Here is a 144,179-nt window from a genome sequence, read left to right on the forward strand (position 1 = left end):
GGCTTTGTCACGCAAAAAGATCCTTTATTACAAAAACAAGTATTAGAACGTTTAGACACTTTGATATATTTGCAAGGTGAACTGGATACATTGTTAACATTATGTGACACTAAATATCAACCACCTCCATGTTACTTTCATTATTTTCCATTACCACTATTTGTAAAAATTGAAAGAAAATGTAGTAAAAAGGAGAAGAAATCTAAAAAGAAAACTAATTCCAACACTTCCACAACTGTAGAAAATGAACTCTGGAAAACAGGTTCTACATTATGTATAAAAAATCCAGCGTATTTTAGAAAATTTGATGCTAAGGTACGTTAACTATATGGTTTAATGTTTTATTATTTACTTGCATTGAAACAATTAAAAAATTCGGTTTAATGGATGTCATATAGATGTAATCGGAGAGAAATGAAAAGGTTATTTTTTAAAAATAATTTATTTTTAAAAGTAACTTGTTATATTGAAAAAAGTTACTTATTACTGTTATTCGTCGTAAAGCATTGCGTATTCTTGTCTTTCATCGGTGATTCAAACGTAAACAAACATTCATACATTCATTGAGGTCAATTTAACTATTCATGAAAATCTTGTCAGTTGTATATTACTATTTAAAAAGTTAGCACTGTGAAAATCATAGCTATCACTATATTTGATATAGAAGTAAATATATTATTAGTATTAGGTGAATGTTAAAAGAATTATCGGCGTGCAGCAGTAATGTTTTTTTAACGTTATGGGATTAAAAAATCGCATGTGTCATTTTTTAATGTAGAAAAGCAGCTTCGTAAATATGGTATCTTCACACTTCAGGTTGACAGCTAATTATCGGACATCCTGTATATCTACTGAAAATATACAGGATTTCCGGTAATTAGTTGCCAAGCCGAAGTGTGAAGGTAGATTGGGTTAAGATAAACATAAAAGTCTCATACTGTTTTGCGAGATTCGCAATAAATTGTCAAATTATTAATGACAGAAATCTGAGGAATGGGAGCGCGCCGATATAGATGATTGGAGAAGCCTCTCGGGTTACAACACGGCCCAGTCGACCAAGCAACTGTTGGCGGCGTACGGCAAGACCTAGGTGCGACGAGATAAAACACCAATAGCTGTCTATTCTGTCATTAATAACTCGATAATTATTGCGAATCTCGCAAAACGGTATGGGATTTTTATGTTTGTCTTAACTCAATCTATCTTCACACTTCGAGTTGACTAATTACCGAACACCCTGTATATCTACTAATATATCTATTAAACTATATATCTATTAAAGATTAGTGAATAATTTTTATGATAATAATTTATAATTTCTGTAATGATGATAATCTCTAATTTATAAGGAGGTTGCATTGAAGGTCGCTTTTTTATGTTTTTTGACCATTTATTTTAATAACAAAATGTGTGAATACATCAATCGGAGTATTTGCCCTCGGAAGCTACGACTTTTTCTCACTTTTCTGGCAGAAGTTGAATACCGCGACGAAAGAATGGTTTGTCTTTTTAGCTAATCCATTCAACAATCCAATTTTCGACTTCTCCGTAATTATGAAAATATGTATCTTCCAAAGCGTATTGTATCGATCAGAACAGATAATAATCTCTTGGGGCCAGGTCCGGAGAAAACGCTGGGTGCGAGAGAACCTCCCATTCGAATTCCATCAATGTGTTTCACGGCTATAGCAATATGGGGCCGAGCGTTGTCATGGAGAAGAATCACTCTTTGGTGATTTGATACAATTGATAGTCGTTTTTGCGTCAAATTATCATTCAAACACTTCAATTATTGTCGATAACATTCTGCGGTGACTATTTCGTTTGGTTTCAACAGCTCATAATACATGACACCTTTCATATCCCATCAAATAAAGAACATTGCTTTGTGACCGTGATTGTTTTGCTTTGATGTCGACGTTGACGGTTGGGCAGAATTAATCCATGATTTCTTACGTTTCGGGCTTTCGAAATAGATCTATTTTTCATCGCCGGTCACGATATGTCACAAAAAACTCTTCTTTTTATGCCTTGCAAACGAAGAAATTGAGATATTTAAACGATTAACAATGGCATTTTCGGTCAATTCATGTGGCAGCCCTTTCTTTCTGAATCTTTCCCATAGCTTGTAAACATCGTGAAATGGTTGGTTTATCAACTTCAAACTTCTGAGTTAATTCTTTGAGTGTTTGAGCAGGGTTTTCTTCCAATAGAGCGTGCAGTTGTTCATCTTCCAATTTTTTCGATTGACCTGGCCATCGTTTGTCGTAAACATCACAATCACCACTTTTGAATCGTCAAAACCAATCTCTACATACTATTTCCGATGGAGCAGATTCACCATAAGTTTTCGCAAGCAATCGATGAGAGCTTCAGCTGCACTTTTTTTCAAAGTAGTGTAGAAGTACACATTGGAAAAATGATTTATCGTGTTACATTTTAATTTGGTTATAGAAAAGCACTTGTGTAAATAAAGGATGGCGTCTGATAACTGAATTTTAGTTCATTTAGGGAAATGTTCACACTTCAAAATGACATAAAAGACATCTGTCACTGCCCATAGCATACGCAGCTACAGCCATCTATATGTAAACAGCGGCTTTCAATGTAACCTCCTAATATATTAGAAGATATTAGTTGTGTGCTTAATAATATATTGTTATGTTTAGATAGCCAATCTTTTAGATATTAAAATGGATGGCGGGGCATCATCACAACACACAATACAAACTATATCAATAAAGCAAGTGTGTTTTGTTGTAAGAGAACTTTTGGCCATCTTCGAGAATGGACCTTCTGAGCTTTTTATGAAAGAGTTAATACATTTGTTACCAAAAGTTTGCTCAAAATTGGATGATATTGTTGTCAGATTAAGAGAAGATAACGATCATAATTTTAGAGAAGGAGCAAGATTATTATTATGTCTTCTGACTACAATTTTTAATTGGAAAGGATTTGTTAGTGTAACATATAATACATTGCTGCGCGGTACGATGTTTTGTACACAATTAATTATAACACTTAAATCTTTGTGTATTACTCAAATTTTATTGATATATACATTTTTAGAAGGATTACGAACTTTAGCTGGACAAATTAATAAAGAAAATACGCACTTACGATCTTGTAAAGAACTTGTTGCAGAATCATATAAATATTTTGAATCGTTATCAGATATTGCTGTAGAAATATCACTAGCTGCTGCTCTTGTTAATATGTGTCAGTCATTAATGAAACATTCTGAAACTTATGTTCAACAATATAAAGACAAGCATGGTAAGCAATCTTTATTATCGTCTTTTATTATTTATTATTTATTTATTATCATTCATTATTTATTTGTTACTTAAACACAGGTTTATGCGTGTATACATGTATATATAGATATACCCAGTTTTCCAAAAATAACGGAACCCCCATCTCAGATTCTATGCATTATAGGGAAAAATTACCCGAATAAAAGTTTTAGGATTCATAAAGTTCTGTTTTTTTTTGTGACCTCAAATTTGACGTTGATCTTGAAACCTTGAAGGTCATTTCAAAGTTAACTTGAGTTTTTTTAATGGGAACCTTTATTTTTTATTACACTGTTTTTTTTCTACTAGTTAATTCGAACCATTTTTGTCTAAAACATTTTTTTATTTGTCTAATATTTTATGAGATATTTGAGGAAAACTTGATAACTTTTTCAATATTTAACTCACGATATTTCCCTAACTATTTCTCAGAAGAAAAAGTGGCATTAGATATTTCTGCTCTATTTAATCTCAAGAATATATTGTTATAATAGCGCCCTGACTTTTGTTAACTTACTGACTTTTGGAAGTTTAAAAATCATCAAATTAATAAAAGTCAGGACGCTATTATAACAATATATTCTTGAGACCAAGTAGAGCAAAAAAGTCTAGTACTACTTTTTCTTCTGATAAATAGCGAGATCGTAAGTTAAATATTAAAAAAGTTATTCAGTTTTCCTCAAATATCTCAAAAAATACTAGGCGAATAAAAAATGTTTTAGACAAAAATTGTTTAAATTAATTGATAGAAAAAGACGGTGTAATAAAAAATTGGATTTTTCATTTAAGAAAAGTAATGATCAGTGAATAGATCGAAAGTGGTGTTATTTGTAAACAAAATGTAATTTAAATCAGCAATCGTGGTAAAATAAAATCTGCTAATGTCTAATATTTACATGAAATATAATGCATTGTTATTTTTTGACATAAATAATTTTGTGAATTATTCTTTTGGATATTAATAAATTAATAAATAGTTTGTTTTTTTTTCATAAGATGCATTAAACTACGTGCTTATAATATTTTTAACTAGTTGTAGCTTTCAATGAATATATTATTTGGAATAATTGCTCAAATAAAAGTTATTCAGTTTATCATAGATTTAATTTATGTGCTATGTATTATGTTTTTCCTTTTAAAATTTTTGAACGTGACGTTCCATTTTTTTGCGTTAGTTAAGTTATAATGAATTAATATACAAAAAATTAAAAAAATATTAAAAGAATTCATTTTTACAATGAATAAAATGAAAAGAAAATTCTATCTCAGTTTTAGAATATTAGTTTGTAACGTCCTTAAGTTTATATTTTGTATGTGTATATAAAATGCCACAGTACGTATATAATTAATATTTTTATATTAATAAAATATATTTTTATATAATATATTGTATAAAACATATATAAATATATATATGTTATATATATATACAAATTTATTTTTATTTATATTATTATATTGTTATGTTAATTCTGTTTTAGCAAAATTAGCATATGGATTTCTTTGTCTGGAATGGGCAGGAAGTAGACATATTACTTCTCAATACAAATTATGTATTATTCAATTATTGGATAATTGGATGAATAATGAACCATCACCTTTTCATGCAGTAACATTAATTATGGAATGGTTACCAGAGGAAGTTTCCAATCTGGAAAATATTCAGAATACTTTAACAACGATGCCTTCTATAAATAAGAATAGCTTCCATCTATTATATAAGAGGTTATTTGATAGTTTAATTAAAGGTATCAATATATCATTGTTGACAGCTAATTCGTAAGTATAGTTACAAAATATTAAAAGATTATTTATTTATTAAAATTTGATTTTATTTGATTGATTAAAATATTAAAATATTAAAAGTTTGTAAATTGATTTTAAAGGCTATTATAAATTGACTTATTTAGATTTCTAGTCAGTTTATGATCCTTTTTATTCCAATATGTCACTCAAATGGATGAATTACTGTTGGTAACTTGCACTAACAATTTGGTTAGAATTCAACAACTCATCGTACACAACTTTTATATTTTATCTTTTATAATTCAAATATACAGTAAGATCTTCTTGGTATAAATATTAGACTTCGGAGTCGATATTGATGACTGACCGGAATCTATCCAAGACTTTTTGTGTTTAAAGTTGTTGTACAACACGTGTTTTTCATTACTCGTGATCATTTTATGCAAAATATCACTTATTTTAAATTAAGTTAGCAAGGACATGCACTAAATCTCTGCTTTTTTTCCGAATTGAGCTTATACAGAATTTACCCTTCTCCTAAACCATTCACACTTACTATAAATGTACTTACTGATTTTTGGAAATTTCAAAATCATCAAATTAACAAAAGTCAGGGCGCTATTATAACAATATATTCTTGAGATCAAAAGTCTAGTACCACTTTTTCTTTCGACAAATAGCGAGATATCGTAAGTTAAATATTGGAATATTGGTATTATCAAGTTTTCTTTAAATATCTCAAAAAATATTAGGGAAATAAAAAAAATGTTTCAGGTAAAAGTTGTTTAAATTAATTGGTAATAAAGATGGTGTAATAAAAAGTTGGGTTTTTCATTTAAGAAAAGTAATGATCAATGAATATCTCGAAAGTGGTACCATTTGTAAACAAAACAGTATAGTTGTTTTACGTCCCCCTTGAAATCATACAACTTTTGTCCGAAACATTTTTGCTGAAAATGCTTTGTTGAAGAATCGAGGTGCGTTTTTTAAAATAGGATACCATGTATACCGATGATTTGTTACTATGAATACTTTTTCATAAAATTTATTGTTCAAAAAGTTATTTGTTTTTCTTCTTTTTTTAGAGATCCAAAGAAGATAAAGATATGGTACATTGTTGCTTCAAATGTCCAAAAACTTGTGCAGATTTGCAAGACATTGAAAACAAAAGCTAACATACAATTGTTTCTCCGATATATGCCTCAGTTAATAAAACAATTTTTAAATCTTGGTATGCCGATACTCGAACATAATTTGAAATATCAAACAGATGATATAACTAGTATTCTAAAAATGATGCAAGGTAGGAGATAATCACTTTCTAAGATATATTAGGTTGATTTATAAATTCGTGCGAATTTTATCTATTTAGCATTCACATGTTGATATTAGAATAGTTCCATATAGTTGACATACATGTTTTGTTGCTGTTTTGCTTGTTTTGCTATATAATTGACATTTCACGGTACATTTTATGATGTAGTATCAGGTAAAACAAAAAGCCTTTGCGCATTTTGCACACGTGATTCAAACTTTCATAGCAAAAGAACACGGTTGAGCGCATTTCCACGTTGTGGAAATACGCAGATAAAAAGAAATAAGTTAAAAAGAATCAAAATATCAAATTAGTGTGTTTGACATAGCAAATTATAGCAATTTGTTTAACTTAACCAATATGATAAACATAATGTAATAAAACCTTAGAATAATCGTTGATATTTAATTTTTTTGAAAATGCATTATGGTATATTGTTATACGTTGAGAAAAAATTAATCATTTATGCTAAGAAAAATTAATTTCTATTTATCACAGATTCTATTGTTAAAATATTTTAAAATATTCTAAAACATACTATCATTAAAATATTCTATTAAAATATTGCTCACAAATTATAAATATAGCTTATATTTAATAATAAATATAGTATCTTTTTCTAATTTATATAAAATCGTATTTAGGTGGTACGCGTTACTTACATGCTATATGTTGTGATAGCACAGAAAAGAAAGATTTAATACTAACCAAGTATGTTCCTGCGGCGAAATCTATGTTAGAGAAATTAATATATAGTGTTAAAGGAATGTTAGTACTCAATGACAGCGCAGCAGCATTTTGGATGGGCAACCTTGTTAACAAGAATTTAGATGGACATGAAATTCTGTCGCAAGTAATTATCACATTATGTTTTAATAATATTATGTATTAGGTATGTTTTACGTATATATATTGTATGCACATGTGCACATAATAACGGTGCATGCATCACATATATATGTATATGCGCACAATTGCTACACAGAGCGCCTTTGAAAATTCCAAAATCATTAAATTAACAAAAAGCAAGGCGCTATTGTAACAATGTTCTTGAGACTAGGTGGAGTAAAAAAGTCTAGTACCACTTTTTCTTCCGATAAATAGTTAGCGAGATATCGTAAGTTAAATATTGAAAAAGTTATCAAGTTTTCCACAAATATCTAAAGAAATATTAGACAAATAAAAAAATGTTTTAGACAAAAGTTCAAATTAACTAGTAGAAAAAAACAGTATAATAAAAAATAAGAGTTCCCATTTGAAAAACGCAAGTTGACCTTCAAATGACTTTGAAAATATAGGTCAAGGTCAATGTCAAGGTCATCATAAGGTAAATCACTTAAATCCCTACAACTTTTATTCAGATCATTTTCCTCGAAACTTCAATACTGAAGAGTTATTTAGGGTGAGAAATTAAAATGAGACACCCTATATACATTTATTTATTGATTTATATTGATAATAAAAATAAATAAAAGCGAAGTTTAAAAATATAATTTTTTATACTTATAGACATCAACGGAAGAAACTACTATACCAGATGAAAGTGTAATTTCGGGAGAATTAGCAAATGGATCATCTGAAATTATAGATTCTGATTTAGGAGAAGATCCAACTGAAAATGTTGAAAGTGAAAACACAGATATTGATGTCGCGTAGTTATATAAAAGAAAAATCGGAACAAAATAAACAATTTAATATAAGATACATTTTTTATTATATTGGGTGCGAGCTATTGTTTTTTTTTGTATATCTGTAACATCTATTTAACAATATTCATTTACAACACATCTTCGCATCCTACAATAAGTTCTATAATCACAAAAATACAATTTAAGAACATAGTTTAACACTATATAGAGTTAGATGCGTTTTCTTATATCAGCATTGATGAATCCTTATGTAATATATATTTTTTAATGTAATAGAATAGAATTTGTAAAAACCCAAATTAGACGTTTAATAAATGCTTTCCTTTAACAAAATAAAACAAAGATATTTATGAAAGTATATTATGAATATAGGCGCTTATTAATATAGGCGCGTAGGCCCCCTTGGTTCCCAAAAGTGGCGCTGAGTGTCTCAGTGCAGTGACGCTTTCTCGCATGAGAAATTCGATTGAGGAATATCGAGGAGGAGACCGAGGTAATAAAAGGGCGATCGCACGGATGCGCTGAGTATACACACATACGTACACTCACTCGCCCCCTCTTTCCTGACTTTCTGCTGATCGGATATTTTTGGAAGATACTCAAAGAATTTTAGAAGACCTTACTTTCGACATCAGCTTGGAACTATCCGGCGACCAGACATACGGCCCTTGCGGTAAAAAGAACTTCTCGGCTCAGACCTTTACAGCTCGCTCTAGTCTCAACGACCATACAGCCTTTTCGACAAAAAGGAGCCTCTCGGCTCAGACCTTTACGGCTCGCTCTGGTCTCAACAATCATACGGCCCTAGCGGCAAAAGGAATCTCTCGGCTATTGATAGTTCTTTATCCTTTAATATTGAGGTTTGGAACCTCCAGGTTTTTGATCTCAGCAATTTTCCAGGTTTTTGTTTCAGCTCTTATTAGGCCCAGTTCCACAACTTGCTTTAAACTCCGTTTAAAGCAAGTTGTGGAACTGGGCCTTAATCTGTGTACGCTTACGATCAACAATAAAAGAAGCAAAACAATTCGCTGGTTACTTCGTTCTCTACACACCCATGCACGCACCGGAATTCCGTCGCAGTGACAATTACGCGACAGAATATAACGCTTCTTTTTTACATGCAAATAATTCGCCAATGATATGTAAAAAAACGAAAAGATTAAATAATAAGGTGGTAGAGAGTTACGCTATTTAAGGGATAATATCACCTTATCACTTTGAAAAAATTAAAAAAAATTTTTTTGGCTCAAATGGTCCCTTAGGATGTTAAGATTGATATTCAAAAAGTTTTATGTGGAGGAAAAATTTGAAAATGCCAAAAAAAGTTGAATTATTGAAGAGAGTCACGGTTCAGTTATACACCTAATTTGAGCGCACACTCTCGAGATCCTCTAGCTCCATTAGCATTATAGACTATCGATGGTTTTAAGCTTCTGAAAATGATTCATAGATGGCACTACTAGTTTTATTTTTGTGATCACCACCACCAGAATGCACCGATCGCCACGCCTCTATCGGATCTCTCATGCTGCTAAGGTCTGCCTCACACCAGAGAGGAACCTGAGAGCAGCCAACACGGCGTTTTCGGCGACATCGATTTTTCGCACTGAGAATGGGCGCCGTTTGCATCCATTTTGAGAGGAGAACTACGATGCTACATCCACTTTTGGGTCTTGGTGGTAAAATCTGCATGTGGTGGAAGTCCGTGCTACATTCACTTTTAGGCGGTTTATGTCCGTGCTGCAATCATAGTTACTATCTCTATGCCAGACTATGCCAGGACGTCTAAAAAGAGCGGGGGGGGGGGGAGCAGGAAAAATAAAAATACGTATAAAATATTAAATCCTCTACATACATGTTGCCGTATCAAAGTCTCCTATATAATTAACGATTTGATACGTCTGGAGACACATGATGTATCGTTGCCCGCGTCCCATTCCCTTTGTCCTGCTTCTCAATTCAGCATCCCGTCCGCTTCGGACATTCGCTCGTGGTACTGACAGTGGCCGTCGGTGAGCATTCGATCCGCTCGGAGGAGCACATGTTAATTAACGTGACGAGACTCCGATTATAAATATCCCGCGAGTCGACGAAATACTTGAACTTTTGAAAAAAGCATCAAAGAAAATCACGTTGATGTTGTCATGGGTGAATCTCAACCTGGTATATATTTTTTTATTTTCAAAATAAAAAAAGCCAAACGAATGCAATTAAATGTTATTTATTATCATTGAATATTAGATGAAAAGTAGAAGAGTTATTGTCCGCAGCGGATAATCTAACATTTAATAAGAACGAGACAAAATTCGCATGAAATGAAATTCCACTCTTTAACGCTACCATGACCTTTAATTATTCTCCGAAAACGGCGTTACAACAACTTTAACATTCTGTACAATTAGTTGCTAACATATTTTCTAATCGTACACATTTCTCTTTAATTAACATAAAGCTAACAAATATCCGATGCTTCGACAGAATAATTTTCTTTATTTTCAGTAATCAATAAGTAGTAAATCAATGTCGCGTACAGTTGAAAGGCCTCTTCGCATTCCTCTCGTCGTTCTGGAACCTTCGAGAAAAGAAGAGACACCCAAGGGCAAGTATCTTGCTTCAACAACCGCCGAGGCCCGCAATGTTTACATCGCGCCGATTGTGTTGATCGGCTCGTGAGCGACGACACTTTTTGCCCTTTGTATTAATACTCGCGTGCCTCGCGTACTCGACCTCTTTCCATCAGCAGCAGCCGTGCACGACGCGCTCGTCATTTCCTCTCGTATAATTGAAAGAAATATGTCTCGTCGGTCCTCGAGATATTCAATCTGCATCGCGTCGGCATCACGTTGATTAACCGCACAGTCGACTCGCGAGTATTCAGTGTTAGAAGCGTGAGTGAGTGAAATCCGAAGGACTCCAGCAGCCGGGAAGCGGGACGCCGGCAGCGATACGTCACGTTTCCAGGTATGTGGAATCATTTATTATGCGGGAGGTCTCCGATAATGAGAGCGGACGTTTGACGAATTTTCCAGCAATAAGAAGTCGGAATTTCGCGCTCGGCATTCACAGTCCGTCATCATTCGACTAGTAATCATCACTTTATGAATTTGCAATTACTCTCGTCAATCTCTGTCTGTCTATCTATTTATTCTGTTGTTGTATATGTTACGGATAAAGTGATAAATCCAGTTACTATGCATAATAACCGGTTATTATGCATAATAACCAATAGCTTTGGTTAATTTGATAAATTATTCATATTTTTGTAATTAAAACCAGGCCAGGTTCTGGCACCAAATTAAAGTCCTCTCAAAACTCTACATTTTCGACTACATGGACGACTCTCTACTCCCAGTAGAAACGGAGATATCGACGGAGGAAGGCTGGATATCGACGGAGAATGGCTGGAAATCTTTAACCTTCGATATCTCCTAAACGGTTAGAGATACAGGCCTGGCTCTGGTACCAAATTAAAGTCCTTTCAAAACCCTACATTTTGCCGTAAATGGCGACTCTCTACTCCCAGTAGAAGCGGAGATATCGACGGAGGAATGCTGGATATCGACGGAGAAAGGTTGGAAAACTTTAACCTTCGATATCTCCTAAACGGTTAGAGATACAGGCCTGGTTCTGGCACCAAATTAAAGTCCTCCCAAAACCCTACATTTTCGACTACATGAACGATTCTCTACTCCCAGTACAAGCGGAGATATCGACGGAGGAATGCTGGATATCGACGGAGAATGGCTGGAAAACTTTAACTTTCGATATCTCCTAAACGGTTAGAGATACAGGCCTGGCTCTGGTACCAAATTAAAGTCCTTTCAAAACCCTACATTTTGCCGTAAATGGCGACTCTCTACTCCCAGTGGAAGCGGAGATATCAACGGAGAAAGGTTGGAAAACTTTAACCTTCGATATCTCCTAAACGGTTAGAGATACAGGCCTGGCTCTGGTACCAAATTAAAGTCCTCTCAAAACCCTACATTTTCGACTGCATGGACGACTCTCTACTCCCAGTAGAAACGGAGATATCGACGGAGGAAGGCTGGATATCGACGGAGAATGGCTGGAAAACTTTAACCTTCGATATCTCCCAAACGGTTAGAGATACAGGCCTGGCTCTGGTACCAAATTAAAGTCCTTTCAAAACCCTACATTTTGCCGGAAATGGCGACTCTCTACTCCCAGTAGAAGCGGAGATATCAACGGAGAAAGGTTGGAAAACTTTAACCTTCGATATCTCCTAAACGGTTAGAGATACAGGCCTGGTTCTGGCACCAAATTAAAGTCCTCTCAAAACCCTACATTTTGCCGTAAGTGACGACTCTCTACTCCCAGTAGAAGCGGAGATATTAACGGAGAAAGCTTGGAAAACTTTAACCTTCGATATCTCCTAAACGGTTAGAGATACAGGCCTGGTTCTGGCACCAAATTAAAGTCCTCTCAAAACCCTACATTTTGCCGTAAGTGACGACTCTCTACTCCCAGTAGAAGCGGAGATATCAACGGAGAAAGCTTGGAAAACTTTAACCTTCGATATCTCCTAAACGGTTAGAGATACAGGCCTGGTTCTGGCACCAAATTAAAGTCCTCTCAAAACCCTACATTTTGCCGTAAGTGACGACTCTCTACTCCCAGTAGAAGCGGAGATATCAACGGAGAAAGCTTGGAAAACTTTAACCTTCGATATCTCCTAAACGGTTAGAGATACAGGCCTGGTTCTGGCACCAAATTAAAGTCCTCTCAAAACCCTACATTTTGCCGTAAGTGACGACTCTCTACTCCCAGTAGAAGCGGAGATATCAACGGAGAAAGCTTGGAAAACTTTAACCTTCGATATCTCCTAAACGGTTAGAGATACAGGCCTGGTTCTGGCACCAAATTAAAGTCCTCTCAAAACCCTACATTTTGCCGTAAGTGACGACTCTCTACTCCCAGTAGAAGCGGAGATATCAACGGAGAAAGCTTGGAAAACTTTAACCTTCGATATCTCCTAAACGGTTAGAGATACAGGCCTGGTTCTGGCACCAAATTAAAGTCCTCTCAAAACCCTACATTTTGCCGTAAGTGACGACTCTCTACTCCCAGTAGAAGCGGAGATATCAACGGAGAAAGCTTGGAAAACTTTAACCTTCGATATCTCCTAAACGGTTAGAGATACAGGCCTGGTTCTGGCACCAAATTAAAGTCCTCTCAAAACCCTACATTTTGCCGTAAGTGACGACTCTCTACTCCCAGTAGAAGCGGAGATATCAACGGAGAAAGCTTGGAAAACTTTAACCTTCGATATCTCCTAAACGGTTAGAGATACAGGCCTGGTTCTGGCACCAAATTAAAGTCCTCTCAAAACCCTACATTTTGCCGTAAGTGACGACTCTCTACTCCCAGTAGAAGCGGAGATATCAACGGAGAAAGCTTGGAAAACTTTAACCTTCGATATCTCCTAAACGGTTAGAGATACAGGCCTGGTTCTGGCACCAAATTAAAGTCCTCTCAAAACCCTACATTTTGCCGTAAGTGACGACTCTCTACTCCCAGTAGAAGCGGAGATATCAACGGAGAAAGCTTGGAAAACTTTAACCTTCGATATCTCCTAAACGGTTAGAGATACAGGCCTGGTTCTGGCACCAAATTAAAGTCCTCTCAAAACCCTACATTTTGCCGTAAGTGACGACTCTCTACTCCCAGTAGAAGCGGAGATATCAACGGAGAAAGCTTGGAAAACTTTAACCTTCGATATCTCCTAAACGGTTAGAGATACAGGCCTGGTTCTGGCACCAAATTAAAGTCCTCTCAAAACCCTACATTTTGCCGTAAGTGACGACTCTCTACTCCCAGTAGAAGCGGAGATATCAACGGAGAAAGCTTGGAAAACTTTAACCTTCGATATCTCCTAAACGGTTAGAGATACAGGCCTGGTTCTGGCACCAAATTAAAGTCCTCTCAAAACCCTACATTTTGCCGTAAGTGACGACTCTCTACTCCCAGTAGAAGCGGAGATATCAACGGAGAAAGCTTGGAAAACTTTAACCTTCGATATCTCCTAAACGGTTAGAGATACAGGCCTGGTTCTGGCACCAAATTAAAGTCCTCTCAAAACCCTACATTTTGCCGTAAGTGACGACTCTCTACTCCCAGTAGAAGCGGAGATATCAACGGAGAAAGCTTGGAAAACTTTAACCTTCGATATCTCCTAAACGGTTAGAGATACAGGCCTGGTTCTGGCACCAAATTAAAGTCCTCTCAAAACCCTACATTTTGCCGTAAGTGACGACTCTCTACTCCCAGTAGAAGCGGAGATATCAACGGAGAAAGCTTGGAAAACTTTAACCTTCGATATCTCCTAAACGGTTAGAGATACAGGCCTGGTTCTGGCACCAAATTAAAGTCCTCTCAAAACCCTACATTTTGCCGTAAGTGACGACTCTCTACTCCCAGTAGAAGCGGAGATATCAACGGAGAAAGCTTGGAAAACTTTAACCTTCGATATCTCCTAAACGGTTAGAGATACAGGCCTGGTTCTGGCACCAAATTAAAGTCCTCTCAAAACCCTACATTTTGCCGTAAGTGACGACTCTCTACTCCCAGTAGAAGCGGAGATATCAACGGAGAAAGCTTGGAAAACTTTAACCTTCGATATCTCCTAAACGGTTAGAGATACAGGCCTGGTTCTGGCACCAAATTAAAGTCCTCTCAAAACCCTACATTTTGCCGTAAGTGACGACTCTCTACTCCCAGTAGAAGCGGAGATATCAACGGAGAAAGCTTGGAAAACTTTAACCTTCGATATCTCCTAAACGGTTAGAGATACAGGCCTGGTTCTGGCACCAAATTAAAGTCCTCTCAAAACCCTACATTTTGCCGTAAGTGACGACTCTCTACTCCCAGTAGAAGCGGAGATATCAACGGAGAAAGCTTGGAAAACTTTAACCTTCGATATCTCCTAAACGGTTAGAGATACAGGCCTGGTTCTGGCACCAAATTAAAGTCCTCTCAAAACCCTACATTTTGCCGTAAGTGACGACTCTCTACTCCCAGTAGAAGCGGAGATATCAACGGAGAAAGCTTGGAAAACTTTAACCTTCGATATCTCCTAAACGGTTAGAGATACAGGCCTGGTTCTGGCACCAAATTAAAGTCCTCTCAAAACCCTACATTTTGCCGTAAGTGACGACTCTCTACTCCCAGTAGAAGCGGAGATATCAACGGAGAAAGCTTGGAAAACTTTAACCTTCGATATCTCCTAAACGGTTAGAGATACAGGCCTGGTTCTGGCACCAAATTAAAGTCCTCTCAAAACCCTACATTTTGCCGTAAGTGACGACTCTCTACTCCCAGTAGAAGCGGAGATATCAACGGAGAAAGCTTGGAAAACTTTAACCTTCGATATCTCCTAAACGGTTAGAGATACAGGCCTGGTTCTGGCACCAAATTAAAGTCCTCTCAAAACCCTACATTTTGCCGTAAGTGACGACTCTCTACTCCCAGTAGAAGCGGAGATATCAACGGAGAAAGCTTGGAAAACTTTAACCTTCGATATCTCCTAAACGGTTAGAGATACAGGCCTGGTTCTGGCACCAAATTAAAGTCCTCTCAAAACCCTACATTTTGCCGTAAGTGACGACTCTCTACTCCCAGTAGAAGCGGAGATATCAACGGAGAAAGGTTGGAAAACTTTAACCTTCGATATCTCCTAAACGGTTAGAGATACAGGCCTGGTTCTGGCACCAAATTAAAGTCCTCTCAAAACCCTACATTTTGCCGTAAGTGACGACTCTCTACTCCCAGTAGAAGCGGAGATATCAACGGAGAAAGCTTGGAAAACTTTAACCTTCGATATCTCCTAAACGGTTAGAGATACAGGCCTGGTTCTGGCACCAAATTAAAGTCCTCTCAAAACCCTACATTTTGCCGTAAGTGACGACTCTCTACTCCCAGTAGAAGCGGAGATATCAACGGAGAAAGCTTGGAAAACTTTAACCTTCGATATCTCCTAAACGGTTAGAGATACAGGCCTGGTTCTGGCACCAAATTAAAGTCCTTCAAAACCCTACATTTTGCCGTAAGTGACGACTCTCTACTCCCAGTAGAAGCGGAGATATCAACGGAGAAAGCTTGGAAAACTTTAACCTTCGATATCTCCTAAACGGTTAGAGATACAGGCCTGGTTCTGGCACCAAATTAAAGTCCTCTCAAAACCCTACATTTTGCCGTAAGTGACGACTCTCTACTCCCAGTAGAAGCGGAGATATCAACGGAGAAAGCTTGGAAAACTTTAACCTTCGATATCTCCTAAACGGTTAGAGATACAGGCCTGGTTCTGGCACCAAATTAAAGTCCTCTCAAAACCCTACATTTTGCCGTAAGTGACGACTCTCTACTCCCAGTAGAAGCGGAGATATCAAAGGAGAAAGCTTGGAAAACTTTAACCTTCGGTATCTCCTAAACGGTTAGAGATACAGGCCTGGTTCTGGCACCAAATTAAAGTCCTCTCAAAACCCTACATTTTGCCGTTAGTGACGACTCTCTACTCCCAGTAGAAGCGGAGATATCAACGGAGAAAGCTTGGAAAACTTTAACCTTCGATATCTCCTAAACGGTTAGAGATACAGGCCTGGTTCTGGCACCAAATTAAAGTCCTCTCAAAACCCTACATTTTGCCGTAAGTGACGACTCTCTACTCCCAGTAGAAGCGGAGATATCAACGGAGAAAGGTTGGAAAACTTTAACCTTCGATATCTCCTAAACGGTTAGAGATACAGGCCTGGTTCTGGCACCAAATTAAAGTCCTCTCAAAACCCTACATTTTGCCGTAAGTGACGACTCTCTACTCCCAGTAGAAGCGGAGATATCAAAGGAGAAAGCTTGGAAAACTTTAACCTTCGATATCTCCTAAACGGTTAGAGATACAGGCCTGGTTCTGGCACCAAATTAAAGTCCTCTCAAAACCCTACATTTTGCCGTAGTGACGACTCTCTACTCCCAGTAGAAGCGGAGATATCAACGGAGAAAGCTTGGAAAACTTTAACCTTCGATATCTCCTAAACGGTTAGAGATACAGGCCTGGTTCTGGCACCAAATTAAAGTCCTTTCAAAACCCTACATTTTGCCGTAAGTGACGACTCTCTACTCCCAGTAGAAGCGGAGATATCAACGGAGAAAGCTTGGAAAACTTTAACCTTCGATATCTCCTAAACGGTTAGAGATACAGGCCTGGTTCTGGCACCAAATTAAAGTCCTCTCAAAACCCTACATTTTGCCGTAAGTGACGACTCTCTACTCCCAGTAGAAGCGGAGATATCAAAGGAGAAAGCTTGGAAAACTTTAACCTTCGATATCTCCTAAACGGTTAGAGATACAGGCCTGGTTCTGGCACCAAATTAAAGTCCTCTCAAAACCCTACATTTTGCCGTAAGTGACGACTCTCTACTCCCAGTAGAAGCGGAGATATCAACGGAGAAATGTTGGAAAACTTTAATCTTCGATATCGCCTAAAATGTTAGAGATACAGACCTGGCTCTGGTACCAAATTAAAGTCCTTTTAAAACCCTACATTTTGCCGTAAATGGCGACTCTCTACTCCCAGTAGAAGCGGAGATATCAACGGAGAAAGGTTGGAAAATTTTAATCTTCGATATCTCCTAAACGGTTAGAGATACAGGCCTGGCTCTGGTACCAAATTAAAGTCCTCTCAAAACCCTACATTTTCGACTACATGGACGACTCTCTACTCCCAGCAGAAGCGGAGATATCGACGGAGGAAGGCTGGATATCGACGAAGAATGGCTGGAAAACTTTAACCTTCGATATCTCCTAAACGGTTAGAGATACAGGCCTGGCTCTGGTACCAAATTAAAGTCCTCTCAAAACCCTACATTTTCGACTACATTCACGACTCTCTACTCCCAGTAGAAGCGGAGGTATCAACGGAGAAAGCTTGGAAAACTTTAACCTTCGATATCTCCTAAACGGTTAGAGATATAGGCCTGGCTCTGGTACCAAATTAAAGTCCTCTCAAAACCCTACATTTTCGACTACATTCACGACTCTCTACTTCCAGTAGAAGCGGAGGTATCAACGGAGAAAGCTTGGAAAACTTTAACCTTCGATATCTCCTAAACGGTTAGAGATATAGGCCTGGTTCTGGCCTACGCCTACGGCTAAATTAAAAGCGCGTAAGCTGCACACGGTTATTAAAACCCACACGTTAGTTGCAAATGCATTTTGTATCGCGCGCTGTGTGTTCCTAATTACGCGTAAGTTAATAACTGTGCGTGCATCTTACGCACTTTTAACTTACGCGTAGGTTTCGACAATCGTGCGCGCAGCGCGCGATGCAAAACGCACTTGCAACTTATGCGTAGGTTTAATTGTTCATAACTTTGTAATATTTTGATATCGTTTGGAGTATTTTTGCCAATATTCATAACAATTGGACATAAATGGTTTTCAAAAGTTTCTCCAAAATCATTTCCTAAATATTATTTATCACTTTAACCAATAAAGTTTGGTTATGTAAAATAATCGGTTATAGTGATAAATTGCATGTATTTTATCACATTAACTAAAGCTGTTAGATATTATGCATAATAACTGGTTATTATACATAATAACCAACTTATCACTTTAACCATAGCATATATAAGATATATTGATCCATAGACATAGTCGAATAACGGTCCATGAACGCGGATCTGTAATTCATCATGTTCTCAATTAAACATTCTGAATAATTCTTAACTGTGTGAGTATACCGGTCTTGTATAGAATATTCAACGTCATACCGCTCTTCTTAGACAGCGACCTTTTTTGTTTTCGGTCAGCGTTTCTTTCAAGTCTGTTTACTTTCGTTACGAGATCTAAATTTAAATGTCCATTCGTAAAAGAGTATTTTCGAGAGCACACAACTGTTGTCCTCGCTTCTTGTTGTCATTTTTTTTCGTCAGCTCTTTCAAGAGCTTCAAGTCCTATCCAGACTTTCAATGTCAATAAAGAAAAAAACTGTAACGAATATTCTCCACTCATCCCGACCAAACATTCTTTCTTTATCGCAGCTTATCAACCAGAAACGCTAAATTTTTGTTCCAGACGTTGCGGGAAGCAAATCTGGCGGACGCGGATGCCGCACCGGAGGATCCGGTTCGGGCAGAGCAGAGTCGGCCGGAAGGTAAAATTTACAAGTTTCCTACACATCTGTGTTCAACTCTTTAGAATCTTTGCTTTTGCAATTTGGTCCTCATCAGCTCTCTTGAAAGCTTCAAGATGCCGTTTCGGAGGATCCGATTCAGGCCAAGCAGAGTCGGCTTGAAGGTAAGTTTACAAGTTTACTATAGTCCTCTGTTTGACCCTTGGCGATCTAGAGCTGGGATATAATTTCCGGCTCGACTTGAATTACGATCGCAGAGGGTAAACTACTCTTTTACTCGCCCGCACTCGTTGGTCAAATCTGATGAGCAAATGTGAATTTTTTGCAACAGAGTTGAAGCGAAACGTGGCCGGCTCTGACTGCAAGTCGTTTCGGTGAGTCAAAGTAAAAAGAGAAACAAAAATCTGCATGACGGATATGGGACTAAAAAATATCGTTCGAGTCAATGCGAATTGCAAATAGATTCTTGCATGTGTGTGTTTATGACGTTGAATAAAATACATTGCTCGAAACAATCAGGGGATTACTTGATCGACAGCCTGCATTACATACGAGATTTAAGATACTGAATAATTATTCTCTTTTGATGTTTAGTCATCTGAATAAGAGATATTCATATGTACAAGCGCGATACCGTCATCAGCTGCTTTATTTTTATTTTTCAAGCGGGCTGCAGAATTATTTAACGATTTAATTATTTGACAATATTCAATTGTCCGTGTAAAATATATTCATACGCATAAATGCCGGTACCGTTCGCTACTTTTCTTTTATTTGCAAAACAGGCTGTAGAATTATTTGGCAATATTGTCCATTCATCATGATCCCTATTGTCTCGAGTAGCGTATAATGCGCGCAGAAATTGCGCCAGCGCACGCTGAGCTTGAGGTATCCTCGCTTGCGTGCCTTTGAATATAGCGACCGCGGTTATCAAAATACGCGTTTTTACCCGCGCTGCTAACAAAGAAAGCTTAAATTCTCATTTCGCCAAAGTATCGCGAACGAAGTAAACTTCGTCGTGACGGAGCTATGCGCGAATGCGGACGATGCGTGAAAACTTTGCCCTGCTCCTCTATCTTTGCGCTCCCTCGGGGCGACCCCGGGTTTCTGATTGTCTAATCTTTCCTCGCGTGCATTCGTGTCGCGAATATTTCACTCGTAGATATCGATACTCCCACATTTTTGCGACTTTCCAGACGCGATCGCGAAAAGCGCCTTAAAAATCCGTTGGATGAGTCGGTAAATTTTCACACGGTTCTTGCTCCTCGCTGATTGAGTTTATAGAGTCCGTTTCGCAGCGCGCAAAAAGTTTCCACCGGTAACAACGTAAAACGTTCGTTAATTGACATAAATATCGCCGCTCTGATACAAGTACCGACCGCGTCGCGAAAGTGTAGCAATCAACGTGGGACGCGCTGCAAGATGGATGCTGCGCGACATGGAGAGTGGCAGCGCGACATGGGCGGACATTGGTAGATCTGGTTGGATGCAACAGGGCATCATCAATATCATCATCGGTGAGCGTTTGTCTCAATGCTCGCAGAGAGCTCTTTTATTATTACATTGTGCATGCCGCAAATTTGCATTGACTTTTGTAACGAAAAATATATTCCATAAATTATTGCCATAATATTGTTGCCATATATTGTTGCTGTATATTATTGCCGTATATTATTGCCATATATTGCCATGTATTCTCGCCATATATTATGGCCACTTGAAATCGCACGAGCAATCGAGAAAACTAAATTTATCGGTAATCGCAAAGGCGCACGGCAGACGTCACGGACGGATGCCGGCTGCTCGATAACAATACTGTTGCTACAATTTAACTTTGAACCACAGCGGCCTCCGGTCGCAGGAAATGTAAAATGTTTCGATTTTCACAAATTCATATAAAATTTTTCATTTTTCACTGATTCACAGACGTCTTTCACTTTTTATTAGTTCACGCTAGGGAAAAAATTTATGATCGCTGCCCTGAGTAGCTGCAACGCTTTTCGAATCATCTATGTCGGCGCGCTTTTACTCCTCAGATTTCTGTCATTAATAACTCGATAATTATTGTGAATCTCGCAAAACGGTATGGGACTTTTATGTTTGTCTCAACCCAATCTACCCTCACACTTCGGGTTGGCAACTAATTACCGGACACTTCGTATGATCTTTATGATATTAATTATACACAATGTCAATTATTTTTTTTTGCACATGTTAACATGTTAATTCATGTTATAAACATGTTAACATGTCAATTCATGTTATAAACGCGTAACAATGTGCGAGACCATGCTTGTCAAGTACGCTATTATGGTTGTAGCACGGACATAAACCGCCTAAAAATGAATGTAGCATGGACTGCCACCACATACAGGTTTTACCACCGAAACCTGAAAGTGGATATAGCATCGTAGTTCCCCTCTCAAAATGGATGCAGATGGCGCTCTTTCCTAGTGCGGAAAATCGGTGTCGTCGAAAACGCCGTGTTGGCCGCTCTTCACCTTCCTCTCTGCTCACACCATAGTCATAGGAATATAAGGACAGAGCATAAGCCCGTAAGATAGGCGAGGGGAGTTGTACTGAAATGCGGGGGGCGACTGTGCCTAAAGCCCCTTGCACAATGCCAAGCAACAGGCAATAAGAATAAAAATAGACCAATCACAATAGATTATTCTTGTAATAGTCGATTGTGATTGGTCTATTTTTATTCTTATTGCCTGTTGCCTGGCATTGTGCAAGGGGCCTAAGCTTCATTGGCTACAATAGTGCGCGTATTCAGAGTGTGTGATGCAACGACTTGGCTGTCACTGGCAAATAGTAAATGTAACAAAATGATAAGAACCATTTGCACTGCCAGTATTTTGCAGAGGTTATGCATGTGTCTTTTTTTTCATAATTTCACTCACAACTTCATACACATCTATGTATATATCAAATACTTACACACGACACAACCACTAATTAGATTTAGGCACAGTCTACCTTGTCACACCGTCCCGCAATAGTTATCCCCCCCGCAACTCTATGCTCTGTCCCTATATTCCTATGTCTATGGATTCAATAGTGCGACTCCGAACGACATCTCTTAACGTTATCTAGGGAGAGAAGAGTGTCATGAGCGTGGAGCGTCAGGTAACTCAGTGGTTTAGAGCAGTCGCCTGGCAAGCGAAAGACCCGGGTTCGATTCCCGGTCTAGCGACTACCGCGCTCTCGATATTTTTCTCTCTTCGAAATGAAAATAAGATGCAGGTCCCGAACGCACGGCGTCCCGTCGCCACCTAGTACGCCCTCCTTCTTTCATGGTTATAATCAAAGTTATAATTTGCGTGATACAAATTATATATTTTCAGTACTGGCAGTGAATTTTGGAACACGGCCTAAAAAGAACAGACCACTAGTCTCTGCATTATCGGCATGACAGATTTCCTAACCTCGTGTCATTTTTCGGATTTTTATAATTTTTGATCCGTAAGAGCGACACTTGTTTCTTTCAAAATCGCGTTCTACGCACTAAAATACACAATTGTGCAAAGTTTCAGCGAAATCGGTGAGGAGGCTCGTACTTTTATATTCACCAGAATTTTAATTGTTAAATATTACAATATTACAATGTAACACATTGTCCAAATATGTTTTTACTATTTTAGAGTTTACATTTTAACTATAGATATATATTTTTATAACAAATAGCATCAGTTGAATATATATCATATGGGTAGACAAACCGTATAACATTATCTTAATTTATGAACCAGTTATCTGATAACATTATCAGGATTACAGAAAAAACTCCAAGAGATAATTACGATATATAGTGCTTTATAAAGAGCTTTTCTTCTGAATCTTTATCAAATCACAGTTCAGAATATTGTGCTCAGTTATGTGTATCTTATTTATTTATCGTAATCCGGATGCAGATGCTAGATCTTATCGATTAATAATTGCGTCAAATCGAGATGAAATGTATAAACGTCCTGCATTGTTAGCTCACTACTGGGACAAACATCCCGAATGTTTGGGAGGTATGATAAATATATTTATAGCAATTATCTGAAATAATAATGTTCTTTAATTATTTGTTATACGAATTATAAAATATACAATGTAATATTTAATTTAAACAAAAAATATGTTAGGTATTGACATGGAACCTGGTAAAGAAGGTGGAACTTGGTTAGCCCTATCAACAAAAGGAAAAGCTGCAATTATTTTAAATTTTGTTAACAAAGAAGGTGTACCTAATATGTCAAGAAAGAGCCGTGGTTCTTTGATAAAAAATTTTATTACTTCCAATGATTCTATAGAATTATACTTGAACAAATTACACAAAGAAAATATTAATATACAACCATACAATCCTTATTGTTTGGTCCTATTAGATTTAAAGTATGTAAATAATTAATATAATCGTAATATATTTATAAGTTATTATGAAATATACTTTTAAGTAAATATTACATTAAACAGAACAATAAGATAAAAATTTAATAATAGAATTTGATCTTAAATATAAATTTGATTCAAGATTATGAAAATATTAGATAATTTTGCAGAATAGAGATGACTTTACTTTAATATCAGTGGGCTTAAAAAATATTAAAGTTATAATTCTGAATAATCTTAATGAAATTTTAGCTGCTATTCTTTGTTTTAAAAAAGTTATTAACAAAAAAATTTTCAAAAACATCAGTTAACCTCAGTATGTTCAAGGACATATTTCTTGATCGATACTTAAATATTGTTCATTTTTATTTTTGTTATATCTAAATTCTAATATATACATTATAATAATATATAACTTCGTAACTTTTTCAATATTTAACTTATGATATTTCGCTAACTGTTTATCGGGATAAAAAATGGTATTAGACTTTTCTATTCTATTTGATCTCAAGAATATATTGGTACAATAATGCTCTATTTTTTGTTAATTTATCGATCTTTCGAAATTTCAAAATCATCAAATTAACAAAAGTCAGGGCGCTATTGTAACAATATATTCTTAAGACCAAGTAGAATAGAAAAGTCTAGTACCATTTTTTTATCCCGACAAACAGTTAGCGAGAAATTGTAAGTTAAATATTGGAAAAGTTGCCAAGTTATTTTTAAATATCTAAAAAAATATTAAGCGAATAAAGAAATGTTTCAGACAAAAGTTGTTCAAATTAATTGGTGAAAAAAGACGGTGTAATAAAAAATTAGAGTTTCCATTTCAGATTTTTATGTCGACCTTGGTAACGTTTCTCAAGGTCATTCCAAGGTCAAACAATTGTCAATATCTGATAGCTTTTTTTAAGCCCTACAACTTTTGTTTCAAATATTGTTTTGAACAATCATTATTTTTTGAAATTATTAGCCATTCCCAAACTTTTGACAGACCCTGTATATATTTGTTTATATACAAGGAAGCTGAAGTATAATATACTATTAATACATGAATTTATGATTTTTGTATGAATTCAATTTAGACTCAGACTTGCATTAAATAAAGGTTAGATGTTTACAGCATGTTAGACATTATTTAATTTTATTTTCTTCATCTATTTACATTTTACATGTTAGATGTTATTTAATTCATTTTTTTCATCTATTTATATTTTTCACAACCTGGTATATATAAACATTGTTTTATTTTGTATGTTTAATATTGAAGCATAGAAATGAAGCACAGGTTTTTAAGAATATGTGATAATTATACAAGGATCTTCTAAATTATTTGATAAGGATATCTAACACAGAATCTAGCTAACACAGAGCCTAACATAGCCACTTAACACAGAATATAATTATCATCTAATGGAAATAACACACATATACATATATATATATAATTGCTATTAAAGTTACTAATATGTGAAGTTACTTAATATTCTTTTAAAACAGTAATATAACTTTTTAAAACTATTATATCACTTTTTTACATCCTAGTTATAGCAATATAACAGTAGTATAAATTAAAGATAATATGTTATAAAGAGTATGTTGAAAAATAAGATCAATCAACTAGGAAATAAAAAGAGAAGCTACAGTGGAATATATAATGTGTATAAACTTTTCTCTTATTTTCTATGATTTAATAAATATAGCACTTTATATACTGGTATATAGAAAAAAAGTGTTGAAATCTCTTAATATCTCGAAAAATGATAACAAGAATTTAAAATTAAAAAATTTAAAGTAATTTTTATGTAACCTTGACAATTATTTAACACTACATATTACATAATATTACATATTATTACTACATATTACATAATAATAATACGTTATTTAAAAATCTATATCTTATATGTGGAACATTTTTTAAAAATGCATATTTTTTGAAATATTAACTTTAATATTTCCTGTATAACCGTATGAAGTGCTGTATTTACTAAACTCTAGCAAATACAAAAAAGTTTATATAAACTTTACATTCAAGTATTTCTTTCACCTTTTAGTCAGTTGACCATATTTTCTGACACATCCTTATAACAAATGTGTTTGTGTGTGTTATGTTTATATTATATAACATTTTTTATATACAAATGTTAGTTCGTCCTTTAGATAGCATTTGTTTCTATGTAACATAATACATTAACGTATAGAGGGTGTCTTAAAAATACCGGAATCCCCGGAAAACTTTGCAGAATCAAGTTTTCATGAAAAACTTTAAATACAAATGTTGTAGAAAATCGAGTAACAGACTTGATGGTGACCTTGAATTTGACTTTGGCCATGACCTTCAAGGTCATTTGGATGTCAACTTGCGTTTTTTAAATGGGAAGCCTTATTTTTTATTACATTGTTTTTTTCTATGAATTAATTTGAACAACTTTTGTTTAAAACATGTTTTTATTTGCCTAATATTTTTTTAGATATTTGAGGAAAACTGAATAACTTTTTCAATATTTAACTTACAATATCTCACCAACTATTTGTTGGAAGAAAGAGTGGTACTAGACTTTCTTGCTTAATTTAGTTTCAAGAATATATTGTTACAATAGTGCCCTGATTTTTATTAATTTGATGATTTTGAAATTTCCAAAAGTCAGTAAGTTAACAAAAGTCACGCAAAAGGACGCTATTGTAACAATTTATTCTTGAGATTAAATAAAGCAAGAAAGTCTAGTACCACTATTTCTTCTGACAAATAGCGAGATATCGTAAGTTAAATATTGAAAAAGTTATCAAGTTTTCCTCAAATATCTCAAAAAATATTAGGCAAATAAAAAATGTTTTAGACAAGTATTTAAGTTGTTCAAATTAATTGGTAGAAAAAAACAGTGTAATAAAAAATTCCCATTTAATAATAAATAAAATAAATAAAATAATAATAAAGTTCCCATTTAAAAAACGCAAGTTGACTTCTAAATGACCTTGAAGGTCATAACCAAAGTCAAATTCAAGGTCACCATCAAGTTCATTACTCGATTTTCTACAACTTTTGTATTTAAAGTTTTTCATGAAAACTTGATCTTGCAAAGTTATCCGGGTTCCGGTATTTTTAAGACACCCTGTATGTATATAATGTATGTAATTATATCAAGTTTTCCAAAAGTAACGGACGCCCCCACTATCTCAGAATCTATGCATTATACGGGAAAATGAACAATATTTTTGTTAATTTGATGATTTTGAAATTTTCAAAAGTCAGTAAGTTAACAAAAGTCAGGGCGCTATTATAACAATATATTCTTGAGATTGAATAGAGCAGAAAAGTCTAGTACCACTTTTTCTTCCGACAAATAGTTAGCGAGCTATCGTAAGTTAAATATTGAAAAAGTTATCAAGTTTTCCTCAAATATCTCAAAAAATATTAGGCAAATGAAAAAAATGTTTCAGACAAAAGTTGTTTAAATTAATTGGTAGAAAAAGACAGTGTAATAAAAAATAAAGGTTCCCATTTAAAAAACGCACGTTGACCTTCAAATGACCTTGAAAATAGAGGTCAAAGTCAAGGTCATCATAAGGTAGCTCACTTAAATCCCTACAACTTTTACTGATATCATTTTCCTTGAAACTCCAATACTGAAGAGTTATTTGGGGTGGGGACATTAAAATGGGACACCCTGTATAAACGTGCCAATAGACCAAGAAACAATTCTTAATAGATACTGGCTCTGATGTGAGCATTTACCCGCGCTCTGCAACCTATATCAGAAACACTATATGCAGCAAATGGAACGCTTATTCCAACGTACGGATGGATAACCCTAGAACCGCAGCTAGGATTAAGACGTGCATTACCATGGCGATTCATGATCGCCAATGTATCTCAGCCTATTATAGGAGTAAATTTCTTGGTCCATTATCACCTGCTGCCTGACCTAAGGTCCAAGACGTTTCTCGACGGAAAAACAGGTCTCAAAGTCAATGGAAGACTAGGTACTAGCGACATTCTCGCTATAAAAATGCTTAGCGCGGAAAACAAATACCACAGGCTCTTAAAAAAGTACCCCGCACTTACGTAGCCTACTATTTTCTCGAGGAAGGAAGCAACCAGCACTATATACGAGACACTATATATACAAACCACACCAGGACCATCTGAGGTATGTCGCTCCCGCAGACTAGCACTGGACAAATTAAGAGCGGCAAAAGCAATTCAACTTGCTGCTTTAGGAAGGAATCATCCGACTATTCAAGAGTCTGTGGGCATCTCCTCTTCACATGGTCATAAAGAAAGGCAATGCATGGAGACCCTGTGGAGACTATAGGCGACTGAATACGTGAACAGTACTAGATCGCTACCTGGTCCCACATGTAAAAGATTTCGCACAAATACTTCACAATAAGAAGGTGTTTTCAATGCTCAACCTCGTACGAGCATACAACCAAAAATCTGTTAACGAAGAAGATATTCCGAAGACTGCAATCACAACAATATTCGGACTCTTCGAATACTTGTACATGCTTTTCGGGTTGGAAAACGCAACTCAGACATTCCAGCGATTTATCAATAAAATGCTCGAAGGATTAGACTCCTGCTATGCCTACGTAGACGATATCCTGACTTCGATATCTGAAGAAGAATATAAGGAACATCTAGAATAATTCTTCAAACGATTACAAGACAGCGACGTACTAATAAATTCGGGCAAGTGCGTCTTTAGGGTTAGCCAGGTATGCTTCCTTGGATACTTGGTTTTGCAACATGGAACAAAACCTCCACCAGAAAGGATAACAACCATTAAAGAATTTCCCAGGCCAGTTACTGTCAAGCAGCTTCGACAGTTGCTGGGAACTTTCAATTTCTACCGGAGATTCATACCGGACGCTGCTCAAAATCAGGCAAAATTGAACACTCTTTTTAGGGAGCCGAAAACAAAAGAAAAATCGCCTATCAACTGGACAGAGAAGTATGACTTGGCATTTAAGGCATGTAAGGAAAGCCTAACACGGACTACATTCCTAGCGCATTCGGATCCTACAGCAGAGATCGCACTCACCATGAGTGCCTTAGACACAGCGATAGGAACAGTAATACAACAACGCGCTAAAAGAGAGTGGCAGCCACTCGCATTTTTAAGCAAAAAACTTAGTCCTGCTCAAACCAAATATAGCGCATACGACAGAGAACTCCTCACAATATACGCGTCAGTGAAATATTACAACCACATGCTGGAAGGAAGAGCTTTTACGATCTTCATCGATCACAAGCCAATTACATACGCCTTCCAACAAAACCTACTGAAAGATTCACTCTGGTAGGTACATCTCACGTATATCGGATAATTCTCTACAAATATTCAACATATCTCTGGGAAAGACAATGTAGTCGCTAATGCACTATCCCGAGTAGAGACTATCAAGCAGGCAATCGATTTAGAAGCTCTAGCAGAATCTCAAGAATTGGACAGAGAACTGCAGGACTTTCTCCAACAGCAGACATCACTTAAGCTGGAGAAGCTATCAATACCAGGGTCAAACCGCAAAATCTTTTGCGACACGGATAAATCTCTAGCTCGACCCTTCGTAACAGAGCCATTTTGTTAGCAAGTTTTTCAATCCTTGCACGGACTGGCATATGCAGGTAGTAAAACCAGGTAGTAAAACCACAGCAAAATTCATCTCGTATATAATCGTACAACGATTCGTATGCGTTGTGTCATATCCAAGCTGACTGTCGAAACTGGGCAGTTCTGCATTCCATGCCAGAAAGCAAAAGTGAACCGTCACGTACATTCGCCAACCGGTAATTTTGCATTACCAACAAGAAGATTTGAACACATACACGTCGACATACGATACTGCCTCATCATCGTAGACCGTTTTACACGCTGGCATTTCCAATCTCGGATATAGCGGCAGAAATGGTAGCAAAGCAGCTATTCAGCAATTGGATCGCAAGATTTGGAACTTCTGCAAGGATCACTATAAACTAAGGACGACAGTTCGAAGTTGATCTCTTCCGACAATTGAACCAATTGACAGGTACAACATACTGGCGCACTACGGCATACTACCCAGCAGCTAATGGTATGGTGGAACGACTACATCGCCAACTCAAAACCACTCACCTGCCACGAAACATAGACATATTACTTATAGTCCTCATGGGGATACGAGCTGTCATCAAGGAAGACATATAGTCTACGCCGAAATGCTATACGGCTATACTAGCAGAAATGGTGTACGGAGAACCAATTCGTCTACCTGGTGAATTCCTTCAGGAAACGCAATACAAAATTCTAGATAGCAATACCTTTATTCAAGATTTACGCAAAGCCATGCAAAATTTGAGGCTACAGCAGATAAAGCAGCATGGACAATCTGCAGTTTTTACGTATAAGAAATTAGAAAAGACATCGCACGCCTTCGTAAGGCATGCTCCAACACCAGTACTACAACGAACATACGATGGCCCGTACGAAATACTTAAGCGAACGCCTAAGATCTACAAGCTCAAGATTCAAGGTAAGCCGAGAAATATAACAGTAGACCGACTTAAACCTGCATATATCTTGACAGATCATACTTCCATGGCCAAAGAGCAACAAGCAGAAACTTCGTCACCAACTCCAGCAATAACACAACAGCCGGAACCAACTATAAAGACGGGAATAAAAACTAGAAGTGGCCGAATATCTTGTCCAAAGATCCATTTTAAACCAACTTTACCACAACGAAGGGGATGATGTGGCGGTCAACTGATAGAGACGTCACCATAAAGAACAGACACGTATATATATAGCGCGGATAGCAGCAGCGACCGGCGATAGTTCGCCGCGCCACCGCCAGGCGGCACATTGCCCCACTGGCTCACTCACAGTCAAGAATAAGCAGGGATATAAGGAACACCGTGGGCGGTCTGACCACTCATCCGACCGTACTCGAAAAGTGTCTCTAATGGAGATTAAATATTTCTTTACAAGTGCGATCTCTCTGTGGGAGAGAAAGAACACGCCTGCGGGGTTGTTGCTCCTACGTCCTGTGTGGGCAGATTCGAACACGCCTGCGAGCTGTTCCTCTTACGTCCTGTGTAGACGATGTTTGGTGAGCTATGAGCTCCTTTGCAAGCCATCATTTCGACTGCAAAAGACTCCTCCGGCAGGAAGAAAACAGGCCAGCAGCGCCTAATATCTGTATTCATAGTCAGGTCTTATATTTGAGGCCTCCTTATATCGATCTTTAGATGCTGCACAGATTATTTTATTGGCTACAGACCATCTGAAGATAAACTTAAGAAAGCCTTAAATATACGGCCTGACTATGAATACGGGTGTAAGCCTGCTTTTGGAGGACCTATTCGGCCCCGAGTGTACTTTTCGTCCTGGGACACCCCTAGCGGTGCCCAGGATAGCCTCGTCGTCTCAGCAATCATCACCCGCTCGACTACCTCGAGATCGAGTTCCTGAAGCTGAGCCGCTAGAGACTCCCTTGTCTCCAGGACGACGATGTTGTCACATGCTGGAAACATCACCAATCCGACTCGAGGCAAGAAGTCACCCTCTTACCGTAGCTACTACGCTCCATAGAGCTGAGTCCTCCTCGTAAGACTAGACCTCCGCTACGGAGCCTGAATATCTGAGGTCATCGTAGAAGACGACCACTATCCCCGAAGTTCGCAAAGGAACTAGATTCCTACTCGACCGGGAAGACCACACGGAACCAGTCGACGTAGACCAATTCCGGGAATTTCACAGGATCAAAGAAAAAACGATGCAGTGATAATAATAATAATAATAATTATAAGTGTCATGTATATAGGATTTAGATAAACTTTTATATATATACAAAAAAAGAATAAGTTTTCCGCCCATCGAACAGTGGGATAATTATTCACATAATCCCATAATGAATATCTCAAAAGTGGCGCCATCTGTAAACAAACTAATATAATTGTTTTATGTCCCCCTTGAAATTATAACTTTTGTCTGATACATTTTTCTCTAAAATATTTCGTTTCCGGGATATAAATCTGTAACTCTTTAACTGACTCACTCAGTATATTTGCAAATACTCTCTTCTACGCCCTTTCATTGATATTTCTCTCAATACAATTCATTGATATTCTCTCAATATAGCAATAACAGTGTTATAATAAATGATACTTTTCCAGCAATGCCAATGTACATTATTTAAACAGTTGTGTAGAATGTACTGGACCTATGATGTGTAACAGTGATATTATAGGTATTGGAAATAGTGGAATAGATTATCCTTATAAGAAAGTTGAAACAGGAAAAGAAGAATTTAAAGTTATTGTAAAGAATGCAGATATCTCAAACCAAAATAATCTGATTGAAAAACTCGTTAATTTCTTAAAATCAAAAGAAAGGTAAATCACAAATTCAAGTGTGTAATAAAACGTATATTGGTTATAAGACATATATTTGTTATTGATTTTACATAAGGCTTTTAGTATAAGTACTATTTGAAATAACATCTAAACCCAGACAGCACACGGATGTCCATTGGACGTCTGTTATATGTCCATTTTTTTTTACAAAAGACGTCCATAGGACATACGTTTGTCACAACTTCGGACATAGTACGTCCGATGGACGTATATCGGACGTCCTACATGTCCAATGTCCAATAAGAACATCCTTGTTACGTCCAATTTATGTCCACGGACGTAAATCGGACATACAGATATAAATTGGACGTGAAACGTACATCCATTGGATGTCCGATGCTGTCTGGGAATTAATGAAAATAGTGAATTATGAGTATAAAATGAAAATATTTTTTTATCTCTATTTCGGGAATTCAATAATAAAAAAAATGCTATTTTAAATATAATTTATGCTGCACTCTCTTCATGAAGCATAGATAACAGTATCTCAAATCATGTGTTATAGGCATCTACCAGATCCTGAGTTACAAAGCAGATGTCCAACAAGATATGAAGATCATAGTTCAATTTTTGTTTCTGTTGGAAAAGAATATGGTACAAGGACACATTCTATATTACTAGTTGATGGCTCGAACTGCATAACATTCTTGGAAGAAACACTTATGCCTGATTTTACATGGAAACGGCAGCAGTTTAAAAATAATTTGATGTGACAGTACATATTAATATTGCATTTAATATTATAATTTTCCGACAGTTTATGCTATAGTGTGATTTCTTATAATATAGTATGTGCTATCATGTGATCTTTTAATTATGTATGTGAATAAAAAAAGACATGAAAAAGAATCGTTGCGCAGAATTGATTTCTCTCATCTCACGCTGATTTCACAGCTTCCATTTCAGTGTTTTCATGTCCCCAGGATGTTCTTATATTATCTAATGTTTTAAGAATTCATTCTTGAAATCATTTCGTAAGACAAAGTTCGTATAAACATATAATATAAAACACAATATAATATAATATAATATCTTCATTCCAAAGATACAGAGTATTAAAAATTGTATAAAATTACCAGTTTTTCTTCTCTTAAGTGAAACTTACTTAAGTGAAACTCTTAAATGAAGAGGTTTAAGAATAATTAATTTTTATGACTATTTTTTTCAAAATATTAATATTAAATATTAATATAAAATATTAAATTAATACAAGTATATTTTCAAGTCAACCGTTCTGTATTATTTGTACTTCAATTTCTACAATAAACAACTAGGTAAAATTTAGTTACATATTTTACTTAAAATTATGTACAAATATATTTTTATTTTATCCTCTTGATGTTAATTTAATAATTTTTTTTTATTTTTTATCTTTTCAAATATATATTTTATTTAAAGTTATGAACATGTATACTTTGTTTATATACAAGCAGTATGTAAATAGAAATTTAGAAATAAATGTTTGAAATGTTCATGAAGGAATTGTATAACAAGAATGAATTGTATTACAAAACTTAAATTATTCTGTAAATTATCTACAATATTAATGATAGTTGCATAGTTTATTTAATCTAATAAACTAGTTTACTTAATCCTTTATCATACGATTTACGAGTTTGGTACCGCGCGGGCTACGTTGCCATTTTTGACACGAAAAGAAATGATGTTTAGGCTTCAAACGAATGTCTACTGCTGCGATTCAAAGCTCACAAATACACCTTCAAAACACAACTATCAAACACGAAATTAGCACCACTAGCGATATCTTTCTGAAAAGGGTGAAAACTTATTCTCATACCCAATACAAGTGATGTTGTAATATCGGTGTTTATATGATATTTAATATCGTAATTATAACATTGGAAGTTACTAAACCGGTTTTAGGCAGCCGTGTAAACTTAGGCCGATATTCATAGTCGGATCTTGTGTGGCATTTGGCTAGCCACGAGTCAGCAACAGGCCAGCCATATAAGCAGCTTCAATACGCCGGACACAGAGGATGCAACCGGGAGAAACTAGCTTTCAAGTAGATAGAGGAGACAGAGAGAATCAGACTTCCAGAGAGATAGGAACGGACTTTTCGCCATTGGCCTTTTTCATCTCCGAAGCTTGAACCTTCGTCGATCTCTTTCGTAATAATTAGAGACATTTTTCGTGTATAGTTTTCCAATGAATTCTATACTTTGTTGAATGTTAAACAACGTGTACGCGATATTTCCTTTCCTCGGACACGCAAGAAAAAAGATTTTGCGTCCTCGCGATTAGCGACCGCCATACTTGCAACAAGGCACGTCCGCTTTGTTACTACCGGCCCGACCGACCATCTGTCGGGCCGACGAACGGCGCTTAACGCTAACCTAATTGTTCAAAGCCGCCGCTATCACGCACCGCCGCTATCGCGCGCTTCCATTGGCGCGCCGCGTGATGGCCGCTGTATCAGTCGTACGGAATATGACTATAAAACGGCGGTGATCTCGCCTCTCAGCATCAGACCGATCCGTACGACTCGTTCGATCCGCCGTTCGATCTCGACGCTCTATGCTGAGAGAGAGAATATCCGGACCGTTTCGCTCTGCCTTCCGTATTCCGATTACCCGACCGACGACCAGGCAAAGGAGATTGTGTATATTCAATCCCGATCGAGCATGCTCGATATCTAGCCATTTCCAATCTTCTTGGGTTCGTGCGTGCGCGAATTCAGTCAAGCGTGCTCGGCAATCTCTAGCCTCCACTTGCCGCTCCGAGTCAGGGGTTTGTCTGTTGGCGAACTCTGCTGAGCGTACTCAGTCTCCGGGAGATCCGTCAAGCGACCAAGTCTAATACCCGTATTCATAGTCCTTCCTTAACCCTTGGAGAACACACCTCTTTTCTCGATCAAGAAGAACACTCTGGGTCAATTTGACCCTACGTACGTTTTGATTGTCTACCATTTCACATACATGCATCCGATCAGCTTGAAAAAATTCTCAGATACACTTCAAACATCGTAGAATCAATTGATGTAGAAAAAAAGTGTCGTTCGAATCATTTAATATTAAAAAAAATTAACAACAAAAAATTGTTTTCTGCAAAATTCAAAATTTAGTAAAAAAAATATCTTACAATTTTCAATATTTTTGGCTGAAAATTTATCTTCATATTCCCAAGATATACTTGTATTTAAAAAAAAATAGTCCTTTAGTGTACCTTTCAAAAAAGGTATTTATTTTGCTAGGTGACGAAGGTGGTTTTTAAGGTAAAAAAATCGAACATTTTTGTGAAAAAATTTTAGAAAAATTTATTTCTAATTCCTTAAATATCTTAAAATATATTAAGCAAATAAAGAAATGTTTCAGACAAAAGTTGTTCAAATTAATTGGTAGAAAAAGATGATATAATAAAAAATTGGGATTTCCTTTTAAGGAAATTGATAATCAGTGACTATCTCGAAAGTGGAGTCATCTATAAACAAAATGCTATCGCTGTCTTATGTCCCCCTTTAAGCCAAACAACTTTCGTCTCAAGCACTCTTCGATTTAACGCAATGTTTCTGAGATTTGAGTGGATCCTTTAAAATGAGACACCCTGTATGTATCTTGAAAAAAAATAATTTGAGTTTGTAATTTTTAAAAATAATATAATATATGTTACACTTGTACTTGGAGCCTTTCTTTACCTTTTGTTTAAAAAGGTAAGTTTTATATTTTTGATATTAATTCATATGTGCAAGCAAAATTTTTGTCTTTTTTTATGTGTTTCAATTATTAAATTATTATATTTCTTTTTCATATATATAATAATAAAATTGACAAGTTTCTTCTACAAAATGGCGTTTAATTCATTTCATTCAGCCTATTTGTTGCGAAGTAATTATCACCTATTTCCATCACGTTCCCATTGGTCACCCTATAGTAAAAAATAATGCTATGAGTCTTAAAATCTTTTTCGCTACAGGCATAATTTTTGTTTTTATTTTCATATTTTTATAATGCATTTTCCTGTCAAAAAAATATAACAAATTCTAAATATCAAGAAGAAAAATGTATTTTCTTAATCATATTACGTTTTGTGGTTAATTGGAATAATGTGTTAAAACTTGTACCCATGTTGTATAATTTTTAATCTTAACTTTTTATTACATTCCAAATAATTACAATATAATACAAAGGTAAGTTACAATTGTTTCAAAAAACAAACAAAATCCTAGAATTATTTTATCGTTGCTTTACAGTCTGAGCTACAAATTACAAATTCTTATAAATTTACAAGTTAAACTTTAATCTTTAAAGCTAATGTCATCTGTAAGAGACATTATTGCATGTTCTTGAGTAATTGCTGCAAGTTCTTTAAGCCATTCATCTAATATAACAGCGCACAGAACAACATTTTGTATTGGACTCACTTCGTTCGGCGATTCCCACGAGGTTTTGGTATATCTATTAAAGAAAAAAAAAAATTTAATTGTATAATAATATCTTAACGTTTTGCAGATAATGGCAGTAATTTAAATGATTCACCTGTATCCAGATTCAACATTTTGATGTTGATCTTCCGATATACTAGGTGGTTGACTAATAGAATTTGTTAAGCTACTTGGGCCTAAGATACCACTTGATCGTCTGAATATTTGTGTAAATGATGATGTCAAGCTTTTCCTTTTTAATTCTCCTATAAATATTACTATTATAGATATAGTTAGAAAATATATATAGAGTGGTCTATTTTAATCCAACTGAGTATTTTGAAAACTAAGACCGGCGGACAAAAATGTTTCAGACAAAAGTTTTAAGGGGAGCATAAGACAGTGGCAACGATTTAACCTTGAATAGCTGCTTGAAGATGACCTTCAGTTTCTTAAATGGAATTATCTATTTTTTTATTACATATTCTTATAGTTTACGTCAAGAGCTTTACAAAACACTGTAATAAAGTATTTTTTCACTAACAATTTTCTGAGATATTTTACATTTTGTCATGATATTTTTAACGTGAGTCCCCTTGCCTCTCATGATTCGGAGTACGTCATTAACGTGGATTGGACGATGTGGACGCGTCGCATGGCCCCCACAATTTCCTAATCTGACTTCATCCGACTTTTATTTATGGAGGTATATAAAAAATGTGATCTATGAACATGCACGTACAACTAAGGGAGATATGATGAAAAGAATACAAGTAATTTGCAGATATATACCGTGAGCTGTCTTACTCAAAATGGTTATTCATTTTGAAAATAGGTTGCAGTTGTATATTCGAGATAATTTCGAACAGTTCTTTCGATAGAAGGATGAACAGGAGACTGACAGAAGTTGAGACTTCCGCCGTCAATGAAGCATCCCGAATCGTGAGAGGCAAAGTGACTCACGTTAATCAAGTATTCTGAATAGTGAGAGACAAGGGACTTCACGTTAAAAATGTCATGATAAGATGTAAAATATCTCAGAAATTGTTAATAATAAAACTTGATTACAATGTTTTGAAAAACTCCCGATGTAAACTACAAAAATATGCAATAAAAATAGGGAGTTTCATTTAAGAAATTGAAAGTGACCTTCATGTTATCTTCAAGCAATTATTCACGGTCAAAGCATTGCCACCGTCTTATGTCCCTCTTAAAACTCTTTGCAACTTTTGTCTAAAACATTTTTGTGTGTTGATCTTAGTTTTCAAAATATTCAACTGGATGGATTAAAATGGGCCACTCTATTATATACAGAGGGTGTCCCATTTTAATGTTCCACCCTAAATAACTCTTCAGTATCGAAGTTTCAAGGAAAATGATCTGAATAAAAGTTGTAGGGATTTAAGTGAGCTACCTTATGATGGCCTTGACTTTGACCTTAACCTCTATTTTCAAGGTCATTTGAAGGTCAACTTGCGTTTTTCAAATGGGAACCCTTATTTTTTATTACACCGTCCTTTTCTACCAATTAATTTAAACAACTTTTGTCTGAAACATTTTTTTCATTTGCCTAATATTTTTTGAGATATTTGAGGAAAACTTGATAACTTTTTCAATATTTAACTTACGATATCTCGCTTACTATTTGTCGGAAGAAAAAGTGATACTAGACTTTCTTGCTTTATTTAGTCTCAAGAATATATTGTTATAATAGCGCCTTGACTTTTGTTAACTTACTGATTTTTGGAAATTTCAAAATCATCAAATTAACAAAAATCAGGGCGCTATTATAACAATATATTCTTCAGACTAAATAAAGCAAGAAAGTCTAGTACCACTTTTTCTTCCGACAACTAGTTAGCGAGATATCGCAAGTTAAATATTGAAAAAATTATCAAGTTTTCCTCAAATATCTCAAAAAATATTAGACAAATAAAAAAATGTTTTAGACAAAAGTTGTTCAAATTAACTAGCAGAAAGAAACTGTAATAAAAAATAAGGATTCCCATTTAAAAAACGTAAGTTGACTTTCGAATGACCTTGAAAATATAGGTCAAGGTCAAAGTCAAGATCATCATAAGGTAGCTCACTTAAATCCTTACAACTTTTATTCATATTATTTTCCTTGAAACTTCAATACTGAAGAGTTATTTGGGGTGGGACATTAAAATGGGACACCCTGTATAGGGTGTCCAGTTTTTAAGTTTAGTGCTATATTTCGCAAACCGATGATTTTATTGAAAAATGTTTCAAACAAAAGTTGTAGGGTTCAGAGGGGGACATCTGACGGTGACCTTGGCTTGACCTTGGATTGTCATTTGAAGGTCACGTAAAGGTCAACTTCAAAATCCTAAATAGAGCCCCCCATTTTTTATTGCATATTCTTGTGCCCCTTGTCGAGATGTTTTAAAAACACAATATATAAAATATTTATTATTTTAATATATACGTTTTTTGAATGTTTCTAACATATATAACGCAATTAAAAAAAATTTAATTAATACAACTCAACTAAATATAATATGTGTACATGTATTCTTAAATTATAACAGAAATAAGTAAGGAACTTTCTAAAATATATTTATAATAAATAAATTATACCTCGTATAAATAATTCACCGGTTAAAGAATGCCTTTTAATAGTTGAAGATTGAGCCGCAGCATCTAATACATTTTTCCTTGCATTTATTAATTTTTCTTCCCGGTTAATCAAAAATAATCTTGCTTGTTCAACCAATAAATCCACATTGTTATATTTCGAAAGAAAATTATCTATTTTATGCTTCAATGAAGCAAGCACCTGTAATAGAAAACATTTTGTCAAAATGCACTATTCTAGTTTATAATATAATCAACAAAATTATGAGAAAATAATGTCTTTTCAAAAAGAAATACTGATATTTCAATATACATTATATACGCACATAGACACGCACACACACATATACGCACACAAACGCGAGTGTACACACAGGGTGTTCCGTAACTGCTGGTGCGATCGGAAGTGATAATTTTAAATACAAAAATAACTGAAAATAGAATAAAATGTCTTAATTATAATCATGTAGAATATGGCTAAATATGTTGATTTCAATAGTTTTGAAGTATCTTAATAAATAATCTATTAGCAGTTTGCTGACAGATTAACAACAAATTCGATCAGGATCTGTCAGGATTGGTAGACCTATGTGTTTACATATGTATTTGGTTCGTATTCTGTCGATAAAGTTTGCTGACAGAATCTAATAAGTTGGCGACAGAAAAAAAGTGAGTAGGACCTCCATAATATGCTCCATTTAAATATATTCTAACGACAGATCTTGCTTGATTTCAGCCGTCAGTCTATCATTATATTTTATTATCAAATTTTGTATTCTTGCTAATAAACTTTTAACAGAATCTGCAGCAAACACTGTACAAATTCTATTTTTACAGGTTTAGTTATCTGGGTATGTTATAAAGTTGTGATCCTGGATAATTTTCAACAAGTTTTCGTTGTTGCACTTTAATAAAAAGTTATTAAGGAATGAAGTTTAAAAAAATTACCAAAAACGTTATTACTTAAGGGAGAATTCTGGTTTACCGGGTCTAAAAATCGATTTTTCAAAAATGGTCTTAATCAACAGTATTACATTCAAAAAATATCCTGTTAAAATTTTAAAGCGAAATTCAAAATACTTTTCGAATGACAGCTTGTACAAGTTTACGCGCCGAGCCGGTAGTCGAGCCTGAAGCGCTCGGCGTGGTTCGCTTTCTTAGCTTTTGGAAGGGAATTATCGGTTGCGTAAACGTTTTTAACATTGTGTCTATGAGTAACTATATATATATTTTTTTCTTTTTGATATTTGAAAGCAGGATTAAGTATATTGGAGCAGTCGAAACAGCAATTTCAAATTACAAACAAAATTTCAAAGCAGCGCTTTGTGTTGCTGTAGAAAGATAGTCGCTCTTTTATTTTCGATAAGTAAAGACCTTTATAAACTATAATATGGCTAGTTATCCGAAATCAAAACATAGTAAAAGTGTGCGTGTATCACGACCGCGAAAAAGATGATTTCATGGAAATCAATTTACGAAAGAAAATGAAAATCCGCAGCCGAACACTTCAGCAAAAAAATTAAGCACTGCAACTCGAGACGATATTGTATAAATAAATAGAAGGATAGTTTTTGTAATGAGACTGCTGGGTCTTGGTCGAGAAAGTATAAATATTTTTAGTGGTTTAATGGATATAGGTTAAGGCATAAGCATAAGTACATACGAACGTATTGTGCAACATAATCATACCGCGGCCAGTTCTGTTTTTGATAGAATGTGTAAAAAAGCCGTAAAAGAAGACAAAGAAAAATATTTAAAATGAAAGACAAAAGTTTTCGCAGCGAATCTTAGAAAGAAATGGCATTCGGTTCTTGATGGTGCAGAGGAAAATTTAAATTATGAGGAAATAAAATCGAAGTTAGAATTACGATTTGGCGAACAATTTTGTTTTCAAAATTTCTATTTCCAGTTAACAAATAGGAAAATAAAATTTGGGGAAGATTACGCGATATACACGTATGAATTGGAAAGATTAGCTCGTTTAGCTTATCCTGAATGTTCATTTGAGGTGCGAGATAAGATTGCGGGAATGCCTGAAGGGTTTATGAAGCGCACCTTACAATTGGAAGGAGTAGTATCTTTAAATCCAGCAATTGAGCGGACAAAAATAGTGCGAATAATTTCAGGAAGGGATTTTTCACAAAACTAGCGATATGATGGAGAAATGTGCCTGGAAATACAAAAATTTCGGTATGGAAGCACAAAGGAAGATAGGAATTTTCTGCGAAGGGAAAAAAAGATTTTCAGAAAGGAAAGGGGCTAGGTAGAGAATGTTGGCAATGTGAGAGCACAGGGCATTTTCGTGCGGATGCGCCCAAAATAGGAATTGCCGAATGGTTCGGAGGTGATTCGGCAAGTACAAGCAGGACTCCGATTAGAAATAAGTTTAGATTAAGTCGCGTGACAAACAGTTTTTGCTTCTCAGGGAAATTAGACGGTGAGCCTTGTAAATTTAAGATAGATATAGGTTCGGATGTATCCATCATTAGCAGGAGACTAGTGAAACCTTCAAGGAAAGTGATCAAAGTCACACACACACGCACACGCACATGCGCACACGCACACGCACACGCACACGCACACGCACACGCACACACACACACACACACACACACACACACACACACACACACACACACACACACACACACACATTTAGTCTTAAGAATATATTATTATAATAGCGCTCTGACTTTTGTTAATTTACTGACTTTTGGAAATTTCAAAATCATCAAATTAACAAAAGTCAGGGCGCTATTGTAACAATATATTCTTGAGACTAAATAAAGCAAAAAAGTCTAGTATCACTTTTTCTTTCGACAAATAATTAGCGAGATATCGTAAGTTAAATATTGAAAAAGTTATCAAGTTTTCCTCAAATATCTCAAAAAATATTAGAAAAATAAAAAAATGTTTTAGACAAAAGTTGTTCGAATTAACTAGCAGAAAGAAACTGTAATAAAAAATAAGGATTCCCATTTAAAAAACGTAAGTTGACTTTCAAATGACCTTGAAAATATAGGTCAAGGTCAATGTAAAGGTCATCATAAGGTAGATCACTTAAATCCTTACAACTTTTATTCATATCATTTTCCTTGAAACTTCAGTACTGAAGAGTTATTTGGGGTGGGACATTAAAATGGGACACCCTGTACATCTTTCAATGCTTCGTCGTACATGCTGAATGTTGTCCTACGACTTCCCTGAACGTGGCCTCCCAGCACGTCGAAAATCACTCATAGATCTCTATACTTCAAACCGCCGGAATAAGTTAAGTATCGCTTATTTAGGTGGTTTTTCTCTGACCCTAAAATGACGAGTGTAAGCTCTCTGCATTAGCACAAATTGATCGTTGATTTGGTAGATAAAATTCGATTATTTTCACACGTTGCACAGTCGTGAATTTCTCTGTAATTAATTTCCAAGAATTACACTTTAATAAACTGAAAGAAAAATTTTGAAATTAATTAACTGTAAAAACTTATTCGAATTTTAAAGTCTAGTGACTTTTGAGCCATTCTGTATTATTTATTTATTATTTTGTTGATTTATGTTTCACACATATTGCATATATGATGATTGTGAAAGAAATGTGGAATATCAAGTGACTCCTTACTCCAAGCGCAAATAATTATAGCAATATTTGCTGTCTATCGGCTACTTGCCGTAGGAATATTTTAGGCTTGATGCATCTCAACAAAATTTGCTTGTAATTTTTTCGTTTGTTCTACGAATTTTTTCATACCTCTTTAATGGCATATTTTTCAAACGTCCTACTTTCGATTTATGAAAAAAGAAAAAAATCTATTTTTTGAGCTCTTCACACATTATATTCCCTTCCTTTCTTTAAATTTACACTAACATCATATCTTTTTCCCCTTTTTCATCAGAATATATCATATACAGTGAAATTCATAATTCGTTAAATTTTCAACCTTACAACCTTAACTTAAGATTGCACAATATAATGCTTACATGAATAATGCACCTGAAAAATGATAAACAAATTAAAAAAAACAAACTTGGAGCTTCCTATTCGTTTTCTTAATGAATACTAGGTACTGATTCGTTCCTTTTCTATGAGCAGTCGAATTCGAGAAGATACGTTTTGTTTCAATATTAAATAACTCGATAGAAAAAATCACACAAGTATTAGCAAATATATAGATTAAGGCGAAAATTAATTTTTTTAAAAGCTATAAACTATCAGGCCTTTAACTAAATTCTGCGGGTAATATTGAAGTGGAGTTAAAACTTAATAAAAGAATATTTTGTGATCACGTTTGTTTTGTTTGTCAAAGGTTATTTATCATGATATAAAATAAATTATGGCAAGTTATTTCGTATTAACATGAATATATTTTTAGTTCGATTCAAAATGACTAAATAAATAACATATTCGTTGTTACATATCACTTTGATTAAAAAAAAATCCGCAAAAGCAAAACGACTGATTGAAGAAGCGTATGGTAGTGATGCAGTATCTTCAGATAATATGAGAAATGATTTTAACGTTTTGGAAGTGGTAATTTCGATCTTGAAAACAAAGAACAAATGAGAAGAGAGTATATTATGAGCTGTCAACGGTCAAAATCTGGTAACAGTAATAGACGAACACTGTCAATAATGATAATTGTCAATAATTAATCAAATTAAAGGAAAATTAGGAAAAAAACATCGGCCAGTAGCGTCAAAACGATCTAACGTCATTTCGTAGCGCGATAACGCTAAACCACCATACGCACCATACGCTGCTCAAACCACCGCAACATTATATCAAACCTAAGTTGGGAAGTACTACCTCATCGTGCCTATTTTCCAGACGCTGTGCCTTCAGACTATCACTTGTTTTGTTCCATGCAACACGGCTTTAAAGGACGGCGCTTCCGAAATGCCGATGAAGTGAGTGATGGAGCTGATAACTTCTTTTGAGCCATCATTCTACCGTCGTGGAATCCAACTCTTGCCTGAGAAATGGCAGAAGATCGTAGAAGCTGGCGGCAATTATTTGCATTAAAAAAAGAATAACTATTTCATTTTAATAAATATTTTTAAATATATAAATCGCAGAATTTAGTTCAAGGCCTAACACATTTATGTACGATTTTTTATTCGCGGTATAGAAATATACAAAATTTATAAATAATTTTTAATAAATTTTTAATAAATAAATTTTAAGATTTAATGGATTTCTATTTGTATCAACATAACTTCGTAAACAATCAGTACAATTATTGTCTAAAAATTTGAAAACGATTTGAAAATTAATGTTTCAAGCTGTCGAATGAATTTGAAACCATCTTATTCCGATCAATTTTACGGAAATTATATTCACTTAAAATTTGTCTATCTTCTTAAAGCAGATAAGATAATGCTTTAATTTCAACTGCTACTATACATATGTCCCATTTAATAATAGTGCACCTCGATTATCATTGCAGAAAATACTCGGATGGAAAAAAACAAAAGTTGTATGGTTTCGAAGGGAACATAAGATGGTGCCATTAGTGTGATCTTGAATAGTTGCTTGAAAGTCAGGTGAAGGTCACCTTCAATTTCTTAAATGGAACCATCTACTTTTCACGACATATTCTTCTAGCTTACATCGAGAGCTTTCCAAAAACCTATAATAAAGTACCTTTTTGTGAAATATTTTTTAACTTATAAGATCGGGGCACGATCCGATCGGTCAAGGTAAGATCGGTAAACGACCCAGCCAATCAAGGCAAGATCGGTAAACGACCCAGCCAGTCAAGCCAAGATCTGGGCTTGCATTTAATTACTTCAGGTGTTCGAAAACCTGGTCATTTACTTGTACGCATAACTCCAGTCTATGTCGAAAATCGACCCTAACTTTTTAAAGGACATCTGCATTATTATTTCTGCATGCTTTTCTGACATGGTCTTTCATATTTTCTACAGCCGTAGGTTGTTCCGAAAAAGCTTTGTTTTTAATGTATACACAGAAATAAAAATCTAAAACCGTCAAGTCGGGTGATCTTGGAGGCCATTCTTGAATTCGGCTGCCCATACCAATCCACCTATTCGGGAATCTTTCATTTAAGTATTCTATAACGGCTATGAGCCGATGCTCCGTCTTGTTAAAACCACATTCGGTTGAATGCGTCATTATTGACATGTCTCAACAGGTTGGGCAGGTCATTTTGAATAAATCTTAAATAGTTGCTTATTGACTTTTCCTTCAAAGAAGTATTGACTCACAATTACATCTCCCAGAATGTCTACCCAGACGTTAATAGACCACTGCCATTGGAACTCTCGGCTTCTTTGCCAATGTGGATTCACATTTGAATAATAATGACAGTTATGTAAATTAACGCCCCCTTTGTTGCAGATCGCGGCTTCATCAGAAAAGAGGATATCAGCTATGAATCGGGGGTTCGCTCCGATTTGATCTTGAGCTCAGTTACAAAAACGTATATGGTGTTAGAAGACCCTCTCTTCTAATTGTTGAGTTAGGTGGATGTCGTATGGATTGGACTTGTTGACCCTGAGCACACGATTGGTTGTTAATTTGGGTATACCTATTGCTTCTCAACTTGTCTCGTAGCATCTCTGATCGCATCTTCGCGCGGTATACTTTGGATAATGCAAATGCCGGCGGTACTGTAACTTTCAAGTGTCATAACTCGGAAAAAACTTAATAAAAAATGACTTCATTATAGTGTTTTGGAAAGCACTTGAGATAAGCTACAAGAATTTCCAATAAAAAATAGAGAGTTCCACCTATGGTCAAACTGATATGACTACTAAATACAGCTTTTTAAACCCTACAACTTTTATGTCAAACATTTTTTCGTATCTTTCATATTTTTCGAAATATCTTAGCGTTCCCGGACTTTTTGAAGACCCTGTATATTTATTTTGTGCAACAGATTTATTCTACTGCAAAAAAATTGTATTCTAAAAAAACCATTCATCAAGACTTGAACCTGGAACATCCATGCTATAAGTCACACAAGAATGTTGCCGCTATGTTGTATGTTCTTCGATCTTACGTCCTGCTCAACTGATTCATAAGGCACTCGGGATTTTTTAACTTGGATTTACTTAAAAAAGCTTGAGAAGCTGATTTCTCATCATTTTACTCAATATTAAGTAACATGAAGACCTATCGCTAGAACGAATTTTGAATTGAAATCATTTGATATCATATCGTAGAGTTTTCTTATTATATAATCTGATATCGAGTTAAATAGCAAAGCAAATGCACAATATAAATTTTGTACCATGAATACGTTAATTGTGATTGGTCTTTATCTTTGGGATGCATATTATATAGGTTGTCCCATTTTAATATTCTATCCCAAATAACTTTTTTATTTTTGATTGTAAAAAACAATGTTTCCGACAAAAGTTGTATGGCTTTGAGGAGGGCATAAGATGATGCCATTAGTTTGACACTGAATAGTTGCTTGAAGGTCATGTGAAGGTCATCTTCAATTTCTTAAATGGAACTACCTACATTTCATTACATATTCTTCTAGCCTACATCGAGAGCTTTCCAAAACCCTATAATTAAGTACCTTTTTGTGAAATATTTTTTAACTTATAAGATCGGGGCACGATCCGATCGGTCAAGGTAAGATCGAAAGCACGTGTCATTTTCAGCCTAAAATTCAAAAAATCAATTTCTTGGATTTTTGAACTTTCAGTCCAATTTTGACTATGACAACCACGTTTCGACCCGAAGTATATCTCATTACCCAAGTATACCCATTACTAAAATATACCCCATACGCACGTTAAAGAGCGTCGATATTTTCTTGGTGAATATAATATTTTGAGCATTGTTACGACATTTTTTAGTAGTTCTGTAATTGGTATGGCTGATTATAATTATCCGCTAAACGAAATAGTCGACATGATTCGTATTTTGGGTGAGGCTGGAAATAATTACAGTGCAGCGGAAAGGCTGTATGCTGAAAGATATCCTAACAGACATCATCCGTGTAGAAAGACAATAAGAAAACTCACCAAGAGGGCACAGCAGGGCAGTTTAAAAAGGATACGACAAAAATTTAGGTGAAGTGAGGCAGATTCATTGGTTGTCTTGAGTGCCGCTGTACTGAATCCCCAAATTTCCACCAGACATATCGAGAGATAACATGCCATATCGAAATCGACAGCAAATTGTATACTTAAAATAAATAGATTCCACCTCTACCATATCCATCTAACCCAGAAATTAGAACAGAGGGATTTCGAGCGGCGCTTGCAATTTTGTAACTGGGCCTTAAATCAAATTCGAAGAAACCCACATTTTATCGCAGAGATACTCTTTTCTAATGAAGTCACGTTCGGTAACAGAGGGGACGTTAATAGACATAATTATTCTCATCAAAATCCTCATTGGCAAAGGAGCCAAGAATTTCAAATGGTCAATGGTCTATTAACGTTTAAGCAGGTATTCTTGGAAATTACATCATAGGCCCATACTTTTTTGAACAGATCTAAACGTGCAATACTATTTAGCATTTCTTCAGAATGATCTGCCCAGATTGCTTCAGAATGATCTACCCTTTTGCGACATGTTAATAATAACTTGCTCAACCGAATGTGGTTTCAGCAGGATGGAGCACCAGCTCACAGGTCCCGAAATGTTACAAATTAATTAAAAAATAGATTTAATAATAGATGGATTGGAATAAGTAGTCGGACTCATGAATGGCCACCAAGATCACCTGACTTAACCCCTCTCGATTTTTACTTTTGGGGATACGTAAAAGAAAAAGTTTATGCGGAAGAGCCTACAACAGCGGAAAACATGAAGGAACGTACTCGAGAGACATGTACGAACATAAACGCAAATGTCTTTCAAAAAGTGAGAGATGATTTTCGCAGTAGGTTGGACATTTGTCCAAGTAAATGGCGGTCTTTTCGAACACCTACAATAACTGTACATGCCCCGATCTTGCCTTAACCGGCCGGATCGTGCTTTCAATCTTGCCTTATAACTTAAAAAGTACTTAATGAAAAGGTACTTAATTATAGGGTTTTGGAAAACTCTCGATATAAGCTAGAAGAATATGTAAATGGAAGTTAGTAATGAAAGGTAGTTCCATTTAAGAAATTAAAGATGACCTTCATGTGACCTTCAAGAAACTATTCAATGTCAAACTAATAGCATCATCTTATGCCCTCCTCAAAACCATACAACTTTTGTCTGAAACATTGTCTTTTACAATCAAAAATAAAAAAGTTATTTAGGGTGGGGCATTAAAATGGGACACCCTGTATATAGGGTATCTATAAAGTCCGATCTCACCCTTGGATCTCGGAAACGGCATTAAATGGAAAAATGTTTCAAACAAAAGTTGTAAGATATTGAGGGGGACACATGATAAAAATATGGACTTGACCTTGAGTGACTTTATCAAGGCCAGGTCAATGTAATCGATGTTTTCTTAAATGGAACCTCCTATTTTTTATTACATATTCTTGTAGCCCTTGTCAAGACGTTTTCAAAACACTACCTATTTTTGTTTTTTGCGCAAGCCATTTCAAAGATATGAACACACACACATGCACACACAAGAGGCGTAAGTAAATTCGACCGTGCAACTTCCATGTAGTACACCTTGGGTAATGCGAATGCCGGCGATATGTCAACTTTGAAGCTTCATATCTTGGGAATGGCTTGCGCAAAAAACAAAAATAGGTAGTATTTTGAAAACGTCTTGACAAGGGCTACAAGAATATGTAATAAAAAATAGGAGGTTCCATTTAAGAAAACATCGATTACATTGACCTGGCCTTGATAAAGTCACTCAAGGTCAAGTCTGTATTTTTATCATGTTTTCCCCTCAATATCCTACAACTTTTGTCTGAAACATTTTTCCATATTTAAAGCCGTTTCCGAAATCCAAGGGTGGGGTCGGACTTTATAGATACCCTGTATAAGCAACTTTGAGAAAATTTCCTATTGCTCGCTTGAACAATGCAACTTTTTCTTTATACATGTTTTTGTATCATCAAACACAGTAGAAATATTTCAAATGGACAAGATATACGAAACACCCTGTATACGTATATGTATGCGCGCGCGCACACACATACGCGCGCGCGCACACGCACACATACGTGCGTACGCACACATATACACACTTTTATTTATTTATTTACCTTTACTTACATACCTTCATTTATTTATATATTAAATATATACTTCACACATATATACGTGCATACGTGCGCACACACATACACACACATATACACACGCACGCACGGATACACACGTTTGGGATAAACATGTTCCTTTTTCAAATGAAAAATGTTAATAACCGAAATTACGCATTATTGAAAAAAATGTTTCAAGAAAGAATTATTAGAGATATTAGGATTTTGAATGGAACATATTAGGATGCTATTTATTTAACTTTTGATTGTTTCGTCTGTCATGAAGATTAACTTTGATTTTTTTTAAGAACTATGTGATTTTCTTTTTAATATAAATCAATCCTTATTCACTTATTTATTCATTTTTTTTCCTCCTTTATTTTTCATATAAAATTACCAGAGTAAAATAATTGGGAAGTAAATAATCTTCGATTATTTATATTCATATGTTCTATTTTATTCGGATACCTTTCAGTCAAAATGTGAAATATCTTATGAAGTATTCATTTTTCAAATAGTTAGGTTTTATACTTTCTTACACGTAAGATGGTGAAAGAAATCAATCGGTGATGCTAATCTTTGCATATCGGTATACCAATAAGATTGTAAAATATAATGAACTTACATTTAAAGTTCCTTTATGTCAATTTTATAACAATCAATATAATTCGTCATTGCCAAAAAGTATATACTTTAAGAGATATTTCACATTTTGTAGTGACAGATATTAAATCAAATGTAAAAAATATAACTTGTAAAATATGCACTTTCAATGATCCTATTCCAGCTTTTATACCAGAATTGTACATATTTTTGTATCATCAGTCAGGATAAAACATAATATATTTTGAAATGTATTCACTTTTCGACTCTTTTGCTTCAATACTTTTATACGTAGGATCAATAAAACTTAATTTATATTAAAAAACAATCATGTAGCTCCTTCAAAAAATCAAATTATGACTATAGAAACTGATTCATGTTACAAAAATCATATTGTTATATTAATAAAAATAAAGATGTTTTACATAACTTTAGTTAGCTTGCTAACTGAAAGTTAATAAACAGTATTATCATATATTCCTCTTGAAACTTAAAAACTAAAATTTTTTTCTGGAATATTTTTTTCAATAACAGTTTTGGAGTCCCCAGCGTGTTTTATTTAAAATCAGATACCTTGTGTGCGCGACACGCAACACACATGTAGGGTGTTTCGTAGCATGTGGAATCCATCTTAGCGGTGGACACGGGACATGAAAACAATGAAAAAAAGTTTGTATTTCAATGTTCCATAAATTGAACTAATGTAACTAATTCTACTAAACTGTTTGTATGTACAGAGTGTCCCATTTTAAATCTCCCAGGCAAATATCTTGAAAAATATGGAAGATACGAAAAAATATTTCAAACAAAAGTTGCATGGTTTTAAGGGGAACATAAAACAACTATATCAGTTTGAATACAGATAACGCTATTTTCGAGATATTCACTGATCGTTACTTTTCTTAAATGGAAATCCCAATATTTTATTATATCATCTTTTCCTACCAATTAATTTGAACAATTTTCGTCTGAAACATTTTTTTGTATTACCTAATATTTTTTTAGATATTTAAGGAAAACTTAGTAATTTTTTCAATATTTAACTTATGATATCTCGCTAATTATTTCTCGGAAGAAAAAGTGATACTAGACTTTCTTGCTTTATTTAATCTCAAAAATATATTGTTATAATAGCATCCTGATTTTTGTTAATCTGATGATTTTGAAATTTCCAAAAGTCGATAAGTTAACAAAAGTTAGGGCACTATTGTAACAACATATTCTTAAGATTAAATAGAGTAAAAGTCTAGTATTATTTTTTCTTCCGACAAATAGTTAGCGAGATATCATAAGTTAAATATTGAAAAAGTTACCAAGTTTTCCTTAAACATCTAAAAAAATATTAAGTAAATAAAAAAAATGTTTCAGACAAAAATTATTCAAATTAATTGGTAGAAAAAGATGGTGTAATAAGAAATTGGGGTTTCTATTTAAGAAAAGTAATCAGTGAATATCTCGAAAATGGCGCCATCTGTAAACAAATTAATATAGTTCCCTCTTGAAACCATACGTCTTTTGTCTGAAACATTTTTCCGTATTTTCCATATTTGCCGAGATATTTACCTGGTGGATTTTAAATGGGACACCTTATATATTACTCGGAATCTCCTTGATGTCGTTAAACTTGTTAAGTATTCTGTAAATCATAATCTATTTTTTTTTAAATATATAATTTACTTTTTGTGTCAGAAATTAAAGCAGATATACAAATCAGTAAATTGCGGGCATACATTTTATGGTTTTATTTCTAGAGTTAGCTGAAAATTATTGTTTATCTAACATCTATTGCTAATGCTGAAATACTTTGCCAACAGATAAGATAAGGTTGTCAACAAATTTAACAAGTCTGAAACAAATTTTGAAAGATTAAGAAACTTTATGCCACAATGGCAAGTTTGCATTCAGGTCAAAGACTGAATATTTTGAACACACTCTATATAGGGTGTCCCATTTTAATATCCCACCCCAAATAACTCTTCAGTATTGAAGGTTCAAAGAAAATGATCTGAATAAAAGTTGTAGGGATTTAAGTGAGTTACCTTATGATGACCTTGACTTTGCCCTTGACCTCTATTTTCAAGGTCATTTGAAGGTCAATTTGCGTTTTTTAAATGGGAACCCTTATTTTTTATTACACTGTTTTTTTCTACTAGATAATTTGAACAACTTTTATCTAAAACATTTTTTTATTTGTCTAATATTTTTTTAGACATTTGAGGAAAACTTGATAACCTTTTCAATATTTAACTTACGATATCTCGCTAACTATTTGTCGGAAGAAAAAGTGGTACTAGATTTTCTTGCTTTATTTAGTCTCAAGAATATATTGTTACAATAGCGCCTTGACTTTTGTTAACTTACTGATTTTTGGAAATTTCAAAATCATCAAATTAACAAAAATCAGGGCGCTATTATAACAATATATTCTTGAGAATAAATAAAACAAGAAAGTCTAGTATCACTTTTTCTTCCGACAAATAGTAAGCGAGATATCGTAAGTTAAATATTGAAAAAGTTATCAAGTTCTCCACAGATATCTAAAAAAATATTAGACAAATAAAAAAAGTTTTAGACAAAAGTTGTTCAAATTAACTAGCAGAAAGAAACTGTAATAAAAAATAAGGATTCCTATTTAAAAAACGTAAGTTGACTTTCAAATGACCTTGAAAATAGAAGTCAAGGTCAAAGTCAAGGTCACCATAAGGTAGCTCATTTAAATCCCTACAATTTTTATTTGGATCATTTTCCTTGAAACCTCAATACTGAAGAGTTATTTGGGGTGGGACATTAAAATGGGACACCCTGTATAGGTAAGCAGCTCTACATTATTGAAATATTAAAATGTTTGTAACTTAGAAACAAAATTAAATAGGATACATATTTAAATAAACTTTTCATTATTTTCATGCTTACACTATCCACTGCTAAAATAAATGTTATATGTGTGGGACATTCTTTTTTTTGCTTGCACGTGTGTGAATGCGTGCGTGTGTAATTCAATGTTTGAAAATAGAACTTGATCTTCCAATAAATATATACCTGAAACAAGGATCTGATGCTAGGCTGGAATATAAGAGAATGGTTCAACAGAAAAGACTGTAATAATGGTTGCGAGTATATTGCTAGTCTGCTGATAAGACCCGTGAGATGTAAATTAACATACAAATTATTGCTTGTCATGCATTCGAGCTTCCGTAAAATCACATCTAAAAATATGCCAACATTTGGTTGCCCATTAAAAACATCCTGTCGATACGTAACATCCTTGTTTGATTTATTATTTGGTAATATTTCTGTTGTCGAAGTTGTTTCTACGGCATCATAAAAAACACCAATATTAGGTTCCGTTTTGCTTGATATATTTATTTGTTCGTGTTTATTCATACGATCTTCATTTGGTTCATTGTCTGGCGTTGACTCCGCTGATCCTTTTAACGCAAAACTCTCATAACCACTACTTTCACCTAACGACATAAGCGAATTCATAGTTGTAGTCGATTCATCTATACAGATATCTGATTTTTTATTTAAACAAATTTCCTTTGTATATTCTGTCATCCCAATATCTTCGTTGAACAACTCAGTGGTACCAGCATCTAATTGTGCTCGCTCATCCAGAGATAATATAATATTCGCGTTTATTTCATTTTTAATATTATGTTTGTTGCTATTAAAATCTTTGTCTTCTGACAATAAAGATTGAATATTATGTAATATATTATCCATTTGTAAACTGTTTTCATTCTCACACAAACTTATTGCATTTCTCATTGTTTCCAGTAGTAACGTTTTTGATTCTGCTGTTTTCTTTTGTGACTGATCATGTGTAGTATTTTCATCTATCAATGGAATTACGCTGTTAGCATTATTATTTTGTGGTAAGTTACCGTCGTATTGGCAAGACCAATTGGAACATGCAATTCGGCAAGTTTTTATTTTTTGTCTCGCATCACAAAGGTATGCGTGATAATTTCCGTATAAACTATCCGATAATTTAGTACCGTAATTTATCGATGCTGGTAATGATTTTACTGAATCGGATACGGGATTTCCATATTTGTCATATGTACATGATATAGTGACAGGTAAAGAACTTGTATATGAGTCCGAAGATATAAACATGGAACAACAACGTGGTGTCAAAGATAAAAACTTTTCTGCTGCTCGTCCAAAGGGATCAACATCTCTCAATCGACTACGTTGGGAGAGCATTACATGTGAACATGGATTTAATGCACCCAAGCATAATTCCAGCATAACGTCTTCACAGTTTAAATTAACCAGAGTCTCAAACAATGCCAGAGTTACTATACATAACTAAATTAGAGAAATGGAATATTAAAAACAAGTTTATTCTCTAAATATATTCTCTCAAAAACAATTATAAGAAAGACACTTTGTAATTTACCCTTGATCGAGAAGAAATCCTCTGTATTAGACTGTCCAGTATTCTATTGTCATCATAATTATCTTCAAGTAGGAATCTAATAAGTGACCCTAATAAGCCAGGATCAGTAACAGATCGAAGAAACAAATCGAAATAAGCTGTTGCTGCAACCAATTCTTCCACAGTAGTCTGCAAATATTTCCAAATAATTAAAAACAAAATTACAAATATGTAAAATCGAATCCCATTGACAAATTAATTTTTAGTATCTAATAAGAAATATATTTATTACTATTTAGCAGTTTATATACAAATTTCTTTAATGCTACATAAAATAAAATTTCACTTAATCATTAATTCAATTAAAATTACATTGATATCATATAAAATTACATACTTATTTTCAACATAAACATGCAAGACAATAAAGAAAAACAATAAATAGTTAACAGAAATATACGTTAAATCTTATACAAGGTGACATAAGCAAACTATACAAATATTCATACACATACGTATATATTAGGTGTACAAATAATAATCCAAATTTTTCAGCTAAATTTTAGATTTATTTTAAAAGAAAGTAAAACAAATTTCTTAATCAAAATATTCGTCGTTATTTTCTATAATTTTAATCTGCTATCTTTCAAGCAGTTGATGAATTCAGTATCTCGGAAAAATGCTGTGATTTGGATACGATAAAGTCGTTAAGTTATTTTCAGATCTTATCTGATTAGAAATATATATCGGACAAGGCATCGTGCATCAACTGGAACATGTGGTAATTAGATGGAACCATATCTGATGAATACTCCGGGTGCTGCAAGACATCCTAGCTAATAAAAGAACTGCATGAGATGTAAATCATAGATTTGTCTGAATTTTTGTACGTAGGTTAAAAATAGAGAAATATTTGATCCGTGTTTTGTCATTTGCTCACATACTCGCTACTTTTGCAGTTATTCAATAATAAAATTTAGGCAGATAGACATAGCGGGTGAAGTAGAATATTCAAAGAAATATTTGTCAAGAGCCGCGATCATCTCTAGATCATGTCCTAGACCCCTGACTAGTAAGCTAATGAGTATAATCTGAGTCCGATTATAGCTGAAAAATGCTGCGGTTTTTTTCTTTTTTTCTCTTTTTCTTTATATTACTTTAAATTTAATATTAATACCAATATACAGGGTGTCCCATTTTAATGTCCCACCCCAAATAACTCTTCAGTATTGAAGTTTCAAGGAAAATAATCTGAATAAAAGTTGTAGGGATTTACATAAGCTACCTTATGATGACCTTGATTTTGAACTCGACTTCTATTTTCAAGGCCATTTGATAGTTAACTTGCGTTTCTTAAATGGGAACCCTTATTTTTTATTACAATGTTTTTTTTCTATTAGATAATTTGAGCAACTTTTGTCTAAAACATTTTTTTATTTGTCTAATATTTTTTGAGACATTTGAGGAAAACTTGATATCTTTTTCAATATTTAACTTACGATATCTCGTTAACTATTTGTCGGAAGAAAAAGTGGTACTAGACTTTCTTGCTTTATTTAGTCTCAGAATATATTATTACAAGAATAGAATATATTGTTACAATAGCGCCTTGACTTTTGTTAACTTACTGAGTTTTTGAAATTTCAAAATCATCAAATTAACAAAAATCAGGACGCTATTGTAACAATATATTCTTGAGACTAAATAAAACAAGAGAATCTAGTACCACTTTTTCTTCCAAGAAATAATTAGCGAGATATCGTAAGTTAAATATTGAAAAAGTTACCAAGTTTTCCTCAAATATCTAAAAAAATATTAGACAAATAAAAAAATGTTTTAGACAAAGTTGTCCAAATTAACTAGTAGAAGAAAACAGTGTAATAAAAAATAGAGGTTCCCATTTAAAAAACGTAAGTTGATCTTCAAATGACCTTGAAAACAGAGGTCATGGTCAAAATCAAGGTCATCATATGGTAGCTCACTTAAATCCCTACAACTTTTATTCAGATCATTTTCCTTGAAACTTCAATACTGAAGAGTTATTTGAGGTGGGACATTAAAATGGGACACCCTCTATAGGGTGAGTATTTTTAACAGGCAAATATTTCGAAAATATGCAATTTTACAAAAAAACCTTCTAAATAAAAGTTGTATGATATTGGAGGGGACATATAATAATACCTTGATTTGACCTTGGGATATCCATTTAAGGTCAGAGGATAGTCAACCTAATTTTCTCTAATGGAACCTCCTATTTTTCATATCTTCATCCTTATAGTTGACTTCAAGACCTTTTCAAAATGCTATGATAAAGTATTTTTTTATTGAGTACTTTCCGAGTTATGAGACTCAAAAGTTAACAGGTGAAGGTTAAGTCAATCCACTATTTTAAAACGATTAGGTTTGAGACAAAGAAAAAATGGCCCGAACGAAGTTAGCCCCCATTTTTAAGATAACTCAAATTTGGCAGTTGTACTTAATTGTGCTAGGTTTGTGCTACATTGTGCCAGAATTACAAAACTGAAGTATGAAAAATGCGTCCAAAAATTAAAAAAAGCAATTTTTGAACTTGCCCCCCACTTTGCGATTTTTGAAATTTTAACAGTTGTACTAGGTTGTGTTAAATTGTGATGCTAAAACAATAATTCTTAAAAATAATAACAACAGAAGTTATAATAAAAAAATGACTTCAGAGAAAAATACGGAAAAAGAACCTTCAATTTCCATGATACCTATGATCCGAGAAATAGTAAATTATAAATTTGAGTTGTGCTGGCTTAGCATAACTCAGCACAACCGTCGGTTTTGCCAGCACAAGCATAAAAAAGGCATTTTATTCTTGAGAGCATAGGGCCGCTCTCAAGAGTAAAGTGCCCTTTGTATGCTTGTGCTGGCAAAACCGACGGTTGTGCTGAGTTGTACTAAGCCAGCACAACTCAAATTTATAATTTAGTGCTTCTCGGATCATACGTATCATGGAAATTGAAGGTTTTTTAGCAATTTTTCCGAAATAATTTTTTTATTATAACTTTTATTATTTTTAATAATTATTGTTTTAGTACAATGCTAGCACAACTTAGCACAACCTAGCATAACTGTTAAAATTTCAAAAATCGCAAAGTGGGAGGCTAGTTAAAAAAATTGCTTTTTAATTGTTTTTAATTTTTGGACGCATTTTTCATATTTCAGTTTTGTAATTCTGGTACAATGTAGTACAAACCTAACACAATTCAGCACAACTGCCAAATTTGGGTTATCTTAAAAGTGGGGGGCTAACTTCATTCAGGCGAAAGAATGATGACTTTGGTTGACTTCGACATACTGCTGTACTCAAGCTCAGGTCGAGGTCACCTTGAATTTTTTAAATACACTTTTATTCTAATTCTACTTTTAGCGCTACCCAGCAACAACGGCGTGGACATAGTAATTTTCTGTTCCTTTTGGGGTGCTTGATTTCCATGAGTCCCCTTGCCTCTCACTATTCGGGGTGCTTGATTTCTGTGAGTCCCCTTGTCTCTCACGATTTACGTGAATTTATAACATTTGTTCAAATGTATCACCATTCACTTCAATACATATTTGGAACTTATCACGCAATAATAATCCTTTGAAGGACTTCTTTGGGAATAGTTGCCAGAGCGATTTTTCATATCGATCGGACTTATTGGCTCCGTAGCAAAAACAATCCGTTTAATGAACCCCCATAGAAAAAAATCACATAGTGTTAAAGCAAGGGAATTTGGAGGCCATTGGATATATCCGTTAAATCCTATCCAATGTTCAGGATATCTTTGGTGTAAATAGTCTCGCACAATGTTAGTTCTATGCAGAGACGCACCATCGTGTTGAAACCACATGAGTCCTTTAGTTTCTAAATTAATATCCTCTAAAAAGGAAGACCTTTACTCTTCAAGTAGATTATTTTGCAAGAATTGTAAATACATTTCTCGATTAAGATTACCTTCAAAAAAATAGAGTCCAATAATTTGGCCATACAATATGCCACACCAAACATTTACTTTCCACTGATGCTGATGATCTGCATTATGAACCCAAAATGGATTTACATCTGAATAATAATGGCAATTACGATTTAAATCACCGGTATTCTAAAAACTAGATTCATCGGTAAATAAAACCTTGTCAAAAAAAGTCGGATCTTCCTGTAATTTTCTCAAACCCCAATGACGAAATTCAACGCGTTTTCGTTTTTGATTTTCAATAAGTGTCTGACATCGTTGAATATGATAAGCGTGAAAATGATTCGCTTTTCAAATTTGTTGAACAGATTTTTGACAAATATTAAGTTCTCGACTGATTGTACGTTGACTAATTTGAGGATTTATGGCTGTCATCCCTAAAACAGCTATAGTCAAATTATTATCATCAATTAAATATTTTCTTTTACATTTGCAATGTAAGTTATCTTCCCTATTTATAAGACTGATTACACTGGTCTGCATGATTTTGCGTTTTGAATTTCAATTGTCATTTCCTACGTAATTTTGTCCGCTGAATACGAATCCGGCCTTAGCATTTCTCTATCACGTCAGGCTTTCGAGATAATTAGGTTAAAATAGCCAAAAAATGCTGTTTTTCACAATATTCAACCGATTACACAGGATTACACAGGATTACAAAGGATGAGTGAAAAAATAGAACATGAAAACAGTCACGTAGAGGAAAACATTTCCAGTTTCGAGAACATAGTATTATGCTCACTTGTGCTCGCATACGATCAGAAAATAAATACACATTTATAAAAAGACTCAACGTTTAATAAGTTTACAACGTGATAAAAATAATTGTAATCTCATAGTCTCGAATTTGCTACACGTCCGTCCAGCTCAGAGATTCGTGTGCGATTCACTCATCAACTGTTGTTTCACAGCATGGACTTGCCACAGAGAACACACTATTTTGTCTCGATGCCTCGATCGCATCAAGATCATAGGACATGATATATCTAGATTGCGTGTTTAAGAAATAGGAATAAGTTTATGTAAAAAAGGATGTACTCTGGTTTGTGTTTGTGCATTCTCTCTCGCACACATGACAGAAAACATATAGATACAAAATTGAGGGCATCTTTTTCTAAATGAGCTCTATCTCTACTCCTGAAATTTGAAAAAACACGCAGTCTAGACATATTATGTCTATGGCCGGTATTCATAGTCAGATCTTATATTTAAGACCATCTTAAGTTCATCTTCAGATACACAGTAGCCAATGAAATAATTTGTACAACATCTGAAGATGAACTTGAGACGGTCTTAAATATAAGATCCGACTATAAATACCGGCCTATGATCAATGACAACATTGATGATTCTCGAAACAATCCTTATCCTCGAAAGCGCGAGCGCAACAACAGAACAGATGAACGATAAGTAAAAGAGTGAGCATACAAACGTCCTAATAAAACGCTTTAATCTCTTAATAAGAATATGCAGAGAGCGATAAATAACGTAACTGCGACAGAATTATAATTTTATATACATAAAGTATGTTTTACAATTTACAAACAATTTCTTTTTCCTACAATTTCTTTTAAAATATGCGAACAATTTTATTAATTCGGAAATGATATAGTTGTCTAATATATTAATAATTCATTTGATTGTATATTTTTAAAAAAGAAAAAATGTTATGAAAAGCAGAAATAGAATATATGACGTCCACCATTATATATTATATAACCCTTTTTCTTCTTTTTGATAAAAAAATTAACGTCAGTATTTTTAGTTTAGATATCTAGTTGATAAATAGATAAATTTGAAAATTCTCATTTGATGTTAAAAATTTAGAGAGGATGGTTCAAATTACTATTTAGTATCAATTGAAAATAATATTTTTGAAAATTCATCTATTTATTCAACTTATATTTATACCAAGTTTTAAGTACTCAACTTATATTTATACCAAGTTTTAAAATCAGAATTTTCGCGTTTGCACACGTTGCTCCCTAGGTAGATAAAATATCCTAATCCTAATAAATTCTAATAAATATCTTAAGAAGGAAATGTACAATCCTTAAGATATTGCTACTTTATATTTGTTGGTGAATATATGTGTATCAGAATCTTTAGCAGATATAGAAATTATTGAAATAGACATGCTTGAAGCACATATACTACTACATATATATGTTATATATGAAACATAAGAAGCTTTCACTAGACTTAAATTATACCATGGAAAATTATATCATGCTACAGTTGTGCAAAATTTTGCATATAATACTGCTTATGATAGCTATTATCAATTTATATAAAAATAATAACCAAATAAAAAAAATAATGGTTAATAATAAATGAGAGAGAGAAAGAGAGAGAGAGAGAGAAAGAGAGGACAGAAAGAACATAAATTATAACTGCAATAAATAAAACAATAATGTGCATTTTAATATATGTTATAAACTACAAGCCACATAATCTTAAACCACATGCAGTCACATAATCTTAAGCCACAGCTTTTATATTTATCAATAGATATTCCTTATGATATCAGACAATAACATCATGTGACATGATACGATTAATGAATATGATTAATCATACGATACAATAACATTATATGACATGATATGATTAATGAACATATTTGTGATTTATAATTCATAACACAAAACTTTGCTACTATATTACATATAAATTAATATATCAGTAAGTATTAGTATTTCAGTAGATATAATTTGTATAAATTTTAATTATTTTATAATATATATTACACAAAACACAATTGCAATATTGTAATAAAAAAATTTTAATAATTAACTAAACATTAAAAATAGCATTTTATATTCCTTTGATGTAACAGAACATTTCTGAAGAAAAAAAAGAAAGATATAAAGTATTATGTGTTAAAAAACGTATTTTATAGAAAATTATAAGCATATGTTATTTCTTAAATGAATGATGAAAAATGCACATATAATTTCATTTGATATATAACCCAGATAACACTATACATCCCAGAACTATCCTAAAAATATTCAGAATGTCTTGTAGAATATCCCAAGATATTCTGAGTATGTTAAAGATGATGTGCTATCTAGATATGCATCAACTGAGATACCATATTATGGAGTGAATTTGTACTAACCCAGTGTTGTTGTGCATCTAGCTGTTCTAGGGTCAAGCCAAGAGAATCCTATGAGCATTACAGAAATATCACTAAACAGATACCAACAACCATATAAGCCACAACATCAATGAATTAATATCATTAAGCATGATAATGCTAGTATTCAATACCATCACTATAATCATTATATATGAATAAATTCATATATTTGATAACATATGCTATTAAAGCGCTATATTGTATACGCAAAATAAAGTGCATAAGATGCATTATATATGCAAAATTATAGAAATATCTAAGAGTAGTAAACAATTGCACTTGTATATAAAAATTAATTAAATATGAATTATACAATGGTTATAAAACTTAAGTCATGTTAACATTTTCCGAAAATAATATATATTTTAAATAGTTAACACTATATAACACATAGAAATGTATTTATTAGAATAAAGAAATATTTCAAATATTAAGATTTTTTATATTATTTAGATTTTTTTATTCAACATATATAAAAGAGAAATATTATAGTATTAAAACTTTAATGAACTTATATCTTTTATTGCATAAATACAACTTAAAATGTCTTCATAAAGCAATGATCTTTACTTAATTTATGATTTAATACTTCACAATTTCTCATATTTCTCACATTTACTTTATAAGGCAATATGCAAAACAATATTACAATATTACAATACCCAACATATATTTGTATGCTACGAAAGTAAATATTTTCTTTCACCACATGCAATCAAATATAATATGAATAATAGTATACATATTATATTTTAGTATAAATATTAGATGTTACTATGATATATATATACTTATATTATAATTAAATTGTATAATATATAGTTATATTATACAATTATATAGTTATACTATTATATAAATTTGATATATAAATATTAAGTCAATATGTTATATTATTCATCATAGATAAATCAATATTGTTACATAAATTTATAATTTAAGAAGCACATAAAATTAAAGTTCTACTGGAAATTATTAGTTTATAAAAAATTAATATTGAGGAATCTTTTTGTATAGCTGTGTTTCTTTATTAAATAAATACTTACTTGTAATAATGCAGGACCCATCACCGGTACCAAGAAACCTTGATATAAAAATTCAAGTAACTGCTTTTGTATCATCGGATGTGCCACTTGCGCGACTGCGTTGCAAAATTCCAAAGAATTCATAAGTTGCATAAGTGCAGGTAAATCATTTACATCATCTGGTGTCAATTGGTGCCAATCATCTGTTTCAATATCAAGTTTTCGTGGAAGTAAAGAATAAAGTCCGCTCAAGCCTGTAGCTAATACCTAAATGAATACAAATAAGATAATTTATATTTTTACTATATCACACCTTTACTATAAACACCTAGCATTTTTGTCAAATATATGTCAATTCAGAACGCAGAACAATGTAGTAATTATATTACTTACAGGACATATATTGGAATGATTGGCTATATATATTCCAACTTCGTCATTCTTTTTTGAGAGTGACATGCACAATAACATAGCGTCGCGCGCTTGTTGACCGACACCACCCTCTCGATGAACATGAGGTATCAGTAGATTGAATATGATGAATCTAAAAATAATTTAAATATAGTATATAACACTTAGTAACTTATCGATATTATATATACAATTATATATTTTATTTATACATTTATATAGAATTACATATTTATATAAAATTATTTGTTTTATTATAATAAATAACTTTTTACTTGTTTTTTCCAGTTGAAGTAGGATGAAAAAATAAATCAAGTAAAGCCATATTTTGCATTAAGGCTACACACAACTGATTCAATAATATTACTAATTTTTTTTCTACTTCTAATGGCATAATGTCATTCGCACATTCTTCTAATAAGCGTAAAAGTGGCCTTGTAACTGACTCGTGTGCGAGAAGAGTACCACTGTACGAAACTAGTAATTCGTAAAGCTTTATTTGCTCTAATCGTACAGCATTATTGAACCTGTAACAGAAATTATTCGTAGCTTTATAATGAAATTGCTTTTAGGATATATTGATAGAATTATTCATACGATTATTCTAAAAGTTTAATTTTCGGTCCAAGATCACGTCCTTGAGCATTGAGATTATTTATGTTCTTCAAGTTTTTTTCGTTAATTAATAAATAAATATTAATAAATATTATTATATATATTAATAAATAAAATAAAAATTAATAAATTTTTAATAGATAATGAACGATGGCTAAAGCTATTAAAGATTATTATACAGGATTATGACTTCAATTCATAAATAACATTTCAAAGCTGTTGAAATCGGTGTGATGCTCTATTTCGCATAATTATTAATATTCAGAGTTGGGAAAGTTACTTTGTAAAAATATCTAATTACAGTTATAGTTTTTTTCATTGAAAAAGTAACTAATTACAGTTACAAGTTGCTGACCTTTAAAAATAACATGTTACAGTTATAGTTATTTAGAAAGTAACGAGTCGTTACTTTTCAGTTACTCTTTTACAATCATTATGCTATTATTTTAAATTTCGTAATTGTGTAAATTCCTTCAATTTTATATAAAAGTGGTTTGTTTATTATATTCCTCATATTGTATATAATTTTTATAAATTAAATTCATTAATTTAAATAAATAATTTATATTTATTATTTAAGACTATTAATAACAACTGGGCAGAAAAATGTCTAGTTGTTCTCGTTTTTAAGTTTTTGCTATAACTCGAATATTTCTACATATGCAGGCAATGGCATTTTACAATCCTTCTCGAAAGATTGAGATGTTTTATCTATTACTTTAATTTTTTATATAACTGAAATCACGCAGCGCACTTCATGCTGAACGCAGATTATGTTAACAAATAAGAACTAGCGACGCGCAACGGAAATGTCCAATAGGCATACAATTTTTTTGAAAGAAATACAGACTGCGTTCGGAGAGGAGACTATCAGCGCTATTGCATTATTTTATCCTTGCTTTACATCTAATGAACGACAATGATAGATGACGCAATAGCGCGTTTTCCAAATGCTGCCAGAAACTATCCTTATTGGATATCAAGCATCGCAAATCACGTTATCGTATTAATCTGCCAGAAACTTAAGTTTGAAATATATAAAGTAACTATTAAATTAGTTACTAGTTATCAAACAAATTTAATTAAATTAAGTTACAGATGGAAGTTATAGATGGAAAAAATGGAACGAAGTTAAGTTACCAAAGAAAATAACTGTAACTATAACTGTAATTATAACTTCGTAACTATAACTATAATTACCAAAGAAAATAACTGTAACTATAATTTCATTACAAATAACGAGTTACTTCCCAACCTTGCTAATATTTATGATACAAATAAATATTGTAAAAATAAAAAATGTACCTTCCTGTATGCAAACTCCAATCATAAAGTTTAACAAGTAAATTTTCACTTAATAAATATTCCAAACATGGAGAATGCGTTGCGGTGCTACCTTGTCGATAGCGACTGTGCAAGCTCAAATCCCGTAGTTCTAGCATTAACAATGTCACCATTTGATCAATATGATTAACAACTCCAAGTACATCATCTTGACTAGGTATCCCTTTAGGAGGCTGGAAAACGTATAAATTTATAATTTCCTAAACATAATTTGTTTGTTCTATTAAATTATATATATAGTTTGTTTTATTTTACACAGAGTGTCCGGTAATTAACTGCCAACCCGAAGTGTGAAGGTAGATTGGGTTAAGCTGAAAAGAAAAGTAAAATACAATTTTGCAAGAATCGCAATAATTATCAAATTATTAATGACAGGAATCTGACAAATAAGCACGCGCCGAGATGGATGATTAGAGGAGCATCGCAGCCTCTCCGGCCATAGCGTGGCCCAGTCGATCCAGCAACTGTTGGCGGCGTGTAGCGAGTCGTAAGTGCAGCGAGATAAAACACGAATAGCGACGCGTTGTCCTTCCCCTGCTATGTATCGGCAATAGTTTCTGGATCGACTAGACCGCGCTATGGCCGGAGAGGCTGCGATGCTCCTCCAATCATCTATATCGGCGCACTCCCACTCCTTAAATTTCTGTCATTAATAACTCGATAATTATTGCGATTCTTGCAAAACTATATTTTATTTTTCTTTTCAGCTTAACTCAATCTACCTTCACACTTCAGGTTGGCAGCTAATTACCAGACACCCTATATAATTACAATCAACATTTAATGACAAGGAGTGTGACACTTTGTCACATGTATGGTTTAAAATAAGTGCGATATATATAGCTTACATTAACTTTATAAGGATGTGTCTAACGCAAGCCATAGCAACATTCATGTACCTCTAGAACACATATTAAATAGTAGGACCACTGCCATTTTACAAACAGCCACATAAATTTTCTATTATCAATGAAAAAAGATCAATGAAGAAAGACGAATCAGTGCGCGCGATGAGACGAATTTTGTCAATGCGATCGTATGATAAAATTGACCATACGATTGTTCCTTACTAGTAATTAATATTGAATGTCAGCGAAAAGCAGAGAAACCATGTAAGCAGTGCGTGGACAATTATTTATCAATTATTTGTCACAGTCATCCGATGCTAATCGCTGCTTAGAAACAATCGCGCGGTCAATTATATTCTATGCTATGCAATCACGTCGAAGAAGCTCACCCCATTGCAATGCATTGTTGATTCGTCAATCTTCTTTCATTAATAACTTAAATTTCATTAATAACTTAAAATTTTACATGGTTGTTTGCAAAATAATAATGATTCTATTCGCCAAAATAACGCCATATAGCGTTATAATTAATATGCATAATAAAATTGTTTAAATGTTGAATTTACATATAAGCATGGTGTCTGTATGTGTAATAAAAGTGTGTACACATACACACACACGCGCGCTATCACACACGCACACACACACGTGGAATCAGATCTCCGGATGCAAAATTCCATAGTCGTTCTCTTTTTGACAAAATTGAATTGAAAAAAAAGAAACGAGACTACCAATAATGAAAAGAAAATTATTATCGGATAATCAATGTCCTGCAAATGTCTTGCGGAAATTTTGAATATTATTAGTCGGAATCACTCAATAATTCAATCTATTATAGACCGATTTTAAGTCAGGAAAATGGTAAAAATTCACCTAAAAGTAGTCGACCACACATTCTTCCGAAAACTAATGAAAGATTTATTGCATGTCTTATCAGAAAAAGGTAAATATGCACATAAGGTCAATCTCCTCAAAAGTCCATGACCTTGACATATGTTGTTAAGAACATGTCCCTGAGTGTTATACAAAAAGTTTCAGCGGTCGCTCATTGTTCATTAAAAAGTTATTAACAAAAGAAGTTGAATAGAATATGATTTTGTGATTTTCGAACAACGTGTACATATTTTACTATTATAAAATAATCCGTGGTCGGATAATATATCTTGAATATACATTAAATCTCCAGTATACATTAAAAATGTTAAATAGTACAAGCGAGGGACGAGCTCCGCCCCCTCCCCAAGAAAATCCTAATCTAATCGAACTTACATCCTTATATATTGTTAGGTGTTGAAAAGATTAAAACCTTTAAAACCCATATTGAACAATATATGAAGATGTAATAAGTTAGGTTAAGTTAGGATTTTCTTGGAAAGGGGATGTGGGGGAGGGGCATAGCCCCTTCCTTGCTTATATATACTACGTTTCAATATAACCTACAAATTTTAGGTGTTAAATGTACACTGTCGAAAAATGTCGAAAAATTACGCTCGATTAATGAAGCTTCTTTTGTTAATAACTTTTTAATAAACAATAATCGCCGACTGAAATTTTTTAATTATTTAATTATTTTTAAATTAATTTTGTAAGTTACCCAGAACTATGTCTTTGATAATATATATGAAGTTGAAGATCATCGGCGAGGTATCCCTTAATATGCATAATTACCGAAATTTCTTTTGTTAACTTTTTTGTTAACTTTTTAATGAACAATGAGCATGGCTGCAACTTTTTGTATAACACTCAGGAACATGTCCTTAACAGCATATGTCAAGCTCATGAACTTTTGAGATTGACCTTATATGCATATTTACCCACACATCTTTCAAAAATAATATAATTTTATCAAGAGAATATATTATAAGACGTGCAAGTATAATTTTATATATTTTAATTGCACATAAAAAAAAGTAAATTTAAATGTGCCAAATGTTTTCATGTATCAATTTGAATCATTTGTTTTTCTAGCAATGTTAAACAAATTGCAATATATATTTCATACAATGTTCTAATACCATGTCTTCCTAATTGAACATACATACATATATACACACACATACACACACACACACACATACACACACATACACATATACATACACACACATACAGATATACACATACACACACGTATAAATACATATACACATACATGTATATGTACATATATATTATTAATAATAAATTATCTTCTTATATATTAATCTCATGATTTAATTATAATGATATTTATATTCACATATGAAAATATATTATCTTTATGAAAGATTTAGTAATAATTAACATATTAACTAATATAAAACATTACTGTTCTAATATTTAAATATGTAAATATTCTATTAAATGTTTCTTTTTTGTACTTCATTGTCACAATATTTGTCTATAACTGTAAATCGAAATACCAAAATAATCAAAAGATTATAATTTATGATTGAATATCATTTTATTCAAATAATATGCAGTGCAATATGTGCTAAGAGACAATTTATTCACAGTTTTCAATTATTATTATATGAAAAACTTGAAAAAACAGTGAATGTTTGTTTAAATATAAACTATACTTACATAGCAACCTAAAACTAAATTATTAATATCACAATCTATTCATATTCATATATAACCAATATAAAATTAATTTGATATTCTCAATAATGTTGCTATCATTATTATTAGTATTACACATTGTATAACATAACTCGTTACATGTTGTATATTATATTACACATAACAGAATTATTTATACATGTAAGACTAATAGTCACAACATTAGAAATTGTTAAATTGGCTTATGCTATTTATGTAAATATATTTATATACATATACATATATATGTATGTACATATGTATATAGATCATATGGTTATTAAAATATTTTTAACTTTCTATGTATATTTAACTTTTATTAAGATATTAATAAAATAAAGTAAAAATATTAAACTATCGAGAAAATTGATTTATGAGAAAAATGTTCTTACAAAAGAATATCGGATGATTTCATAAGTTTGTTGCCAGTGTTTGCAGAAACTATCATAACATGCGGATGGATCAGCATCTTTTGGAGGTGAATCTCTGGATCGCTGCTTGCTAAAACTCGTTCGCAGCGGACTGTTCCGCAACCAACTCATTTTCTTGCACTATGTACGTCCTTTATAACGAAGCAGTCACTATAAAAAATTATTATGTTCTAAATCTTGCTGTTTTACATTGTTTTGCACAAGAAATGATCTTTCTTATAAATCTGCTAGTATAATTTTGTCTATTTGTTATTAAAACCATCTAATTTAACCTATTGATAATTTGCCTAAAACGATAAAAATAATAAAATAATACAATTTGTAAATTTGTTAGACAACTCACTGAGCTTATGTACAGAATAACAAGTATCATGAACGTAAGATATGTTATCATTCACACAACAAACAGATAATTCCTTTTTATAGTCGCGTCATGATTATACATCACTATTTTCTACACTCTTAGCACCTTTTTATGTGCTAATATATTTTTTTATATATCAAATCGCATAAAAAGAAGAGTTTTAACACATACATATATGATTACATCATTCTTGAGACTCTATTCTTAAAGCGCTCTCTACAAAGGTAGATTCAAAACACATCGACGACTTCCAATCCTCAACACTATCGATTGAGGTCGGTTGCACATAGAACGCGGAATGTTTGCCGTATGACGAAAGTTAGCTAGGGAATATTGCGCTAGCATCTTGCTTGCCTGAAAATAGTATTTACGAAACATGCTGCCAGGGGCTCAATTTCTGACGGCGTGCGAGTAAAGCCAGCGACACACGGTGCTTATTTTCGTGCTAGATTGTTTGCTGGATGAAAATACTGCATTCTGATTGGTACATTTCCAAAGATGGATGGAAATGCACCAATCAGAACCAATATTTTCACCAGCAAGCAATCCAGCACAAAAACAAGCACCGTGTGCCGCTGGCTTTAGATGCGTATGCGAAAATGTACAGTTCACATTACATATAATATATAGTGAATTGGCCGCTTGCACTGGTGTACACTGAATGCGAGTAAGGCTTGTTCATAGTCCATTTTTTCATTTAAGAACATCTTAAATACATCTTTAAATACTTCTTGGCTAGTAGAATGCTTTATATAACATCCGTACGGATTGTTTGTTGACTAAGAAGTTTATGAAAATGTATTTGAAACAATTTTAAATATAAGAACGGACTATGAACAAACCTTAATCGCACTCAGTGTGCGCCAGGGCAAGCGACCGAATTCGCTATTAGGTTCATTCGCTCCTGTGCATATTAGACAGGACCATAGACATAGTATGGGCAAGAGCATAGGCTATTGCATAACACATAATACATAACGCATAAGAGAATAAACCAATTAGTTTTCTTCATTTCCCTCCTCAGGGTACCTATTATGGAACTCGTTGGAATCGATTGCGATTGAATTTATTCCGTTATTTCCTAGATTTCTATTGGCCGCGTTCAGTAGAACAAAGTGATCAGAGAGCGTTTAATGATTATTGTCTGTGATTGGAGCATTCTTTTAGATTCTTCATAGACCCAGAAGTATTTACCAATCAGGAGCGAGATTCAATAGAAAATCTAGTAATGTTGTCCAACTGTTGAGTCTGCTGAATGGCTGCAGGAAAAATGTATCCAACATCTTCAATAGTTTTCGAGATTTAAACCCAGCCCCATCGACATAAAGACCGGAAAATTTAAACGTATCTTAAGATGTATCTATCATAATAAAAGACATTTTATAGTCTATATATCATAAATACAATATAAATAATGATTTTAGTTAATTTGGTCGATTTAATTTGCGTCAATAATTTGTACAAATATTCGCATTAAGCCCGTTCTACATTAGTCGCAGGACACAGAACGCAAGTCGCTAGTCGTAGAAATCCACCAATAATAGTCGAATGTTGAGAGAATATTCGATTGTAATTGGTGAATTCCTACGATTTGCGACTTGCATTTTGTGCCTTGCGACTAATGTAGAACGGGCTTTACGCCTTTTTAGAAATTGCGCAGGCGCAAGAAGACAGAGAGAGTGCGCGTACACTTCTTGCTTTATCTCACTTCCATTATTCGCAGGCGTCAGCCGAAAGACTATATGCTCCATCTATTCATACTATGTCTATGGACCCAGCTTAAGTATCTCTCTCTCTCTCTGACCGCTCGGTATCGTGAAGAGAGTAGGGCAATGCTTCTTCCAGTATGGTTATATTTCAATGGCCAGTACTGAAAATACATAGTTTCTGTTAAGGCTCGTCTACATTAGCTGTAAGAGTAAAGGCCATTGCACGTACAAAAGTTTTAGTCGTAACCGTAAGTCCGTAAGCAAATTGACCAATAACAATCCAGCATCTCGAAATATATGAATTGTGATTGGTCAATTTGCTTACGGACTTACGGTTACGACTAAAACTTTTGTACGTGCAATGGCCCTTAAGGCTCGTCTACATTAGCTGTAAGAGTAAGGCTGTAAGGTTGCAAGGCACGAAATGAAATATTTTCATTCGCTGACAGCTTACGTTACAGCCTTACAGCCTTACTCTTACAGCTATTGTAGACGAGTCTATAGGCTATAAGGTTGCAAGACACGAAATGAAATATTTTCATTCGCTGACAGCTTACGTTACAGCCTTAAGCCAGTGGCACACGGTTCCGAAGATGGATGGAAATATACCAATCAGAACGCAGTATTTTCATCCAGCAAGCAATCCAGCACGAAAACAAGCACCGTGTGCCGCTGGCTTTACTCTTACAGCTATTGTAGACGAGCCTTTACATATATAAAGCGTCGTCTACAATGGCAGTAAGCAGTAAGAAGTAAGAGTAAGCGGTAAGAAATAAACCAATCACAGTCGATTATGACAAAAATAATCAACTGTGGTTGGTCCATTTCTTACTGTTCACGCTTTTTTCTTACTGCTTACGGCCATTGTAGACCACGCTTTATAGATTTTCAGTGCTGGCAGTGAATATTGGAACACAGCCGTTGGATATCGGTTGCAGTGTGAATCCAGCATTACTTCACAAGCTACATCAGCGACCTCGTGACAATTTCTGGAAAGGAATTAGTTCTATGTATGTATGGTTGCATATGTATAACAGCGACTGATTTCAGAATGGCGACTGACTCTAGTTAGGAGAATACTTGTTCTTGCTAGTTGAAATTCGTGTGATTAACGCGTGCATATAAAACTGTCTATGTGCTCTCAACGTGGAACTTGTTAAAAATGATAATCGACAATCCAGATCAATTTAAGGCGTGGCTTACCGCTGTCTTGGAACCGCTGTAAGTAGGCCAGCTTGTCCGAGTGTGCTTTTATGTACGTGTTATACTCGCTTGATGTTGTAAATGGCCGTACATGTGGTGCGTCTGCTTTCTGTGTAGAATGTTATTTACGCAAGATGTGTTACCGATTAACCTTTGTCTGATTTGATAAATTCTTTTATTTTTATTAGTAATGACGTATGAATAGTCATACGATTATTCAGTGACCATTCAAACAATAACAATAACAAATCTTCTACAGCATGAACTCTACATTCTCATCACGTCTTCTATTATATTTTTTAAATTAATTATAAATTAAAACAAGCGATTAATATATCAACTATTGTACTGATTTGCATTGAATATTCTAATATTTAACTGAAGATTGAGTAACGAAACTAGTAAATACATATGTTTTATGATTTATATATTTGTTAACCAGTTTATTAACTCTTTATTGATCAGAAGATTAATTTGTTAGGTGCTGTTAACTACTTTATGTTTCAATCAATGAGGTTCATTAAACTTATAGCATTGATCTTTGTAGTAGTTAATATATTAATTATATTTTGTATGTTAATTTTTCTTTGTGTATGCTCTATAATTATTGGGAGGTTCGTGTATATATATATATATATACTTTTATAAATTAAAATATATATAATATTTAACATGTTGACTGCCATGGAATTTTTCACGATTCTGGTCTAAAGAGCCAATTTGATTTAATCATGTTATATTATTAAAAACTTTAATAATAGTACATAGTAATAATCAAAAAGCTTAAAAAATGTTTTTTTTTAAACATTTTTTTTTTTCTTTCCTGAGGCCATCTATTCATATTTACACTGTTATGCTACGAGTTTCCTCGTAGCTGTACAAATATGGCAAGTAATGAAGGGACGAGATAACTCGTAGTTAGGCGTCCTGGGCAAGTAAACAACCTACGAGATATCTCATAGTTGGCAGTCAACGTGTTAAATAATTTTAAATGTTATTTTATAAAATAGTCAACTCCATGGTATTTATCAGACAATATCATTTCTGTATAAGTTCCGTTAACTTTTATAATACTGCATGTATAATATTCTTATAATTAATATATTGCTATATATAAATATATAAATTGCTTCAGCAACATAATATTTCCCTAAATTGTCAGTTGTTTATTAATTGTTGTTAGATTATTTGCTTGTAATATATAGAAGTTATATATGTGTATGTATGGACATGTACATACGACATACACACAAGCAAATGTAGAAGTTATATTGTTTTATTGATATAAGAACAATTATTTTAATATTTCTATTTCTATTGATTGTATCCATTGTTATATCACAAATTTTAATATAGTATATTTATAAATACTTATATTTTTATATATTACTTTTTTGTATAAACTTTGATATAGACAATATGAATTATACAGATTATAAATTATAGAACAAAGTGTGTAAGAATTATTAAATTATAAGATAGTTAATTTATTCAATACAAAACTAATTATGAAGATATTTAATATCATAGTTTATGCAAATATTAACCTGTTTCTAATATTCATATTTATTATGATATTAATATAAAGAGAAGAGGCAGAAGAAAATTATATATTTTATGATTTTACATAGCATATATACTTAATACACTATTATTTATTTTTCTTTTCATAAATTTCAAGTAAAATTTATGTTAAGATTGTTGTTAATTTTTTAATGCAATTGCAAAATATTAAAGTTTGTCCTGTAAATTAAATAATTGTAAAAATAATACTTAAATATATATAATAAAATATAGATATTAAAAATGTAGATAATAAAATTAAATATAGAAAGCAATTTTTATAAAGAGATGTTCCATAAATTATCTACATAAATGACATAATTTAACTATATATGTTGACATGATACTATATATATTTACACAATTATATATTTTAATAAACAATTTTTCTTATCAAGTTAATATACATTTAACATAGTTAACACATATTTATTAAAGTACTCTTATTTCAAATTTATTTTATATTCATAGTTTTCTTAATCATATAATTCTTTTTGTCAATCTTTATAACTTATATTTAGTATATTGTGTATCTTTTCTCTTGCATGTATCTAATCTATGTTATATCAAATAATATTGTGTTGATATTTTTATTGAGATTATAAATTTTTTAGATATATGTAATATTTATATTTCAAAAATTATGTAACTAAAAAAGAAAAGGGATAATATTTGATTCAATGAATAAATATATATATGTATAATATTATAGTATGTTAGCATATAGTATACAATATCAATGATTGTAAATATATTATTTACATATAATGAAGAATAATTATCATAATATTTTTGTAAAATATTTTATGTAAAATTCCATTTCAATTAATTGCTCATAAAATTATGATTTGTAATCTTTTTATTTGATATTTTACAAATATGTTCTTAATTTTAATATTATATAATATTGATAATTTTAACTCTTTAGTAAATTTAATACCAGTTTAATCACAGTTTTAATAAGACCTTTATTGGATCGTTTGATGAATAGTAAATAGATAAATTGTTTCAATATTAAATATTTTAATTATAAAATTTTTGTTTTTTGAAATGGAAATGTATTATTTTAACTATTGTCTTTGAATATAGTAATTGCTCATTATTCTAAGAGAAAGAGAGAGAGCGAAAATAACAATATTTATTCAAAATTGATTTTCTTTATATGATATATAATACATAATATTAATTTGCATCCAACTTGCATGCAGATTGTAATATAAATATTAATTTAATATCAACAAAAATAAAATTCGTAGATATATTTTTCTAATTTTTCTCATGATAAAAGAATAAGTAATAAATAAAATTAGATTGCATATGTGTGTGTATATTTAAGTAGATACAATAATATTTGTTTTTTATATATTGTTATCTTAAAACTGATTATAAATTTTAAATATCTATTAATAAAATAATTTCGTTTTTTATTAGATGTGACGCAGATCCTGCTGCTTTGGCTAAATATGTCTATGCATTAGCTAAGAAGGATAAAACTTTGGAAGAGTTACGTGGTGACATGCTTGAGCAATTGGATGTTTTTCTACAACAAGGTGGGTTTATACAAATACAATTAGATATTAACTTTTTTGGTGTTTATCAATTAGGTGACATTATAAATAATTTTTTTTGTTAATGTAAAGCAAATATAAAATGGAATTTCTAGTAATTAACTGTTTCAATGTTAAGAGAATTCTTCACAATATGTAATATAAATATTAGATAAGATAATATATGTATATATGTGTGTTTAAATGTGAACATTCAAAGAGTAAATGAATAAATTAAACTGCACAATTGCACAATTGCAATTGTATTGCAAAATATATTTTCGAATTAACAATTGTATAACAATCTTAAAATAATCAGATAAAAGAAAGGAGTATGATAATATTCATTGATATATTTTTTGTACCTAAAGTATTCAATACAAATGTGCATTTTGGCACTTAAATGTAATTGAGAAAAAATTGTGCAAGACTGCGAAGAGTTTAAATATTTATTCATTTTTAGATCTAAAACTTGGCCGAAAAATAATAAAAAGCTTTAATTATAGAATGTGAAAATCACAATGTTAATAGAAATTGTAGAATAAATAAACAACATATTTATATTTTCTTTCCTTTTTGTATAATTATTTTATATGAAAGAAAAGAGAATATTCTAATATAAAATATTAATATAAAATGGTATAGAATTATATCATAAGAAGATAGAAGAATATATAAATATCTTTCTTATTATATATTATATATCATACTCTTTTTATATTTTTTTAAGGAATTCGTTTGTATTAAAAAGAAATTTATATTTATAATTTATACATATATTTATAATATTAAATGATATAATTGTTGTTCTTTTAGAAACCAAAAATTTCGTTGAATTACTTTTTAAAACATTGGAAACTCAAGAGTACATACTTCCACTCTCCAAAAGTGAGCCTGATAGTGGTGGGACACCACCTGGCATAAATCCACCAGCACCAGTTTTATCAACAGAAAAAATGATTGATACAGCAATTCAGCTGGTACCTATGATCACGAATCCTTCTGCTCCACTTCAAATTAATGGATCTGCACCTACTGTAGGTAATAAGCGCGAAGCTAGAAAATCCGATTCAGATAAGGTCGACAAAGAAAAGGAAAAACGTTCTCGAAGCAGGTATATAATATTATATTTCTTAAAAAAACTGAAAAAGATATTTTATATTATAACAGAGGATTTATAATATATAACTGAGAGATATTTTTTGTAAAATAATTAAACCAGTTTTAATTAAATATTTAAGCGATAAATAATATTTTTTGATAACAGAAATAGATAAAAGATAATTGACCTAAAGTTTTAATTAATTCTTGTGCTACCACGTCATTTTAGTGACTTCTCGTTAAGTAATCATTAGGAAGAAACGCTACTATAGTAGCTTTCTTCTGACTTGGATTGAAAGCTGACGAATAGTTTATTATTAAGTAACAGTTTTTTTATTTGCTTAAAAATTATAAATATAAATATCAAAATACAGATAACATCGTAAATGTAAGTTTTATTAATTTATTAAACATTTATATTAACATAGATATATTGAATTATATAGTGTGAAGCAGCAGGTGCTAATCGCATTATTATTAATTATTATGTGTGTTTAATAGCAGAATTATGTATATAGCAATAGACTGCACCCAATTCAGTCGTAATGAAAAGATTAATGTGATTAATGTGATTATTGCACATTTATTATCAGTAGCATCGCAATTTAAAATTCCTATTTACTCGCGACAGCTATTTTGAATGGTGATGTCAGAAGCGAGAAAATTCATGCCAAAAATTTCTACGGATTACATCAAAATAAAAAAAAAGATATATAAAATGTATCTTATACCCATAAAATGTATCATATTCATAAAATGATATTTGTAGTTGATTGAATATATTTCTATAATTTTTCGAAAATTTCCTTTTTGTCGAAGCAATCAGTAAATAAGCAAAGAATTTGACAAGCAAAGAAGAACGTGACAAAATCATAAGAAAAGTTTTATCTGACTTTCAGTTTAGTACCGTGTTCATCGTGGATTTGTTTCTATTTAGTGAACATTCCAATCCACTTCTTTAAAGAAAAGAGCAACCTGAAATTAAAATTAGCAATCAGTATTGGATGAAGAAAAATGCAAGCGATATGTAAACAATTATTTATTTATCGTAGTCATCCAATATTGACCGCTGCTAAGAGACAATCGCGTAGTCAGTTATTTTTCATATGATTCCCACTTTTCATGCAATAGGGTTTGTTCCATCATATCGTAAACGCTGTTGCGTAAATCTTTCGTTAATGACAAAATTTTACGTGATTGTTTGCAAAATAGGATCTTTTTGCTCAGTTTAATATATTCTACATGCGTATGAGCATTGGTTTACATCGGATACCTCATATATGTATGTTTTTAATTAAAATTTCAGAAAAATTATTTAATATATTATATATTTAGTTCATATTGTAGAAAAACGTAAGAAAGAAATGAGTAATATGATCCGAACTAATGATACGCAGGTAAAGTTAATAAGTATGCGTTTTGTTACTACGCCATAGCAATCATATGATGTGAAAAAACACTAGAAGAATTTTGGGATTTTGACTTTGAATAACTTTATTAAGTTAATATTTGATACTTTAAGTTAATATTTGATATTTAAAAATAAGGAGCTATATATTATATTAATGTTTTACATGATTAATAAGGACCTGTCAAGTTAATTATGAAAATTTTTAACGGAGAACTAATTTTCTACTTTTTTTGTCAGGTACTTATAAACTCAAAACTGTAACATAATTTATAACAAAAAATGTTTTCTGCGCTGCCAAATAAAATCGTAGAAACGTTTAATATTTTAGAATCATGACATTTTTTTAATAGTGTGATAATCGTGTTTTGCTAAAATTTACATACAAGAAAGGATATCGATTGTAGATTGAGCTTTAGGTCAAATATAATTGGTCTAACAAGTCTTTAGCATTTGCCTTTAAGGTAAAATTGTTATGGAATTTTTGTAACTGTTACATAATTATTGGCAAAATCCTTTTTTTGCCCTACTAGATCTCGCTATTTTACTATTAGATCTTGATTTTTTAAATTATAAATGTTATGCTTTTTAGGGACGCAGAAACTATTTTTTGCGAAAAATTGTTACAGTTTTGGGTTTCGTGCTCTTTAAAGATTTTCTATACTCAGTAAATCGGACCTTGTCCGAACTTAACTTAAGATTGTGCCTTCGCGACCACTTAGATACGAGAATATATAAATCGCAAAAGATTATTGTGTATAATTGTCGATATCTTCAATATTAGACTATTTTTTAAATACGCAAATTAATTTGGTATCTTTCCAAAATTCTAAATTTATTTACAGAAAATCAAATGCAAGTATGTTGTTAATCTCCATTATTTTCTATGACTTTGCACCTATCAGATGATCCCGAATATTCTTATAAAAGAAACTTAGTTCTAAATCGATAAATTTTTTAAATCCTCTTCCATTGTCTTGAACTGTATATCAGTCAGGCAATGTTGAAGCCATCAAAATAGTTAGTACTTCGATGGAATTAAGTCTGCTGAATAAACCTGCATGAAAGAGAATTCCTCATTTATATATATACTTAAATACTATATTTAAATACAGTATTTAAGTACTATATCTAAATACTATATTTAAAACATTACAAAAGGGTGGAAAAATATTCAATTCTAAAATGGAATTATGAGATATCGAATTATACACATCTAATATTTATAGAAAATGGTTATTTTAATATATTGAACATAACTAGTAATTGATCACATAATTTTCAAAGATACATTAAGGTAAGAAGAAAAGATATGCAAAAAGAAAAAAGAAAAATAATAAAAATTATAAAAAGAGAGGAAAAGCTAAATGGTAGTATAAAAAAATTAAATAAAATATTTTATTCTCTATGTCAAAAAAAGGGGGCTCTTTTAAGTATTGCAGAACAAAAATTATTTTATGTTAAGAGTGCACAATTAATCGAAATTTTATATATATGCTAAATCAAATGCAATTTGATCAAATGCTATTTTGCTAAATACCTTGTTATTAGTACAGTTATTAGTTGGGCATTTTATTTATGTATATATTCATTGAAAATTTGTGTGTGTATGTGTGTGTGTGTGTGCGTGTGTGTGTAATTTTTGGTTTTACTTTTGAAAACATGTAAGTAATATATTGTATCATGTTAACATTAATTTTATATCGGAAGTTAGCTAAGTATACATATGATATTTATTTAAAGTTATTTGCGTATAATTTGACACTGAAAGATAGATCACGCGAGCACCGAAAATTAAACTTCATGATTTCAATTCATATTTTTTATGTATTATTTATATTTTTATGTATCAAAGAATATATTAGGTTATATAATAAGTAATTTCATATTTTTCAATGGATATAGTTACTATTCGTTTGCAGTATGCGCATTCCTAGAAGGAGCTCGATATGCAAGTATATGCAGGTTGATAACTACCACTTTAATTACGTATTATATATTCCATTATTGAAATAGATTGAGTTCTGTGAATTTAATTTTAATATTAAAATGGAGTAAAATAAGGTATATTTTCGGTATCTGATGCCTTTTTATCTTCGGCAAAGAAAAAATACGACGTAAACATGAAAAAAAGATTTGTGCCGTGTACGGAAGAGATGCCGTAAGTGATCGTGTGTGTTAAATATGGTTTACAAAATTTTGTGCTGGTGACATAACACTTAAAAATTGGGAGCGCTCTGAGAGACCTATAACGACAGATGTCGATCAAATCAAAACATTAATGTAAAATAATCAATGGGCAGCAATTTGAGAGATAACAGAGACACTAAAAATATCTAATAAAACCGTTGCATTATATTTGAAAAAACTATATGAACCGGTGATATTTGATTGCCGTATGATTTATCGAAGAAAAACTAAGATAATAACAACATGCTACTTAAGCATAATAAAAAAAACCCGTTTTGAAACGTATGGTAACGATAAAAAATGGATCGTCTATAATAATGTCGAGTATAAAAAATCCTGAAGCAAATGAGATGAAATACTGAATACGATTGCAGGGGCGAGCCTTTATTCAAAGAAGTCGAATGATGGCAGAAGATCGTAGATCAAAATAACATATACATTGTTTCATAAAATTACAACGACAAATATAATCGTTTCATTTTCGGAAATCTAAAATTACTTATATAAAAATTATTAAACGTAAAATGTTTGTAATTTTTTATTATATATAATGATATTATATACAGATGTCCTAATATATATGTATATATCAATATATTATGTACAAAGTGTTTGACGCAAGGCACGATAACGTCTAGGTGCAGATAAAATATATGCGAACTGAACAAAAGATTTTCTGCTATTTTTCAATCACGTAAAATTTCGAAATATTAATGAAAGAATATTGGCGAATTAGTGTACGCGATGCGATGAGATTAGCTCTGTAAGCACAATTTCATAAAGATGATCGAGATTTACAACTGCTTCTTAATGTGCATTCAGAGAGATGTTATTAGCGCTATAAACGCAAACGTTACAAGCACTGTTTGTAGAGCTAATAGATAGTGATAGCAAGTTCTATAAACGGCACTGGTATAACATTAACATTACTACGTTATAGCGTCGTTTCTGCAGTTTAAATTCTTCAGTTTTAATATTCCGAAGATTTATTTGTGTATTATGTACATGAATTGTAACAAATAATAGTAAAATCATAAAGTCTCGGTCATTTTCGATGAAATTGTACTTACCAGAACTTGTCTCATTGCGTCACGCGCAATGGTTTGTCAATTTTCTTACATTAATATCGTAAAATGTTATGTAGTTTGAAAAATAGTAGTAAACTTTCAGTTTATTATATTCTATTCATACATGAATGTTGTTGTCTTGAGATCGACTCTATAAAAAATTAAGAATTATGACCTGAATATATTTTCATTTTAGTCCTTTTTATACATCTTTTTAAATTTATATTGTATTACATAAATTTTTATTATATGTAATACAGAAGTGGCAGAATGAGATCAAGGACACGATCACGATCACGATCTTGGGAAAGGGATAGACGTAGATCCAGAAGTAGAGAACATATTCGACGTGACAGAGAAAGAGACAGAAGTCGACCATGGAGAAATGAATCTCCACCAATTAGTACCAGACGACATGATCGCAGGTATATGTGTGCATATATTGCACGCGTGTGTACAGAAAGTAGAAATTAGAATTACGGGTTTTAGACTTGTAACTCTAATTGTATTTAATTGAAGTTTTCTTAACATATTTAAAGTTAAGATTTGTTTATTGAAAAAACATTGAGGTGCCGATAGTTTCTGATTGTGAGATACAAGCGGCTAAGGAAGTAAGATTTTTCACAAATTAAATTTAGGTAAACAACTGAATGACAAAATTTTCTTCAATCAATTTGAAGTAAATATAAATGTTATAAATAATGACTTCCCTTAGCAATTTGATGAAGAAAAGAATTATATCAAAATTTTACCGAAAACTCGGTAAAATTAATTTTATGAGTTCTGAAGTTTCCTGTTTATGTATATATGTGTGCGTGCACGCATGTAACGTGTCTGAATTGAAATATGACAAAGCAGTTATTTGCAGTTATTAATAAAAGGATGCCAAAATAGACGGTGCACTTCGATGTAAAAATGTCGTTATTTAAATGGAATGAAAAATATCGATAACAGGGATCACGTCATCATCTATTACAACTATTATACATATACAGGGTATTTAAAAAAAAATGGATTAACTATATGTATTTATATTTTTCGAATTGAAATAAATAAAATTTCTGGAAATATAATGTGAAATAAAACACTATAAAACACAAGGAGATGATAAGACATGTAAAATCGATAATTGAATGAGTCAAATTTCATTCGAATGGGGAGGTTGAGTACATAAAGACCCTAAAAGGGTTTGCGTGCATGGGCCTTCGTTTGCAAGAAATTTGCAATTAAGAAAATAGTTAAGTGTAGTAACTTGGAATCAATAAGCATGAAGCGCGGTAGCTGCGGAAGCTAAGGTGCGTACTAGTATTCTGTCGTTCGAGGAGTGTTAGAGTCCTCGCAGTGCCAACTTTCTTTTTTTATAATATGTATTACTATATTTTGTAATATTTCTATATTTTTAATATTTTTATTATTTTTCATAGGACAAAAATATAATACACACATATAGAATAATATATATTTTATTATATAAAAAATAGCAAGAATAAAGCGTTTTAATTATTTATTATAAAATTGAATTTTAGAATAAATAATTAAAATATTTATTCTAAAATATTTTAAAATATAAAATAAAATATTAAAATATTAAATATTGTAAAATATTATAAAATTGAATTTTATAACAAATAATTAAATCGTTCTTGTTATTTTTTTATATAATAAGATAAATATTATTGTATATGTGTGCATTATAGATAGATATTTTATTGACTCCCCTTGGGGTACAATCCTTAACCTGTCCTTTACATGCTAACTCTCGATTTCCTGCCTCTTACACACTACTTGCGAGAGAGAGAGAGAGAGAGCGCTCTGCACACATCATACTCCTTCACTCCTCCATTCTCTCCCTCTCTCTCATTCTCCATTCATTTCCTCTCATACCGTGACCTCCGTTTCCGCCGCTCCTTTTATCTCCTTTTCCCTCCCCTTCCCCCTCACCCTCTCCTCCCCACCATTTTTCCACTTCTTTCATCCACCCCTCCCCCCTTATCTCCTCTCCCAGCACCTCGCCCTCCATCTCCTGCCATCCTCTTTCCTCCCCAGATCTTGTGCACTTTTCCCATATATGCTTCCATGTTTTCTCTCTCCTCCCACGCATCCTGTACCTCCTCTTCCTCCTCCTCCCAGTACCTTCCTTCTCAATTTACACCCCAGCCTAAATCTCGCTATCTTCCTCCATCTTTTCTCTCCCCATTTTCAGATATTCTAGTACCTCCCTCCCTTTCGTCCTTCCGTATCTCTCATTATATCTTGATTCTCTTATCTTTTTTCTCTTATCTTTTCCCCTCCTGCCTTTTTTTTCTACTTCTCTACTTTATTTTCTCTCCCTTTATTTCCCCTCCCTTTCCCTTATCTCCTCTATCTTGTCTATTTTCCACCCCCTATCCTCAAAGAACTTTCTCCTCTCTTCCTCCTATTTCCCCACTTCTTTTCCTCTCTTCGTCCTATCCCTCATTACCATCCAGCACCTTCTTGCTATCTCTCTCTCTTCCCCTCTTCCAATCTCTTCTCATATCTTCACTCTCTCATCCCCGCTCTACTCCTCAATAACTCCCTCTGCACCTCCTCTCTTACCATATACCATGGCGTCCACCTCTCTACCCCCAATATCCATTTCATGTACCTTTCTTGCAGCTCTATTTTTCTCCTCTTTCTCCATCCCCACAGCTCTATTTCGTAACTTATCACTGGCCACACCAGTTTATCAAACAACCATACCTTCCTTCCCCAATCCTTTCCAAACCTCCTTTTTCCTATCCCCCATACTTGCCCATCACCTTCGCTCCCTTCCTTACCCTATCTTTCACCTGCCCCCGTTCCTCATCACCACATATCCTAAGTATTTATATTCCTTCACTTCCTCTAGTCTCTTCCACTTCCATCTCCAGTCCACCTTCCTCTATCTCTCTCCATTCCTCCTGCACCTCATTACTTTCGTTTTTTTATGTTCACCTCCAAACCCTTCCTTTCTAAGTATCCCTCCAACCTCCCTATCATTCCCTTCATCCCCTCCTCGTCTTCTGCCAATACTGCCAGGTCGTCTGTATATGCCAGCGTGTACACCCTCTCCTTCCCCAACCTTACCCCCCTCATCTCCCCTTCTTCAGCTTCTCATCTATATCCGCTATCAATATTGTAAATAACAGCGGACTCAACAGACACTCCTGCCTCACCCCTCTACTTGTCCAAAAATTTTCTCCCTCTCTCCCCCCTACTCTCATTCTACTCCTTGTCTCCCCCAGCACTTCCTTACATTTTCTTACCAATCCTTCTCTTACTCCCCTCTCCCTCATGATTTTTCCTAATACCGCCCTATTTACCGCATTAAACGCTGCCTTGAAGTCCACGAATAATATCACCAGTCTCTTATCTCTCCTCTCCACGTGCCTGTTTATTAAATAGTTTAATGCGTATATATTGTCTATTGTCCCCATTCCCCTTCTAAATCCTGTCTGTCTCTCCGGCAAAATCCTCTTCCTCTTTACCTCCTCCCTTAGTCTTTTCATTAGCGTTGCCGTATACACCTTTTACGCTGTTTGCGTTAATGTTACCCCTCTGTATTCCTCCACCCGTTCTTCCTCCCCTTTCTTCACAATTGGTAGTACCATTTCCTCACTCCATTCCTCTGGCCACCCCTCCCCCTCCACACCCTCTCACATATCTCCCCTAACCATCCCTGTACCTCCTGCCCCCCATATTTCCATACCTCACTTGGAATTCCGTCTCCTACCGCTTTGCCATCTTTCAGTCCCTTCACCACCTTCCTTATCTCCTCTTACCCCAGTCCTTCCCCATCATCCTCCCCTCCCCTATTTATTTCCCTCCTTACCCTTCCCTCCACTCCTGAAATATTAATAATAATCTCCTGAAATATTCCTCTCATTCATTCATTTCTATCTCCTTATTCACTCCCCTCCTCCTCCTTCTTTTCCTATTTATCATCTTCCATATCTGCTGTTCTGTCCTCACTTCCTCGAACTCCTTCTCCTACCTCTCTCTTTCTTCCCTCTTCTTCTCCTCTTTACATACCCTCTTGTACCTTAACCTCTCTTCCTTATCTCTCTCCCTCTCCCCCCTTTTTCTCCATTCCCTCAGCTCCCCCCTCAATCTCTTTTTCGCCTCCATACATTCTTCATCCCACCACTCGCTCCCCTTGTTCTTCTCCTTTTTCCCACCCAACCCTCTTAACGTTTCCCTTATCCCTCCCTCTAGATCCTTCCATTCCTCCTGCACTCTCCCTTCCCCCTTTCTCTTGAATTTTTCTCCAAACCCTTCTATTTCCTTTATCCACCTACTTTTTCCTTCCCCTCCCCTCCCGTTCCTCCTTCTCTTCCCTCCTCCCTTCCTTCCCTTCTTCCCCTTATCCATACCACTACTGGCTGCTGGTCCGATTCTCCTCTCTCTCCCACTTCCATCCTCTCCACTCCTTCCACCGTCTCTATGTTCCCGATCACATAGTCGATCACTGACATCCCCTTCCCCTTGCATGTCCATTCCCCTTTCTCATCCTCCTTCATCTTCCCATTTAGGATCCACCATCCCCTCTCCCCCAAAAATTCGCATAGCTTTCTTCCCTTCTTACATACTTTCCTACTCTCTCCCTGTTTTCGCGTTCCAGTCTCCTCCTTTTACCGTCCATCCTTCCCCCTCTCTTCCATCCACTTCTTCATTCTCTCCAACTTTTTTTCCACATCCCCATTCACATATATCCCTATTACTCCACCACTCTCTCCCTGATCTCACCTTCCTAACCATTATCCCTTCCTCCTCCTCCTTCTCCCTCACCTCTTCCCCCCTCTCTCACTTCTACCACCATTCTCCCTATCGCCCTTTCCTTCTTGTTCCTTCTTCTCGCTTCCTGACATTCCCACCTGAACCCCTTCGGCAACTTCTTTTTCAGTCTTCCCCACCCCTTCCCATCTATCCATGTCTCAAACAACACCATTACATCCCATCCTGCGAGGTCCTCCCAGAATTCCCTATCTTTATTCCCTAACCCCGCAACATTCCAAAAAGCTACCTTGTACACCTTTCCCCCTTTCCCTCCACCCTCCCCTTCTCTCCCTCTTCTTCCTCCCTTCTCTCTCCCCCTCTCTGTCTCCCCTCTCCCTTCACCTCGCCTCACCTTAGTTTCCCTTCATCTCCCACCACTTCTCTCTTATTTCATCCCATCTCTATATCCTCCCATTCACCCACATCTTCACGTACCCTACCTGCACATTCTTACCCTTCCTTCTCTCTACTTCTGCTTCTCTCTCTCTCTCTGTCCTCCATTTTGTCTTCCTTTTTTCTAATGTTAGATCATCTTCTATCCTCTCCCTCCTTCCTCTCAACTTCTTCGCCTCCATCACTTTCCTTTTCTCCTCCACACTGCCTAATTTTACCAGTATCATCCCCTCCCCCTCTTTCTCCCCCTTTTTTTATCCTTTTCACTTCTCTCATTTCCACTTTCAGTTCCAATTTCTGCCATATCTCCTTCATTCCCTCCTCCATTCCTTTCCCTCCAATCTCCACTCCCCTCACCACTACATTTCTTCTCTCCTCCCTTTCCTTTTTATCTATTTTTATCTCCAACTCCCTTATCTTTTCTCTCTTCTCCCCTAATCCTCCTTCCTTACCCCCTTCCCTCTCCCGTTCCTCCCATCTCCTTATCCTTTCCTGTATTTCCTTTATCTTTTCCTCCCCCTTCCCCTTCTCCCTTTTCCATTCCTCCCACTCCTTCCTCCTCTCTTCTTTCTCCTTTCCCAACTCCTCTCTTAGTTCCCTGATCTCTCTTTCTCTCCTCTCTCCCTCCCTCTTCACTTCCTCTTTACAACCTCTTACTTCCTCCATTAATTTCCACACCATTATCTTCACCTCTCCTTCCTTTATCCACCCTTCCTTCCTCCTCCTCTGCCTCAGTTTCCCTTCTTCCCCCTCTTCCTCCCCCTCCTGTCGGCTTCTTATCTTCATATTCTTTTTCAAAACTCTTTTCTCTTCCTTCTTTTTTCCCTCCCCTTCTCTTATCTTCTTTTTCCCCTCCCACATCAGCTCTATGTAGGTCCCCATACTTCAGGTGAGGTCATTAAAATGCAAAGGAACTAAAGGACTTATCAATGAAATATGAGTAGTCATTATTTTAAATGTTACAATATAAATACTCATGTTTTAACCCGTACAAGAACGAGCATGAGTGTCTGAATGAGATCCTACTTTCACTTTTTAACAGTTAATTGCCTTACTGAATAACATTTTGTGTAAGTTCAATTTTCCCGTGAATTCTGCAAAACAGATTATACCAGTTCCAGTAGAATTGATTATATTTAATTGTCATCGCATGTTGTCTCTACCAGAAGCTATCTGCTTCGTAGTACAAAAAGGAAATATGAAAATACTTCGCAATATCTTATTATTCAGATCATCAAGTTTTGACGGAACAATCTCAAATCTTGAAAAAAATCGGTATAAGATTTCAGCATTATAATGATTGTACATAGGCAGCAAATTAATTTTAATCATAACTATAACATATCAACATTGAGTTGATGAGCAGTAATAAAAGTCTCCTTTGCCCTTACATTATTATTGACTATTTTTACAAGCTCCTTAGGACAATGTTTGGAGAACCTACGATGTGTTTCGATCATTGAAGAGACCGCATATCGGCCATTTGAGTCGTAAAAAATAAAGGAAGAAATATATGAAATCAAGTTGTTTGCATCGAGACCACGATTCGAACTCGCGACCCTGTAGGCTGTGTAGGCTATATTAACTGATGGTTGGCTATGATTAGCGATTACCTTAGTTAACTTGGCGTTTTAACTGTCATAATTACCGAATTGACTCGATGTATTATCATACATCTCATATCGTTATTCATACGATATCAACATATCGTTATTCGTACGAAGGAGAATCGAATAAAAACATTAATTCCCGGCTAGCTATATTTCATTCTGTTTTTTTCTTAAATATATTTGTGTTCAGTTTCTAACATAGTCCTTTCTTAAATTTACCAGTTTTACTTTTATTTATAAATGCAAATTACATAGAAAACTAAAAACTAAACATATAAAAAATATTAAAAAATGAATATATAAAAAGTTAATTTGTGTTACTTTTTTCTGTAGACGTACAAGAAGTCGCAGTACATCACCTATACGGTCCAGAATACGAGATGGTCCAGATAATCGTGATCATCGAGCAAGGTTTAGGAATAGGTCTCCTACTCCACTTCGATCTCATTCACGTTCAAGATCAATAGAGCGGAAAAAAATAATGGACCATTTTGAGAGGATGGAAATAGATAGAACGGATCGAATTGAAGGAAGCCCCGGTGGCGGTACTCCAACCCAAGATAGTAATCACGGGGATGTAGATATGAGGTTGTCTACGACTAGTCAATCAATACAAAGTGTTGTGGCTGTTGCAAGTAATATTCCAAATAACCAGACAGGATCTTTTCAAACGAAGAGACGTTGCAGAGATTTTGATGGTATGTATTCTTGCAAATTAGAAAACGAAGAATTTTGTTATTTAAAGGAATGTCATTATTTTAAATGTTCTTAAACTATCGAAATCATATATCACTTATAAGATTCATTATAAATAATGACCAGAATTTAAACTTTTGCATTTATTGCTAGACTACTAGCATTCCAAACTCTTGCAATCGAGCGCCGCAAGATGCAAGAGTTTGGAGTATCATCTTATTTGACGTGAAATGTACTTTTTCACGCCGTTTTATTAGTAATTGCCAAATTTACAAATAATTAATATAAATTCTATACGAATGATATAAATAATATATCCGGATTATACTTCACATCTTATGTACAGAATGTACTATTTTAACTTTTATATTAAATTATACACGAAGCAAGACATTCTGGGAAAGAATATTTTAAATAAAAGTTGTTTTAAATCAATGTTTCGGATTACTTTCACTTCTCAGACGATCTTCAGGAGTTTTTTTCTACTTGTTTCTCCTTACCATCCCTTTACTGCACGTCCGTTAGCCATAAATCTGATAATCGCATTCCTCGTCTCAGGTCCATTGATATTATAAGCGCTTATCAATAACTCTACTTACAGTTAATTTTTACAGTTGTTGGTAAGCGTTGTTTAGATATTATAATGTCAACGGCCCTGAGGCGGAGAGCGCGACTGTCAAATATATGGCTAGTGGGCGTGCAGGTATAGTAAAAGAAAGGATAAAATAAAAGTAAGCAAGTATAGTAAAAGTAAGGATAAGTAAGTGGGAATAAGTGGGAAAATTCCCGAAAATCACCTGAAAAGTGAAAATAATTCGAGCGCTGTTTTAAATAGAAGTGTGTAAGATTCATAGAAAACTACCTATTGTTACCACTTTTAATTTTCGTTTTGAGAAAATTTATAGTCTGGATCGAAATTGACTTCTCTTAAAGAGAAAATGGTAGTTTATCGCAGATTCTGATTTTGCGTAAAAGAAAAATATAAAACTTTATATTAGTAATGAAATATTACTTACTAATCTATATTGATAGTTTCTAGAACGGAAGTTAAAGTGGGACCACACTGTTGTGCACACATGCACATGTATATATGAGATTGTACTGTATGTATATATATTGTTTTCTACTTTTTTTTAGAAAAAGGCTATTGTATGAGAGGAGATCTTTGTCCTTATGATCATGGTACTGACCCAGTGGTCTTGGAAGATGTGGCGCTAAGTCGGGTTTTAACTTTTGGGCCACATAATGCTCAAACCCCAGGGACAGTTCCAGTGACTACGGTACCAGAACCATCACAGGGTCCAAATGGTAATGCGCCACCGCCACATCTTCCTCTTAGCAATCTACCACCACCTCACTTAAGAAATCATCATTCTAATATGGGTATAGTATCCACATAACAATATCTGTAGTTTTTATTTATTATCAATCTAGTGTTTTTATCGATCTTGCTTTCTCATAGAAATAGTCATAGTAGAATAATGAATTATTAATTATTCATTTATTGCATTATATTATTGAAATAAGGTATTGATAAAAATTCGTTTTTATTTTTAATCAATTTAAAAATGTAAAAAATGTTGATTTCGTGAGATGTTATATTAAACATTGTATATATACAGATTATCTGTAAAGTTCGACCCCACCTCTGGATCTCGGAAACGGCTTTAAATATGGAAAAATGTTTCAGACAAAAGTTGTAGGATATTGAGGGGGATATATGATAAAAATATGGACTTGACCTTGAGTAACTTTATCAACGCCAGGTCAATGTGATCGATGTTTTCTTAAATGGAACCTCCTATTTTTTATTGCATATTCTTGTAGCCCTTGTCGAGACGTTTTCAAAAACCTATTTTTGTTTTTTGCGCAAGCCATTCCCAAGATATAAAGCTTCAAAGTTGACATACCGCCGGCATTCGCATTACCCAAGGTGTACCGCGTGGAGGTTGCACGGTCGGATTTACACCTCTTGTGTGTGCGTGCGTGTGTGTGTGTGTGTGTGTAACGGCAAGAAAATAACTAATGTAAGGGAAAGGCGAAGAAGAATGATGAAGAGAGAGAGAGAGAGGGGAGGGCGAGAATTTTGACTGAAGAAACATACACATAAATTGCTCCTTTTTAGGACCACAACACACGCACACACAGTGGAGAGGGTTTGGAGTCAAAAAATACTACGGGAGTGACGAACCGTGGGGTTCTTATTTTTACTGTGACACACACAGATAGACAGACAGATCGATCACATTGACCTGGCCTTAATAAAGTCGCTCAAGGTCAAGTCCATATTTTTATCATATGTTTCCCTCAATATCCTACAACTTTTGTTTGAAATATTTTTCCATATTTAAAGCCGTTTTCGAGATCCAGGGGTGAGGTCGGACTTTACAGATATTCTGTATAACGATAATTACCATGCATACGATATGCAATATTAATAATAGAAAATAGAGAAGGCCTTAACTGTTCTAAACCGCAGTTCTCATTAATAATCCCGTTAAGATAATAGTACCTGAATTTCCAATAAGATGTTTAATATTACTCTAAAACTGTTTAATATTTACTCTTGGATTTAGAATATCTAAACAAAAACAACATAAAATATTTTAGTATTTTTAAAAGACATGATATCGATTAAAATCGTCAAATAATTGATTATTTCTTTTTTCAAATAAAAGAAATCTGCAAAAATATTTTTCATGTTAAATATTTTAATAATTAATTTTTGCCATTAGTTGCGATTATGTGTTATTTTTTAATTAATTGAATTTTCTAATATAATTGAATAATATAGAACACCATGTTATATTAGGTTGACCAATAAGTTTCTTTGTTTTTTTAATAGCATTAATGTTATATTTAATCTAAAAATTAACAGCACATTATTAAAAGAAGAAGTGCAGATTGTATTTATTACATTCGCCATAACTTTGAAGATAGAGGAAAATAAAATGCATTTTCGGCACATTATGTTTTATTATTATTGTAAGGGGAAAAATGCGGTGTAAACCAGAAAAAAGATATGTGCGACATCCAGTCAGAAGAGACTATAAATTGTTTTATCGATTGTGCTAATTTTGGTTTACGAAGTTTTGTATAAGAAATTTTTTTGTCAGAAACATTCTATGTTTGGGAAAATCGACTAACAAGAAGTCACGACGTGGTACTAATCAATTTTAACGAAACTTGTTGTAGCGATAGATATTCATGTTAAATAATATTAAATAATGAGATAAGGCGCGCAAAACTTACCTTTAACATTAAAAATTAACATTAAAAAATATGTCTCTCATTTATCATTAATTACATTAATTTATTTTTACCATACAGCTATTTCATAAACGTTTCTAGGCAGTGGACATAAAAGGGGAAAATGCACTTTTGTAATATACATTAACAAAATGTATTCATCCATCCATTTATTTTGTGTAAAAATTGCATTCTACTGTAAAAACAAAAATTCTAAAGAAATAGTTCGTCGGGATTCGAACCAGCAACGTCAACGTTACCATGTTAGGCGTGCTGCTGCTGTTGTGCTGTATGTTCTTTAATTAAATATTCGAATTGTTTGTACGTTTCTCGACATTCTTCGATTTTCTTATAAACATTTGAGAAGCGCACCCTTTACTCGATATTACTGGACATGAATAGGTTATGAATCGTTAACAAGTTTCGTTGAAGTCGACTAGTATGACTGATTGTGATCTCTCTTTGTAAGATTGATGAGGATCAAATAAAATAGGCACCAGTGAGAAATAAATCACGTCAAATAATTCGAGAGATCGGAGAGATGCTTAATACATCGAAATCCATCTGCAGGGTTGAATATGTGACTTGTTAGAATATTTGTATACCACAATTTAACGAAAAAGAATTTAATTGATCGCTTTTTCATTTATGATTTATTGCTCAAACGCAAAGAAATCGATCCATTTCTTAAACAAACGATGCGATGAGAAATGAATTATTTATAATAACTTTCACTGCAAGACAACTTGGACTAAGCAAAATGAACTATCACTGACCACTTCAGAAAATAGCTAGTTTTTATATAAAAATAATAATATCTTGCTCTTGATAAAATTAGAAAGGCGTTGTATACTGCGAGCTATTATCAAGCAATTAAACTCTTAATCTGCATAAGTACTGTCTATAATTGGATACATTGAAAACTGAAATCGATGAGAAGCATCCAGAATTGATCAATGGGGAAGGCGCTGTGTTGTGTTAAGACAATGCTCGACCTCATATTTCTTCGACTATTTCTCCATAATTGTTGGAATTTAGCTGGGATGTTTAGTCTCATTCAGCGTACTTTCCATATTTTGCAATATTAGATTATTACTTATTCCGCATTTTGTAGAACCCCCTTAATGGAAAAAAATTTAACAATTTGGAAGCTTATAAAATATTCCATATTGGTTCTAATGTTAATTTTAACAATTCTATATATTATATATTTCACTATTTGTGATGTTTATGGGTTATTTATTGGGTTTACAATGATGATTACAGGATCGGTCAAATAATATAACTTTTATAATACAAGTTATATAGCCTTATATAGCCTATATAGTTTTATATAACTTATATAGCCAATGGAGATGTAGAACTAAAAACAAATATAAAAGTTTCATATCATTTTGACGATTTCGCAATAATAGATTATCGTGTTATTAACTCCACTTGGATGTCCCCTCTGAAAAAACATCGTAAGTCTAGCAAATTACTCGGATGTCCCCTTTCAGGGGACATAAAGACTCTATTAGTGATTATACAGGATAAACTTATGCGAACGCAAATTTTTCAAAGATAGATGTTTTTTCGGTGATATACTACATGATATGGTGCCATTTGAGAAGATAAACAAGCAAGCCTTAGACTGTAGCCTAAGAAAAAAAGACTTTCAAAGCTGAAAGCAGATCGTATTGAAGTATCGAGCGGCACAGATCGTTACCTGCACTAACAAGGAACATCCGCGGAGTATGTGTCCCCGATTTCGACGAAATTTGGCATATTTGTAGAATAGCCAAAAATAAAAGATCCGTATTTTTTTATTAGCAATGGCGCAGGTTTAAAGGATGCAACTACCCCTTAAAGTTCCATTCTCTTTGTGCTATCTCGATAACTATTGCAGATAGAGAAAAACTCTTAAAACAAAAACAAAAATTGTCATCAACAAGGTCATTAAAATTGGTAACGTCATCATTGATATTAATATTTACTGAATTTTAAACTCTTGTTGGTTCTTTTTGGGTCATCACAAGAACTTTAACTAGTTAGTTTGCAACTTTATTTTCTTTAACACTGTGTATTAGAATCCATGCTAATATTATTGTTTTCTTTCCTATATGTTTTTATCTTGTATTTCACAAGTTTTTAAAATATTCTATTATGTATTTGTTTAGGTGTAACGTCGTTACATACATTATACAGGGTATCCGGTAATTAGCAACCCGAAGTGTGAAGATAGATTGGGTTAAGCTGAAAAGTACAATTTTGCAAGAATCGCAATAGTTATAGAGTTATTAATGACAGAAATCTGACAAATGAGCGCGCGCTGAGATGGGTGATTAGAGGGGCGTTGCAGCCTCTCAGGCCATAATGCGGCTCAGTCCACCTAGCAACTGTTGGCGTGCGGCGAGATGTAGGTGCGACGTGATAAAACACAAATAGTGGCGCGTTGCCACAATTTCTGAATCGACTGGGTTGCGCTGTGGCCCGAGCAGCTGTAACGTTTCTCCAATCATCTATGTCAGCACGCTCCCACTGCTCAGATTTCTGTTATTAATAACTCGATAATTATTGCGATTCTTGCAAAATTATATTTTACTTTTCTTTTCAGCTTAACCCAATCCTTCACCATTTCGGATTGGCAGTTAATTATCAGACACCCTGTATACATATACATTATAATGTTGTTATGATGCTGTTTAGTATGTTTTATATATATATTTTCATTTACTATAGGAAACAACAGAGATTAAACGACTTATCTTTTATATAATAAAAACTGTGATTTAAAATCTAATAAGACCTTTGTCTCTATTAATAGTAGATTATCAAATGTGTTTGTAGTTAACAAAAATATTATGTTGTCTTACAATCATTTGGTTACTTCGTAAGTTATAATATAAATGCAACAAGTTGGATATATTTAAAATATAACGAATAAAACATCTCAGATGCTTTTGCAGAATATAATCCGGATGCGCCCAGCATGGAACCACGTATACAGTGGGGTAGACATCCACAATCTGGACCTGGGATTTATGGCAGAGGACAAAGGGAACTGATCAGTGTGCCAGTTATTCCACACACAAATTCTTCAGAAATAACTCATACTCAAAGCAATCCTTTAAAGCGCAAACAAGCATTTGATTTTAATCGCCTAGGGCCAAAGCAAAGAGTAGTACATAACCCGGCCAACTGTTCTCTTGAGCTAAAAAAAGTTCCACGAAGTTTAAACAATATAACCCAATTGAATAATCATTTTTCTAAATTTGGTAAAATTGTAAATATTCAAGTTAATTTTGGTGGAGATCCTGAGGCGGCATTGGTTACCTTCCAACTGCCAGCAGAAGCAAAAGCTGCTTATAGAAGTACAGAGGCTGTGTTGAACAATAGATTTATTAAAGTATTTTGGCATAACAGTATCAATAATAATACGGCTGCTGGAGCTATCGAAAATGTACCACCAGGTAAGACAATTATACTTTGTACATTACATATATATATAGATTTTTTTTATTATAAGGTTTCACGTTTTACATTCTATAAGTTTTACTCTCAATCACATAAAATAAGAATTTTAATTAATTGACTTTATTTCGATAGCCAAAGCTATAAAGCAAACTTATTTCATTAACTGTAAAAACTTTGAAAACATTTTTATATTAAATATAAGTATTGCAATTTTGATAGTAAAGTATTATTTAAGTTAACCTAATCTAACAAAAATACTCTTTAAAGTCATGAAAAAATTAAGATACAGTGCTTCAACTATTGCTTTTTGGATGTTATCATGTTTATTATTTCCTTATAAAGTTATGTTGTTTGTTTTTTCATGGCATGATAATGTTTTGAAAACAGAAATCTATACTTGCAAACCACAAAAGGGCAGAAAATATTTAATTTTAAAATGAAGTTAAATTAAAAACAAAGTACAATTAATTTGTATATCTAATATAACAAAATATTTTTTATATAAACGTATTTTCTGTGTGCGTGCGTGCGTGCGTGCGTGCGTGCGTGCGTGCGTGCGTGCGTGCGTGCGTGCGTGCGTGCGTGCGTGCGTGCGTGCGTGCGTGCGTGCGTGCGCGCGCGCGCGTGTGTGTATGTGTGCACGCGCGTGTGTGTGTGTGCGTGTGCGTGTGTGTGGGGGGGCGCGCAACACTCTACGTGGTACACCTTTATTAGCATTACACGGTAATGCTAATACCGGTGGTATTTTAACTTTCAAGTCCCATAACTAGAAAAGTTCTTATGGGAAGAAGATTTGTAACCAATGTGTCGGAAACGTCTCAACGTCAGCTATAAGAATATGTAACAAAAAATAGGGGTTCCGTTTAAGATTTTTATGTCGACCTTGATAACGTTTCTCAAGGTCATCCCAAGGTCAAACAATTATCAATATCTGATAGCTTTTTTTAAGCCCTACAACTTTTATTTCAAACATTGTTTTAAACAATCATTATTTTTAAAATAATTAGCCGTTCCGGAACTTTTGACAGACCCTGTATAACTATTCCAATATATACGTTCCTAATTTATTTTTTTTTCCAAACTTTTTTAATAACTTTATAAATAGTAAACGATGGCTAAGAACTTTTAAATATTATTCAAAAGTATAATCTTGATAAAATAAGTCAAGATCATTAATTACACTTTATTTATCAATACTTTAAAGGGATTGATCTTATGTGAATATTTGCCTAATATTTAAATTTTCTTACTTTTAGGATGTCGTCCTTCAGTGAAAGAAAGGCTAGGTGCTGCTGTGACATTACCACCAACTAAAACTGAAGATAACGAATATGTTCCCACACGCCGTTCTAGTGAGGAACAAGTTACGCAAACTTTAATTCCAACTTCACCTAAAACCATCGTTGTTTCTACTAGAGAAGATAAAGTTCTTGCAATAAAGAAAACACAAGAGATATTAGCAGCTAAAGAGACATTAAAGAAAAAACAAGAAGAGAAGCGTAAAGAAGCGTTGAAACTTACCGCCGATTTACGCAAAAGGAAACAAGAATTGTTAGATAAACATCTCATTGAGTTACGTGCCTTGATCGACAAGGCCGAAAAGAACCCAGAGCAAAAAGAATCGATCATGCCAACGATAAAAGCTATGCAGCAATCTGTCGATAATTTGCGCAAGGATTTAGCCGCAAACGGCCAAATCAACAGTAGTAAGCCACAAGTGAAATCTAGAGAGCAAACTCAGAAAGAAATATTAGATGCTGAATTAGATTTAATGACAGCGCAACAAGAAGGTCAAGATGCTGGAGAATTACAGAAGAGACTAAATGAATTGCGAGCTCAAGCGGCTGTATTAGGTTTGAATACAAATTCTGGCGTTAATAGAGGCATGAGAGCTAATAGAGTGACACGTGGTGCACATATGCTGTACAGAGGTCGCGGTAGAGGAAGTTTCACTCATGTCTCAGTTGATCATCGACCAACAAGTCTTCTAGTCTCCGGATACGAAACTGAGGAAAAAACAGAAGTCTTAGCACATTTTCAAGTAAGATATGATTATAATATATTAATTCTTGATTATAATATATTAATTGTTATAGTGTCTTTAGTACAACAAATATGTTCCTGACATATGCTGTTTGTTTAAAGAATAAGTCATATAAATTTTAATTACAAATTTACTTAAAACTAATCATTAAATCAGAACTTGATACGAATTTATATTACTTATTCAGATAAAGTAAACTGGATCATACATAGAAATATGGGATTAAGATAGAAACGAAAAAAAATATTTTTTTTAATCAATCCTATTTATAATTTCTGTATATACCTAATCAACATTTTCAAATTCCTATGTTATATATTATTTTATTAATTTATATAAAAATGAATACTTATGTTCCTTTATGTTTTTTACATCTTTAACATATCCAGTTATAATATAATGCAATAAAATATAACATAATATAATGTAATAACATTATATTATATAGTTTCATTTCTTGTATAATGGAAACTAAGGAAAAATAATCTAAAAATGATTGTCTAAATATTGTGTCAGGTAAGCACTAACATATACCTATCTTTCGGATCTATTCTTTTCGTATTTATTATATACCTCACATAAATATATGCTTTGTTTTATTATATTTAATAATAAACATAATTACACGTGCATAAAAATTCTCTCGTATATTTTTTGTTCTTTTGAATTTAGTTGTAAAGCAATATTCTTTGAAATTTTTCTGAATGGAGCGAATGATATGTTTTTGGTATTCGCACGTTAAAAAATTTTTGTATTAAGCAAATATTTATGTTGGAAACTCAAATTGTCAATTTTGTAATTTTTTTATTAAATTTTTATTGTTTTCGTCATTTATTGAATAATGTTCGAACTCAATTTTATATACAGGGCGATTTAGAACTTGCTGTTCTTAAAATATATTCTTGAACAAATTCTAATACGATTCTGCCTCTTGCATGTTAAGATGTTATCCGAGACTTAGTTTTTGAGTTGTAAAGATAAATAGTTTGCTTATTATAGATCGGGTATAGGAGATAGGCAGAGACGGCACAACTCACCGTCAAACGCAGGTGCTTACATTGAGCCTAATGCAATGAGCTTATCATTGCACGTAATAACATTGCATACATCATTTTTATAACTTTCGTTAATGATTGTATCGAATGCCACGAAGGGATTTGAAGAGAAGCCTATACTCTCTCTTTTACAAACGCGTGATTGCACAGCAAAATGCAATAGTTCACGGCAATGTTCTTCGACATAAATGGATTAATGTGACTGTCAAACAGCGAGGATTAATGCGAAGATTAATAACGAACGACGTTTTAAATTAATTATTATATTACATTAATTATGTAAAATATATATTAAATTGATTATATGAAATTATACAAAATTTTATAAAATCAGATTAATTATAATCAAATTAAGTTGATGTGTTTTAATGTTTGAGGATAAAATATTTGATTACGCGAGCGTTCCCAAGCTGGAAAATAAGCTTTGAAAATATAAATGAGAAAAACGGAAAATATAAACGAGAAAGAATATTAATCTTGGTCTGAAAAGCATAAGGTATTCTTACTTTTAATAAAAACCGACGAATTTATATTCTCTTGTAAAGATTACTTGTTTTGAAAATGACAGCACTTGTTAGCGCATGTTCATTCCCGTAATATTAAAAAGTTTTATTTTCAATTTTACATTCAGTTCGATCGTGAGTTATGGATCCTTTCTTCTTGTGACGGGCAAAATTCAAGAGAACAGAGGTTCAAATTCCGTCGATCGCAGTTCAACGGAAGTTGTAGAAATAATGTGTGCAATATTATTACGTACAACGATAAGCTTATTAGGCCAACATAAGCGCCTGTTAGGTAACTTGTGATGAGGACTGCCTCGTTTATCTTCTATATTCGAGTTGTAAGCAAACTACTTTATAACTCTAAAACTAAGCTTTAGATAACATTTTGCAAGAGGGAAAACTGTGCCAGAATTCGTTAAAAAATGTCATTTTAAGGATAGCTAATTATTCTGAATCATCTTGTATATTCTTTTATCGTGTAAAAACATTCGTGATTTTGTGCAACTAATACACGTAAAGTTTATAGAAAAAATACTATATCACTAAAATTTACAACATCTCCCTGTACTTTATAAACTTAGAAATTTATTAGAAAATCAATAATAATGAACCTATAATAAAGAAATACATGTCCCTTACTTTGGTCTAAATTACCATGTTACAACTGATCAAAATTAAAGAAGGACATTATTGTAGATTTCGTTGTTATTCTTTTAAAAGAGTATTCTCATTTGAAACTTGTTTTTGTAGGTGATTTCCAGGATTTTTTTCCTTCTCCCTCTCTCTCTCTCTCTCTCTTGTCCTCGTTCTCGCTCTCTCTCTCCCTCTCTCCCTCTCCTTCTCTCTCTTTTACAAAAAGATTATGAAGTAGGTTGTTTCTATTGAACTAATTTTTAATTTCTTTTTTTTATAATTTGCAAATATTTAATAAAATAAGATAAGGACTAATTGGAAGTTATTCTTTATTTGTTTGTAATATTCTCTAACTTTCTGAGATCTTTTGTACAATGTCTTCTGCAGATACGTCTTGTTTAAAACCTCTGCAAGTGGTGCAATTTTGGAAGATAGTTTAGAAACAACTATTAAACAAAAATCTAATTTTAATTAAAGTAAAAAATAAATATAAGTAACACACAAGAGAGAAATAAACTGTTTTCTATAAGCTTAAAGAACAATTGTCATGTATGTAATTTTCCTTGGAAATTTTTGAATTGTACCGGTACAATATAGGCAATCAATAGATGATACGATTTAAGAAACCAGTCATGTTTTTTAAATTATGGCAGTAAAATATATGATAATGATAATAATAATGATAGAGGTGCCCGCAAGTGAGTCAGGAGGGCAGTATAGCAGCCCCTAGTCACTGCGACCTAAAAAGTCTATTGTAACCCTTCCCACTGCTTTAAGCGTGAGACAGATTGAGTTCCTTGAAGAATCCTATAACCTGCCTAGGTTTTATTTCCCTTATTTCTGCTGGGGTCATGATTAAGTGACCCAGAGCAATTTGTCTTTGAGGGACAGCAGCAGAGCATAGACACAGTATGTGTTCCGCCATTTCTGCTCGCCGCACAGTCGACATATATCATTCTCCGCCTTACCTACCTTATATAGATGGTACTTTAGGCTGCAGTAGCCTAAAGTAGTATAAAGGCCAATGAGGATGCCCAAGTCCCTTTTATCCAAGATGAGAAGTTCTTTAGCCTTTTGTGGCGAAACGCTAATAAACTTTTTCGCCTGGTGTAAGCCAGTTGTGCGCAGCCAGTGTGAGGCCTTTTGGTCCTCCTCTCACTTACGGATGTGCATTTTGTGGTGACTTTTAGTTGCTCCGCAACAAGGTTTCAAGTTCATAGAGGGGCCGGCTCGCTCCCTACTTGGCGAGTCTGTCTGCCTCCTTTGATACCTTCGTGACCTGAAACCTACTAGAGTGTCACATGGTTATCTTTCGATAATTCCACCAGGTTTAGACATTCCCAATCCAGCTTTGATTCGCATGTATAGGCAGTCAAGGCTTTTAACGCAGCTTCACTATCCGTGAGAATGTCCGTGAATGGTCTATGGTTGCGCCCTTCATATCCTTTTTCCGGATGATTAGGGTACAGAAATTTATAGCGTAAATCTCCGTCTGTGGAGATTTGGCCCATCGAGGCTGATATGCGGCAGTTGGGTCCGCTGATATCAGCTCTGAGAGAGCCGTCTCCTCTCCTAGAGCCGTCCATGAACCATTGAAGTGATCCCCTTTTGAACGGGACTCCCCAGACCTCTATGCGTTTCGGTCCATGTGGCTCACTTTGAACTTAGGCTTAAAGTTGTATCTGATAGACATTATTCGATGGATATTGGGCCATCCATCCTAGGCTGCTTGACCTAAGAATGCCCATGTGGCCAGTGAGCTTTGTTTTCGGACGAAGATGAGGAGCGCACTGCTGACCGCCTCTCTCTGCATTTGTAAGTGGAGGGGCGTTAGGTCCAGCATAGTTTCCATAGCTATTGTAGGACAGATGCATATAGCCCTTATGATATTTAGGCAGGCAAGTCATTGCAGATGCCGCAGCTGAGCCTGTGCTGAGTATTGTGTGGTCTTTGGCCACTGTACCAGCGCTGCGTAGGTGATTATGGGTCTTATTATGGCTTTGTATGACCAGTGTATTATACTTGACCTAAATCCCCAGTTTCCGCCGATTAACCTTCGGCATGTGTGCATAGCAAAAGTAGTTTTGCATGCTTTGCCGAGGTGGGAGTTCCATGTCAGTTTCTGATAAATGATAACCTCTAGATATTTAACCTTGTTCTGAAGATCATTTTTTGTGCCGTCCAGTGTGGGACCTGTTAGATTTAGCTTTCTTCTCTTACTGAACGGCACCAAGACCGTTTTATTAGGATTGATACAGGCCCTGCTTTTGACCCCACTCAACTGTGATGTTCAGTGCTCTTTGCATATTATGTGAGGCAATAGCTTCAATCTGACTGCGAACAACGATGACTAGATCATCCGCGTACCCTTGTACTGTGTATCCGTTGTCAATCAGTTTGTATAAGAGATCATCGACCACAATCGACCAGAGGAGAGGCGATAAGATCCCTCTTGAGGGCAACCTCTGCTCGCTCCGACGACCATCGACTCTCCTGCCATGGTTGCTTTGATTTTCCTATAACTAAGCATGACCTTGATGAGGTGATAGTGGGATGAAAGCCCTTTCTATTGGCTGTTACTTCAATAGAGTCAAAGAAGGTGTTATCAAAAGCCCCTTCAATGTCTATGAAAGCCATAGGGCTATCTCTTTTGCGACTAAGGTCTTCTCGATTTTGCTTACTAGAGTGTGCAAGGCTGTGATAGTAAACCTTTTGATAGTGGACTTCGCATGTTGACTTCTGCGGAGAGGTCTGTGGAGAGGTGTATCAGTACCTCGTTTCTTAAGTATTGATCTATCAAGTATTTTTCTATGCTTTTTAACATAAAGAAGTTGAGACTTATAGGCCTGTGTGATTTGGATTGGGTTGCAGAGCGTCCTCCACCCTTTGGTATAAAGACCACATTGGCCTCTCCATATTATTGGAATGTAGCTTAGGGCGAAACTACTTTTGTATAGAAGGCAGATTTTTGAGAGTCAATTGAAATGTCAATGCTTCTTTGTAGTAGGGCCGGAAAAATTCCATCTTCCCCAGGTGATTTATAGGGTGTGTTAAAGGCCCATTTCACTCTGTCAGGGGTGAAAATTTTATTTTATTTTATTTGCTAAACGTATGGCATTAGAGGCGGGGGGCAGACAGGTCCGTCCTTCCTCCACCCCACAACTACAGGTATTGATTGTTGTTTTGAGGGTACTAGGGAAGTGAGTACCAATGAGCAGCTCTGACACCTCACCTGTGTCCTTCGTATATGTTCCATCTGCTTTTTGCAAATGTTTTATTTGATTTGAATGTTCTATAGCGAGCATTTTTTGTATGCGGGCTGCTGCAGGCAATTCAATGATGCCTTCGCAGAAGCTCCTCCAATGTTTCCTCTTTGCTCTTCTTAGCTCTTTGTTGTATTCAATTAAGGCTTCTCTATACAGGTCCCAGAGCTTCTGTTTACGTGCCCCTTTGGCTTTATTGAAGAGCTTTCTCGCAGAGATGCATAATATCTCCAAGTCTTTATCCACCAGGTCTTTCCACCAAGTTGTTGTGGACTTTTTGACCTTTGTAGGGCAGCTTAGTTCATATACCTTATGAATGACATTGTGAAATTTGGTTGAAGTCATATCAAACTCCTCTATTTTTCACAATATCATTCACTTCCATCATCCCGTTCATCAGGTTTCCACGATATAGCGCCCAATCAATGAACCTGGGGATCCTGACTTGCTCTGGTTGTAGCTTCTCAGGCCTTAGAGTAAAGACAATATGTGGTCCGAGAGTGAGAGCTTCTTGCGAAACATATCAGTAGGCGATTTTTATACTGAGTAGTGGAGTCGCTAGAGTTATATCTAGAACCTCCTGTCTAACTCTAGTAACAAAGGTAGATTTTGACTCCCTGTTGATAATATCTAAATTGGTTTTGTAGATGAATTCTAAGAGAGACATCATCCCTGCTGTTGACACCTGAGCTTCCCCATACCGGGTGATGCGCATTTGCGTCGCAGCCGAGGATAAGTCCTCTGTTTCCCAATCTGCAGTATTCAGTGAAACTATCGGCCTCTATTGGTGGCACCTCTCCTTTACCAGGGAGGTAGGCCGAAGCAATTATTATCTTTTGCCTCTTTCCGTTACTACTGACGCTTGTGCCGCAATTAGGTTCCTGCAAGTAAATTGTGACAGCGGTAGAAATGAGATACGCTTTTAGCAGTATTGCTGCTTTAGGCCTTTCTATTCCCTTACCATATACCCTTATCAATACCATATATCCCTTACCAATTTATCTGTAGGAGTTGTTAGTCTGTGGACTAGGCCTCCATAGACATATGGCTCTTGAATGAGCACAATATCCGTCTGTGTCGTTAAATTTCCTGCACATCGGAGGCCACCTTGTTATACTGGAGGTTGATTTGGAGGAACTTGCAGTTCCCTTGGACCATTAGTTTTCCTTGGTCTGTACGAGAGAAGGGTTAGGGTCCTCGGAAAGCGCCTTGGTTCCTTTACTATCGTTCCCTCTCCTCTTTTTTTGTCCTTCGATGGACTTTCCCATCGAGGGCTGGGAGGTAGAGGCTTCAGCGTTTGGCCTCTTTACTTTACTTTAGGTCTGGGCTTGGCGCAAGGAGCATTAGGAACTTTTTTACTGCCTTTGCCTGGGGGCACTTTGGCTGGTTGCCCACCAGTCGGAGACCGTGTGTCTTGGTACTCTTCGGTCTGATGGCAATCTGACCAAACTTGTAATTGACTTTAGTCATTTGTTTTGAGGGTCTCAGCAGAGGGCCCGTCCACCAACATCGTTAGATGTGTAATGGCATCCTCCTGAGTGCTCTTTAGCATTCTCCATTCCGCTATGTTTAGGCCTTCGTTTTGTCCTTTAATCAGCTTCAGGATTTTTTCCACGCTATTGGGGAAATAGGCGATGATCGCCTTTGGCAGTTCCCCTTCCACTGCTTTTAGGTTAGCCCCTTTCCAGAGTATCAAGGTTTCGACACTTACCTTGAACCAATTCGCGGTGGCATCATCCGCGCAGGTGAGTGCAATCCCAGTCCTGAAAGTGGAACTCAGAAATTTGGGCTTTACTGAGCCCTCCTCCAGTTAAATTATTTTTTACAAGATGGCCTCTTGAACAGCTTTCATTTGTTCGTTAGTGAGGCTGGTTTCAGGGTATCCCTTGTGAAGGATGTCAACTCTTATACCCTATATAGCTGCTTGAAACTAGAGGCTGTAGGTGTCTTCATCTGAAGCGTTTCCACGACCTCTGAGGTCTATGGCCTCTTTACGAAGCACTCCATGCTTTATCAGCCACTTGAGTCTTTTCTTGGCAGCCTCGCTGAGATTCTTTTCTCGCAGCTGGAGCTTCCTGACGGACTTTTGGAGCTACATAGTGAAGTCCGTGACTTCGGAGCCATCAGTAGAGTTGGAGGGAGAGGCAGTGACCGCTTCCGTACCCTCTTCCCCTTGTAGAAGAAGTACTTCCGTCCTCGAGTGGGTCTCAGGATAGATCACTCTTTTAAAATATCTGCTTTAGGATCCATTTTTGTTCCCACGAACACTAGGGAGAGACAAGTCCGCTATAGCAGAGCCCTGCATGCCACAGTAAGGGAGTAATAAAACAGGAAGCCCCCAGGTCTCCAGAGTTCGCTTATTAAAGACCAAGCTCTCTCCTGACTACGCAGCTATTGGCATAAACTGTTCCACCACTGGCTTAGGGTTTTTTATAGAAGTTGTCTCCCCTCGGCAGTTAAGCCAGGACCTCCATTTTCCGCCCGCGAGACATGACAACGACAGCAGGGAGTGGTGTTGCAGTTGCCGTTGTACGTAGACAACTGGCGCCATTTTCCCTGGTAATATTTATTAATCACGACACACAGCTTGGAGCAGGGAATCTTTTATTGATCTTGACTTGTCTAGATCCGTGGTGTTCTGCTTGATAGAGGCACTTCTAGTAGAGTGAGGCTCTTTACCTTGCACGATCTTCAGTAGGGAGAAGCTAGGGTTCTGTTGATTTTATTACTTCGCTACATCTGCTGCTAGTTAGCTTTATCCAACTTTACCCCCCAGTAAAATATATTCATAGTACATTATTAAGATTATTATACCAAATTATACCATGTATGTTAATTTTAATATAAAAATGATAAGCGATTAAATTAACATATCTTCGGAAACTTTCTAAATGCCTTATGTACAAGTAAAACTTATTTCTAAAATTAAAATTTCTAAAAGTAAAATTTATTTCTAAAATTAAAATTTCTAAAAGTAAAATTTATTTATAAAATTAAAAAGGACCTTTACTTACTTCTTTTAATGAGACGTTTTCCTACATAAATACTCACCTCCCTTTGTTAACTTTATAGCAATGAATAAACTTCGCATAATATACAAATAACGTTAAATCTTTGGATTCTATGAAACAAAAAGGTAGTGCGATTTAAGAGCCAATATCGGCGATTTTCTCCTATATAATTCTGAAATTTTGCACAAATATTCGTGTATGCTTTATTTAACTATATACAATAATTTCTACATCTTTGAAATGAATAAAGTTATAAATAATTTCTATTACTCTGAACGAAAGTTTTATTTACATGAACCAGTTTACAGTTAACAGATGTTATGCAGTTAACATGCTTGTGAAATTAAAATGTTAGGAAAATTATTAAACTTGTGGCTAACATTTCTACCACCATTGGTAATAAATATTGATTACTTTACAAATAGCATAAATTAAATGAAAAAGTTTCGTTTGTGGCCAATTTTGTTAGCTTGAGAGAGAGAGGGGGGGGAGAGGAAGGAAGAGAAAGAGGGAGAGGGGGATGGAGAGGGAGGGGGAAGAGATAATGACACGCATAGTTGATTTGTGTGTACGTCCTCTTTCTAAATTTTTCCCTTCTCTCATTTTACGATGATTTTACTCACACAATGATGATACCTAAACAGTTTGCCGAGTACGACGATCGAACCTAGCTTGCTTAGGATCTCGTTGTACAATGAACTGACAAACTGTGTAGAGTCATAGTTATTCTGAGTGTGAAAAAAAACTTTTTTGGCGAGGGAATGTGATGTCGATCCTCCAGCTCCCCTACTCCGGCCCGGCTGGTAGATATCCCGCGGAGTTTTAACCGGTAAGAGTCCGGAATAAAATTCGTCTCCTTCAAGGAATATCCATGAGGATTTCTTCCCCTGAATAAAAAAAATTTTGTCAGCTTGAAGTTTCTAAGAAATTGGAATATTAAAGATATGGATTGTATTGTTTTAGGGATAATAACTATAAATTTATCACTCAATAATTTTTTGCTGTTCTGATTTTAGAAATTTACGCCCGAAAACGTAGTAACCGTGCAAGTAAAACTTTTTGCACAAAATTATTTGTAATTTTATTAATATTGAAAATTACAGTATTTAACGATCAGTATATTTAAAATACTGATGTTTTATATTTGTTTTTTCTGAAAACATATTTTATATCAGATGTGTCAAGTGGAAATAATTGGGAATAACGGAACCTTTTTAAATAACATTCTAAATAGTTTATATAGTTGTAATAGTTTATACAATTAAATAGTTATACAGTTAAATAACTAATAGTTTATATAATACATATAGTTAAAGAAGCTTATCTTTTGTTTCAGCAATTTGGTGAAATAGTAAATCAAATAGTAGACGATGCAACTCCTTCGATTGTGATCAATTTCAAATCAAGGAAAGAAGCAGAAGTTGCTCTAATAAAAGGACGCACATTTCAAGATAGACTGTTGTCAATAACTTGGGTATCCGGACATCATTTACATCGTGGAGGAGCTGGTAGTAACTCAAATGCACCTATACAACTTTCATCGCATTCTGAACAAGCTGCACCTACAATAGACGATGATATCGATTTAGAAGTAAGTTTTACCTTAAAAGCATTCATTTTCATGTAAAATAATTTTTATTAGTAGTAATTTACAAGGAACATCCGGGAAATATCTATATCCGATTTTAGTTTAATAAATATGTACAGAATCTGACAGTAAGTATAATTAATATCCGTCATGAGATTGTAGATTAGATCAAAATGATTCTTTACTATTTCGTAATCAATCATGTAAAATTTAGAGTTATTTATTAAAGAAGATTAGCAAAGAATCGTATGCGTTATGGTAAACAAGCTTTGTAGAGATAATGCTTTATCACTATATATGGAGTGCCCTTTTTTAAAAAACGTACCTCGATAATTCTTCAACGAAGCATTTTTAGCAAAAATGTTTCGAACAAAAGTTTTATGATTTCAAGGAGGACATAAAATAAATATGCTATTTTGTTTACAAATGGCACCACTTTTGAGATATTCGCTGATAATTATTTTTCTTAAATAGAAACCCCAATTTTTTATTACATCGTCTTTTTCTACCAATTAATTTAAACAACTTTTGTCTGAAACATTTTTTATACGCCTAATATTTTTTTAGATATTTAAGGAAAACCTGGTAACCTTTTCAATATTTAACTTACAATATCTCGCTAACTATTCGTCGGAAGAAAAAGTTAATTTGATGATTTTGAAGTTTCCAAAAGTTCAGGGCGCTATTATAACAATATATTCTTGAGACTAAAGTAAGAAAGTCTAGTATCACTTTTTCTTCCGACAAATAGTTAGCGATATATCGTAAGTTAAATATTGAAAAAGTTATCAAGTTTTCCTCAAATATCTCAAAAAATATTATACAAATAAAAAAATGTTTTAGACAACAGTTCAAATTAATTAGTAGAAAAAAACAGTGTAATAAAAAATAAGGGTTTTCATTTAAAAAACGCAAGTTGACCAAATGACATGATAGCCTCATCAATTTTTATTAAAACAAAAGATTTAAATTACACACACATGAAAAACATATAATTTACATAGTGTTAAAAAAATAAATTCTATTCGTTACATTTTCTTATTAATAACTTTTTAATAAACAATGATTGTTGGCTTCTAAATTTTTTAAAGGTTATTCAAAACATTGACTGTGACAACATATGTCAAGTTATTATTCTACTGAATATATTTTAAGATATAACTGATATAACCTTCAAACTTTTTTGTTACTGACTATTTAAAGAGCAATGAATAGCGGCTAAAACTTGATAAAAAATATTCAGGACTATGACCTTTATAGTATAATGTCAAGATCAAAGTTATTTATATGGGGAGTAAGGATAAAAATATTTTTAAATTATTCAATTTTATAATATTGTCTTTTATACTATTCAAGGTCCGTATTTGGGATCTTGAGAATTAATTTTAATGTGATCCCTTGAATTCAACTAATAAGTTTCATTTTAGAAGAGTGGTCCATGCAGAAGGATACTCTCTTTGTTATCGATGTAAAAAGTTTCAAAGAAATGTAGATAATTATAAATTATCTCTTATATTTTTTTTATCAATTTTCCACTATCACAAGTTTTCATTGATCATAAAATTGCCATTGATATTTATTCTCTATTTCTTTTTATATCTTAGTGATATCTTCGACTAATTGTCAAATTTTTAAATATTGATTCAATTTCCAGGGCGTTACAGCAGAGGCGTTACTTCTAGAGGAAAATGAGGAAGAAGAGGATGAAGATGGAGAACCGCGCAGCTGGCGACGATAGCAGCGTCAGCAACAGTGTCATCGCCGTTCGTGACAGGGATTTGAGAGTATCTACAAACGTTACGACAGCGTGATCATCCGGGCCGACCGTACTTTGTTCGGCATTTACGCCTACATTGCTGCACTGCAGTTTGATGCATTCAATACCGTGATTTTCACAAAGAAGTCGGATTATGTGCTCATCAGCATTATTTTGAGTGTTACACTGTATTTGTTAATATTATCAAACACACACACACACTTGTACGCATACGCGCGCGCGTGCGCGTGTTGCGTTTGTGTGTGTATGTACGCGCGCGCGTGTGTATGCACCGTGTATGATATGAACTCGGTGTATTGTATTGAAGAAAGATACAGTAACGAATAGAAAAAAGAAAACCGACGATAAGCAAGATTCCAAAAAATAACTAACCAGAATTTATCCCATTATTTGTAGAATAAAATCGCTATGTTTTGTATGAGAAAGAAACACCTTATTCTGATTTTCAAATCCTCTTCTTTCGTATGTAACTAGAATTGTTTCCTAACTCTTATTACTTGGAAACTTATTAATTGGCAAACAAACTTAAGAATAATAAGTAATGAGTGAAAGTTTATGGTTGTAGAGATATTTTTCAATTATCATTTGGAAATATTCAGGAATTATCACTCGAAAGTAAAAAAGATATATTTGTAACTTATATGATGTACAAATAGTTTATTTATATAATTCAGTAATAAGTCACAACATTTCATTTGATTGGCTGTTTTGACATTTATCTATTGTATCTAGTGAGAAAAATTCTTGTAATAATGAATAGTACAATGTATTGTTTCTACTATTTCCTTATGTCAACATATGTCATTGAATTAGATATTGCTAAAACTTAATGATATATTCTTCGCGCTTTATTTATAAAAATATCATAGAATGATTATTTGATGATAGAGTACTTATCATTTATATGACTTGTGTTTACAACCGTTTTATTGGCTACGTAATCTTGAGGTAATATATAGCCAATGAAATAGCCGTGTTAATACGAATTATACAAATGAAAACATTTACTAAAAAGTAGTAACATAATTTTTAAATATGAAATATTCCATCCAGTTTTAAGGTAAGTATTCGATTATATAATAGTTAATTATAAATAATATAAAAATTATGTATATACAAACCAAACACACACACACACACACACACATATATACATAGCAGAAAGGGTTTGGATCATTAAATGTGTGGGAATGAGAAACTCTGTGGAATTCTTATTTCTGCTGCGACATAAACATACATACACATAGGCGCGTAGACGCATATATAAGATTTGTAAATACAATCGAGCAATTTCCATGTGGTACACTTAAGATAATGCTAATATTGGTGATACTTGACATTTGTCAACTAATAATTCGAAAAACATTTGATGAAAGTGAATTTTATTAACTCAACGTTAACTACAAGAATATATAATGAAAAATAAATGTTTCTATATAAGAATTGTTCACTTTGACTTTAGCAACACCACCTAAGGTCAAACGTTCAGTAAGTAAAATTCTAGCAGTTTTCTAGTAAATTAGCAGCAGATTCGATCACAAACTCACTACAAACTTACAACCATCTATGTCCGCAAGTTCAAGATTTATCGACAGAAACCATGCTGTTAACACATTCTAATAATTAATCTGATAACGACAAAAGGTGAGCAGACTCTGTCGATAGTTATTTAAATAATCTCGATATGCATTAGTTTTCAAATAATCGGCTTTGAAATTAATAAAAACGAATAATGGAATCTACTTTTTATTTATATAAAGTTCCGTAAACTTACAAGATAGATAGTACTCATAGTACTAACAAAGGGAAGTTGCGATTGAATCTTTATTGATTTTGATCTTCCTTCATATGGTGAATCTACATCAAAAAGAAGTTGAGTTATATCCGTGCATTTCGTCGAATGTGTCTTGTAAATAGTATTTTTATTTTATAAAGATAGAAACAGTTGATACAGTATGATATGAGACATAAAGATCAATACGTTCCCAGACAGCACCGGACATCCAGTGGATGTATGTTTCACGTCCAATTTATGTTCGATTTACGTCCATGGACATAAATTGAACGTAACAAGGATGTCCTTATTGGACATCGGACCTGTAGGACGTCCGATGTACGTCCATCGGACGTTCTACATCCGAAGTTGTGACAAACGTATGTCCTATGGACGTCTTTTGTAAAAAAAATGGACATATAACGGACGTCCAATGGACATCCGTGTGCTGTCTGGGTTGTCGACGAATATCGTGTGATACAGTCAGCAAACACAAGAGTTAGCAGCGGTAGGAACTCAGGATTGAAAGATAGGTTTTTTCCTTTTTTTCATATATTTTATATGTAGATGTAATATATATCCCAGAGATAGCCAAACCTGCGCGAGCAGATTTCGAACAAAGCCTGCTATCATAGTTTAATGGCAAATAGGCAACAACGCAGAATTTAACGCAGAATCTTATATCAAATTGTGCCGCCAATCTGCGGTCAAATATGCGCCAGATCCTGTTGTCAGATATTTGACGGCAGATTTGTAGCAAAAACCGCGCAAGATTTGCAGTAATTTGACGGCAGATTGGCGGCAGAAACTGAGCAAACTCTACGTGCAGACTCTACGTGTAGTTTGGCAGCAGTACCTGCACGGTTTCTGCCGACAATCTGCTCGCACGGCCTGTTATACAGGTCCTGTCGACAAAACACGAGCCTAATGAGGACACAGATGGCTATGGTTTTGATCTGGAGATCTGATCGAAATTGGCGTCAATCTGCGCGCATTCTGTTAGCATTTTACTGGGTATATTATTCATTACGTAGAAATAAATATTTCGCACACATATACATTTTTTAGATAAGCATACATTTTTCAATATATTTGTCTGTGTGAAGTGATAGTGTAATAAATAAAATATTTTTACAGAGAAATATTTTTACTTTTATTTTTTAAGCTTTATATATTTTCCGAAACTTTCTTAAACAATGTCATCGTATTCAAATATATATAAGTTTCGTCATATATGTGTTCTAGTAATTAGAAAATCGTCAATCAAAACAATATTAATTATAGGTTTTAATTATATATTTTTCAATTTTACATTGATTTTGTACATTGGGTCTGATATAAATCATAAAAACATGGAAAATGTATATATTTTTTTACAAACAGCACCTAGCAAACATAATATTACATGTAACGTGCATGTTAGTTGTAATTTCCTACTCGACAATATAACGTAAGTATAACCTATTAAAGCACAACTTGCTAATTTGTATAAAGCGACAGCAACTTGCTTTTCTACTGATAACTGTTCTCTTGATTTTAACATAACAGGTTTACACCTGTATTCATAGTCAGACCTTATTTTAAGACTTCCTTAAATTCATCTTCAGATGGTCTGTAGCCAATAAAATAATCCGTGTAGCATCTAAAGATGGATATAAGGAAGCTCAAATATAAGGTCTGACTATGAATACAGGTATTAGGCTCCAAAGCAGGTTGTAATAAAAACATAACTCATTGAAAGTTTCCTTGCACATTCGAAAACTCTATCCAGTTTGAGTCTATATACGTACATAGCACTATTTCATTCCAAAAATTATTGCTTCTCGGTTTCATTCACAAACTTCTTCCAATCTGTATCATGTCCAAATATATTTCCAAAATGTTGGCCATAGGAAACATTCTCATATATTCCATATATAATATTCTCTGTATCCTGTGTAGCTGTCGAATTTTGTCCCACATTTTTTTCCTTTGCTGCATAATTTTTCAGTACACAATATTTCTCCTATTTCTTTCAAATATAAAAAACGTGTAAATATGTTATATAGATGCTATTTTGAAGGTTAAGATAAGCCGGACTAGAGTGGACTAAATACAACTTCATCAATTTTTAGGTCTTTTTCGGTGTAAACGGTTAAGGACTAAATCTGCTTAGGCCACGGCATAGGTCAGGTCGCAATTAGGTCGTAAAGTGTAAACGTGGCCAGTGTCTCTACTGTGTCCATATTGCAACCGGCCTACGCTTGTTGCGCGGCGGAAGTTGGCTAGGGAATATTGCGGTAGCCATTCAAAATTCTGCTTCTCCGGAAATAGTATTTACGAAACATGCGATATGTGGGACGTTGATTGGTTATTAAATTATATTAATTATTAAAATTTGTGATTTTTTGTTATTATAACTTTAATGAAATATAGTTTCTATATTTCTGCCGCACGGTAAGCGTTACCGCATCTTGTATGCAACCAGCCAAAATCCCTGTAACCGCAACTGGCCGAACGCATGAGCTACACATGAGCACATGAGATCTAGCAAGAAAACAAACATCATGTGCTGTAGGCTTAAATTTCCCAGTATAGAGTTCAGTGTGAAGGGGAACGTGCAGATATATAAAGATACGTATCAAATGATTTTATCAATAGTGCCAGAAAATGGGTGCAGTTAAATAGTCTAAGAATGGGCGCAAATAACATATCAAACAGTTATTCGAAACTGTTTACAGTGAAACGTCTGTGCGATCATTTTCAGTCTCTCTCTGTATATAAAAAGAGATAAGAGACAGCACTGAAAATAGAAAAAGTAAATAGATAACTTGTGTTACGGGCAAAAGTTTAAACATGCAATAGTGATGTTAACTTTTGTCGATAGTTCGTAATAATATGATTGCTAAATATAATGGCAATTAAATATGGACTCGTTAATGTTATCTGGAATTAGAAATTAATCTTAGCGATGTTTAATGTCGTTAGTCTTCCATCTAGGCTACATTCTTCGTTATTATTGCTCATTGCATATCTTATTGTTACTCGTTTCCGGCAAATTTAATGTGTTTGAAGTGCTCTGGGTAAGTAATAATAAATTCCTTTGCATATAAGTACTTAAAGTGCTATACCTTATTTAGTGGGGAAGGATTTTGAAAATAAAGGAAACTGTTAAATGGGTTAAAATGCAAAGTAATATATATAGAGTAAGAAAAAGAGAGGACTATTTTTTATATTATTTTTCCTTTCTTGTATCCATTCTATTTTCTCAACATTTATTTAAATATTAATTAAAGAATTAGACCTTGTGCAAATATTCCAATATTATTTTTATTACTTTTATTTTTTATTATTTATAAGCATAATATGATTATATTAATTAATGTAAAAACTAGAAATATCAAATTATATTAACTATTAAAATTTGCAGTTTTTTGTTATTATTTTATATTATTATTTTATAACTACTACTATTATTACTATAACTTTATAACTACTTTTGTTATTGTAACTTTAATATTAGTAGTTAATAATCATATAATTTTAAGACATAAAGACATATTTTATAACAGCCAAAATAGTAAATTTTATGTTGACATCTATAAACAAACAATTACTTTTACTGTATTATTTTTTATCTATTATTATCCATAAGTAAAATTAAGCGTATATAAAAATAGTTATTTGAGATTATCTTATTATAATAACTTTTTTATCATATTATATTTTTAACATGATATTTTTTTCAGATATGTCAGAACACGTGGAATTGCAACATTTAGTTGATGCTGAAGTGGAAAATAATACAACAAATAGTAAAAAAACTTTACCTATTTCATTATGCAAATCATGTCCTTACTTGGGTTTGGTACTAGCAACATTATCATCTCTGTTCTTTTCATTATGTAGTGTTATTGTAAAGAGTTTAGTAGAAGTGAACCCTATAGAAATGGCAATCTTTAGATTTATAGGGGTGTTATTACCAGCTGTACCAATTGTAATTTACAAAGGTGAACATCCTTTTCCCAAAGGGCATAGACTAATACTTATTTTAAGAAGTTTTATTGGTACAACAGGGCTTATGTTAAGTTTTTATGCATTTAGGCATATGCCATTGGCTGATGCCTCTGTTGTCGTGTTTTCTGTTCCTGTATTTGTAGCAATATTTGCACGAATATTTTTAAAAGAACCATGTGGGCTATTTAATGTTGTTACTGTATGTTTAACACTGATTGGTGTAATATTAATAACGCGACCACCTCTAATTTTTGGTCTCACTATAGAATCTCTGTCAGATGGTCATATTAAACCGGGGCATGCAGATTTATGGGGTGCTGTGGCTGCTTTCTCAGCTACTTTATTTGGTGCAAATGCATATGTTTTATTAAGAGCACTAAAAGGTCTTCATTTTTCTGTTATAATGACAAATTTTGGCTCCTTTGCTTTAATACAAACTACACTTATATCATGGGCTATTGGTACATTATGTTTACCACGCTGTGGTACAGATAGACTTTTAGTTGTTGCACTTGCATTGTTTAGTTTTGCAGGTCAAATTTTACTGACTTTAGCACTCCAGATTGAGCAAGCTGGCCCAGTAGCCATAGCAAGATCCACAGATATTGTTTTTGCCTTTTTTTGGCAAGTATTATTTTTTAATGAAATACCAAATCGATACTCTGTAGGAGGTGCAATATTGGTCACAAGTTCAGTTTTGTTAACGGGGCTAAGAAAATGGGCACTTTCATTACCAGAAACATCTAGTATCAAAAAGTCTCTTGGAATTTTGGTGATGTGAACTAATCTTATTATTAAAAGAGATGAAATAAGAAGGGACAAACAAACATAACATAAACTGTTTGTTATAGAAAAGATACAGAAGAAATAATTAAAAACAAATAAATGGAGAAGAATTGTTATAAGTAAAAGCAATTTAAATATTTATCTTATAAAATTTGTGCACACACACACACACACACACACACACATATATATATATAAAGAGAATGTAATCTGATGAGATTTATATGCATTTATTTATTATTATTTATTATTACGTAATCAAATTTACTTGATATAATTATAATACAGTAATATTATAAATTGTCATCTCTCTCTTTAAATGGTTAATAATCTGTAATTTTATTTCAAGTTTGCAGTAACTTCAAAAAAATTATACTTATTTTATTCAGGACATTTTCTAAACTATCTAGATGATAATGTGATTATACATAATAATGATTATACATAATTAACATTTATAAAATAAATATGTATAAAAGTGTGTATAAAATGAATGTGTATAAAAGTGTACTTTTATATTATAATAACTTCCAATACTTGGAAAAAAATTTTCGCACAGATATCAGAATTTCTTATTCAAGTTATGTTTCTGTTGAAAAGAAGATTAAATATTTAATTTAATTATTGTACTTCCAAACTTATTCCAATTCTAAAAGAATACACTATATTGTATTATTATTATATTACTTAATTGTATAAACTTTGGAGTATAAAGTTTTTTTTTATACTCCAAAGTTTATATATGTGTATATATATATATATATATATATATATATATATATATATACACACACAGGATGTAGCATAAGTCTGGAAGCACTCAAATATCTCTTAAAAGATGAATTTTAGAAAAAAACGTTTCAAACAAAAGTTTCAAACAAAAGTAAGGTTTAAAAAGATGGATTCAACGGTGATATCCGCTTGACCTTGAGTGGCGTTGCCAAGGTCAGGTCAATGTCAACCTGATATTTGTAAATAGAATAGAATCCCGCACTTTTTATTACATATTCTTGTAGCTTACCTCGAGAGTTTTTCAAAACATTATAACAAAGTTTTTTTTCGTTAAGTATTTTCCAAGTTATGAGGCACGAAGGTTGCACACACACGCACACACGAGATGTAAATCTGACCGTGCAACCTTCATGCGGTACATCTTGGATAATGCTAATGTCGGCGGTACTGCAACCTTCGTGCCTCATAACTTGGAAAGTACTTAACGAAAAAGACATTGGTATAGTGTTTTGAAAAGCTTTCGAGGTAAGCTACAAGAATATGTAATAAAAAGTGGGGGATTCTATTTACAAATATCAGGTTGGCCTTGACCTGACTTTGGCAATACCACCCAAGGTCAAGCAGATATTACCGTTGAATGCGTCTTTCTAAACCTTACAACTTTTGTCTGAAACGTTTTTTTCTAAAATTCACTTTTTAATATGTATATATATGTATATATATGTATATGTATATATTAGGTTGTTCGGAAAGTTCGTTTCAAATTTCGCGCGCTCCATATTTCTATGTAATCAGTAAGAACGAGGACGCTCTAAACGATTTTATGTTTGTCAACAAACATTCCCGGATCTATGAGCCCGCTAAGGAAACTTCGCAGATCTTCCTAAGTGCAACTATTTCGTCAGAAATCAGTTTGAAAAATGGAGAACCAAAAAGTCCATTTTCGTCATGTGATGCTATATTGCTTTAAACGTGGCTTCACGGCTTCGCAGACCCTGAATGAGATGTTCTCAGTATATAGAGATGCCTGCGTCACTCACCAGACAGTTCGAAAATGGTATCGAAGATTTGAAGCTGGCGATTTCGACATGGAACATCAAGCTCGCTCAGGCCAGCCTCAGGAGGTGATGAAACTTCTTATGGATCTCGTGCACCAAAATCCTCGAATGACAGTTAGAGAACTCGCCGACACTCTGCACAAGTCTGTTTCCACCGTGCATGACCATCTGAAGAAGCTAGGATTCTCAAGTCGACTGGATGTGTGGGTGCCACACAAAATGAATAAACGGCAGTTGCTGGAACGTGTCTACGATATGCTGCTTCAACGGCACCAAAAAGAACTGTTCTTGAAGAGGATCATAACAGGCGATGAAAATTGGATTCTATACAATTATGTTAGCCGCAAGAGGTCGTGGGGAACCAGCGGCGCGTCTACGCAAACAGTGGCCAAGCCGGGGCTTCACGCGAAAAAGGTTCTTCTGAGTATCTGATGGGATTTTAAGGGCGTGGTATATTATGAGCTTCTTCAACCAAACGAAACCATCAACGCGGCGAAGTACAGCCTTCAACTGGACGAACTGAAGACTGCCATCGCACGGAAGCGCCCTGAATTGGCCAACAGGCGTGGAATTGTTTTCCATCATGATAACGCCAGACCTTACGTCGCAATGTCTATCCGTAGGAAGCTGTTACACTTCGAATGGGACGTTCTTCCTCATCCTCCATATTCTCCCGACTTTGCCCCATCTGACTACTATCTATTTCTTTCTTTAAAAAATTTTCTTCGGGACAAGAAATTCGAGTCTTTGAAAGTCCTCAAAAGTCATCTTGATAAATTCTTCGCCAATAAGAAACCTTTATTTTGGAGCAAAGGCATTATGCAGCTTCCTGAAAGATGAGCCAAGGTCGTTGAACAAAACGGTACATATTTGCTTCAATAAAGTTCCTCTTTGTGTAAAATATTGCGCTCTTAATTTATTTCAAAAATTTGAAACGAACTTTCCGAACAACCTAATATATGTATATATATGTATATATATGTATTTTTAATATGTATATATATATATACATATAGTGCCTACCTAAGTTCCGGGCTACCTAAATAATTTTTGAATGGTTTGAAATGTAAGATTGAAATTTATAAGGATACAATGGAATCACATAGTCTATTATTTAACCACCTCCCTATCTCAGAATCTATGCATTATAGGGAAAAATGATCTGAACGAAAGTTTTAGGGTTCATAGCTTTTTTGTGATTTTAAATTTGACCTCGACCTTGAAGGTCAACTTGCGTTTTTTTAAATGGGAACCCCTATTTTTTATTACACTTTTTTTATCAATTAATTTGAACAACTGTTGTCTAAAAGATTTTTTTATTTGTCTAATATTTTTTGAGATATTTGAGGAAAACTTGATAACTTTTTCAATATTTAACTTACGATATCTCGCTAACTATTTATCGGAAGAAAAAGTGGTATTAGACTTTCTTATTTTATTTAGTCCCAAGAATATATTGTTACAATAGCGCCCTGAACTTTTGGAAATTTCAAAATCATCAAATTAACAAAAGTCAGGGGACTATTGTAACAATATATTTTTGAACTAAATAAAGCAAGAAAGTCTAGTACCACTTTTTCTTCCGACAAATAATTAGCGAGATATTGTAAGTTAAATATTGAAAAAGTTATCAAGTTTTCCTCAAATATTTAAAAAAAATATTAGGCAAATAAAAAATGTCTTAGACAACAGTTGTCCAAATTAATTGGTAGAAAAAAAGTATAATAAAAAATAGGGGTCCCCATTTAAAAAACGCAAGTTGACCTTCAAATGACCTTCAGGTCGAGGTCAAGGTCAAATTTGAGAACATAAAAACCAGAACTTTATGAACCCTAAAATTTTTGTTCTCGTTATTTTTTCCTATAATGCATAGATTCTGAGATAGTGGGGGGGGGGTTCGTTACTTTTGAAAAACTTGGTATATATATATATATATATATATAGACGCACACACACACACACACACACACATTACTATTAGACTATACATATGATATATGCTATTACGATGTATTAAATGTTTCTCGCCAAATTATCAAACTTCAAGAATTAGCTTCTTTCCTTGAAAAGAAAATTCTTGAGGAATGAAATAATAGGAAGTTATTATAGCTCTTATAACAAATTATTTATTCAATACGAATGTATTTTTTAATATTTTGGTTATAACTGTGAAAATATTTGTTTCAAGTTATTAACAAACATACAATATATTGTAATTACATCATACTGCCTCTTTTGTTTCTTATATATTAATTATATATATTCTAATTATATTTATATCAATCATTAAAATTTAAACAACTATGTCACAAATTAACAATGAGAAACAATTACTTATTTAAATGTATATAATATTTAAACATATTTATTTGCAATTTTATTGTAAATATTATAATTTTATATATACATATATATATATATATGTATATATATATGTATATATACGTACGCACGCACGCACACATACACACTTATATAGTAGACTCCTGATTAATTTAACTCTTATGAAATCTAATTTCAGGATAGGTAAATAAAAATAAATAGCAGATTTGAAAATATATTTTCCATTACCAATATATTCTAATATTATAGTTTTATAATAGTTAATATTCTGTTTATACTTGTTAGTTTATACTCTATTTGTACTGTTTATACTCTATTTATGCTTGTTTAAACTTGTCATTTTAAATTATCGTAATCAAAAATAAATAAAAATTTACGACACAAACATATATACGCGAAATGACAGTAATTCGAACAATACAGATAAAGACTGATTAAGATGAGAGAAATTAGTATCATTACAATGTATCATATTTCGAAATATTTTTAATTTTGTTTTTTAGCTAGACCTATAACTCCGAAATTCTGATTCGTAGAAAAATATCCGTGAGAGAGCCGATATTGCCAATTATATCGAGTTCAAATAAAAAGGGAGTCTACCGTATAAAATATTTACTATACATCATATATACAAGAATGTATGAAAAACAAACGTATTATAAATTGTTATATTTACAAAAACACCTATAAATGAAGATATTTAAAATTGTATAACGATATATATATGCAGAGTGTCAAATAACCAATGACATAACGCTTGTACAAATAAACCGAGTTAAACTAGATAGGAGAATCTTTTCTAGTTGCAGATTTTCTAATTTCTACTAAATAATTAGTTAAACAATATTAGCATATGAACGTGTGCGATAAACCGACCGAGCTTTATAGACAAAATCTCATTCACAAATCAGCAGGAATCTGTTGACAATCTGTTAAGAAAAATAGACGATACGTGGACTGTGGAGGCTTAGCGTGTGTATGTCATTGCACAATTTTAAATATCTTTATTTATGGAGTTTTATAAATAATATTATTCATAATATACTTATTTTTCTCTAATATAGATTGTAATTATATATAGTTAAACCTCAAAGAATGTCCAGCTCATATATATTGTAGAATGAAGAACGAATTCAGGAGCTATTTCTTAATTTTCTAGTCAGTATTAGTCAGTATAAACATCAGTATTCATAAATCTATATTATATTATTATGTAATAAAAACCATTGCATTATGCAAGATAATATTTATGGACAATATTTATAAGTTAAAACCAATGAATAACAATGCATGTTCGGAAAAAAAATTCAGATTTAGAATTATTGCGTTTTCTTAAAGAAATGAAATTGTGTATCATTTCTTATATAATTATATAATTAAAGTTTATTTAAAACAATATATTAAGACTTCTGTTTCTTTACTGCAGCCATCTTGAATTATGATATCAGAAACCAAAAAATACATTCTAAAACCTAGCTCTTCCTTCTATTTGCCAAATATGTTAAGGTAGACATATTCATAAATATGTTAAGGTAGACATATTCATAAATAATGACACAATTGATTAAGTAGATCTGTAAAATAGTCAGAATATTTTCCTTTTGTTCCATCATCTAATAAATAACAATAATGTAATAGAATCATGGGAAAAAAATAGATTAAAAAGATAGATTGCATACTACGTATATGTTAATTTTATGGTCATTTAATCGATATGGCAAAACGAAAGTGTTTGACTTATTTTAGAAATTTATTCAATTGATTACAGTTTTTTTATAAATATAGAAAATACAGTTATTTTATAAATATATTCTTTTATTTTAATATTTTTTGCGAGAATTTTTCGGATATATTTTCTTGCTCCTAACGTCATTAGAAGTTGCGCAATGAAAAACTAAAAATCTTAATATAAACCAGTGTAGTTTATAGTTAGTATAATTTTAATCTAATTATAATAAACAAATCTCTGCATTTAATTTGATTTCTGGGTTTGTGCCGCGTCCATCTTGGATTTGTTTAAACATTTCGTGTACATTTCAATTGATGAAGCCTTGGAAATAAATCCCAGATGGACGCAGCATATATATAAACCCAGGAATCAAATAAAATATATATTTACACCGCAAAAGCCTAAAGTACCAAATCTCTAGATTCAAAAAACATGCGCTTCATTAAAAATAGAAAATTAAGTAATTACTAATTAGTTAGTTAAAAGTTAAATTAAAAAGTTAATTTTTAGTTTAATTTAACTTATTTTTCCAGAACTGTCAATTTTTAACTTAAATTAATTATTTTAAAATGTTAAAATTATTTTAAAATTAACCTATTTATATTAACCTATTTTATCTAAGTTAATTTATCAATATTAAAATTATTGAGGGTTGTTTATAATGTAAAATAAGAAAAATAAAAAATGTCAGTAAAATTCTTTTTTTCTTTCTAAATACCTTTATTCTTTTCTTAATCCTTTGAGGCACGTATTTTTAAAAAAATCCGAGTTACATGAAAATTTATATACGAGAGTTTCTGGGGTCGCTGATGACGAATCCGTTATCAGATTTTAAAAATTCAAGATGGCGGCCACAAATATGAAAAATCGCGATAATTTCGGTGACAATGGGTATTGTGGGGTTTTTGGAGTCGCTGATTACAAATTTGTTATCAGATTTTCAAAATTAAAGATAGCAAATTCAATTCAAGATTCAAGATTCAGTGGCCAAAAAAGAGAAAACTTCGACAATCTTAACAAGGATTTGTACGAGGGGGGATTATCGAGGTCGCTGATTACGAATTCGTCTTCAGATTCTAGAGATTCGAGATGTCAGATTGAAGATACTTGAACAAAATTCGTGAGATCTTGGTCAGAGCGAATCATGGCATAGGGATATTTGAAGTTGTTGAATACGGATCTGCGGGAAATCAATCAATGCAGGATCTTAGCTCATTCCATTATAATAATTCTATCTACAAGTTTGGGAGTTTATCTTTGGATTTCGACTTTGGATTCACGATCAGTAAACAAAACGATAGAGAACAAGTGATTAAAGTACAATATTAGCCAATTATATAGAGATTCTATGATTCGCGATTTTGAAAATCGACATTCACAATTTCCATTTCAAAGTCGTCATTTTTCATCTCAGATTTGTAATCGAAAACTTGAAAAACTAACCGGAAGACAATGTCAGATAAATATATTAGAATTCCATGATTCGCCAACTTGAATCTGCAGTTTTGAACAATGAATTTTAGACCTCGGATTCGTAATCAGCGACCTTGAAAGCTAACCAAAGTACAATTTCAGCTAATCATATAAAAATTTTATGATCCGCCATCTTGGAAAATAAATTTTAGAATTTGGACCTCAGATTCATAATCAGCGAGTTCAAAAACTAACCAGAGCACAATTTTAGCTAATTTAATAAAAATTCTATGATCCGCCATCTTGGAAAATTAATTTTGGAATTTGGACCTCAGATTCATAATCAGCGACTCAAAAAACCCTCAAATCTCGATTTTGAACAAAAAATTCACTCATAGTTTGTGGAAAATGATTTTTTCTGTAGAAATGTGTATTTTTCACACTTTGTTTATTTATAATAAATGGACAACTTATGCAAAACACTTTTCAACCTTTCATATATGTTCCCATATCATATAAGAAGCTAAAAAGCGCAAAAAACCCGACAAGAATCCTTCAAAAATGAAATATTTCATGAAAATGTGAGAATAAATAGGTGGTAAATATACTTATCACTATGCCTCAAAGGGTGAATACCTTTTCCTTTTATTCTTTCCTTAATACTTTTATTCTTTCCTAAATACTTTTTTCTTTCTAAATACTTTTATTCTTTTCTTGTGTAAAATCTTAAGTACAAAAGAATCGATATTTTCTCGTAAAATACTTTAAATTATTTTGCATGAAAATAGCCAAACTTTCGTAAGCTTTTAGCCCCATTTTGTGGCATTCGAAATCTTAAAATCTGTAACTATGACTTGTCTTCATTTTTCTGGCAGAAGTTAAATAGGGTCCTCTACAATTTCTGGTTTTTTATTTATAATTAAAGTTCTGATGTTAAAAACAACTATTACAATAACAAAAATAATTAAAAGTCGATAAATAAAATTTTTAACCAGTTTAAAAATTGCGATCGATTGAAACAGTTCAATTATTCGCGCGCTTTGGTAGCGTTGTCTTGTGACGTCATTAGTCGGTAAATAAGTACGGCATGTTGTTTCGAAAATGACAGAAATCGCAGAAAACATGCAAGATGTAGTTAAAAAACGCAATTACAAGTGATGTTTTGTTCCCTTGTGTAAGAGTACAACTGTTTCTATGCCTTCTAAAATTTTTGTATCGGTACCAAAAGGAAATATTAGGAAAAAATGGTTCGATATCGCAAAACAGAATGATGCTTCATCGATATCGCTCAGCACCAGTTTGTTTTGTTGTCAAGATCATTTTTATGTAAGTGAAACTCTGAATTGTGTATATATTAGTAACAAAACGTAATCGTAACAATCTTTTAAAGTTGCAAGAAGATATAGAAAATTATACGAGAGTACGACTCGATCCAAATGCATCTATACGGCTGAGAAAAGGTGTATTACCTACGATATTTAATTGTCAACCTGATAGACAACTTCCTCACGTCAAACCGACATGTTCAGGAGCTCTAAAACGGCAGAAAATAATCTTAAACGAAATGTTGCAAACTATAACAGTAATCGATAGTAGCATGGAATGTGAATGCACAGAGTCTATTGTAACCGAACCGTTGCATATCGACAGTAACATTGGTAATTAAAATAATATTAAAATTATTTAGTATTGTTGAGAATATAATTTTCACTTAATTGAATTGTATATAAATAAGATATTAATCATTTATTTACAGATGATTTTTCAACAACTGAACATCAGGTGGCTGCAGTTGAAATGAATTGGAGCGATGATGTGATACCAAAATATAAGGATGTTGGTATTCAAGTGAAAATGCGTGATCATAAGATATCAGTACGTAGCAAATGTGTACAAAACGTGCCAACGATGAAAAATGCTTCGTATTCGACAGAACGAAAAACGCTTCAGCATGTAAATGTACTATCTGACTCGACATATTGATGTCAATATGACTTTATTTGTCACTTAAACGTCACTGACAATAAATGACGCAAAAGTGATATAAAAATAGCAAAAGTATATATATGTTCGGCCCCCCTCCTGTACCCTCCCCGCTCTCGTTGCGCATGGAAAGTTGCAAACTTATTCAGAATCTTGCTTATCTGTCGCCTCCGTGACAGATTTCCTAATCTAAATTGTCATCAACTTTAACAATTTATATCTCGCTCCACGAGGCAGAACGACGATTTTTTTCAAATAGGAAAGTTGTTTCTCTTGCAAAAACGCGTTGAGTAAATATTTTTTCGTCGATATCGGAGGTAGGTAGGTATCGGAGGAGGGTATTCTGTATAATTACCGATTTGACATTTACACACAGCTGCGTTGGGACATTACTATTGAACAGAAGCACAACAGATTCACTATCAGGTAATATACAATACTATAAAAAATATCTTTTATTATTATATGTATTTATATGTATTTATTTGCCCCTAACAAGAATATATTATTTCGTACTTCATATTTCACATTTCACCCAGCAGCACCGGACATTCAATGGATGTACGTTTCACGTCCAATTTATGTCCGTATGTCCGATTTATGTCCGTGGACATAAATTGGACGTAACAAGGATGTACTTATTGGACATCGGACCTGTAGGACATCCGATGTCCGAAGTTGTGATAAACGTACGTCCTATGGACGTCTTTTGTAAAAAAAATGGACATAAAACGGACGTCCGGTGGACATCTGGGCAGATTGCAGCGTTGGATCATATTTGTTATTAAGCAGAAACAAAATCGATAAGTCACATCCAGGTAATACACCATCTAAAAGCTATCTTTTATATATATTCTTGCCCAAAGCAAAAATATATTATTTCACATTACATATTTTATATTTTCAGGTTGCTGCGGTGAAGACAAACAGGCAGAATGACATATCGAATAGCGCGCTGCTACTATCAAGAACATGGCAACATGTCACATGACTTCAGACACTAACATCAAAGACTCCGACACGGAGTGTCGCTACTGGTTATACATGTACTGTGACTGTAGTCGATTGAGGATTAGCTTATTTTTATTGTCGGTTCGGAAAAGTGTTGGTATATATGGCTCTCTGATTTTATTATGTGAATTATTCTAGTTTTTCTGTTTGTATTTACATGTTGCTTTATGTCATATAATGACGGAACATTATCGAAAATTGGTTAAGTTGATAAGAAGACAAGAAGAGAAAAAATATTGGATGTTTAACAATGTGAAAGGGCTTGCAGAAAATGTTTCAGAAAGAACACAGAACAAATTCTTCAATGGACAAAATATTATCATTGAAAAATATAATTTCTTGATAAAGGTTAGCTATAAATAAATAGAATAATTTTAGAGAAATTTGTTCAAGCTATATCTCTTTTAAACAATAGTACAAATAAAGTAATTGGTAGAGAAATATTTTATACAGAAGTTCCATTTTTTTTTTAATTTGTTCTTTTTATAGTTACATTGATGCATGTACAAAATGTAATTGTAACTTGTTCCTATAAGTGATAACCTATAAGTGATTACTTTTCTGAAAATTTATTGTTCTAAATAAATGTGTAGTTGTTAATAAAAACATGTATAGTAGTATAGTAGTATCAATTATACTAAATTGTTATAATGCAAAATCTTATGTAAAATGTTTTTTGTCTTTTCATAAATTTTTTAAATGATTTTCGCTACTCAGCAGATTCTGTTTTACTATTTCTTAGTTATATTATAACAATCATTATTTTATCATAAATATGTTATTTCTAAAAGTTAATTATTTAAAAATTATAATTGCTACAATATTTTTAATTGGAAAAAATCTGATCAAATAATTTGAGAAATATGCAGTATTTTTTGGAACATTTCTACACGTATGAGATAATTATTATATATAATTATTAATTTTCATATTGCAGAAGCTAAATAACCAGACTAATATCATACAAGATTTGAATGTCAAGCCATTAGAACCAAGTACATTGTTGCCAAAAAGGGTAGTTAAGTGGTGGGGATGGTATCATCAATTGACAGGACTGGATACTGTTGAAGCAGCTAAACAACAAGTAATTGTACTTCAAGATAAATTATTCGAGTGCCACGATAATAGGAGATTATTAAATAAACAAATGACTGATATTACACTTAAATTGCAAGAAGTTTATGGTGAATTAATACAGACTAAGCGGGATGATCCGAAATATGTGCATTTAACTATAGTAGAAAATAAAAATTTGCAAGAACAAAATAAAATCATCAATACACTTGCATTGTTAGAAAAAGAAGAAAAAGATAAATTTACACAATTAGCAACAGCTATTAAAGAATATCATGATAACCAAAATATGAGTGCACAAAAATATAAATATCTATCCATTATTGCATCTGTGGTAGTAGCAATGGTATCCTTGATTGGTTCAATAATAATTAATAATCAGAAGATATACAGTATAAAAAATGCTATATATGAATCACAAGGAGAAAATAAATCTTTAATTTATGTAAACACGAATCAATTAACTGATCTCCAAAACAAATTCCATTCATTTGAAACAAAGTTTTTGCAAAATATACATACAAATAAGGAAAAAGAGATTAATAAAGAAAATAATACATCTAATATTTTGACTAGTGCTAAGCATGTAGCACACCTAGTGATTTCAGGAACAAGTTATATCATAAGTGGAACTTACACATGTGGATTATATGTTATAAGAATTTTTACAGGATAAAAAACAAATATATCTTTTTTTATAGGTATTATTAAAAATGTATAATTTTGCATATAATTAACTGTAGGCAAGTTCTGACTTCTTTGTTTAATGTATATTATACAGTATGTAATTTTTACACAAATTTATTCGTTGTTAAATACCCTATTCTAGCATAAATAACAACTGTTATGGATTGTTGTTATGTGTATTATTTATAATCATTTGAAATATGATTAATAATGAAACTCAATTGCAAATAATCATGTGTTGCGTAAAATAAAGATTTTTTCTTTTCCTTAATAAAATAAAAAAGCTTGAACTTACCGAATATCCACTGGAATCCATTGTTGGATCTACATTCAATAACATCAATATATTCAATTGACTTCAATATATTTCATCAAGATCATTAATAATAATATTTAGAAAATATATAATATAAAAAATGCTATATGCTTGTGTTTCATATGTGAAGCATAAAGTAAAAATTAATCTTTAATTCATTTAAATACATTAAGCAACCTTCAAAAGGTTTTAGTCGTTCCTCATTTTTTATTAAAAAAATATTAACAAAAAAGGTTTAAAGAAGATATTAGTTAATATCAGCCTTAGGTAATATCAGTTGTACACCTTAATTCACTGATAAGTGTGTCAATATGGAAACGATACAAGTGTAAACATAAGAGAGCTTGGTTTGCGAAAGCTGTTTTGCGTATGTCTTCTGTGAGAGCATTTAAATAGAACATTTATCAAAAGATGGAATGAACCGATTGCATAGCTTCCTCGATTTTCCGATTTAAATTCACTGAATTTCTTTTTATGAGAATATCTTCAAAAGCTTAGTTTATATATATATATTTCATCCCCAAATAATATATAAAAATTATACCAACGAATTCAATATGCAACTGACTAAATTCGAAGACGATTATGAATTCTTTAAAGAGTTCGCAATTCTGTAATTAAAGATGTCCAGTATATATAAAAATAGGAAGACTACTTATTGTAAACAAAGCAATAATAAAATGATAATGTAGTACAATATTTAATTGTTTATTCTTCATGCATAAGCAGTGGAAGTACATAAATAATTTTGTGTTACCAAAATCGCGAAATGTTTATAATTCTGGAAGGGTTGATTTTTCAATCTATACTTACTAAGTATTTTTTGCTCAGTATAATGAATATTATCTATCCTATAAATCTGGAATCTTTTTTTCGAACAATAGTACTTGAAAATTGTAAATGTTATATACAATTTTACCTTTTAAATATATATGAAAAATACTTTATCTCTAATCACATACTTTACTCAAATCACATACTCTAATCAAATACTTTAACTATAATCATACTTTAAGAAACTTTTATTAACAACATTGGAAACATACTCCATATTCAGCAATTTTACTAGAAAAAAATTCATTTGCTAAATATACTTACAAAAAAATATTTAAAAAATTCAGTATTTTTTATAATCTATATAATAACTATAAGATATTATGAGCATTTATTTTCATTCATATACATATACGCATGTGTGCGGACACATACGTTAGTACATTTTTCGTAATTATAAATTATATAATTTACTTTAACATACATGTATGCATGTGTATACATACATGTAATATACATTTTTGTATGAAAGTTATTGTACAGATAAAAAAATTAAGTTAATATAATTATGCATATTTTATAATTATGTATACGAGATTAACACAGGGAATTATAGTTTATTATTATTGAATTATCATATACAGAGAAAATATTATTTATAAGTGGCGATAGAACATTGTCAATATAATTTCTTTGATAACATAATCTATATATGTGTATATATGAATCTATATATATATATATGTATGAATGTGTGTGTGTGTGTGTGTGTGTGTGTAAAGAATATGTGTATAGTACTTAAGTGTATAATACTTAGTGTGTATAGTACTTAAGGATCGAATGCAATTATTATATGCAAGAAGCAACGAAAAACTTTGTAAATAACTTTATGAGTTCCACATTTTCCATTCCATTCCGTCTGGTGGTTTTCTTTCAACTTTTCCCTGACCTACTTCTGACCAGTTGGTACTCAAAACTGTGCCACCAGATTCTACCTGTAATATATATATATATATTTTTTTTTTCATGAATGAGAGATAAAACAATTTATTATATACAGGGTGCCCCAAAAGTAACAGACTATCCTAATAACTCTTCAGTATTGAAGTTTCAAGAAAAATGATCTGAATAAAAATTGTAGGGATTTAAGTGAGCTACCTTATGATGGCCTTGACTTTGACCTTGACCTCTACTTTCAAGGTCATTTGAAAGTCAACTTGCGTTATTTAAATAGGAACTCTTATTTTTTATTACACTATTTTTCTTTCTATTAGTTAATTTGAACAACTGTTGTCTAAAACATTTTTTTATTTGTCTAATATTTTTTGAGATATTTGAGGAAAACTTGATAACTTTTTCAATATTTAACTTACGATATCTCGCTAACTATTTGTCGCAAGAAAAAGTGGTATCAGACTTTCTTGCTTTATTTAGTCTCAAGAATATATTGTTACAATAGCGCCTTGACTTTTGATAACTTACTGACTTTTGGAAATTTCAAAATCATCAAATTAACAAAAATCAAGGCGCTATTATAACAATATATTCTTGAGACTAAATAAAGCAAGAAAGTCTAATACCACTTTTTCTTCCGACAAATAGTGAAATATCGTAAGTTAAATATTGAAAAAGTTATCAAGTTTTCCTCAAATATCTCAAAAAATATTAGACAAATAAAAAAATATTTTAGACAAAAGTTATTCAAATTAACTAGTAGAAGTAGTAGTAGTGTAATAAAAAATAAGGGTTCCTATTTAAAAAACGCAAATTGACCTTCAAATGACCTTGAAAATAGAGGGCAAAGTCAAGGTCATCATAAGGTAGCTCACTTAAATCCCTACAACTTTTATTCAGATCATTTTCCTTGAAACTTCAATATTGAAGAGTTATTAGGGTGGTCCGTTACTTTTGAGACACTCTGTATAGGTATGTGCGTAGGAGAGGCTCCATCTCTCCGATAATTATAGAAAAAATTGATTTTCTTTTTTTTAACATGTTGAAAAATTACAAATTTTTTCCGAGATATGATAAATTGTTCCTTTCCGCACTCTTTCATTTTCTTATACAAAAAGAAAAAAGAGAATATTAGTCGCCAACCAACGACTAGAATAGAAAATAGAGACCTAAATAATGGAAAAACAATTTCTCCTAATTTTTTTACTTACTCATGGACAGAAAGTTGGTACTGTTTAGAAATGATCCATATGATCACACAGGGTTAAAATATGAAAATAATCATGTGGGAAGTATTATAAACGGAAAAGTGGTTTGACCGTCAGTATTAAGAATATGAAATGGAAATTGGTTTCCATATCTGCGAGCGAATGCAAGAGAAAAGAAAAGAGGAGAGAGGGAGAGAAGACGAAACAGAAAGAATGGGAAAAGAGAGTGGAAAGGAAAATGGTAAAAATGAACATTTTCAGCTTCGATGCAATCAATTTCTCTATAATTGTACATATATGTTATACATATTGTAGATGTATTATATAAATTACGTTTCTATTGATGTTGTTAACGTTTGAAAAATTCCTAAGAAATTGGATTTGCAAAACTGCAACTATATTTAAATAAGTTGAATAAAATGGGACTCCTTTATACAAATAGTTTTATGAAACTTCAATTTACTTCACATAAAAGATGTGTTATACAAAATTGTAAATAATATTAATTAATATAAATATAATATTAATATTAATATTAAATATATTAATTAATATTAATAATATGATATTAATACTAATAATATTAAATATATTAATAATGACAAATATAGAAATAATAATAATATAAAATAATATTAGTTTAAATTGATGAAATTTTATTAATAATGTGTAAAAATAATTTTTCGCAATATAATTATTGTTTAATTTAATGACATAATAAATGTTTTACTTACAAAAGATTTGTTCATTGCTCGTCTTACTTCATCAGATCCATTGCCATATATTCGTTGTAAGAGGGCATTCACAGCTGCTTCCCCTTCTGGTTCTTCCTGTGCTTCTTGTTTCTCTATCTCTTTCTCTACCTTATCCCAATCTCTAAATTTTTTACAGGAACTTGGATATTTTGGCGCCTGATTATTTATCTGAGGTATTTCTTAAAAAAGATATTAACAGATTTAAAAATATAATTGAACAACATATGTACATTTTTACTTAATAAGGAAAAAAATATAAGTGGAAATGTCCCCTTCTGATTTTGATGAGCTTGAAGTATGTAGTAAGACAAAAATACAGAATACTTATCTTATACGGGCACAATTTTAACGAGTAAAACATTCTTTTGAAAAAAATCGTATGGTACTTTACATTCTTTATATTCTACTAGATACTTATTAAAATCTTGACATAAATTTTGGGCTTTATGGTAGGAACATAAAGGTGGATGTCGACGATTGGCTGAGATCTAACGATTTTGTATTTAGGGTTATCATGCAACATCCATTTTTTAACATTCGTAATAATTTTGCACAAAAATCGCTTCTTTTAAACCAAGTTAGCAAGAATATGAACATGTTGAATCTTTGCTCTTTGTTTTCCGAATTAAACTTATGTAGAATTCATCTATTCTTTTGAACTTTTATCAGTTAATCTAAGCGCATGGATATACATTGATAAGTAACTCTAAGTGGCAGTATGAACTCTTGTTGCATTTGAGCAGAATTTTTATTCAATAGCTGCTCGATTTTGTCTTCGAATTCTTTTATTTGGCCAGAACGTTTTAAACTCGAAAGATTAAAATTTTCATTCCGAAACCTCTGATATCACTCTTTACATGTTTCGTAGATCACAACATTTTTACCCAAAGAAGAATAATGATTTCTATAGCTTCAGCAGCATTTTTTAATTGAAAGGTAAGTAGTTATTGGACGCCATTGTGTGTACTACTGTTTTGTGAGGTTGTCATTTATTTCGCCATAACATGGTGTTTTGGAAATATATGGGTCTATACTTGTAAACCACAAAAGAGGGAGAAGAGAAGCGGGAAAATATTTAATTTTAAAATGGAGTTATTAAAAATGGAGTTATAAAAGTATTAAATATAAAGCCAGTTAATGCTGGTATCGAATTAATTTGCACAGTTAACAGTTGGGTATAACTTTGTCCAATAATGTATTTGTCATTTTTTGATGGCAAAATGTGATAAAAATATAAAAAAAAAAATAAATTTATGTTTGATTATGGGTTTCGACTATAGATTGTCGACTTCAAGATTTTCGTAAAAGTCCCTACGAGCTTATTGAAGAACTCAATAATATAAAGTATATAAAATGTGCTTACCACTTAATATGGGTTGTACTACATCTTGTTCATCTAGATTCCTCTCTAATGTATTCCATCTAATACCATTCAATTTCTTTAGTTTAATCTCTATTTTAGATGGTAATACTTTATGTGAACATTGTTCTGCTATTATTAGATGAGCCAAATCTAATTTTAAATTGTAGTCATTACCAGATAGTAATTTTGCAGATATATTCAGCTGGAAAATAATTCACAAAATATCAAAAGTTTATATATACAAAGAATGTATTGGAAATTGTATAACCGAATTTATAAAAAGTTCTACAGAGAATTTATGGTGTACTGGAAATTGTACAACCGAGGAGATGATTCCTGACACAAAAGTTAGTTAAAAATATAAATTAACATTTAAAATATAAATTAAAATTTTTTTATAAAAAGTATTTTTTTAAGAATATTGATATAGAATTTAGCCGAGTGTTAGCCAAACACATTCATAAAATTTTCAACAAGTTCCACAAGTTCCACAAGTTTGTACATACTCTCGGAAAAATATGTTTTTGGATTGTCCTTCAGCTATATGTGCACCATTTTCTGTACATGTTAGTCTAGTAAATCAACAACTTCTTGAAGTATTTTAGTAGACAAAACAGATAGTAAAGGGCTCAATAATAAACAGTTTATATTACACTAAGATATTGTGCAACAAGCTGAAGTCTGCAATTTGAATCAAACACCTATTATTGAAAGGTATTTTATTGCTACATGACAATGTACGCCATCTACACTGTTCAAATATTTAAGAAATTGCTTTTTGAAGTATTGGTTTTCGAACATCCTGAATAGTCCAAATCTTGCTCCCTTGGATTACTATTTGTTTGATCTACTTAAAAATACCTCAAAAAGTCGATCTACCACAAAACTATATGTACAAAAAGCAGCCTTTATGGAAAAAAAACATTCAAATATTAAGTATTTACACTCAATTATTCGAACTTATTCTCAAATGTGAGTATATATACTTAAAATTGAGTGTATATATCTTATAAAAGACCAATATTTTTATCAGTAATGGCTCAGGTTTAAGGAGTGAAACTGCTCTTCAAAGTTTCATCCCCTCTATGCTATCTTGATAACTATTGCAGATAGGGAACAATTTTTTAAACTTTTTTATTTAATTTTTTAAACTTTTTTATTTAATTTTTTAAAATTGTATGTTTTTTATGCCATACAATTTTTGTTTAAAATATTTTTTCTTATCTGCAATAATTATCGAGATAGCATAAAGGGGATAAAATTTTGAGGCAGTTTCACCCCTTAAACTTGAGCTATTACTGATAAAAAAGAATATAGGTCTCTTATTTTTGGCTACTCTACAAATATGTCAAGTTTTGTCGAAATCAGAGACACACTTCGTGGATGTTCCTTGTTAGTTAACTTTAAACATTCTATTCAAAAACCATTGTAGCTTTCATGTTTTGATAACTATTTGTCTTATGGAAAAAACACTCAAATATTGAGTATTTTCTCCATAAAAATTGTTAAAAATATTTTCAAATATTCAATTCTAACAGATGTCATATATAGTCTTGGATATCTTATATAGAAAATATTAAGAAATAAATATTTTACATACCATATTTTCCTCGTAAATAACTTTAACATGTTCTGCATTCTTCGCAAGTATTGTTACAATAACATTAGTCTCCGTTTGATACCAATCATGTTTTATTTTTGGAACAGACATCTAAAATTCAATTTCTTAAGCTTTAATATTTTAAAATTATAAAAATTTATGTATTTAATAAACTATGCAATTAGTATATATATTGATACTTATATATTGATACTTTCATTATTGATATATTGATACTTTCATTTTATTAACGGTAGTATCACCAGTATCCATTATATTCTTATTAATGCTTAACTATTACTAAAATATTATATATATTGAATTGTGAATTTCAAATATATTCTTAAATATTTTTATAGAAATACCTGCCTCTTTATGAATAAATAACACTTTCTGCTATTCACTCTCCTTTTGTTGGAATTTCTAATTTCATATTCTTTACCTGCAAAATTTTATTAAAATTATAGCTAATAAAACATTTCACTATCGTCATATATCAAACTCAAATGATCATAACCTATGTATTATTGGCAATAAAACGATGACTTTTGGAATTGATATATCATTAAACATACGACAATATGACATAGGCTAAAGCCAGCGGCACACGGTGCTTGTTTTTGTGCTGGGTTGCTTGCTGGATGAAAATACTGCGTTCTGATTGGTGCATTTCTATCCATCTTCGGAAATACACCAATCAGAACGCAGTATTTTCATCCAGAAAACAATCTAGCACGAAAACAACCACCGTGTGCCGCTGGCTTTACACTATAAAAATTCATTCTTATAAGTTAAATATATATTATTATTTCTAAAAAGTTTGAAATCAATCGTCCGCTTAGTTCCCGAAAAAAAATTCGTGAAAATAGCCTGTTTGTTTGGCCTCAATGACGTATATAACTAGACCAAGCATTTCCTCGAGGGGAGTGAAGCCGGAAGTTGGCAGTTTACGATAAAGTGAGAACGTTGCACGGCATCAAACCTCTTTCACTTTATCCTATAGATCAGAGCTCGGCAAAATGTGCACGCGACGACCGATTTGCGACTATCTCCGCCCACCGCTATTCCCTTTACCTCGCCACTCCGCGCGCTGCCTACAAGCCGCTCGAGTCTCAGGAGCGTGTTTCCAATAGTTTTCTACGCTACCCATGAAGTACTATTGTTAACGCGTTTTTTTTTAAGTGGTATCCCCAGTAAGCCTAATCTACTGATGACTGTAACAACCCGTAACTAATTGAACAGAAGCGAAATAAAATATGTTAAATGAAGAATATTCAATTCGATTTTCGGTGTCTTTCATTGGTAAGAGTGGAAACGTCAATTTGGATACTGCATGTAGCAAGCCGCATAAGACGTGATAAGGAATCGTCGCTTAAAGAAGAGTACTTCTCATTTTTTATAAACTTCATTTTTGAAAAATGAAGAGGCCTACTGGGGATACCACTTAAAAAAAAACGCGTCAACAATAGTACCTCATGGGTGACGTAAAAACTATTGGAAACACGCTCCTGAGGCTCGAGCGGCTTGTGGGCAGCGCGCGGAGCGGCGAGGTAAAGGGAATAGGTGGGCGGAGATAGTCGAAAATCGACCGACGCGTGTACATTTTGCCGGGCTCTGCTATAGATTGTCAAAAGTAATATGGCATAAGACTACGTAAATCATGTGAACATTGAATGCAAATATATATATTTCCATTAGCAAGTCAAATATATATTATAAGCATATATACAATTAATAATTACATAATATGTAGAATTATCGATATCATATATTTCTTTGATAAATATTTTGATATGTTATATCAGAGAGAAGGAGGAGAGAGGTCACGGACCGCTTTTAGCCGAGCCCAGTGCAAGGCGCCCTCTGCACAACCGTGCAAATGAACTACGATGCCAATGTCCACGACTCTTTTCTGATTTTCTCCACCACGCACGCACACATAGCCGGCTCAGTCTATCCGTGTGGACCACGGTAATAGTAAAAAAAACACAAATTAATAAATAAATAACATAAATTTATGTCCGTATGTCCGATTTACGTCCGTGGACATAAATTGGACGTAACAAGGATGTCCTTATTGGATATCGGACCTGTAGGACGCCCGAAGTCTGAAGTTGTGACAAACGTACGTCCTATGGACGTCTTTGTAAAAAAAATGGACATATAATGGACGTCCAATGGACATCCGTGTGTTGTCTGGGTAAATGTTATTCATCATCGTTGAATATTAGGTGAAAAGTAGAAGAGTTATTGTCCGCAGTGGATAATCTAACATTTAATAAGAACGAGACAAAATTCGCATGGGATGAAATTCCAGTCTTTAACGCTACCACCTTTAATATTCTCTGAAAACGGCGTCACAACAACTTTGACACACTGTACAATTAGTTGCTAACACATTTTCTAATTGTACACATTCCTCTTTAATTAACATAAAGCTCACAAATATCCGATGCTTCGACAAAATAATTTTCTTTATTTTCAGTAATCAATAAATAGTAAATCAATGTCGCGTACAGATGAAAGGCCTTTTCGCATTCTTCTCGTCATCCCGGAACCTTTGAGAAAAGAAAAGATGCCCAAGGGCAAATCTCTCTTGCCTCAACGACGGGCCGCCGAGGCCCGCAATGTTTACATCGCGCCGATTGTGTTGATCGGCTCGCGAGCGACGACACTTTTTGCCCTTAATATTCGCGCGTCTCGCGTATTCGACCTTATTCTATCAGCAGCAGCTGTGCGCGACGCGCCTGTCATTCCGTCTCGTGTAATTGAAAGAAATGTATCTCGTCGGTCCTCGAGATACTCAATCGGCATCGCGTTGATTAACCGCATGGTCGAATCGCGAGTATCGGCATTAGAAGCGTGAGTGAGTGAAATCCGAAGGACTCCAGCAGCCGGGAAGCAGGACGGCGGCACCGATACGTCACGTTTCCAAGTATGTGGAATCATTTATTATGTGGGAGGTCACCGATAACGAGAGCGGACGTTTTACGAATTTTCCGGGAATAAGAAGTCGGAATTTCGCGCTCGGCATTCACAATCCGTCATTATCCGACTAATAATCATGACTTATGAATCTGCAATTACTCTCGTCAATTTCTGTCTGTCTATCTATTTATTGCGTTGTTGTATACAACAGATATTGATTCAGATACAGACGGATAATGGTGAACGCGGATCTCTAATTCATTATGTTCTCAATTAAACATTTTGAATAATTCTGAACTGTATGAGTATACCGGTCTTGTATAGAATATTCAACGTCATATCGCTTCTTAGACTGCGACCTTTTTTGTTTTCGGTCAGCGCTTCTTTCAAGTCTGTTTACTCTTCTTACGGGATTTAAATTTAAATGTCCATTCGTAAAAGAGTATTTTCGAGAGCACACAACTGTTGTCTCCGCTTCTTGTTGTCATCTTTTTTCGTCAGCTCTTTCAAGAGCTTTCAAGTTCTATCCAGACTTTCAATGTCAATAAAGAAAAAAAACCGTAGCGAATATTCTCCACTCATCCCGACCAAACATTCTTTCTTTACCGCAGCTTATCAACCAGAAACGCTAAATTTTTGTTCCAGACGTTACGGGAAGTAAGTCCAGTGGACGGAGATGCCGCACCGGAGGATCCGGTTCGGGCACAGCACGGTCGGCCGGAAGGTAAAGTTTACAAGTTTCCTACATATCTGCGTTCAACTCTTTACAATCTTTGCCTTTGCAACTTGTTTCTCATCAGCTCTCTTGAAAGCTTCATGTCTCATTCAAATTTTCAATGTTGGAACAAAAATATAAAGATAAAAATCCCATGTCAAAATATTTCCGTATTTTCGATCCGTCTCGATCAAAGATATTCTCTCTCTACCGCAGATTATCAACTGGGAAAACTACTTTTCTGTTTCAGTTGTTGCGGAAAGTAACAACAATCCGGCAGATGCGGATGCTGTACCGGAGGATCCGGTTCGGGCACAGCACGGTCAGCCGGAAGGTAAAGTTTACAAGTTTCCTACACATCTGTGTTCAACCCTTTACGATCTTTGCTTTTGCAATTTGGTCCTCATCAGCTCTCTTGAAAGCTTCAAGTCTCATTTAAATTTTCAATGTTGGAACAAAAATATAAAGATAAAAATCCCATATCAAAATATTTCCGTATTTTCGATCCGTCTCGATCAAAGATATTCTCTCTCTACCGCAGATTATCAACTGGGAAAACTACTTTTCTGTTTTAGTTGTTGCGGAAAGCAACAGCAATCCGGCGGACGCGGGATGCCGCATCGGAGGATCCGATTCGGGCGAAACAGAGTCGGTCGGAAGGTAAAGTTTACAAGTTTACTATAGTCCTCTGTTTGACCCTTGGCGATCTAGAGCTGGGATATAATTTCCGACTCTACTTGAATTACGATCGCAGAGGGTAAATTACTGATTTACTCGCCCGTACTCGTTGGTCAAATTTAATGAACGAATGTGAATTTTTTGTTACAGAGTTGAAGCGGAACGTGGCCGGCTCTGACTGCAAGTCGTTTCGGTGAGTCAAAATAAAAAGAGAAACAAAATTCTGCATGACGGATATGGGACTAAAAAATATCGTTCGAGTCAATGCGAATTGCAAATAGATTTTTGCATGTGTGTGTTTGTGACGTTGAATAAAATATATTGCTCGAAACAATCAGGGGATTACTTGATCGACAGCCTGCATTACATACGAGATTTAAAATACTGAATAATTATTCTCTTTTGATGTTTAGTCATCTGAATAAGAGATATTCATATGTACAAACGCGTCATTAGCTGCTTTATTTTTATTTTTCAAGCGGGCTGCAGAATTATTTAACGATTTAATTATTTGACAATATTCAATTGTCCGTGTAAAATATATTCATACGCATAAATGCCGGTACCGTTAGCTACTTTTCTTTTAATTGCAAAACAGGCTGTAGAATTATTTGGCAATATTGTCCATTCATCACGATCCCTATTGTCTCGAGTAGCGTATAATGCGCGCAGAAATTGCGCCAGCGCACGCTGAGCTTGAGGTATCCTCGCTCGCGTGCCTTTGAATATAGCAACCGCGGTTATCAAAATACGCGTTTTTACCCGCGCTGCTAACAAAGAAAGCTTAAATTCTCATTTCGCCAAAGTATCGCGAACGAAGTAAACTTCGTCGTGACGGAGCTATGCGCGAATGCGGACGATGCGTGAAAACTTTGCCCCGCTCCTCTATCTTTGCGCTCCCTCGGGGCGACCCCTCGGGGTTTCTAATTGTCTAATCTTTCCTCGCGTGCATTCACGTCGCGAATATTTCACTCGTAGATATCGATACTCCCACATTTTCGCGACTTTTCAGACGCGATCGCGAAAAGCGCCGTAAAAATCCGTTGTACGAGTCGGTAAATTTTCACACGGTTCTTGCTCCTCGCCGATCAAGTTTATAGAGTCCGTTTCGCAGCACGCAAAAAGTTTCCACCGGTAACAACGTAAAACATTCGTTAATTGACGCAAATATCGCCGCTCTGATAAAAGTACCGACCGCGTCGCGAAAGTGTAGCAATCAACGTGGGACGCGCTGCAAGATGGATGCTGCGCGACATGGAGAGCGGCAGCGGACATGGGCGGACATTGGTGGATCTGGTTGGATGCAACGGGGCATCATCAATATCATCATCGGTGAGCGTTTGTCTCAATGCTCGCAGAGAGCTCTTTTATTATTACATTGTGCATGCCGCAAATTTGCATTGACTTTTGTAACGAAAAATATATTCCATAAATTATTGCCATATATTATGGCAATATATTATTGCCATATATTGTTGCCATATATTGTTGCCATATATTGTTGCCGTATATTATTGCCATATATTATTGCCATATATTGCCATGTATTCTCGCCATATATTATGGCCACTTGAAATCACGCGAGCAATCGAGAAAACTGAATTTACCAGTAATCGCAAAGGCGCACGGCAGACGTCACGGACGGATGCCGGCTGCCCGATAACAATACTGTTGCTACAATTTAACTTTGAACAACAGCGGCCTCCGGTCGCAGGAAATGTGAAATGTTTCGATTTTCACAAATTCATATAAAATTTTTCATTTTTCACTGATTCACAGACGTCTTTCACTTTTTATTAGTTCACGCTAGGGAAAAGATTCATGATCGCTGCCCTGAGCAGCTGCAACGCTTTTCGAATCATCTATGTCGGCGCGCTTTTATTCCTCAGATTTCTGTCATTAATAACTCGATAATTATTGCGAATCTCGCAAAACGATATGGGACTTTTATGTTTGTCTCAACCCAATCTACCCTCACACTTCGGGTTGGCAGCTAATTACCGGATACTTCGTATGATCTTCATGATATTAATCATACACAATGTCAATTTTTTTTGCACATGTTACCATGTTAATTCATGTTATAAACGTGTAACAATGTGCGAAACCGTGCTTGTCAAGTACTCTATTATTGTTGTAGCACGGACATAAACCGCCTGAAAGTGGATGTAGCACGAACTGCCACCACATGCAGGTTTTACCGCCGAAACCTGAAAATGAATGTAGCATCGTAGTTCCCTTCTCAAAATGGATGCAGATGGCGCCTTTTCCCAGTGCGGAAAGTCAGTGTCTCCGAAAACGCCGTGTTGGCCACTCTCACGTTCTTCTTTGCTTTCTTTCTCTTTCTCTTTTACACCAGAGAGAAGAAGGAGATGGGTCACGGGTCGCTTTTAGTTGAGCCCAGTGTGAGGCGCCCTCTGCACAATCGTGCACATGAACTACGATGCCAATGTCCACGACTCTTTTCTGATTTTCCCCACCACAGACGCACGTATAGCCGGCTCAGTCTATCCGTGTGGACTACGCGCTCGGCAATCGTCGGCGCGCCGAGCGACAGAAAGATATCATTCCCTCCTTCTCGCTCTCGTGTTCGCTCAGCGACGCGAGCGAGAATATCTTTCCCTCTTTCTCGCTCTCGTTCTCGCTCAGCGACGCGAGCGAGACTAATTCTTTCTGAGCTATAATCTGACAAGGGCTGCTGCCAAACTTGGGATCACTGATTTTGACGAGCTTTGGCAAGAATGTAGTATATGTCCAGCATAAGCTACTGTTAACCGGAGACGATACAACACTCAAACATTTGGGAGAAATTACAAATTGAAATTTTGCGATTTTAAGTATATGCTGTTACAGAGTTGTTATGTTTTAAACAATGTGTTTAAAACAGAATGTTTAAAACATGTTTAAAACAGTAGACATTGTTTTATACACTTTTGTTTTAAACAGTTTTAAACTACTGTTTAAAACGCCACAATTAAAATATAATTATTTGGAAAGAAACTGTAAGAAGATAGATGTTTATCAATATATTTATTTTTAGATCATTAACTCGAACATACAAATAGGATAAAATAACAATGCATATTAATACTTTTAATGCTTATTTTTAAATTTAATAACTCAAAATAAAATATTTTTTAGTTTTTATAACTCAATATAAAATATCAATTTTTTCTTGTAACAAAAAACTTATTGAGAGATCAAATTACTCAGTCTCAATTTCATGTTCAGTTTGGTCAACTTCACTTTTTTTGTTAAATGCTTTTAAAACTGTTACTAATTTTGAAGTTTTTTCTACATCTAATCTATTTCTAAGTTTGTACTAAGTTTGTAATCTATTTCTAAGGTATGTACTAAACTAAAAGCTCAGAAAAGCCTTTCTATGCCAGCAGAAGAAGCAATTGCTGTTACCGAGTCGAACGTTACAGTATTGACATTATTTTTTAGCGCAAGCCACCATGTTATCAGTTTTACATTTTTAATTGATTTATTGGATTATCTTAATTGATTCATTGGATTATCATTGGATTTTGCATTATCTTAAAAATGCTTTAAAACTTATTTGTACACCTAATACATAAACTAATACATAAGTTGCCGAAAAAACTCCACGAACTTATATACAGATTTAATATATCTTTTCTGCCGCAGAAAGAGTTTTGACAAAATTATTTTATAGTTAGATTTTGATTTAAAGAACTTTGGAAAACGATAGTGATTATTTTCATAACTAATGAAAACAACATTTTTTGTAATTATATTTTGATTAAAGAAAAGATATTACATTAATTTGTAAGCCTAAGGACATTTTGTAATTTTAGTATAGGATGAAGAATACTGAAAACACTGAGAAATATATTATGTCACAATATATTATAAAATGGATACGTTTCTTCATTAGTACATTTTAGTTACATTTTAAATATCAGAAATAACGAGTTATAATTTATATTATAAATTGTTTAAAAGTTGTTAAAAATTATAAAAAACTATAGAAATTGGAATATTGTTTAAAATATTTAAATATTGAAATATATTCATATATTAACTATTTCGATGTTAAATTTTTTTAATATAAGAATATAAGATTTTCCTTTTTTCTTTTTTAATAAAAATTAGCAATACCTTGTAAGTTATTTAAGACGTAGGAAACAGTTTGATATTTTAAATACTATGTAATAATTATGTGAAATATTTTAGTTTTTTGATGTGGATAAAGAAAATTATTTCAGTTTTTTAAAATAATACTGTTATTTTCGAGGAAATCCACATTCAGTTCATATGCGTAAAAGTCCACAAGTTTGTTAACAATTCCAATCTATATGGATACGTCATTATATGGTGGGGCAACATCCTTATTGGCATTATTTTTGTTATGCTGTAGTCCAGCTATATTTAGCAGCTGCCTGTGGTAGAACTCGTTGGTGTTGTGATACATCTCTCGGTTCTCGGCATTCTACAGTGCAATGCGTGTCGTAGCTCTCGTTGGTTATAAATTGTCACGACTGGTGCAGATACAAAGTTACGATTAATTTTTTTGCCGTTAATTGGATAATCGAATAGAATGCGGCAGCAACGATGCACGTACGAATATGTGATTTTACTCCATAAGTTATTGTAAGTTAACCTTTCAAAGTGAAATCCATGCGAATGCATAGTCGTTGTTAGAATGGATTTAAGATTGAAATTTTAGTAATTATTTTAAAGAAACTTTACCTTATCGATTTAAATGGATACGGTAATCGAAGACCATAAGCGTTGTGTTTGCACACGACAAGAATATGAATGCAGAATAGCGATTTATAATTCCATACACACGCACACACACACATACACACAAAGAAACTATGAAATTTTAATTTATTAATTTTGTAAATTATAAATCTAGATTTACATTACATATTATATATATTACTTTGCAATTCTGTGTTGCAAAATTGTAATTTAAAAATAGTATTATAGTATTTATATTGCGAATTATGCCAGAAAATAACGGTAAAACAATGTAAATATTATATAGCGTAGTTTAATGTGATTTTAAAATTCATAAATTAATAGCTCTAGCTTGTATTTCAATAGGTGCAAATAAATATATAATAGCACACGAAGCTAATGCAGAGTCATGAATATGATGTATGTGATAAGTCGTATTTTTCACAAAACAGTCTCAGACATCACCGACAAGGCATACAACGATAATGTTTTTACAACTGTGCATGAGATGGTATATAATTGACGAATCGCGCGAGCCGCTGCCAATGTGCAGAGTTTCATCGACGATGAAGATATTCCTTGTGTATTTCCTCATCTGGGGATTGGTAAACGGCCAGAGTCTTAACCCGGAACAATTACTTGCCGGGGCTACAGCTGAATCCTTGGCGAGCGTAATTTCCGGCAGTCTCCTATCTGGTCAAAGATCAATCGCAGGTTCGTCTGGTAATGCTTTTACAGACGATCAAATAAACATTAACTTCCGTCCTGGATTTGAAGCGGAATCTAAATTATTAACACAGAAGGCTGCATTTGGACATGAAGATACCCTAGCATTGGCAAATGCCAACGCGGCTGCACAAACAACTTCTTTTACGCCATGGTTTCCGAAACAAGATGCAGCTTCCGTGAGTTCAAGATCTCTTACGAAAATAATAACGAATCCTCTGTTCAAA

General features: G+C 33.3%; 9 protein-coding genes across 25 annotated transcripts in view; 7 read left to right on the top strand and 2 right to left on the bottom strand.

Moving 5' to 3' along the window:
* Nucleotides 1-8,305, top strand: part of Fancd2 (Fanconi anemia complementation group D2) — a 19,115-nt gene extending 10,810 nt beyond the window's left edge. For 2 of the 4 annotated variants that reach the window (XM_019843771.2, XM_019843772.2), the window contains exons 11-17: nucleotides 1-315; nucleotides 2,670-2,988; nucleotides 3,070-3,276; nucleotides 4,778-5,075; nucleotides 6,128-6,345; nucleotides 7,002-7,210; nucleotides 7,867-8,052. The exon at nucleotides 1-315 is cut by the window's left edge and continues 19 nt beyond it. In XM_019843771.2, coding sequence (XP_019699330.1) covers nucleotides 1-315; nucleotides 2,670-2,988; nucleotides 3,070-3,276; nucleotides 4,778-5,075; nucleotides 6,128-6,345; nucleotides 7,002-7,210; nucleotides 7,867-8,013 — 1,713 coding nt within the window. In that variant the 3' untranslated portion in view covers nucleotides 8,014-8,052. Of the gene's footprint in view, nucleotides 316-2,669; nucleotides 2,989-3,069; nucleotides 3,277-3,356; nucleotides 3,514-4,777; nucleotides 5,076-6,127; nucleotides 6,346-7,001; nucleotides 7,211-7,866 lie in introns of those variants that run through there. The other 2 variants (XM_011149923.3, XM_025296878.1) reach the window with 2 other exon arrangements.
* Nucleotides 8,306-21,868: 13,563 nt separating this feature from the next.
* Nucleotides 21,869-32,785, top strand: Tango2 (transport and golgi organization 2). 3 transcript variants are annotated; one of them, XM_011145537.3, is made up of 6 exons: nucleotides 21,869-22,021; nucleotides 22,503-22,699; nucleotides 22,936-23,174; nucleotides 23,289-23,538; nucleotides 31,697-31,915; nucleotides 32,442-32,785. In XM_011145537.3, the coding sequence occupies exons 3-6, from the start codon at nucleotides 23,033-23,035 to the stop codon at nucleotides 32,647-32,649; spliced, it is 819 nt and encodes a 272-aa protein (XP_011143839.1). In that variant the 5' UTR covers nucleotides 21,869-22,021; nucleotides 22,503-22,699; nucleotides 22,936-23,032; the 3' UTR covers nucleotides 32,650-32,785. The 3 variants fall into 3 exon arrangements, with proteins under 3 accessions (XP_011143839.1, XP_011143840.1, XP_011143841.1); XM_011145538.3 differs by lacking the exon at nucleotides 21,869-22,021 and having other exon boundaries at nucleotides 22,424-22,699; nucleotides 22,928-23,174; XM_011145539.3 differs by lacking the exon at nucleotides 21,869-22,021 and having other exon boundaries at nucleotides 22,424-22,699; nucleotides 23,070-23,174.
* Nucleotides 32,786-36,056: 3,271 nt separating this feature from the next.
* On the bottom strand, nucleotides 36,057-69,063 carry LOC105185781 (UPF0518 protein GH13096). 9 transcript variants are annotated; one of them, XM_011145541.3, is made up of 12 exons: nucleotides 68,966-69,063; nucleotides 68,392-68,580; nucleotides 64,530-64,741; nucleotides 62,885-63,136; nucleotides 62,592-62,742; nucleotides 62,220-62,465; nucleotides 61,153-61,200; nucleotides 54,070-54,237; nucleotides 52,701-53,978; nucleotides 38,919-39,117; nucleotides 36,433-36,583; nucleotides 36,057-36,351 (listed from the first exon to the last, which is right to left on the bottom strand). In XM_011145541.3, the coding sequence occupies exons 2-12, from the start codon at nucleotides 68,539-68,541 to the stop codon at nucleotides 36,192-36,194; spliced, it is 3,015 nt and encodes a 1,004-aa protein (XP_011143843.1). In that variant the 5' UTR covers nucleotides 68,542-68,580; nucleotides 68,966-69,063; the 3' UTR covers nucleotides 36,057-36,191. The 9 variants fall into 9 exon arrangements, 6 of the variants coding, with proteins under 6 accessions (XP_011143843.1, XP_011143842.1, XP_011143844.1 ...); XM_011145540.3 differs by lacking the exon at nucleotides 68,966-69,063 and adding an exon at nucleotides 68,774-68,921; XR_003112585.1 differs by lacking the exons at nucleotides 36,057-36,351; nucleotides 38,919-39,117; nucleotides 68,966-69,063 and adding exons at nucleotides 42,093-42,323; nucleotides 43,717-43,909; nucleotides 68,774-68,925 and having other exon boundaries at nucleotides 36,468-36,583.
* Nucleotides 69,064-71,512: 2,449 nt separating this feature from the next.
* On the top strand, nucleotides 71,513-109,062 carry swm (Zinc finger protein swm). 2 transcript variants are annotated; one of them, XM_011145547.3, is made up of 10 exons: nucleotides 71,513-71,724; nucleotides 74,701-74,819; nucleotides 75,633-75,930; nucleotides 80,843-81,007; nucleotides 87,695-88,059; nucleotides 89,195-89,440; nucleotides 94,243-94,758; nucleotides 96,019-96,803; nucleotides 106,608-106,862; nucleotides 108,514-109,062. In XM_011145547.3, the coding sequence occupies exons 1-10, from the start codon at nucleotides 71,666-71,668 to the stop codon at nucleotides 108,595-108,597; spliced, it is 2,892 nt and encodes a 963-aa protein (XP_011143849.1). In that variant the 5' UTR covers nucleotides 71,513-71,665; the 3' UTR covers nucleotides 108,598-109,062. The 2 variants fall into 2 exon arrangements, with proteins under 2 accessions (XP_011143849.1, XP_011143850.1); XM_011145548.3 differs by having other exon boundaries at nucleotides 94,255-94,758.
* Nucleotides 109,063-112,940: 3,878 nt separating this feature from the next.
* Nucleotides 112,941-115,215, top strand: LOC105185785 (solute carrier family 35 member G1). Its single transcript, XM_011145550.3, has 2 exons — nucleotides 112,941-113,472; nucleotides 114,139-115,215. The coding sequence occupies exon 2, from the start codon at nucleotides 114,141-114,143 to the stop codon at nucleotides 115,185-115,187; it is 1,047 nt and encodes a 348-aa protein (XP_011143852.1). The 5' UTR covers nucleotides 112,941-113,472; nucleotides 114,139-114,140; the 3' UTR covers nucleotides 115,188-115,215.
* Nucleotides 115,216-123,503: 8,288 nt separating this feature from the next.
* LOC105185786 (uncharacterized) lies at nucleotides 123,504-125,013 on the top strand. Its single transcript, XM_011145551.3, has 4 exons — nucleotides 123,504-123,793; nucleotides 123,858-124,125; nucleotides 124,224-124,876; nucleotides 124,993-125,013. The coding sequence occupies exons 1-3, from the start codon at nucleotides 123,662-123,664 to the stop codon at nucleotides 124,448-124,450; spliced, it is 627 nt and encodes a 208-aa protein (XP_011143853.2). The 5' UTR covers nucleotides 123,504-123,661; the 3' UTR covers nucleotides 124,451-124,876; nucleotides 124,993-125,013.
* Nucleotides 125,014-125,131: 118 nt separating this feature from the next.
* LOC105185787 (coiled-coil domain-containing protein 51) lies at nucleotides 125,132-127,584 on the top strand. The gene is made up of 3 exons (XM_011145552.3): nucleotides 125,132-125,268; nucleotides 125,358-125,809; nucleotides 126,399-127,584. Exons 2-3 carry the CDS (start codon nucleotides 125,639-125,641, stop codon nucleotides 127,209-127,211), a joined length of 984 nt encoding a protein of 327 aa, XP_011143854.1. The 5' UTR covers nucleotides 125,132-125,268; nucleotides 125,358-125,638; the 3' UTR covers nucleotides 127,212-127,584.
* Nucleotides 127,585-128,935: 1,351 nt separating this feature from the next.
* Nucleotides 128,936-134,703, bottom strand: Sgt1 (suppressor of G2 allele of skp1). The gene is made up of 5 exons (XM_025296891.1): nucleotides 134,562-134,703; nucleotides 134,193-134,303; nucleotides 132,593-132,794; nucleotides 131,209-131,408; nucleotides 128,936-129,307 (listed from the first exon to the last, which is right to left on the bottom strand). Exons 2-5 carry the CDS (start codon nucleotides 134,301-134,303, stop codon nucleotides 129,200-129,202), a joined length of 621 nt encoding a protein of 206 aa, XP_025152676.1. The 5' UTR covers nucleotides 134,562-134,703; the 3' UTR covers nucleotides 128,936-129,199.
* An 8,244-nt stretch (nucleotides 134,704-142,947) lies between these two features.
* Nucleotides 142,948-144,179, top strand: part of LOC105185789 (uncharacterized abhydrolase domain-containing protein DDB_G0269086) — a 3,022-nt gene continuing 1,790 nt past the window's right edge. Inside the window, exons 1-3 of one of the 3 annotated variants that reach the window (XM_025296910.1) lie at nucleotides 142,948-143,130; nucleotides 143,679-143,940; nucleotides 144,027-144,131. In XM_025296910.1, the coding sequence (XP_025152695.1) occupies nucleotides 144,104-144,131 (28 nt within the window). In that variant the 5' untranslated portion in view covers nucleotides 142,948-143,130; nucleotides 143,679-143,940; nucleotides 144,027-144,103. Of the gene's footprint in view, nucleotides 143,131-143,678 lie in introns of all 3 variants that reach the window. The other 2 variants (XM_011145555.3, XM_025296909.1) reach the window with 2 other exon arrangements.

Source organism: Harpegnathos saltator, unplaced genomic scaffold (genome assembly GCF_003227715.2).
Source record: "Harpegnathos saltator strain DR-91 unplaced genomic scaffold, Hsal_v8.6 scaffold160, whole genome shotgun sequence".
NCBI lineage: Eukaryota > Metazoa > Arthropoda > Insecta > Hymenoptera > Formicidae > Harpegnathos > Harpegnathos saltator.

Bases quoted from the DNA above. Each gene is read 5' to 3' on its own strand.
- Tango2 (XM_011145537.3), top strand. From the start codon at position 23,033: ATGTGTATCTTATTTATTTATCGTAATCCGGATGCAGATGCTAGATCT. The intron at 23,539-31,696 runs GTATGTAAATAA...ATACTTTTCCAG, and splicing joins TTGGTCCTATTAGATTTAAA to CAATGCCAATGTACATTATT. The intron at 31,916-32,441 runs GTAAATCACAAA...CATGTGTTATAG, and splicing joins TTCTTAAAATCAAAAGAAAG to GCATCTACCAGATCCTGAGT.
- LOC105185781 (XM_011145541.3), bottom strand. From the start codon at position 68,541: ATGAGTTGGTTGCGGAACAGTCCGCTGCGAACGAGTTTTAGCAAGCAG. The intron at 62,466-62,591 runs GTAAGTAATATA...GTATTCATTTAG, and splicing joins ATCATTCCAATATATGTCCT to GTATTAGCTACAGGCTTGAG. The intron at 36,584-38,918 runs GTATAATTTATT...TAATATTTATAG, and splicing joins CGGTGAATTATTTATACGAG to GAGAATTAAAAAGGAAAAGC.
- swm (XM_011145547.3), top strand. From the start codon at position 71,666: ATGATAATCGACAATCCAGATCAATTTAAGGCGTGGCTTACCGCTGTC. The intron at 81,008-87,694 runs GTATATGTGTGC...TTTTTTCTGTAG, and splicing joins ACCAGACGACATGATCGCAG to ACGTACAAGAAGTCGCAGTA. The intron at 89,441-94,242 runs GTATAGTATCCA...AAAACATCTCAG, and splicing joins AAATCATCATTCTAATATGG to ATGCTTTTGCAGAATATAAT.
- LOC105185785 (XM_011145550.3), top strand. From the start codon at position 114,141: ATGTCAGAACACGTGGAATTGCAACATTTAGTTGATGCTGAAGTGGAA.
- LOC105185786 (XM_011145551.3), top strand. From the start codon at position 123,662: ATGCCTTCTAAAATTTTTGTATCGGTACCAAAAGGAAATATTAGGAAA. The intron at 123,794-123,857 runs GTAAGTGAAACT...AATCTTTTAAAG, and splicing joins GTTGTCAAGATCATTTTTAT to TTGCAAGAAGATATAGAAAA. The intron at 124,126-124,223 runs GTAATTAAAATA...ATTTATTTACAG, and splicing joins GCATATCGACAGTAACATTG to ATGATTTTTCAACAACTGAA.
- LOC105185787 (XM_011145552.3), top strand. From the start codon at position 125,639: ATGACGGAACATTATCGAAAATTGGTTAAGTTGATAAGAAGACAAGAA. The intron at 125,810-126,398 runs GTTAGCTATAAA...TTCATATTGCAG, and splicing joins AATATAATTTCTTGATAAAG to AAGCTAAATAACCAGACTAA.
- Sgt1 (XM_025296891.1), bottom strand. From the start codon at position 134,303: ATGTCTGTTCCAAAAATAAAACATGATTGGTATCAAACGGAGACTAAT. The intron at 132,795-134,192 runs GTATGTAAAATA...ATTATTTTCCAG, and splicing joins TTATTTACGAGGAAAATATG to CTGAATATATCTGCAAAATT. The intron at 129,308-131,208 runs GTAAGTAAAACA...TATATATTACAG, and splicing joins GAGCAATGAACAAATCTTTT to GTAGAATCTGGTGGCACAGT.